The 128255-nt window shown below is 38.6% G+C and overlaps 4 protein-coding genes and 3 long non-coding RNA genes across 13 annotated transcripts; 4 read left to right on the forward strand and 3 right to left on the reverse strand.

Annotated features, from left to right (window-relative positions):
- The first annotated feature begins 5808 nt into the window (after window positions 1-5808).
- On the forward strand, window positions 5809-32733 carry pcgf5b (polycomb group ring finger 5b). Of its 2 annotated transcripts, XR_014535964.1 has the most exons (10): window positions 5809-5974; window positions 9437-9746; window positions 12996-13092; window positions 14609-14664; window positions 17475-17534; window positions 21520-21665; window positions 23497-23595; window positions 24808-24897; window positions 30501-32446; window positions 32547-32733. XR_014535964.1 is itself a non-coding variant. In XM_083555768.1 (9 exons), exons 2-9 carry the CDS (start codon window positions 9635-9637, stop codon window positions 30546-30548), a joined length of 708 nt encoding a protein of 235 aa, XP_083411894.1. In that variant the 5' UTR covers window positions 5809-5974; window positions 9437-9634; the 3' UTR covers window positions 30549-32733. The 2 variants fall into 2 exon arrangements, 1 of the variants encoding a protein (XP_083411894.1); XM_083555768.1 differs by having other exon boundaries at window positions 30501-32733.
- A 16931-nt stretch (window positions 32734-49664) lies between these two features.
- Window positions 49665-58123, reverse strand: LOC310734117. Its single transcript, XR_014535967.1, has 3 exons — window positions 57866-58123; window positions 51499-51611; window positions 49665-49839 (listed from the first exon to the last, which is right to left on the reverse strand). It is a non-coding gene; the product is annotated as an uncharacterized lncRNA (long non-coding RNA).
- hectd2 (HECT domain containing 2) lies at window positions 54189-75785 on the forward strand. Its single transcript, XM_083555719.1, has 21 exons — window positions 54189-54698; window positions 55496-55622; window positions 59649-59787; window positions 59904-60006; window positions 60529-60618; window positions 60847-60911; window positions 61001-61046; window positions 62071-62180; window positions 62490-62638; window positions 62746-62869; window positions 63188-63284; window positions 63994-64101; window positions 64425-64557; window positions 65550-65638; window positions 66598-66756; window positions 69606-69680; window positions 69852-69939; window positions 70042-70148; window positions 72784-72899; window positions 73810-73953; window positions 74261-75785. The coding sequence occupies exons 1-21, from the start codon at window positions 54627-54629 to the stop codon at window positions 74379-74381; spliced, it is 2262 nt and encodes a 753-aa protein (XP_083411845.1). The 5' UTR covers window positions 54189-54626; the 3' UTR covers window positions 74382-75785.
- A 1239-nt stretch (window positions 75786-77024) lies between these two features.
- Window positions 77025-93376, forward strand: LOC310734120. The gene is made up of 2 exons (XR_014535970.1): window positions 77025-77117; window positions 88824-93376. It is a non-coding gene; the product is annotated as an uncharacterized lncRNA (long non-coding RNA).
- ppp1r3cb (protein phosphatase 1, regulatory subunit 3Cb) lies at window positions 91178-101629 on the reverse strand. Of its 2 annotated transcripts, none has more exons than XM_083555756.1 (2): window positions 101511-101629; window positions 91178-93472 (listed from the first exon to the last, which is right to left on the reverse strand). In XM_083555756.1, the coding sequence occupies exon 2, from the start codon at window positions 93442-93444 to the stop codon at window positions 92524-92526; it is 921 nt and encodes a 306-aa protein (XP_083411882.1). In that variant the 5' UTR covers window positions 93445-93472; window positions 101511-101629; the 3' UTR covers window positions 91178-92523. The 2 variants fall into 2 exon arrangements, with proteins under 2 accessions (XP_083411882.1, XP_083411881.1); XM_083555755.1 differs by lacking the exon at window positions 101511-101629 and adding an exon at window positions 94075-94312.
- LOC310734116 lies at window positions 99151-100015 on the forward strand. Its single transcript, XR_014535966.1, has 2 exons — window positions 99151-99202; window positions 99670-100015. It is a non-coding gene; the product is annotated as an uncharacterized lncRNA (long non-coding RNA).
- Window positions 101630-104341: 2712 nt separating the features above from the next.
- On the reverse strand, window positions 104342-118594 carry mpp3b (MAGUK p55 scaffold protein 3b). 5 transcript variants are annotated; one of them, XM_083555724.1, is made up of 20 exons: window positions 118411-118592; window positions 115880-116019; window positions 115637-115755; window positions 115463-115540; window positions 114789-114869; window positions 114151-114288; window positions 113735-113816; window positions 111992-112077; window positions 111775-111849; window positions 111445-111641; window positions 111223-111287; window positions 110353-110373; window positions 109567-109602; window positions 109100-109165; window positions 108638-108799; window positions 108431-108511; window positions 108219-108312; window positions 107984-108092; window positions 107265-107393; window positions 104342-106284 (listed from the first exon to the last, which is right to left on the reverse strand). In XM_083555724.1, exons 2-20 carry the CDS (start codon window positions 115914-115916, stop codon window positions 106105-106107), a joined length of 1836 nt encoding a protein of 611 aa, XP_083411850.1. In that variant the 5' UTR covers window positions 115917-116019; window positions 118411-118592; the 3' UTR covers window positions 104342-106104. The 5 variants fall into 5 exon arrangements, with proteins under 5 accessions (XP_083411850.1, XP_083411848.1, XP_083411849.1 ...); XM_083555722.1 differs by lacking the exon at window positions 104342-106284 and adding an exon at window positions 106484-107189 and having other exon boundaries at window positions 118411-118594; XM_083555723.1 differs by lacking the exons at window positions 104342-106284; window positions 109100-109165 and adding an exon at window positions 106487-107189 and having other exon boundaries at window positions 118411-118594.
- Window positions 118595-128255: the final 9661 nt, after the last annotated feature.

Here is a 128255-nt window from a genome sequence, read left to right on the forward strand (position 1 = left end):
TCATTTATCATCAGCACTGTCAATGACAAGTGGGTCTAGGTGTGGTGATTAATAACTTCCTTTAATCTGCAAGTTTTTGATGTTCCCTGAAATGATTATTGAGCCAAAAACTAGAAACGTATATCTATCTATCTATCTATCTATCTATCTATCTATCTATCTATCTATCTATCTATCTATCTATCTATCTATCTATCTATCTATCTATCTATCTATCTATCTATCTATCTATCTATCTATCTATTACAAAAAGAAGTGTTGCTCAAAATATCCATGTTTTTCAGGTATTTTTCAAAGACCCTTTTACATTTGTTAAAATTATAATGCAATGTTCTTTCCTATGAATGATCTAATAGGGGGTATACTATTACATTATTATAAAGATAATTATATATTTGTCTGCTGGGTCACAGTTTCTATTTTTATCCCCATCAAGACCTCTGAATGTATGTATAGGTTTCTAAAAAGTGTGTTTCCCACAGCTGTTACGGAGAAACCATATCTCGCTTTCAGCTGGTTCCCCCCACAGTCTCGGTCCCACCCAAGAAACACATTAGAGGAATGAAGACCACGTCTTGTGTGCTGTGCTGCTTAAGCACCAGTTGTGCTGAATCATTAGAAAGTCAGATTTGGGCATGACTCTAATCATCACTGGTGCTATTGTCTTTGATTTAAAATAGCTGAGCAAATGTCGGAATCAATGTGTAATATATAGGCGATATATAGTGCTGTATTATTGTATTATATGTGCAAATTATATCGATTATTTGTATAATATATAATCAATGTGTTTGGTTCATTCTGTCAATGCTGATATTTTTGTAATGTGTAGCTAAATGCAATTGAATGCATAATACATTCTTCCATACCACAGAATTCACACTCAATCCAGCCAGTATTTCATCTTTAACTACGCAAAGCAAATATATAGTACCTTGGGCATGACTTGTTCACAAAGTTCTTACAGCACCCTGTTACACACATCCAATTAAAAAACTATGTTTTCCAACAAAGCTGAAAATGCCACTTACATTAAAACTTGTATCACATCCTGAACTGCAGCATGCTCCCTCTGAACCTATAACACTGTTAAGTTAAACTCACCATCTGTCAGGTTAAAAGAAAGGCATGCATCTAGGTCCTTTTTTGTTATAGTGATTTGGTGGCGAATGAAAATCCCAAAAGATGTCTAAACAGCTTAGTCACTGGCTGTCTTCAAACAATGACTAAGACCCACCTCATAATGAAGTATGAAAATTAGGACTTGGGTAAAAAACAATACATGTCTTGCTTGACGTTTTATTCAATACAACATCTAAACAAGTACTTTTAGTCTCTGAATAAAGTTTTCCTGGAAAATGCCATCTGCTAAATGCAATAAATATAATGGAAATGGAAATGGCTGATATCTAGTAGTTTTTTTTTTTTATGTTATTGTAACTTTTATTATACTATAAAAGCTTTATGGTTATACTCCTAATATACTTTACAGTATCTTACAAAAGTAAGTCTCATTTTAGCAACCATTTTAATACATCTTCTTAAGGAACAATACAATAGAGATTAAACTTGGATATATTTTAGAGTCAATGTGCAGCTTGTATAGCAGTACAGATTTACTGCCCTTTGAAAATAACTCATTGTACAGCCATTATTGTCAAAATAAATGCCAACAAAGTGAGTACACCCTAAGTGATAACAGCTGTACATCGTTTAACCATGAAAAGCCACATGTCCTATTCATCATGTTCATGTTTTTGTCTGCTTGACAGGACCAAATTTGTGTATTTTGTATTAGAGCAGTTAAAATTTGGTTCTTTAAGTACAATTCTCTTATTCTGACCACTGGATGTTCAACATGGCACCCCATGGCAAAATAAGAATGAGAATTAGAATTGTTGCTCTCCACAAAGAAGGCCTAGGCTATAAGAAGATTGGTAACAGCAACTGAGTTTCAATACAGTGGCCAAGGTCATACAGAGGTTTTTCAAGTTTCCACTCGGAACAGACCTTGCAAGGGTCAATCAAAGAAGTTGAGTCTCTGCGCTATGCGTCAGGTGCAGAAACTGGCTTCAAAAAACAGACGCATGAGTGCTGCCAGCATTGCTTTAAAGGTTGCATAAGCGGAAGGTCTGCTTGTCAGTGCTTAGACCACACACTGCAACAAGTCGGTTTACATGGCCAACATCTCAGAAGGAAGCCTCTGGTGAAGCTTTTTTTGAAGCACAGTAAATACTACAGTATCTCACAAAAGAAAATACACCACTCACATTTCAGCAACCATTTTAGTAAATCTTCTCAATACTAGAAAAAAGTAGTCCTCTGAAAATAACTCTACATACAGCCATCACTATATCCAACTTTCATTTCTACAGTATTTTTCCTTGAGAAGAAATAGCTAAATGGATGCTGAAATGTGAGGCATGTACTAACTTTTGTGAGCTGCTGTATATGATAATAAACATGTAGTATGTACTAAAGGTTTTAGAGCTCTTAATAAAATTGTCCAACATTTTGATCAACTGGATTTTTATCTACTGCAGCAGATGTGCAAGAAAACCTGACTGACTATTGAAGACAATGTTAAGAATATGCTAAATGAAATAGTCATATTAATAAAAAATGCACATCCTTTTATTTGGCATATTTACAAGTTAGGGCAGTATAAAGATTTTGTTTTCCAAAAATTTAATAATTGTAATCATGGGATTAAAAGTCACTGTTTAATAAAATAACATAGAAAATACAGAATTGACTATGAAATATTTCTTATCATCATTATATAAAATATCTGGTTTAAAGAAGAAAGAATACTAATTGCCTTGCAAAACGGTTTAGATTTTTACAATTTTCTAGATACATGCTACAGAGATGCATTGTGTGTAGCATAAACCTGCTCAGGTTACTGTCTGTGCAGACTGTCTGTGTCTGTGTCTAGTTTCCCACTGCCTGGGTTTCATCCAGGTTCTCCAATTCTCTTCCCCTCTGAAGGTATTTGGATGCATTAAAATTCTATTAGATAAGAATGTGTGTGCATGGTGCCCAGTGACGGATACGAGATTATGTTTGTAGATGTTCAGGGTGTTTTCCCCTACTTTTAGCCAGTGGTTTTTTGATAGGCTTATCAGAAACCTATAAGTACATTTAAGGCAAGACACTAGGGTCAGTTGCTTCTACAAAATATTTTCTCATAACAAACAGTTATCTAATGTACTCTTTTTGCCTTAGGCGATATTTGAAAGGTTTTATGCTCTTTCCACTTACCACTATCACATCAAGTGGTATCTCCCTGTCATTATGGTAGTATGCATTGTGTTAAGCTTATTACAAAGACTGACGATATACTGAAAATTACTTATTTTTTTGCTTTAATTTCACATTGAGATTTTGTGATTCTAGCATCATCCAAACACTATATGGTTTCATGTAAATATACAGTATGGATATTCAATCTTCAATCTTCTTCTTCTTGTTCTTCTTTTTTCGGCTGTTCCCATTAGGGGTCGCCACAACGGATCATCCATCTCCATACTACCCTGTCCTCTACATCTGCCTCTTTTAAACCAACTACCTGCATGTCTTCCTTCACCACATCCATAAACCTCCTCCTTGGTCTTCCTCCTTTTCTCCTTCCTGGTGACTCCATCCTCAGCATTCTCCTACCGATATACACCATGTCCCTCCTCTGCACATGTCCAAACCCTCTCTCACCTTGTCTCCAAAATGACCCACATGCGTCTATCACAAATCACTCCTGTCACTCTTCTCCACCCACTTCACTCTTTTCTTTACTTCTCTAACACACTCTCTATTACTTTGTACTGTTGACCCCAGGTACCTAAACTCCTCCACCTTCTCCACCTCTTCTCCCTGCAACCGCACCACTCCACTGCCCTCCCTCTCATTCACACACATGTACTCTGTCTTATTCCTATTGACTTTCAATCCCCTTTCTTTTCAGCACGTACCTCCACCTTTCCAGGCTCTTCTCAACCTGCTCCCTACTCTTACTACAAATCACAATATCATCTGCAAACATCATAGTCCTTGGCGACTCCTGTCTGACCGTCAACCTGTCCATTACCACTGCAAACAGGAAAGGGCTTTGAGCCAATCCTTGATGCAATCTCCACCTTAAACCAGTCTGTCGTTCCTACTGCACACTTCACTGCTTTTACACTGTCCTCATACATGTCCTGCACCACCCTTACATACTTCTCTGCAATATCACAACTCCTTTTTTGGCACCCTGTCGTACACTTTCTCTAAATCCACAAACACACCATGCAACTCCTTCTGACCTTCTCTATACTTCTCAATCAACATTCTCAAGGCAAATAATGAATCTGTGGTGCTCTTCCTCAGCATAAAACCATGTTGTTGCTCACAGATGGTCACCTTTTCTCTCAGCCTGCCTTCCACTACCTTCCCATAACTTCATGGTGTGACTGATCAACTTTATTCCCCTGTAGTTACTGCAGGTCTGCACATCTCCCTTATTCTTAAAAACCGGTACCAGCACACTGATTCTCCATTCTTCAGGCATCCTCTCACCTTCCAAAAACTTGTTAAAAACTCCATTGTCATCTCTCCTAAACATCTCCATGCTTTTATTGGTATGTCACTTTCCAATTTCATTCTCTTAATCGTTGCTCTCACGTCCTCCTTACTAATCCTATCCACTTCCTGCTTCGCCATCTCCACATCATCCAACCTTCGCGCTCTCTCTCTCTCTCTCTCTCTCTCTCTCTCTCTCTCTCTCTCTCTCTCTCTCTCTCTCTCTCTCTCTCTATCTCATTTTCCTCATTCATCAGCTTCTCAAAATACTCCCTCTATCTTCTTAACACACTCTCCTTACTAGTCAACACATTTCCATTTACATCCTTTATTGCTCTAACATGCAGTACATCCTTCCCAGCTCGGTCCCTCTGCATTCTGTGTTCCTCCTGTGTACATCTAGCAAAGTTAGGCAGTTAGAAGAAGAAATCTTAAATTTAGACTTTTTAGATCAAATTACAGTATTCCATCTATCTATTGCCTTACTCACACGGTCTCCTCTAAACAGTGGATGTTGAAATATGTATGAAGGGCAATGTCTTTGTGGTGCCACATTTTCTCTACTTATTGATGATGGTTTTGACAGTGTTTCATGGTACATCCAGTGCCTTCGATATTCTTTTATATTCCTCTCCTGATTGGTATCTTTTAACGCTTAAATCTCACAGTTTCTCTGCCATCTCTTCGTGGCCTGTGGCTCTTAGTAGAATGCAACCCCAAACATTCGAACAAAAACTACAAGCAACAGCTGACTTTTGTCTGGTTTTAATCGGAATCACTTAAATTGATCGCAGGCGAATGTAAATTACCTTCAGGCCTCATTTTTAATGTGACAATTAGAGCACCTATTATGTAAGGATGTGCAGACTTATTCAATCAGGGTCTTTTATTTTATGGAGTTCTGTTTGTTGGGAGATCTGACATTTTTGATATTTCTTAATATCCACTGTATGTATTTACCAGCAATCCAGTGGATATATTGCTGTCATTCATCACACAGCCTCTGTTTTACATTTTGCAAAAAAAAAAAAAAATTTCAAAAAAAAAAAGACGGAGAGATTGACCGAAAAGAGATATATGATCATATGATCGACATGTTTTTGTGTGTATGCGCGCTGAGAAACAGGTTTAGCGGAGTGATTTTGCCTCGTATAGCCCGCCGTTACGACAGCAGCTGCGCCCCACATTGGCTCCAATCAGAGTCTCAGCGCTGAAGCAGCTCGGCGTAAACACGAGTCTTCCGCCCCGCCCTTCATCATCCCCATCATCATCCGCGTCCACACACACACACACAGTCGCACACAGTGAGCAGTTCCGCCTTCTCCCCGCCGACTTTTCCGCATGTCACATTTCGAGCACACGCTTCCCTACAATACTGCGCAGCAGCACCATGAAGCAGGACGCGTGATTTGAGCAGGTAAGGGGACGAAGCGCAGGAAAGTCACGGACCCATGACGAGCGCGGATCGCTTTTCCTCTTGGCCGCCGTAGGAAAGTTTCAGTTGGGATGGCGACGCGATACAGTCGGTCTAGAGTTTCCAGGGCATGTGTAGCTCCCGGTGTGAGGTGACAGCTTCTCTGAGAGGAGAGCACATCAACTAGTCAGGGGTTTTCCTTCTGCCTCACACCCTAAGCAAAGTGAAAGCGGGAGAGCGGATGTTTATTCGGCTGTAGCGCCGCTTTTTATCATGGACAGAGTGACGCAAAGAGAAAATGAAATGAGCACACGGGCATGCCGAGGTCGCTTCTATCACACACACTGACAGCTCTGCTGAGTCCTGCCATGTGATGTACTATGGTATGGTGGGGAGATGTTGAGGTGTGTGGTGTTGCGGTGGATCTATCTGCTCCTGAAACAGTATCTCTGACTGAGAAAATGAAACTTTTCCGCCTTTCCGCCTGCAAACTTTCAGCCTGGTCCTCAGAGAGACTGAAACTTTCAGGCGACATGCTAAAGATGACAGGCCGAGATACAGACTGCTTCAGACTCTTAACACCTCTCTCTCTCTCTCTCTCTCTCTCTCTCTCTCTCTCTCTCTCTCTCTCTCTCTCTCTCTCTCTCTCTCTCTATCCATCTATCTATTTAACTATCTATCTTCAGTTTCAGTTTGTTTCAGTCTTCCTGGAAGTTCAGAGGAACGATAGGCACTTGTTTGTTCACGTCCCTGCTTTTTCTCAAAACAGGCTGGTGGATGTGCAAAAATGGATGTACGCTTTGTAAAGTGTCATAGCTAAGTAAAAAAACAACAACAACCCAGAAACAAGTCTTCTGAATAGTATATGAAGGTAGAACGCGGCTCATGAGGGCACCTGTGGTGTTCACTGTTCCTGTGCACTCTGTAGCACGCTAGTGTGCGCTGTTGCGGATCTTCCCGCGGAACGCCCTGCGCGCTGACACCGAGCCGTATCGCTTTCGCTTTGGCCCAGGGGGCGGGGATTAGCGACACACGCACCTGCGCGCATGGCAGTTACAGAGCCCCGGGATGACGCTTGGTGTGGAAGTGACATTAATGCCAGTGATTATAGTTGCGAGCAATGAAAATACGTGAAGTCGCAATAGTATTAACAATTAGAGCAAATCGTATATTACTGTTAAAAAGCAGCTTGTTTTGCTTCTAACTGATGTGTTTAATATAAGCCTTATAGGATGTTACAGATGTCTGGGAAGCCATATTGCTTTTTTTTGGTGCCACTGACAATAATTATAAAAATAACATTGATGATATCAACATTATCTACAACATCATCAACAACAACTATAATAATGGAAATAATTATAAAAATAACAATGATAACATCAACATCATTAACAACAATGATACTACTACTACTACTACTATTATTATTAATAATAATAATAATAATAATAATAATAATAATATCAATAATAATAATAATAAAATACTTTACATTCACATTTACAGTATTTGTTGGACGCACTTATCCAGAGTGACTTACTTGAGTATTAAGGGCCTTGTTTACGGCCCACCCACCAACACACTCTTTATATACTCTATTTGGCTTATCTAATATAAGCCCTGTTCAACTTGGTTTATTTTATCAGGGGGATATCTGTTATAGTTGTTTTTACACGTCTCCTTATTCATAAAAAAAAAAAAAAAAGATCCTGACAGTTGTTAAGTGACCCCCACAGGAACCATAGATATATAATAAATATTTGGTTCAGTACTAACTAAGTCTTTTTTGCCCACCCTACACTTTATCAGGCCTATCTAACATACGCCCTTTTTGGTTTGGTTTAGTTTTTTTTATCAGTAAAATATCTCCAATAGGTATTTTTATACTTCTACTCAGTGATAAAACTAACATCCGGTCAGATCATAGATGTTTGCATTACTTGGGCATTTCTGCAAACATCTAACATTAAATGCAGATACATGAATAACTGTTAATGGCTAGCTGTTTTAAAACAAATAAACTCAACTACAGTATTAATACATTAGCATCATTGAGGAAACTACTAGTGATACAATTAATATAGAAATGTTAAAGTGAAAGATGTGCATCTGTCAAACTACTTTTTTCAACACAAGGTGACACATAAAAAATCATGGATATGTGTATCCGGATGGGCCTTAAAATGATCAGACAATAACAGGATGAAGGAAAAATTTGTCACATGGCCATTCTGGATAGAGAGATAATCATAGAAAAGCACATGTAAAATAGAAAATTGTGAATTTAATACCCCTTTTGGATAGACCTGCACATGCACTTTGTAGCTATACAATTACTGACTGTAGTTCATTTATTTTTCAGAATGTTTACAATTTGTTAACCCTTGTATAAAAAGGGACTGCCATAAGACCACTGCTGATCAGATATTATTTATGTAGTGGTGGTGGTGGTGGTGGTGGTGGTGGTGCATTTTTAGCCAAGCAGAGACACTGACATTGTAGTGTGTTCCACTGAGTGTATCAGTCTCAGCACTGTTCCTGTGATTGAACCACCTGTGCCCCTGATAGCGTGAGCAAAAATGCAACAACTAAAAATACCTATCCATCACCACTGATTAAAAGTATGTGTAGCATAGCCAATTTAATGATTGTGTCACAGTGGTGGAAATCACAACCAGCCATTTTTTATTGTATTATTCTTATGTCAGCTGGAATCAATTCAAACAATTTAAACAATGTCAGCTGGAATCTAATGTTTGAATACAATTCAGTTCTATGGGTAGAAATTCAAAAACAAAACTATAATAAATAGGCAAAATATTGATGCATGTATTTCAAATTATATCTCTATTTTTTTAATTTGTAAAATAATTTTTTTTCTGATGGCTTCCTGACTAAAATATTCATTCATTCATTCATCTTCTCCCACTTATCCGTAATTCGGGTCGCGGGGGCAGCAGTCTAAGCAGATTCCCCAGACACTTCTCCATGGCCAGGGATCGGGCTGTCAAGGCCCCCGCCTTCGACTGCTGCCCATTCCTTTTCAGCACCGGTCCCTTACGGACCCTCCTGCAGGTGGTGAGCCCACGGGAATGACTAAAATATTTAAAACTCAATTTAGAGGATAATCAATTCATAATTTACGGAGAAATGATCCGAGCATTAGTCTCGAACCATTAACCTACACGGTGGATTGATAAGGTAGATGTGTCTAATAATGCAGTGCTTAAAATCCTCAGCTGCCAAAGCACAGGCAGCGGCTTTATATCTACAAACTTTAATAGTAGATGTGCCTGACAAAATGGTTAATGAAGTGTAGCTACAAATAATAAATAACTGACCTCTATTGGGTTTTTATACCTGTACTAGCTCATCTTTAACAGGGTTTGAACCTCATGGTATTTTTTACTAGCATGAGCATGTTTTCAGCTGTAATAATGTTTCTTTTCATGTATATTACAGATGTCAAAGGAGCATGATGACAGAAAGGCAGCATACATGATACCATGATGTCACCAACAGCTGAACATGTCAGGACGTAAGGGCAAGGCTCTCTGCGGCAGAGCCGTGCTTTGAGCTTTTCCCTTAGCTCCATAGATCTTCCAAACCGCACACATAATTTCCAGTATCCCTCCACCTGCCTGCCAGCAAGAGGAGAAAATGGCCACTCAGAGGAAGCACTTAGTCAAGGAGTTCAACCACTTCATCACCTGTTATGTGTGTAAAGGCTACCTGATCAAGCCCACCACCGTGACAGAGTGCCTGCATACCTGTGAGTGCTTTGCCTTAACGAACATGTTTCAAAAAGCCACAGTCAGGGATTTTCTGTCACCCTGAGACTAATGCTGTGTTCCATTACTGTTAGCACTCTTTCATCAATTTCCCACATTATCCCTTGGGGGATCCCATTTGACATGTAGGCCATATTTATACTTAATAAACTCAAATAAAGATTTCTGTATGATCCCATGGAGGCCTGAGGGGGATTTATTTGACATAACTTAAGGAGTGGAACCTAGCTAGGTATAGTTCTACTCCTGAAGATAGAAAGCTTGGAAAAACCTGAACACTTTAGCAAGCACACGATAATACTGTATTTCTTGCTAACAGGCTAGCTTGTTTATAGAAAAGAAAACCCTAAAAACAGTTAATTGAATTAAATATTTGAAGTGTCAAGCATTTAATGCTCATAAATATTTTTAGCTAAGCTAACCTGCTAGCAAGGAATACAGTACTACATTGTGCTTGCTGAAGTGTTCAGGTTTTCCCAAATGCCTTCCTGTGTGCAGCTAGTAGCCACCAATGTGACCATAATCATATGTTGTTTTGAGTTAGGAAGTGAAGTAATTAAAGCATGCAGAGCTGAGGAAATCCTATAGAAAACACTGGAATGTTACTATTAAGTATAACATGATAACATCTCTCCTGCCTCCTGTGGATATCTTCGATAATGAAGCATTAAGGATGGAATTTTAGGGGAACTCCAGAATTAATGGCACCCTTTATGAACACTATCGCAATTATTCTATAAGATAAATAAAACATATAGTAAGTTTGGTAACAGAAAAGTATGGCCTGTAGTTGGAAGGTCACAAATTCCAATCAGCCATCTGTGGCTGTTCTCTCTGGGTCAGCTAAGTGGCATACTCTCACTCTATTGTCATTCACAGTAAAACTTGCCAACTGTGGAGATCCGTAAGCTTGTGTATGGTGAAAAGGGCAGATAGCGTGTGATAGTGTGTCGCTCTACCTGTGATGCAGAATGAACTGCAGGTTAAAAGATGTGAATGTCTAGTTTTTGGGTGTCTCAATGGGGAAGCATGTGCTGGCCTTCACCCTCCCTGGTTGGTAGGTGTTTGTTGGATAGGGGAGAATATGGGACCAAACTGGACAGAAAATGACCGGAATGAAAATTATATAGTATTCATAGCAAATGCACATGTATTTTCTTCAGACAACCCGAAAGTAATCATACAGTCAGGATAGACCATGCATAACATCTTATTATTAATCTTAAGGTCTTCTACTGCAATATTGGCAAACCATGTCATCATGGAGCTTGCTTCTTGCATAGTGGTCATGCTAAAACAGAATTGTTCCTTTAAAGTGAAAAATTGCAGTTAAAGAAAAAAACCCGAAGACATCCTATTTAACCGTGTGCATTCAGCAGTTTACAGTATAAAAGGTCCACATATTGTATGTTTGGTGGGGCTTAGGTGTACACAATCCTTTGGCCATGTAGTGTACAATAATTGCAGTTAAGTTAATAAAGGATATACTGTAATTATAATTACAAGTTACCAGAGATAGTGAGGGGAATCAAGGTCTGAAAGTGAATAATTGTACATTATTTTATGTTTCTTTTTTTCTTTCAAGTTGAAGGGTACCAATAATCTTGGAATTAGTAGTATTATGCTGTAAGTGATACATGTATTATGCCTTTGAGGACAATCCTTCTGACACAGAGCGGCATGTCTTATGTAATCTAAATCAAGGGGATTTTGTGTATCATTGATTCTAAAGATTGCGAGGTTTTTGTGTTTGTGCTTCTTTTTTCCAGCACGCAGTCAGCGTGTTTATTTTACACCTCGCACATTTTTTGATGGAATAGTGAAAGGTGAAAGTGCCCTTGTAGATGCACACATCTGCAGTCCTCAGGGTGAACGCAGATATCTGGAGCCCCAGTCACCATGACAACAAATGTCTTTCCACCTTCAATGAGCGTTTTGTGTTCCAATTATTTGTTTGTAGGAGTCGGTTTCTTATCTTTCTGCAAACTGTAATCCAAAGGGGGAAAGACAAACAGCAAGGCTTCTATTTCAATACAAAGCCTGGTTGTGGAGTCTTGCTTTTGATAGGATGATTTAGCTCTCTCTCTCTCTCTCTCTCTCTCTCTCTCTCTCTCTCTCTCTCTCTCTCTCTCTCTCTCTCTCTCTCTCTCTCTTTCTCTCTCGCTCTCTCGCTCTCTCTCTCTCGCTTATCCTGTGGCAGTGAGAAGTGCATTAGAATGAATCAGCACCTACGTTTTTTTCGTACACTGCTTATTATTGCCTAACCTATAACTCTAATCAGGTGTGACTCTGATTGATATTTCTGAATAAATATGTAAAAGCAAAACAACAAATAGTGCACATAAAGTATTGGTTTTTCTCTATTTATGTGTAAAGCCTTGTAGTAGTACACACTATAATATTTTCTTAAAGGCCAAAGAAGTTCTATATTTTTCCTCTTGTTTCAGACCATTTTGTATAATCATTGTCCTAATTGTGCCTAATGGGGGTTTCATGTCATTGCTTTTGTATGAATTAGAGCTAAATGTGTGTTTGGATATTGTATATGAAACGCAGTCCAGCTTGGTATTAATGGCATTCCAATTCAATGCACATCAAATTAAAAACTTTTCATTGCTGTATGACACAGTCGTAAATGATGTAAATGACGTAAATGTGTGTGTGTGTGTGTGTGTGTGTGTGTGTGTGTGTGTGTGTGTGTGTGTGTGTGTGTGTGTGTGTGAGAGAGAGAGAGAGAGAGAGAGAGAGAGAGAGAGAGAGAGAGAGAGAGAGAGAGAGAGAGCGAGAGAGAGAGAGAGAGAGAGAGAGGTGGGAGAGAGGCTTGGTGAATATGATGCAGCTCAGGCCTTTATCTTAGTCTCTTGCCACTGGCTCAGTTTTACTTACACACCACACAGATATGCAGATTTCATGCACATGCTGAATTTCCTAGAAACTGTAAATCTTAAAGGGGTAATATAAGAGATTATACCAATGGCACAGATGGCACAAATGTTCTCTTGGCAGACATTCAGACAATTAGTCAATGAAATCAGCTCGCCTAAAGAAAGTGGTAAGGTTTCCCACAGAAGCCGTTCAGTTTTTTTTCTTGTTCTGGCACATAAATGAATTAATGCATGTTTAAAACTAATTTCAAATGGTTATGCATCATGAATGTTTATTCATAAGCAAATAGCAGCTTTGTGGAATTGTTTGAGTGAATGCTAATTCTCTACTTCTGTCCTTGCTAGTTTGTAAAAGTTGCATCGTTCAGCATTTTGAAGACAGCAACGAATGTCCAAAATGTGGCATCCAAGTCCACGAAACTAACCCACTGGAAATGTTAAGGTAAACCTGTTTTATTATACAGATAATAACCATGTAAATGGTTAACATATTATACAGCTGGCTCCACCTCCTCTTTGTAAATCTTGAGTCTTTTCTGAAATGATGTAGGCCACTGTAGAAGGAAAGCCCCAACAGTAATTCAAAGAGTTCAGAGAGTTGTTCCAAAATAAAGTGACTGAAAGTTTAGACGTCAAACCACCATGAGAAATGGACATTTTCAAACAAATGCTTTAAAATAACGATTTTTGCTACCAACAAACCATTTATAAAAGTAGATCAAGTAAAATGAGGACTTAGGGGATATGCATGTACGATATCAATATAGATTTTTGTACTTTAAAAATGCCCCAATACCAATATCTCATACTGATAAGCCTATTGTACATTGTCTTGCTTATGAACAAATAAGAAGAAATTATGAAAGAAAAGCAGACTGCAAGCCGTACCTGGCAAACATACAAGTCAAGTCAAGTCAAGTTTATTTCTATAGCGCTTCTCACAACAGACATTGTCTCAATGCAGCTTTACAGAATTTAACAGTCAAGGTGACGACTGTGGCAAAGAAAAACTCCCTTAGATGTTATGAGGAAGAAACCTTGAGAGGAACCAGACTGAAAAGGGGAACCCATTCTCATTTGGGTGACATCAAGACTGTGATTATAAATCTTAAAACAATACAGAACACTGGAGAACAACTGAAATAGAACTAAAGCATCTTCTAACAATTCAACAAAACAATGAAGAACAAGTGTAGTAGCATATATGTCCATGGAAATGTATTTTTTTGTTCTAAGGCTATTTTGTGAAAAACCTAATCTAAAATATAGTATTTATGCATCATTGGTATGCTGTAACTAAAAAGAATACAAAAAAACTGAAAGCAATGCCACAGCAAATAACCTCTTTTATGTTTTTTTTTTGGAGCTCAGAGAACTTCTTATGCATTTGTATTTATTCATGTAGTCAAGTTGTAAAAGTACATTTTTTTATAGAACCACTTTGGAAATGACTCGACTCAGAATTCTGTGTTAGGAGCGTCCATCTTGCTGGAATGGAGCAGAGTATGGTCGAAGACTGATGCCATACTTCTGCTGGGCATTTCTCATAGACTGCTCCACATGTATCAAAGCTGATGCTGAGTTGTCTAGCTGTAGCGGCTTGCCGTTAGGCAAGACCATAGTGTATATGTGTGTGTGTGTGTGTGTGTGTGTGTGTGTGTGTGTGTGTGTGTGTGTGTGTGTGTGTGTGTGGGCTAGCCAATAAATTTTGGTATTAGCAGAGATGCATTCCAGCCAACAGCTGCACTGCTCAGGATAGCCAGTGTTTCAGCTGTGAGGTTTCACCATCCCCCGTCCCACCCCCCATTTTGGGCATAGTAACCACAATATACTGCTCCTGTTAGTGTGTATGTGCTGGACCTCAGCTATATCAACACAGATGTTATTTTATGACAGTAGTTTTATGGCATTATGTCATTTCTGTTCTCTTTTTGTCCAACCTCTCATGTTTTTTAAAGGTTGGACAACACATTAGAGGAAATCATATTCAAGCTTGTGCCTGGACTTCGGGAAAGTAAGTGAGCTCAAGTACATTCTCATTTTTAAGGAATACTCCAGCATTATCTACTGAATTATTAGAGACAGTGATTATCTCTAATAAATGACTGTAAAAACATTTCCCTATGCTGAGAAGACAAGAAATTATTGCTGAGAATTCAAGAAATCGGTTAAACAGAGTTGTTGAATCCAATCAATAGCTGAGTTGGGAAATGATGATATTACAAATAAATGTAAATAATATTCACAATATGTTGGAGTTTTCTTAACACAACTATAAATCCAAATTTACGTGTTTTGTAAAAGTTTTGTGTATCCATGTGCAGTCAGACAAAAACTGTCATTGGATTCCCTAAAGTAGAGTACACTATTTAAAAGGACAATTATTGTTCAGAGCAGGAGTCTCCAACTTTGCACACTTTGGCCAGTTTGGTTTTAAAAATATTTTTAACAGCCTGCTTGTGTGCATGTGGAGAGTGGGGTGGTAAGGTGTGTGTTGAGAGGGTAAATGTAGGCTTTTTATATATATTTGCATTTATATTTACATTTATGGCATTTGGCAGACGCCCTTGTCCAGAGCGACTTACAACTGAGCAGGGGAGGTTTAAGGGCCTTGCTCAAGGGCCCAGCAGTGGCAGCATATTTAAACATATGACCTTCCAAAGTCTAATGCCTTAACCACTGATCTACCACCTCCCATATATATATATATATATATATATATATATATATATATATACTGTATATATTCATTCATTCATTCATTTTCTCCCGCTTATCCGTAATTCGGGTCGCGGGGGCAGCAGTCTAAGTAGGCCCCCGCCTTCGACTGCTGCCCAATCCTCACAGCACCGTCCCTTACGGTCCCTCCTGCAGGTGGTGAGCCCACTGGAAGGCGGCCCAACGTCACGGACCTTGATATTTCCCTCGTAAGGGACCCCTGGAGCATAGAGGGTTAAGGGCCTTGCTCAAGGGCCCAAGAATGGCAGCATGGCGATACCGGGGCTCGAACCCCCGACCTTCCGATCGGCAACCCAGCGCCTTAACCGCTGGAGCCACCACTCTCCCAATATACTGTATATATATATATATATATATATATATATTTATATATATATATATATATATATATATATATATATATATATATATATATATATATATATATATATATATATATATATATATATATATATACCATTTTACATACAGTATATCACAAAAGTGAGTACACCCCTCATATATTAGCAACCATTTTATTATATCAAGGGAAAATACTATAGAAAAGAAACATACAGCCATTACTGTCTAAATAACTGGCAACAAAAGAGAGTAAAAGTGAACATGTGAAAACTGTGTCCAAAGTGTCAATATTTTGTGTGAGCACCATTGTTATCCAGCACTGCCTTAATCCTCCTGGGCATGGAATTCACCAATGCTGCACAGGTTGTTGCTGGGATCCTCTTCCACTTTTCCATAATGACATTACAAAGCTGCTGGATGTTACACACACATGATGCTTCTCCTCTTTCCGGTTGAAGATGCCCCAAAGGTGCAAAATAGGGTTCAGGTATGGAGACACACTCATACAGCCCCAGACCACCACCATGCTTGACTGTAGGCAAGACACAATTTTCTTGGTACTATTTACCAGGGCATTAACACACATGCTGAACAAACAGGTTTATCTTAGTCTTATCAGACCCCAGGACATGGTTCCAGTAATTTATGCTCTTGGACAGGTTGTCTTCAGTAAACTGTTTGCTGGCTTTCTTGTGAGCCAGCTTCAGAAGATGCTTCCTCCTGGGATGACGGCCATGCAAACCAACTTTTTGCAGTGTGTGGCATATGCTCTGAACACTGACAAGTGGATCTTCCGCTTCTCCAACCTCTAAAGCAATGCTGCAGCACTCATGCGTCTGTTTTTTGAAGCTATTTTCTGCCCCTGGCGCACAGCACAATCACTCAGCTTATCTGATCGTCCCTTGTGATGGCTGTTCTGACTGAAATCCATTATGGAAAACCTCTGTATGACACTGGCCACTGTACGGTAACGAGTTCTTTGCCATGAGTTGCCATGTTGAACAACCAGTGGTCATTATGAGAGAACTGTACTCAAAGAACCAAATTTTAACTGCCCTAATACAAGATACACAAATTTCTATTGTCCTGTCAAGCAGACAAAAACATGAACATGATGAATAGGACATGTGGCTTTTCATGGTTAAGCGACGTTTAGCTGTTATCAGTGTACTGACTTTTGTTGCCAGTTATTTTGACAATAATGGTATAATAGTGTGTTTAATTAGTTTCAGAGGACAGTAAATCTATACTGCTATATGAGCTGCTCATTGAATACTCTAAAATATGTACAAGTTCCATTTCTATAGTATTGCCCCCTAGAAGATATGCTAAAATGGTTGCTGAAAAATTAGGGGTGTACTCATTTATGTGAGATACTGTACAAATCCTATATTTCTGGCTCTTAAATTGCAAAACACACAATCAATTATACAGAGATTTTCCGCCGAATGTTCTTGCGACCTGATAGCATCTCTTCCACAGCTTTTCAACAGTACTGGTCTTGACCTGGTGGTTGGGGACTTCTGATTTGAAGTTTATTATTGTTTTTGTTTGTTTCTCAGAATCAGGGAACATGTTCAGATTCTTCATCACACATATACTACAGATGCAGTAATTAGACATTAGGTTGAAAAGCTGGAGTATTCCAGGAAGGTGTGAACTACTGAAAACATAAATACAGTCATGCACTGTTTTTGCTTTTAAATTATTGACTTTCTTTCTCTCTCTTTCTCTTTTACTTAGGGGAACAACAGCAAGAGATTGATTTCTGGAGGAAAAATAAGTCAAAAGAAAACGATGATGGTAAGTACACTTGAAGTGTCTAAAGAACAAGTTAGTGATATATGTTACTGTGACCTCTGCAAACTGGTGATTTTTCTCTTTTCATAATACAGCATGCAGAAAAATGTTTTATTCCTCTTATACTACAGGCAATTGCCAATTATTACATTCTTTTATTTAATAATGAATGGCTTGTTATAATTTGTGTCCATATATTTTCCATTCCTTAACAAAATACTGTCTTGTCATCCTTTACGAGCAATAAACAGTTGTTCTGTTGCCAGCCTCTGTTTTTCATTAATACAAAAATTTCGAATTATTTCAGTTTTATTTGTAGAGCTTGTTTAACAGTGGACTTTGTCTTTACAGAAATAAATAGATTACAAATAGAAATTCTAATGTCAGAAATTTGACCCTTTAAGTTTTAGCCTTAATAAACAAGCCAGTTGTGATGGCACAGAAATACCGTGATATTTAACGAAGAAACCTTGAGAGGAACCCGACTCAAAATGGGAACCCATCCTCATCTGGATGACACCAAATGTCCATTTATTATAGTTCCATCCAGAGGTTATCAACTGATCACTGACGGAGCCTTGAGTATAATGCTGTTCATGGCAGTAAGCCGTTGTAGGAAACTGTTTTTTATTAAATACAGTCGACATCCATCCTCATGGTTCTGGAGTTAAACCCTCTATAGCGTCATTGGGCACATCTCATGTATCTTCAGCCTGTTCATGTGTAGTTCATGTGGAGCAGCGAGAACTCCAACCAAAAATAGGCCATCTGGATGAATCACGCAGGTCTGGAAAGAAGAAAATGGACAGGATCACTGGTACCTCAGGAGCATGTGTAGCTCAAGACAGAGAGAGGGGCAGTTAATTATTAGGTATGGTTATTTTTCATGTAATGGTTAAGGACCCTGTACAGTGGGAACAGAGTGCAAGCAGGGTGTCAGGAATCCCCCTGCCACGCCCCCTTCGGCGGCTGTCAAACCTCGGGTTTCTCCCCCTGAAGAAGGCTCGGCTTCTCTCCCGATCCCCGAGGAGAGCTCGGGTCCGTCCCAGGACTTCCGGGAAAGTTCCGCTCCGCTCCAGCGTCCCAAGGAGCACTCAACTCACCCCGAGACTGCAAAAGAGAAGTCGTCCCGTTGCCCCCGGGCTCCACCAAAGGCGATGGCTCGCCCCACAGTCTCCCGGAAGGCGATGCCACCTCTCAGAGCTCCGCTTTACCCAAGGGATCTTCAGAGCTCTCAACTCGGCTCCTAGACTGAGAAAGGGACGTCGAGCCGCTGCCCCCGGCTTCATCCGGCTCCTCCCACGGCGACGTCTCGCTCCCGAGCTCCTCCCATGGCGACGTCTTGCTCCCGAGCTCCTCCCACGGCGACGTCTCGCTCCCGAGCTCCTCCCATGGCGACGTCTCACTCCCGAGCTCCTCCCACATTGATGTCCTGCTCGTGAGCTCCTCCCTCAGTGACTGCTCGCCTCAGGACCCCTCTCACGGTGATATCCTGCCTCCAAGCTCCCTGGGTGATGACAGGTCGCTCCTGAGCTTCCTGGAGGGAGACGTCGCACCGATGAACCCTGCTAGGGACGTCACGCATTTCCAGGTCTCCAGGGTGGTGGCCTCTCAGCTCCAGACTGGTACTCGGCCTTTAGACTCCATGAGGGGTGCTGCTGGGTCCCGATCCTTCACCGGAAGCGTCGCTCCGCCTCCGGCCTCCGCCGACGTCGTCGCTCCGCACCTGGTCTCCACTGAGGGTAGTCCTCCGCTGAGGACTCCGCTTGGCCTCGGGTCATCGACAGGACCGCCTCTCAGTTCCAGGCCTCCGTTAAAGGCGTCTCTCCGCGTCCTGCCTCCGCTGAGCGCGTCGCGCCACCTCAAATCCTTGCTGGCGGCGTCAGTCCACTCCTGGTCTCCATTGCGGCCATCTCTCTGCCTCCGGTCGGCGCCGAGGACCTTGCCCCGCTCCTGGTCTCCAAGTTGGGCTGTGCTCCGTTCCGGGACCCCGCTGGGGTCGTTGTACCGTCCAGTTCTCCCGCTACGTACGTTCCGTTTCGGACTCCTCGCACACTCCACAGCGGCGCTTCTCTTCCGAAGCGCCCCTCGGATTATATTCACGGACTATCCCGAGTGCTGTGAGTGCTTTTGTGTTGGCTCTGCCTGTTGTTGAATAAAGTTTCTGTTTGCTGTTACTCCGGCTTCCACCTCCGTGCCTAGCCTAACACAGGGATTCAGTAGGGGTAGCTATGACAACATAACTGAAAGGGAGTGCAGGAAGGTACCACAAACATGAGAACATGAGAGAAGCATGAGGGAAACATGAGGGAAACATGAGGGGAAGTGGTAGCTCAGTAGTTATGAACCTTCCTTTCATGAGTTCATTTCCCAACACTAAGCGGTCTCTTAGACCCCTGAGGAAGGCCCTCAACTGCTTAATTGTATAAATGAGAAAAGTCACTCTAGACGAAAGCATCTGCCAAATGCCATAAATGTAAGTGTAAATGTAAACATGAGGGAGCTCTGGGATGTAAGGCAGCCAGCCAAACAAAAAAATTTATAATGCGTGTCATGTTTGAGGAAAGCCGTTCAATCAAAGTCTTTATTGAACACTTTCCTGAGGTGCAAAACTAAATAAACATTCCCTGCATGCTTAACAGCTTCAACCAATCAATCATTAGATAGACGATATTTTATATATTGTATATGTTAATAATAACACCTCTTTAAATGTTCATAATTAGGTCCCTGTCTTTAGCTGTTACTATAGAAACAATAATGCATTAGATTTTATATAAACCCATGATTACAGCCAGCACTGTTGTCAGAGCCATTGTTATGGAATATGAATCACTTTCTAACCAAGCATATTAAAGAATTCCTGGCATAAATTAGCCCTTAACCTTTCCTCATGGTTAATATAGAGTACAGTGGTGGTCAGTATTAATTAATGACTGATATAATGCCTCCCTCTATGAAATTTTAGTAAGAGCTTTTAGAGTGAAACTTATGGCCGTTTATAGCATCAAATTATGTGCACTATACAGTAAGTCAAAGGATAAGGCTGTGACTAAGAACCAGCTGAGACTGACTGCAGTGTAGACGCCTATGGGAGTGTTAAATTTCGATTTTTAAGGTGACAGCAGGCAGCTGGTCTTTGACAGTCTTCTCCTAGGAACTCTGATTATATCTGTCTTCATCTCACTGCACTTGGGTGTGTTAAGGAAGCAATCAGTCACTTACAAATAACTAAGCGATAGCTTATGTGCTCTAGTGACTCATTGAGAGAATTCTGACATAAAATATGTGTGAAATCTGTAAAAAAATTCTGAGATTGTCCCCAGGAAGATTAGGAGACATCTTTTGTTCGAAATGACCAGGCTATAGCTATAATATCATAGCCATGTTGTTCCAGCTTGCTGTCAGGTTTCAGTCAGCAGACAATAAAAAAAGCCTTGAGGAAGATATACCTCAAGGCTCAATCACATTTTGTACATCGAAAAACGGTGGGTATGAAAAATTCAAATACAGCCTGTGGAGGAACACAGCTTGGCCCTTTATTGAACATTAGAAAAGCCGCTTTGTTCTCCTGCCATCCGTTTGCTTACTGAATTACCCAATCATGCATCAGCCACACAGAATTTCCTAAAGGCTTCACTCCAAACAACAGCTCATAAAGAGTGTGCAGCTGTAAGCAATTCTTAATGATTGTGTAATTACTTTCCTTTTCATATCACTCCCCCTCCCCAAGTGTGTCTTCTTGTATATCGCTGTTCTAATTCGAAAGGAAGATGCGGCTTCGTTTAGCTGAACGATTGTGAGGGTTTTTGATTTGCTTGAGCTTGGGTGTATTCATTCATGAGAGGTGAAAACAATAAACCTTCCGATTATTCCATGTATTTGTCTATGTATTCCCCTGGAGTTCTGTCACTAAAATGTACATGCATGTCTATACTGCTGCAAATGCATACATAGTCATAATGGACTTCTCACAATCTTATTTCAGATGATGGCCCACAGTGTAAGAGGATGAAAATGGATGAGGACATTGACGATAGAGGGGATGGAGACTACCACAGGAATGACCCACAGATAGCCATCTGTCTGGACTGTCTGCGAAACAACAGCCAGATAGGAGAGAATATAGTTAAGGTTAGCTGTCTTGGCCTTTATCTGTGCTTCACGTTGATGTTTCTCTTTCTCATATTATGTTCTCCTTCAGTGATCATACTCTCTCTGCCATAGCCTCTATCAGAAAACTGCAATGTAATAATCACATATTTAGAAATTCTTTATTTAGCATATCTTTTAATAAGGAATTATCAGTGAAGTGAAAGGCCAGGCTGAGTTCCAGCTTTCACTAAGGCCCAGTATAATAAAAATGTCATGTAACAAAGCAAGAATGGATGCAGATTTCTTTAACAGAGTGCAGTGGTACAAAATAATCTAAAGGTTTTAAGACAAAAACATTACCTGAACTGTAGAATGAGAAAAACAACACCAACCAACAGGGAAGAATGCAAACATGAGTTTGACGTATGAAGCTATTGTATATAAAAGTGCTAATCAGCTCTAAGTTGGAATCAAGTGACATGCTGTTAAGGCTTATGGGAAATATAGTGTAGTGTCTGTTGTGGTAAAATCTTGAAAAAAGCAGTTTAAAAGCTTCTTTTTGTTTAACTTTGAAGCTAATACGTCAACAGATTCTCTATGTCAGAGGTGCCTCCCTACCCCTTGCATCTCCCAAGACTTTTGTATTCCTGTCTTTGTTTTCTGTGTCATGTAATGAAGCAGGAAGCATGTGCAAGTGCGGATTACTTTAATTAAAGTAGAAGATCAAGAAACAAACACTAAAATAAAGCATGAAACATAATCATACGTCTGAGCATAAGCTAAACCAGCAACAACCAAGGAAGACAAACGTTAGGCAAGGAGTTCTGTGAAAGGTGAGACTTTTATACAAATGCTAATCAAGTATGGCAAGGAAAAGGTGCAAGTGATGAGTAGCAAGTGACAGTAATGTAATAATGCAGTGGCTAATGGGAAACATAGTCCAATGCAACATTCCTGACACTATCCAATAAAGTTATTACTACATATATATTCAATAGAGATTCTGCTGAAGTGTTATTTTATTAATTTCTTTATTACCACTATCATTTCACCACATTGTAGAATAATAAGTAAAACTAACAGTTCTTATTAATCACAGAAGTATAACATGTCAGTAACTCAATGTAATACAAAACACTCTTATCATTGAGGCTTATTATAAGTCTGAAGCAATGCACTAGAAAAGGATTCTGGCTACCTTCCCTAAACGTCTGTGGTATCTGCACATGAACAGGCACAAATTCTTCCCAATAAATAAAGTTGCTTTGCCTCTTAAAATAATTTTTTTTCCAGATTTAGAGGTTGATTTGCAAATACCTCGTGTTCGGCAAAAAAAAAATGTGTTCGTATAAACTTTTACTGCCAGACCCCAAAACTTATAATGGCCCTTAGACGTCCACTACATGCTTTCTGTTTTTTCTCCATGCAGGCAAATATGTCAGAATTATAGTCTGTGGTAATCACTTAGCCACTATAGATGCAGTAAGCTGAGATTTGTTTGCTGGAATACACCTTTAATTCACACTCTCTCTAGTTGTCCTTACGGTTAATTTCTCCTGCTCAGCTTTAATGGCTTATTTTGTCATGTATGATCTCATTATTACGCCATTAGAGACGTCTTTGAGCCGCCACTATCCAAATTTGTGTATGTTCATGTATTCTTTCATAATAAGGATGGTGATTGCAGTATAACCCTGTTTTCTTTCAGCCTTTTTGTGGAGCTCTTGATTGGGAGACAATAGGAAGGTTTTGCTGTGTCGAGAAGCTGCTAATTGTTTCTAATGGTTACTCTGTACCTTGAGTGCTACACAGCATTGCGTGATGTTGGATCAGCCGTAAAAATGTGTTGTGTATTTCATTCTCTCTTTAGGGCTTAATGAAGAAATTTATTCGCTGCTCAACTCGTGTCACTGTAGGAACCATCAAGAAGTTTTTAAGCCTAAAATTAAAGCTTCCAAGTTCTTATGAGGTAATGTGTGTGCTGTTGGTGTGTGTGTGTGTGTGTGTGTGTGTGTGTGTGTGTGTGTGTGTACATTTGTTTAAATGTGCCCCATAACCCCCCTTCAAAAGGGCCAAAAGTGCTGGACAGTTGGTTTGTCAGCTGTTGCATCATGCCCAGGTGTGTGTTGCCAGCAAGTAACTCTATTATCTGTCACTGTTAACTCGATTTTAACTCAATATGAAGCTCTCAGAGTCAGTGAAGCAAGTCAACACTTGGCTGAAAACCCCCCAAAACAAACTCATCAGAGAGACAACACAAACAATTGGTGTGGCCACATGAAATATTTTGTGCTTTTATTTTTTTTTTAAAGAAGAAATAAATATATCACTGGTGAGCACCAAAGGCTCAAAATAACATAAAAAAAAAATCCACAACAGTCGGCCAGATGAAGAATGCCCTCCAAGAAAGAATGGTTGTCTGTGTCAAAGTCAACCATAAGGAGAAACCTTCACCAGATTAAATACAAAGGCTTTACCACAAGATGTTAATCATTGGTAAGCCTCAAAAACTGGAAGGCCAGATAAAAAAAAATCTTTAAAAGCCTGTAAGTTTCTGAAACATCATTGAATGAACAATGAAACAAAGATCAAGTTGTACCAGACTAATAAGAAGTATATGGAGAAGGGCTGGAAATTCTTGTGATATGTAGTGTTATGCTGTGGGCATGTGCGGCTGCCAATGGAACTGATTGCCTTATATTTCGCTTGTATTAGATAAAACTGAAGGCAAAAAACACCCAAAGACCAAACAGGAGTTGCTTCACCAGGGAAAAACCCAGTGTCTTGTATATTAAACTTTGTCAGTGGACATGACTATATGTCTCATTGCCATGAAACAGTAGTGGTTTGTCGAATGAAAATTGATTGATTGATGATATCCAATTACATTGAAAGATCCTGTGTTAAAGCTTGGTCAAGCACTTTAATCTAATAGTATTTTCCTTTCACACTGTGTGAGAAATGCTGCCTGATGTATAAGTGATCCTTACATCATTTATTCACAATAAAAAAAAATCAGCAACAGCAAAACCATCTTAAATCAGAATTGTGCAGTGTAAATTCAGCTTGACTGAAGGCTATAATAAAGTTTGTTAAGATAACACATTGTAGAATGTACATTATCTTCATAGCTGAAGTCCAGGAATTCCTCACATTGTGTCAATGTGTCCTTCCTTTGCAGTTAGACGTCCTATGCAATGGAGAGATTATGGGAAAGGATCACACCATGGAGTTCATATACATGACGAGATGGAGACTTCGGGGAGAAAATGTAAGATCATGCCTCTTATTCTCTCCACATGTACTTAATTTGCACCCCACCTAAGATAAATAATGAATTGGCTTTCAGACTCATTATCCTCTAAGGAATCTCAAGTTTTCTTCATAATTCAATGGATGAAACGTCTCTATAATCTTTCCTAATAAACTAATGATTCTATGGATGAGCTCTTGAGAATGTGACACATGTTTCTTTGCCTAGGGTTAGTGACATCTCAGTGTGGCAGCTATCAGTAGAACTCAAAGGACAAAGTCTAGTCTCAATTAACCAGTCAGGACAAGGAAGCTTTCTTCATTTATCTATGTCAGTTCAGGAAACTCTTACTGAGCATTCAGGCATTTACGCCTAGGAGCCGCATGTGTGAGTTCTGAGGGAAGAGTAAAGGCCTGAGTTTGTTTAGATTTTTTATTTCAAAACAACTAGCTTTTGCAGAGGTCTGCCAAGGACGTCCCGGAAAAGATCTCCAGTCCAGTAAAAACCATAAAAATGTGTAAACATGGTGCATTAACTATAAAAAGAGGGTTCAGATTCCTGAATAATTTTTAAAACCTTTTTTAAATATAGAGTACAGTATATACTTAAAAATAAAGGACCACAGTGAACAGCATTGATCATGTTTTTATTGATATATTTATTTTGGCTTGGTAATTCTGGTGAAAATGTTTGAGTGATCCTATTTCTCACTTTTTTACTACCTGGAAAGAAGTAGCATGCTAGGGCAATATAACTGTCTCATTTACCCTGAAGAATTAGACAATTTGTTGTTGATTTTAGACATTGATGATGACTGTTATGCTATTTTTGCCTCTAATAAAAAATCATCTTTTCTCACTCAGTATTTTTCAATGAGGGTTAATGTCCTTTTAAGTAGAAATCTAGCTAAAAAGTAAGGAAGACAAAATTCAGAATCAGAAATCCATAAAAAATAAGGTTCTACATTTATGTTGAATCGGTTGTACTGAGTTATGGCAGAGACCTGCCTGGCTCAGCTAGTTAGTAGTTTGCAAATACGAGGTTCATACAGACATTAGCATAAAATGTAAAGCTTTGGTGCCTGATTTGTTTAAGCAGAATGTACAGGTGTACAGTTGCGAAAGCTGGAGAGACTAAAGTACTGCTGTATCACTCTCTGTAGGTGGAGATGAATCAGCAGGCTGCCGAATTGCATTGTTGGTTATGTAGAAAACTGAAAATAGAACTAGATCAACTTGTTGAAACGTTTAAGTTTAAGCTGTGCTTGAACATAAGCAGAGTTGAGCAGATGTTAGAAATAATGTATGTATTGATGTTACAAAAAACTGTGCCAACTGTGGCACAAATTCTATAAATCCCTATGAATCAGTATGAGAAGCAAGTTTTTTAAGAGCTAATGGTTAAACAATCAATCTAAAATGATACATTTGTGGACTGATACTCCTTTTTTCCTTCTGACCATGTAGTTCTTTATTTGGGCTGAATTTCAGAAGGCATTACAGAAAATAACCAATGAAACCATGAAACCAAAAACCCTTTGTTTTTGAATGAAAAGTAGTGGAAAAAAGCAGCCCATTTAAAATTTACTCCAGTAAAAGTAGATTTTTGTACTTGAGAAAAATTAAAAAAGTACTTGCATTTGACTGTAAGTAGTATGAGTGATTGCTGCAAATGATTCACCTCATTTATTAGAGCGAACAAATAAAAAATTCCAACAAATAAATCATAGTTTTAACCTACAACTAGGTCTTTAAAGGAAATCAATGCTTTGACCTGAATCATTTTGAACATCTTGTCACTGCTGCTCTAAATCTGACTCTGTGAGCATCACTTTAATGTGAGACTGTGAGAATACAATCAGAGGTCAGGTTCAAAATGTCTAGAGATTAGCACACAGAGAATTGCTGGGGTCTCTCAAACAGCTGCCCCTCTTAGATATCTCAAATATGACATCTTAATGAAGGGTGCGAAAGCTGGGTCACCCTGTGCTACTTCACCCTGCTTTCAGATCATGATCTATTTTGGTCTGGTGGAATGTGGACCCCTTTTTTTTTTTTTTTTAATGAAAGTATTAAATTCAATTCTATGCATGGCAGTATAGAAATGCATTATGGTAAAATAGATTTTAGTTTTTCCGAGTCAGACTAGTAACATACTCTAAAATTGTTGCATTTGGAATGTGCATATTGTTCTGAATAGAAGTTTACTAATGAGCTGTTAGTTAATATTGCCTGTCCTCATTCATCACATGCATTATAAATCGGTGCTAAAGTGCTGCAGATGTTTCATATAGCAAGCATTCGGGATAACAAATGACTAGTACAACAAAGGTGTTATTTTCCAAACACATGGAACTGAACGGTGTGACAGCTACCTGAAATTCTACTGGAATTCTCATTAGGCTGGAAAGGCAAGGAATTGGGTCAGTGTGGGCCTGTACTTCATTTCCCCTCTTTCCGGTAACACACAAAAAAAATTCTACTCTCTCTAAAAATAGTTTGCCTGGGCTTGAAGAAGTATATATTTTTTGTGTATACCTACTAAAAACACACTATATTTTTGTTGAAATTGAATCTAAATGTATTTTTTATCATTTGAAAATGTAACAATGATATACTGTATGTTTAACAGAATATATTTTTTAACCTTTATCATTTCAATTAGGCACAATTTACAAAGAAACGAGTACAATAGTATAATAAGAAGAAGAATATGGTGTGTGGGTGTGTGTAATAGATTCATTACATAGAGCCTCTGAATCTCACTTATGCATTTTTGTATATTCATATCCATATGAATATCATATTCAAATCCTTTATCCTCTATTTATAATGCTTTTATATATATATATATATATATATATATATATATATATATATATATATATATATAAATATATATATATATATATATATATATATATAAATATATATATATATATATACAGTGGAACCTCGAAGCTCGAGAGGGTTAGGGACTAAGACCGGTCGCGAGTTCCGAATCTTCGCGACCTTTTGATACGCCCCTTCCAACCCAGTAAAAACCCAAAGAACACTATACGAAATCGATTTAAATGAGTAAATAACACTATTTCACTCCATAACACTTAATTATTAGACTATTTTAACAATACTTTATGTAAATTAACAGCAATTACAATGCTTAATAAAAAAAAAAAGTACAGGTACAGTAAAGTATGCAGTAGAGAAGTACAGTATAATAATACATAATAAAAATAGTTTTAAAGCATTTTCTAGACAATTTAAATGAGATAAACCTTGATTAGAAATGTTAAAACTAGCGTTTTGAGCAGCTCGCGGTTGCTCACGAGCCGATCTGAATGAGAGTTGCCGGTCGGAATGAAAGTCGCGAGCATGCGAGGTCGCGAGCGCTGAGGCCGCGAGCGCCGAGGTTCCACTGTATATATACAGTGAGGAAAATAAGTATTTGAACACCCTGCTATTTTGCAAGTTCTCCCACTTAGAAATCATGGAGGGGTCTGAAATTGTCATCGTAGGTGCATGTCCACTGTGAGAGACATAATCTAAAAAAATAATCCAGAAATCACAATATATGATTTTTAAACTATTTATTTGTATGATACAGCTGCAAATAAGTATTTGAACACCTGTCTATCAGCTAGAATTCTGACCCTCGAAGACCTGTTAGTCTGCCTTTAAAATGTCCACCTCCACTACATTTATTATCCTAAATTAGATGCCCCTGTTTGAAGTTGTTAGCTGCATAAAGACACCTGTCCACCCCATACAATCAGTAAGAATCCAACTACTAACATGGCCAAGACCAAAGAGCTGTCCAAAGACACTAGAGACAAAATTGTACACCTCCACAAGGCTGGAAAGGGCTACGGGGAAATTGCCAAGCAGCTTGGTGAAAAAAGGTCCACTGTTGGAGCAATCATTAGAAAATGGAAGAAGCTAAACATGACTGTCAATCTCCCTCGGACTGGGGCTCCATGGAAGATCTCACCTCGTGGGGTCTCAATGATCCTAAGGAAGGTGAGAAATCAGCCCAGAATTACACGGGAGGAGCTGGTCAATGACCTGAAAAGAGCTGGGACCACCGTTTCCAAGGTTACTGTTGGTGATACACTAAGACATTCATGGTTTGAAATCATACATGGCACGGAAGGTTCCCCTGCTTAAACCAGCACATGTCCAGGCACGTCTTAAGTTTGCCAATGACCATTTGGATGATCCAGAGGAGTCATGGGAGAAAGTCATGTGGTCAGATGAGACCAAAATAGAACTTTTGGGTCATAGTTCCACTAAACGTGTTTGGAGGAAGAAGAATGATGAGTACCTTCCCAAGAACACCAGCCCTACTGTGAAGCATCTGGGTGGTAGCATCATGCTTTGGGGGTGTTTTTCTGCACATGGGACAGGGCGACTGTACTGTATTAAGGAGAGGATGACCGGGGCCATGTATTGCGAGATTTTGGGGAACAACCTCCTTCCCATAGTTAGAGCATTGAAGATGGGTCGAGGCTGGGTCTTCCAACATGACAATGACCCGACGCACACAGCCAGGATAACCAAGGAGTGGCTCTGTAAGAAGCATATCAAGGTTCTGGCATGGCCTAGCCAGTCTCCAGACTTAAACCCAATAGAGAATCTTTAAAGGGAGCTCAAACTCCGTATTTCTAAGCGACAGGCCAGAAACCTGACTGATCTAGAGAAGATCTGTGTGGAGGAGTGGGCCAAAGCCTCTCCTGCAGTGTGTGCAAACCTGGTGAAAAACTACAGGAAACGTTTTACCTCTGTAATTGCAAACAAAGGCTCCTGTACCAAATATTAACATTGACTTTCTTAGGTGTTCAAATACTTATTTACAGCTGTATCATACAAATAAATAGTTTAAAAATCATACATTGTGATTTCTGGATTTTTTTTTTTCAGATTATGTCTCTCACAGTGGACATGCACCTACGATGACAATTTCAGACCCCTCCATGATTTCTAAGTGGGAGAACTTGCAAAATAGCAGGGTGTTCAAATACTTATTTTCCTCACTGTATATATATAAAATGCACAATATGGACAAAAGTATTGCACTCGTATACACTTGACTCCAGCTATATGTGAAAATGTTCCTCTTAGTTGAACTAGCAGACATAAACCTGTTCTAGCATGACAATGCCCCTGTGCACAAAGTGAGCTCTATAAAGATTGATTAATGTGGTTTGGAGTGGAACATCTTGAGTGGCCTACTATAGAGCTCTGATCTCAACCATATTTAACATCTTTGGATAGAATTGGAATGCTGACTGCACACCAGGCCTCCTCCTTTAATAGTGCCCTAGTGACTGAATGAACAAAAATCTCCTCAACAACACTCCAAATCTAGTGGAAAATTTCCCCAGAAGGGTGGAGGTTATTATAACAGGAAACAGGGACTAAATTTTCGAAAAGCACATACGAATCTTATGTTCAGGTGTCCAGAAACTTTTGTCCATATAGTGTATAGAAATATATACATTAAATGTAATTATGCTCTTTTTGGTTTCGTGTACATTATGATGCATGGTTACTTGTGGGTACATGTTAAACTCTGATGAGTGATTTACAGTGACACTCATTTCTCTTACTTATTTCTTTTAGGCCTATCCAATGGTACTGGAATATCGTCCTCGAATTGACTTTGGCTAATCTAGATGAGACTCCTGCACTTTTTTAAAGCTTAGTAAAAGACAAAACAATGAATGGACCTGCTGCACAGGAGGGACTTAATCACACCATATTTTTTCATTCATTTGAGTTTCGTATTTCTTGTACTGAATGTTCTAAAACTTCCCTATTAAATTTCTCATCACAGCTGGGACTGTAAGCTGTCTGAAAACGTATTGAACCCAATCCTGGTTTGGCATGTGTGTCTCATTCCATTTGTTGGTCTACCAGAACTGTTGACATAATCAGTCATGACATTATAGACCCAAGGAAATTCACATGCTGTGAGATAATTGCTCAACAAGTGTGTTCATTTATCTTAACATCCTTTTTTCTCTTCTTTCCTTGTTTCAGTAGTTAAAAGTAGTGCCTTTTCTGAACATCATGTTGTTGCTGCTCTCAACAGCCTTTTTTCATTATTGCCAGAAGTACATAATGGCGTCTTATTAGTTCTAAGCATCCTTAGCTATTGATTAAATAAGCTACTTGTTTTTTTTTTATTTCTGGACAGCAGGGTATATAGTGGCCCCTGACATTTGTTTCAACAAACGTCTTTGTACATAGAAAGAAGCCTAACTAGGAGCAGTAAGGAAAAGCACTGAAATCTTGCACTAGATTTACTGATGAAACGCTGCTTCTGTATTAGTGAATCCAGATCCTGGGAAATCCACTTGTATAAAAAGTACACAATAAATACCTATATTATTTTAAATAAATAAATAAACAAACAAATAAATAATAATAAAAAAAGTTTTCTGTGATGAATTGATCATAACTTTTTTTAATCAAGGGAAAAAATTCAATTACACTAAAGCACTTACTTAAATACCAAAAGGGTAATGAAATTTACATTTTTCTTGATTTTTTGTTTTCCATTTATTTAAACTTTTCACAATAAAATAATCACATCAAATCGATCCCCCATTTCTACAATCTATTCATCTAATTTTATAATTATTCTCATTATTTATATTGGAAAGTTTTGATGTTTTGTACCAGTGACATACTTTTAATACACTTTTTGCAAAGTGTCCCTCACTGACTTTATTGGGCATCGGGGAGCTGTGTCATTTTGTGATGAATTGCCCCTCTATTAACAGTATGGAAATGAATTACAAGTGATGGTGATCTTGACTTTTTTTTTTTATTCTAAGGATTTTCATTATTGTCCATTTCTTCACAGATTATATTGATTTCCAACAGGATGTCTGGCCATTCTAGCACTTAGTGTCATGTGACACAACGTGCCAAATGATCGTCTTCAAAATTATATATTTAATAGGTTAACTAGTTTAGTCCACAGTTTTCTACCTGATATGACTGTACAGATGTGGCAACTGATATAATCTATATCCTTACTATTAGGCCTTTTGTAATACACCAAAGACAGACAGACAGACAGACACACACACACACACATACATACACACAATAAATTAAATAACACCTCCTTTAAATTAAAAAATGCTTAAAAAAAAAATGTAAGGGAAAATATGGCTATGATAGAAAGTACTGGAAATGTAGGCATTGTTCTAGTCAGTAATGAGAACTAGTCAGTTCCAGTCCTGTGCGTCTGGAATACAGATTAGATTAATGTTTTTTATGCTCAAGCATTCAGTCTAAACCTGTTTAGTAACTGCCACATCAATTCAGCATTTTTATCGTTTTTAGTAGTCTTTTTTTATTTTTTACTTTTAAAATCACCTTTTGGTTTTCAAACTCGAAACTGAAACAGAGAAACCATTTTCCAGTGTGTTCTGAATGGTGTGTATATCTAAAATGCCTGCAAACTAAAGAAAACAAATTTAAAAAAAAATCCAGCAGTGGGTTAAAGTGGTACCTGAATAAATTGTCAATCAAACAATCTTTTAAATGTCCTCGTGCTGCAATGAACAATGTATTTTTGTAACGAGAAGCACTTGTAAATAGTTCTTTTTTAAAAAGTGGTTGAATGTTTAGCCTACATCAAATTCTGCTTAGAATAATCTATTCTATTTTTCAATGTGCCTGATATCATTCTTATAGAGAAATGTACATTCTGTATGCAAGTTACTCTCAATGTGAAGATTTGTTAAATACACATGTGTGATTGAATGAAGAATTACCTCTGTGGTGTGATTTGGATTGGAACTGTTTGAATAATAATAAAAAATTTAATAAGACCACATTCATTATTGGTTAATTTTGTTTTTCTCATAATGGTTTAAAAAAGTTTACAATCGATTTTTTTATGGTAACTTACCTGAGCGTGTTTTTAGGTATTATGCAGTATGTTACTGTATATAAACAGTCGTTTACTGTCAACTGCTTCCCACAGATATGTATATTACACTTCAATTTATTAGAAAAATGTTTCAGTTCAGCATATTAATCAAATAAGCAAACTTATCTTAGAAACACTACTTTTTTATTTTACATGGCAAGATTGACTTCTAGTTTGACCAGTAAATGGTATATTTTTAGGGAAGACAAAAGTTGGCTGTCTTCAATTACATTTAAAGTACAATTTCTCTATAATAACTGACAGTAAAGCAACAACAGGGGCATATTGAAAGGCATGTAATTAAAAAGACAAACTCTTACCTCTACTGATTTGTGGCTGCCTGCGTTCAACTGTGAATTTATTTGCGATGTGTGATGAAATTTACTCTACTTGGGTTAAACATTAGAAATTAATTGTAAAAGATAGGGTTATGAACATGAAGCTGAAAGTTGAAGGGGTGATGATAAATGTCATTAGTGCTTATGCTCCACAAGTGGGTTGTGAGGAAAAATTCTGGAGTGAGTTAGATGAAGTGGTGGAGAGTGTAACTAGAAATGAACGATTGGTTATTGGGCAGATTTCAATGGCCATATAGGTGAAGGGAACAGAGGTAATGAGGAGGTGATGGGTAGGTATGGCTTTAAGGAGAGGAATTTGGAAGGGCAGATGGTGATAGATTTTGCTAAAAGAATGGAAATAGCAGTGGAGAATACTTATTTTAAGAAGAAGGAGGATCATGGGGTGACATAAGAGTGGATGAAGGTGCACACAGGTAGACTATGTTCTATGCAGGAGATGCAACCTGAAGAAGATTGCAGACTGTTAGGTGTTGGCAGGGGACAGTGTAGCTAGACAGCATCGGATGGTGGTCTGTAGGATGGTTTGGGAGGTGAAGAAGAAGAGGAGGAGAGTGAGGACTAAAAAAAGAATAAGATGGTGGAAACTGAAGGAGGAAGATTGTAGTGTAAGGTTCAGGGAAGAGGTCAGACAGGGGCTCGGTGGTGGTAAAGAGGTGCTGGATGATGTGTGACTACTGCAGAAGTGATAAGGGAGACAGCTAAAAAGGTACTTGGTGGTGGAATCAGGAAGTGCAGGAGAGCATAAGGAGAAAGATGTTGGCAAAACAGAATTAGGATCAACAGAGTGATAAGAAAAGAAAAGCGGTCCCCTAATGGTCTAGTGGTTAGGATGCGGCGCTCTCACCGCTGCGGCCCGGGTTCGATCCCCGGTCAGAGAACCAACCCCAGCCGTTAGGGTTGGACAAACCTTAGTGCCGGTCCCAAGCCTGGATAAATGGGAAGGTTTGCCTTAGGAAGGGCATCCAGCGTAAAATCGTGCCAAATCAAACGTGCGGATGATCCGCTGTGGCGACCCCTAATGGGAGAAGCCGAAAGAAAGAGTGATAAGAAAAGTAGGCAGGAGTACAAGGAGATAAGATATACCTTTATTCATCCCCCAATAGGACAATTTGTGTGTTGATACCGCAGCAGGTAAAGAAGAATGTGGCGAAAAGGCATATGAGGAGCTGTATGTGAAGTTGGACACTAGGGAAAATAGCACACTCCTTCTCCATTCCTCAGGCATCCTCTCACCTTCCCAAATCTTGTTAAACAATCTTGTTAAAACTCCACTGCCATCTCTCCTAAACATCTCCATGCTTCTACCTGTATGTCGTCTGGTCCAACTGACTTTCCACTCTTCATCCTCTTAAAAGCTGTTCTTCACTTTCTGCAATTTCTCCTTACTAATCCTATCCACTACCTGCTTCACCATCTCCACACCATCCAACCTTCTCTCTTTTTCATTTTCCTCGTTCATCAGCTGCTTAAATCTTCTCAACACACTCTCCTCACTAGTCAGCACATTTCCATCTCCATCCTTTACTGCTCTAACTGGCACATCCTTCCCAGCTCGGTCCCTCTGCCTGGCCAATCGCTACAAATCCTTTTCTTCTTCCTTAGTGTCCAACATCTCATACAGATCCTCATATGCCTTTACCTTGGCTTTCGCCACATCCCTCTTTACCTGCTTCCACATCTCCTTGTACTCCTGCCTACTTTTCTCATCACTCTGTCTATCTCACTTCTGTTTTGCCAACCTCTTTATCCTTATGCTGTCCTTCCTTATTCCACCACCACGTCTCTTTGTCTTCCTTTCTATTTCCAGATGTCACACCAAGTACCTTTTTTAGCTTTCTCCCTTATCACTTCTGCAGTAGTTGCCCAATCATCCAGCACCACTTCACCACCACTGAGCCCCTGTCCGACCTCTTCCCTGAATCTCATACTACAGTCTTCCTTCTTTAGTTTTCACCATCTTATTCTTCTTCCAGTCCTCACTCTCCTCTTCTTCTTCTTCACCCCCAAAACCATCCTACAGACCACCTTCCAATGCTGTCTAGCTACACTGTCCCCTGCTATCAGCTCAATTAGCTCGCATAACTGAGTGTGTTGAAGAAATAAGAGATTGGATGACCCATAACTTTCTGCTATTAAATCCTGATAAAACGGAGATTTTGCTCATCGGCCCAAAAAATAGTACACAGAAGCTCCAGCATCTCAGCCTGCATTTAGACGGTTGTTCTGTAACTACTAGTTCAACGGTAAAAGACCTGGGAGTTATTTTAGACAGCAACTTATCTTTTAAAAATCACATCAATCAAGTTACAAAAACAGCCTTCTTTCACCTTAGAAATATTTCTAAGCTAAGAAATATGTTATCTATATCTGATGCAGAGAAGCTCGTCCATGCGTTTATGACCTCTAGAATAGACTACTGTAATGCATTACTAGGTGGATGTCCTGCATCATTAATAAACAAGCTTCAGTTAGTTCAGAATGCCGCAGCAAGAGTTCTTACTAGGTCAAGAAAATACGATCATATAACCCCAATCTTATCGTCCCTACATTGGCTTCCTATTAAGTTTCGAATAGACTACAAACTACTGCTACTCACTTATAAAGCACTAAATGGTTTGGCTCCCATGTATCTATCCAGTCTCTTAACACGCTACAATCCGTCACGCTCCCTGAGATCTCAAAACTCTGGGCTTCTAGTAGTTCCTAGAATAGCAAAGTCCACTAAAGGCGGTAGAGCATTTTCACATTTAGCTCCTAAACTCTGGAATAGTCTTCCTGACAGTGTTCGGGGTTCAGATACACTCTCCCAGTTTAAGTGCAGATTAAAAACATATCTTTTTAGCAAAGCCTACACATAACACACATCACACACATCACATCACAACCTTGTGCTCCAGAACATCTGATCACATGCACATTATCAACTTGTGCTGTTAATATCATGAACAGCAGCTACGCTAATTCCTCTCCACTGCTTCTCTTTCTCTCCCCATCCCGAGGCTTCCTGAGGTTTGGCCAGCTCCAGTCACGTCCCACCTCGTGAAGATTATGGACCTATGGATGATCATGGAGAAGTAGATGCCGAGTGTTTAAAGGCCCTGGCATGGAGAAGCTGATGCTGGATCTATGATGATCACAAATTGTTCTGTATTGTTGAAAGATTTATGACCAAACTTTTGATGTCACCCATATGAGGATGGGTTCCCCTTTGAGTCTGGTTCCTCTCAAGGTTTCTTCCTCATATCATCTAAGGGAGTTTTTCCTTGCCACTGTCGCCACGGCTGCTCATCAGGGACAAACGCACACCATTCACCTTCACTGTTGTTTTCTGTAAAGCTGCTTTGAGACAATGTCTGTTGTGAAAAGCGCTATACAAATAAACTTGACTTGACTTGACTTGACTATCACCTTACAGTCTTCAATTTCCTTCAGGTTGCATCTCCTACACAGAACATAGTCCACCTGTGTGCACCTTCCTCCACTCTTATATGTTACCCTGTTATCATCCTTCTTCTTAAAATAAGTGTGCACCACTGCCATTTCCATCCTTTTAGCAAAATCTACCACCATCTACCCTTCCACATTCCTCGCCTTAAAACCCACCTACCCATCACCTCCTCATCACCTCTGTTCCCTTCACCTACATGCCCATTAAAGTCTGCCTCAATCACCAATCTTTTATTCCTAGGTACCCCTTCTACCACTTCATCTAACTCAGTCCAGAATTTTTCCTTCTCCTCCATCTCACAACCCACTTGTAGGGCATAGGCACTGATCACATTTATCATCACCCCTTTATCTTCCAGCTTCATGTTCATCACCTTATCAGAAACTCTCTGCACCTCCACTACACTCTTACTGTACTCTTCCCACAGGATCACCCCTACACCATTTCTCTTTCCATCCACACCATGAAAAACAGTTTTAACCCACCTCCAATATTCCTGGCCTTACTCCCTTTCCACGTGGTCTCCTGAAAATACAACATATCTAACTTTCTCCTCTCCATCATATTAGCTCTCTCTCTCTCTCTCTCTCTCTCTCTCTCTCTCTCTCTCTCTCTCTCTCTCTCTCTCTCTCTCTCTCTCTCTCTTTACCAGTCATAGTACCAACATATAAAGTAAAAAATACAATACATGCTGATATTTGCCATAAAACCATCTTAGCGGTTTTTCTCTTCTCACCTAATACACATGTCAACAACACTGTGGCAGGAGTCACTACCCCATTCTTCACCTCAGTTTTTTCCTCTGGGGTTTGAACACCACCACCACCTAATTGTCTTGTGGGCCTAAGGCTAGATACTGATACAGTTTGAGTGGTTTTCCTCCCACTACACAGTCACTGTTCATGGGTTAGGAAATATGCTCCAACCCACAACACTGAACCAGTCTCCCCTACCGCGGTGCCTCATTCGTTAAAACATTTTGTTCTGACTGGAAAATCGTAATTTCAAATCATAGCACCACCACTACTGTTGGGCCCTTGAGCAAAGCCCTTTACCCACAAATGTTCAGTGGTATCCAACCTACTTTTACATATTGTGGCACTGAACCTCACTGAACTCAGAAAAGTGCTTCATAGCCACAAAATCCATCATAGTGGATGTAGATTTATCATGGCGGTGCTGTGATCACACACTTTAACGTCGGCATAGTGAAAGCCTTTCCCTGAAATGGGGACTGCAGTATAGGAAATGCTCCCCTCGATGCAGGAATCCTAGTACACAGACCTTGGATTTAAGTGGATTTAGGTGGAATCTGTTTTGCCTGACTTCACAAATACTAATATTTTCTCAGAGATTGCAAGAAACTGGAAACACACCTACACTAAAGGTGATGGTTGTTGTCATTGAGGCATTATCAGATAATGCATAAATTGGTTGTACATTTTTATAACCTATAATGTTGCACCACAGCTGCCTTTTTTAAGCAATCATGTGAACAGTTTTGGTGATACCTGTGCTTTGCATTTGTGGACAGATAACCATGTGGTTAAAACCAAGAGTTTTTTTCTCAAGGTTATATTACAGAAGTTTGTAAAGCGATTGACTCATCTTGCAACATTCTATCAAGGTGAACCTGAAGTAAATTTTATGTCCAGTGTTTTACCCCTGTGAAACCACTTCACAACTAAATGGTGGCCTTCCTATTCTCAGATCATCTGTTCATCTGTCTTGAAAGAAACTTGTTACTCTCTAAACAAAGACTGATCCACTGTGATCTCATTGACATATACAAGGACTGGGCATTCTCCTGGGAATTACTGTAAAGAGAATATATATACTTTTATAAGCTTTTCTATTGTGCTGCCTGCTCAGTCACTTTCATTAGAAATTTCCCCACTGTGGGACGAATAAAGGTTTATCTTATCTTATTATCAGTGTCATATTTGACTGTGGGTTTATGAATCTTGGATAACTGCTACTTGTCAATTAGACCCAGTGACAATGACAGTGGTGTTTATCAAGGATACTGCCTCATACTTTAGTTTATAGTTATGTTGCAAAATATCTATATGCATGCATAAGTACACAAGAAGTCTTCAGGGTAGGTTTTTAAAGGCATAATTACACATGTATCTAACATTAATGTGAAATAATATGTTAAAAAAACAAACAAATGCTATTGGATTGCCAAGGAAGAAAACAAAATGATCTGCAAAATGTTCTTTGGAAGTAGAATAAAACTAATAAAAAAATTTTTTTGGTTATTTGTGGCTAATTTGGCTTAACAAATTGAAAACCATTTAAATACTAGGATTATACTGTATACCTTGAGCAGATGCTCACAGCAATATAATGCATACCTCTCTGTTGACAATTATCATATGTCTAAATCTTCAGGCTTGCTATAGTTTGGCTTCATATCATCTCTATGATTTCATCTATGGTCTATCCGCCAAGGGCTGAATTTCCCCTCTGCTAAATCTACATTTTAAGTCCCTCTGCTGCCTCGGCTTTTTGTGTGGAGGGGAAAGCTGCCAAAAATGTTTCTGTTGGAAAGCCATCTCTCTCTCTCTCTCTCTCTCTCTCTCTCTCTCTCTCTCTCTCTCTCTCTCTCTCTCTCTCTCTCTCTCACACTCTCTCTCACTCTCTCTTTCTTACTCTCTCTTGCTCTCGCTCTCTATCTTACACACACACACTCTCACACACACACACACATATATATGCCATCCTTTTGTGGCGTCTGACGAGGGTGGGAATATTGGGATCATGGGATATAGCCGTGTGTGTCTGCTTCCGTTCTCACTTTCTAGACAGGAAGGTCACACAGTACAAAGCACACAAAAAGGAGGCTCTCACAGTCGGTGGTCAGCTTTGCTTTCTCTACATTAATCCACTGAATGAAGCGCTGCTCTGTGAGCTAGTCAAAAGCTCTACACTAGCAAAACTAAACCTCTCTCCCTAGCAGAATCTCACGACCAGTCACTACACCTCTGTATTTCTACTCGGCACTACGGCCAAAGACACAGTCACTTTTTCCAAAGATACTTGCAGCTCTGTCCTTGCCACCTGACCTGTGCCAAATTTATTTTCCATCTGGACAAAAGGAGACTTGAATCCATTCTTGGAGTCTATCTCGATTAGTAACTCCCTCACTGTACCCTAAAAAGAACAGTAGCTTCAGTGCAGTGGCAAAAAAAAAATCCTGGACCCTCGAGGCTCTTTTTACACTGGACACTATGTCTCTACTAGCTCTAATTGCAGCTTCATATTTATTCAGCTGCTTTCACTTTTATGCCTTTAACAACTTCACAAATGCTGAGTTCAGCATTTGTCACATTTTCAGCTCACGTTCTTTTGAGAGTTTTGTCTTTTAAACGTATGTGAGAGGAGAAAAAGCAAAATGACATGAAAGCCAATAACCAAGTAATATCTGTTATCAATCAGTGCTGTTAGCAAAGTTGATTAATCATTACTACTGGCATGTATTTATATTCAATATATTACTTGACATTTTCCAAGCTAAACATACAACTAGGAGGGAGTCAGAGGGGATTTGTTTACCTCTGAATTATTTAATTAATTTCTTCTTAAGTGCAAAAAACTAGCAATGGGCTCTTAGGATCCTCAGCAGCTTTATTTTACATGATTCTCTCAGGGGCCCAAAAAGATGATGAAATGTGTCCTCTGTTCCTGCTGTCCTTTGGTGTGCAGCAGATCAAAGCTTTGACATTTCTCTCACTGAAAATCACATCAATATGCACTGACATATAGCCTCTACAGACCATGCCTTCCTTCTGTCAACAATAATCTAAAGGGAGGATTTTAGGAGGAATAAAATTCTCCAGTCAATTGCTGAATGTCTTAAAACTTTAGCAACATAACATTTGTTTATTTTAGCTTCTGCAAATGGATAGGAGTTAATGTACAATCACAAACAAATAGTTATAACCCAAACCGGTCTTCTGGTATATACTACTATATCAAGCACATTGCTTTCTCCAGATTTAGATGTGGAGATGAAATATAGTGGCAATGTTATTGATACTGTTTTTAGGTTGCAACTCTTACATTTTCTGATAGTCACTATCAGTTTCAGGTGCAGTTCCAATCATGGAAAACAGTATTTTTAATAAGACCATTAGACAAAATCTGTAGATATTCTTATAGCAGAGTAAATAAAAAAAAAATAATTAGGATATATTTTTCCAACAGTGTAAATAGCAACTAATTAAACAGTGAAAGAATCAGAATGGTTAAGAAAAGAAAACACTACATTATTTTTTTTTTAAGTAAATGAAAAAGGCAGAAAGAAAGAAAGAAAGAAAGAAAGAAAGAAAGAAAGAAAGAAAGAAAGAAAGAAAGAAAGAAAGAAAGAAAGAAAGAAAGAAAGAAAGAAAACATTGTCAGCATCGTTGTATCCTTTATAACAGTTAAAGAGGTTAGTTACAGCTGGTTGTGAAAAAGAGAAGTGTTGTCACGTTACCCACACTACAGCGCACACACACACACACACACACACACACACACACACACACACACACACACACACACACACACACACACACACACACACACACACACACACAAACACAAACACACACACAGGCAAGTATTCCAGCCAAGACTGAGCTGGCTGGAGTGCAGTAGGTCAAAGGACTCTTTATGCAGTACAAAGAATAAACAAACACAAACTCAGAAATGACACTTCACAGTTTCTCACTGTGTTTAGCCTTCAGTAGGATTTGAACATGTGAAACCGTTTTCCAAATCTCAAGAAATCCAATACAAAAAAAAAAAAAAAAACACTGAGCTAAAATACAAAATATCACTCTGAGTATGTGAGCTACAGTTTTAAATCACAGGATTACAATAGATCATCACTAGATGATGCATCATGCAGCAAACCGAACATTGAAACAAAAGCAATATTGGCATATTTTTGTGCTCCTAAAATATTACAGGCTCATGGGTGATGTAACGGAGAGGCATGTGCTTTATCAGGAGATCACAAGACCTTGATGAGTTCATAGAAATCTATATCTGGAAGTGTGAGACATTATAAGTGGCCCTGTTATCTGGCTAGGAGGAATGGCATTATTCTCCTGCCTGTCAATTAGTGTAACATTAGCCAATCACAGGCTCCTGTAAGCTCTAGTAGTCAATTAATGCTTTCCTCTGTGTGTGTTCCTCACCTTATCGTAGCATGGGCAGCGGTTTAAGATGATGTATTGGCTGCCTACATGAGTCTCAAAGGAAGCATCTGTCTCCATCTCTATCATCAGAACATCATTTGGAAGACCATTCTTCCTGTCTTCAGTACAGTGCAAGAGACAAATCTATGACAAAGTGAATTAAAGCTGGCAGCTTGTGGTCAGTGAACACTTGAAATAATGTCTAAATATATGTTGTTTTTTCCTTTAAGTCATCACACAAATTCAATTACATGTTAAATTATTGATGTGTGTATTTGTTTTGTTTCAAAAATAGATGAATAAACAGTCTTGTGCACCCCATGCTCTACTGTACCATTGCTTCTTGCATTATAGTCTATTTGGTGTTCTTGAACTAATTGAGGAAAACTGCCTATTAGACACATTTTCTAGTCACTCCCAGCTTTCCTCCACCTTTATCAAGCAACAACATGATTTTCTTAATTGATTATCTATACTCTCCCCTCTAAAAGAACGCTTTAACAGATGCAGATGCAGGTTTCGAAGCTTTAATAAAAGACCCAGCAAACAATTTAAATCAGAATGAAAATACACGCACAGGATCAGGTGTTCAGCAAACAGATTAAACAAGATCAGAAGATAAACAGAAACTTGAGGCAGAAACAATTGAGTATCAGGAATAACAAACACAATACCAAACTTGGTATTAAGATAAGATAAGATAAGATAAGATAAGATAAGATAAGATAAGATAAGATAGGATAAGATAAGATAAGATAAGATAAGATAAGATAAGATAAGATAAGATAAGATCTGCCCACACTGCATGGTGCCTTTTGTGTCATATAAGGGAATGTGTGTACAGGAATGTGTGTAATGGTGGTAATTAAACCCAAAGGAATGTGGTTGGTGTAGAGAATGGTTTGTTATACTTCCATGCTCTTTATCTACTTTAAGTGTTCTGTTTTCAGGACTTCCAACATGTGACATTTGGCTCTTCAGTTTTCATCTTGGTTAAAACAATTATTTTCAGACATAAGAATTATAATTATTAAAAATTCAAAACAACATAAATGTGATCATAATAAAGTTTAGTACCCTGTTCATTTCCCACTATATCATCATCACTATGTTATAGCTTATTTAAAGGGAGTTGACCTTATCCTTTGGCAGAGTCAGTCCTGAGTCATCTGGCCAGTGGAATGATTTTTTTATTTCTTTAACAAACAGAAGTTCAAGGCCAGAACCATGTCATAGTTTTTTTTTCCCTGCTATAATTTAATATTAAATGAACTTCTCAGATATGGGAAAGGGTTGTTGTTGCTATGAGACAATGTGTCAGCAGACATAACATTTCAGAGATGACAGGTTATTTATAGAAATGTAGAAGGCCTGAACAGTAAGTTAAAATGAAGAGGCTTAAACAGTGGAGCATGAAAATGATCTGCTTTGCTTGTATGCGAGACACAAAGCCTTTGTGGAGGCTTGCGGGGAAAAAAACCTGAAGATTGTCTGTAACAATGATACTATTTCTGCAAGCAGTATATGCACATTCCTAATGCTTTCTAAGAACAATTCCTAACATTCCTAATAATTTCTTGGGCGAATACTTTGGATAAATAAGTCTGACATTCAAATTCACTTTTCTAAATTGGAAGGTTTTATTTCTTCACCAATAAACATACAAATATTCTGGACAAAATATGTAGTACTGAGTGATTACTCATCTGGACAATTATTAAATAGTTTATTCATATTTTATTTTACTATTCATTTCATTCAGAAATTGTAGATCAGTAAAGATAGTATAAGTGTTCTATTATTAGGTCATCTAGATATACTATTGGCTATATATTACCAGATTTAAATATTACCAGACTTTTGCTGTGTGCTCCTGAAATTAACCTACAAACCAATTAGCTAAATTTGATTAAATCTAAATTAATGGCTTTCTTTGATTCTCCGATATCAGGTTTTAATTATTTACATACAAAAAGTGCTCATTAGCTAATATTTTAACAAATGAGAGCTGTTGTTTTGCCTGATTAAAACATGAAGAATGTTGAAATCTGCTCAAAATTTTCCATTCAACTCTCAAAGGGTGTTTGTGTACCCTGGTCAAAAATCCATCTTAGTTCAGCTTAGACATGGACCTGCATAAGTTGGAATACCAGCATTAACTGGTCAGAGCTGGTACTCTAGCCTGGTTAAGCTGGTAATGATGTTGTTTACCAGTTTAGTGAAATGAAAGCATAATTACACTGGTGTATTAGGTTGGTGTATCTGAGAAAGAAAGAGAACAGAAGTAAAATCATATTTATATCTGCGGCTGTTTGTGTTTGGCTTATTGTAGCATTAATGCTGCATTCATAGTGCCCTGTAAGTGGCAATTTGAAAGTCTTGATACCTTCTTTTCCTACCTTGACACCTAAGGATACAAAGTTAAAGAACATAGACACATTAACAAATGCTTTTTGTTTGCTCTGTCTAAAACTAGTACTGTTCTACTGGAGAACACTTCCACTCTGTAAAAAGGGAACTGGTATTTGCTTTAATTATTTTGGTGGCCTTTAGCTTGTAGGCGGGGAATTACAAGTTGAACCGCCACCTTGAATGCAGTTAGCCTTTAAGTTAACAGTAAACTAATCATCAATGTGAGATTTTTAGCATTCTAGAACAGTGAAACATTCTGATCTGTTAAACATCAACAATACCCAATAAACACAAACCTCCTACATACCTCTCAGACTTTTTTTGGGGGGGGAGGTGCATGTGGTGCTCGCCTTTTGCTCTCCTATCAATAATAGTAAATCAGGTAAATACAGCGGTAGTTAAACCACAATTAAACCACTAAAATCTGTTGACTGCAGCCAAATGACATTATTGGGTTTATTAAAATGGCAGCGATACAAACACAATACCACAATCCCCCTTCCTTCCTTCCACAGCACACACAAAAATAATTACGGGATTGTATTCTAATCATGTTACTAGTGAACTTTTTTAAGTCACCCTGGGCAGTTTTAAAAAATTGAAATTATTACTGTTTTTGCGTTTTTTCAGGTGAATAGAGAATGGCGAAATCTAAATGTGAATTACAAAAATACCACACATATGTCCTATAGCTCAAAATGAAATTAATATAAGAATAGTTTATATTATATGTGTATAAAATAACCTTAATAAACTACTTATATGATACAATTGTGCTATGCTGTGTTAATTATATTTCACATGCTTCTATTTATATTTGATGCAGTAATATGTCAAATTGAGAGGTATGGCATCTCGCTTACATATCATATTTATTAGGCTTTGCAAACATTTTATTTCAATATATTGGTTTGATTCACACAAGACAAGAATCTGGGTAAACTGTGTACTGTGAGCTGTGATGAATTCTAGAAGTAAATAGTTAAAATGGAGTTCTTTGAACAGTGCTATATATACAGTAGATATTTTACATCATAAGAAAACTGTCTGGAAGGCGGCTGACCCACAGGTCATGTGTGCACTGAATGACTAAGGTGGTTAAAAATGCATGCAATCCAGCAGAAACCTGTCAAAAACATCTTGCATTGCGTATTGTCCTAAGCAGAAACAAGAATTTGGGTGATGAAATGATTTTTTAGCATATCATACATACTGCAAAAGCTTTCAGTCATCATGTTTTTTCTAATGGATGTGTCCTTTTGTGTAACTGTTTGAGAGCAGGGTTGCAGCGAGTGTGATCAATCTGTACATGATAATTCAACAGTGGCATTTACAGACACACAAAGAAGCAGGATGTGATTAAATGTGAATATCAACAGTAAAATGCAACAAACAAAATTCTTCTATTTTCCATAAATTTAATTTAAAAAAAAAATCACATCCATATATGTAATTTGTTATAATGTTTTATAATGTTTAATATATAGTTTATTGTAAATTATTTAGATTTTGAAGCAAAACATTAAATAGAGATCATTTATTTAATTAACATTAAATAGATATAAAGAAGGATAAAAAGAAACATTGAAGCATTGATAGCAATAATTTATAATTTCTTTGTACGTCTTTAAGACTTATAAGAGTAATAGATGGACATTTTCTAAACATCTGATGCACGTAAAGCAAAATCAATAGTCATTTTTGCTTGTTACCACTGCCAATTTTATATATCGAGTATATGCAAAACATGTGTGGTGCTGAGTATTAAAGCTGCTAATTATTATCAAGGTTTCGGATACATTTGTATTAGAATAAAATTTATGGGTAAGATTCAGTAATTGACACCATATGGAAAAAGGTTTTTGGATTCATATGGGCTTTTTAAACATCCATATGTTCATTCACAAACAAGGGTGTTAGTAAAGTCAGGTACCAATGTAGGGTGAGGAGGCCTGGGGTGCACTAGATGTGTTCCAATTTATCATTGATGCATTCAATAGGGTTGAGGTCAGAGCTTTATAGCAGGTCACACACAACCTCCAACCCTAAACCATATCATTGTCATGCTGGAACAGCTTTAAGTCTACTAGGTCAGTTGAAGAGAAAATGTGATCTTACTGCATCCAAAGAATCCTATACAATAGTGTCTTTGTTCAAAGTTCTTCTGTCCATATAGTGAATATACATATGTATATAGTGTATAGGTAGATAATATTGTCATTTCAGGATGTGGGATTCTGTATGAATGGTGGTGATTTACATATTTTATGAAATGTGTACAAACTTGAAAAAATATTCAATCTGTAGTCCCTTTACTTTCCCTGCAAATAAGGTTTACATGCTTTGTTTAAAAAGCAGTAGTGCTTGTAACAAAAGGAAACATGGAGAAGTGTTGTGAAACAGGAAGTAAGTATTTCAGCTTCCTTCCTCAATCAGTTCCTTCAGCTTTGCCAACCATTAATTTGTTATATAATAGTATGAGCTTCTCGTTTTGATTCAGTTTTTTGCTTAACTTTCAATAATAAGTGATTACTGTTAGATGGACGTATGTGTCTCACTAGACCCTCACAAAACTCATGCCAGTACAAGTGCTCCATTTGCAGCCATCTATGGTGATGCAGCCAAGAACATGCAAACAGGCCGACTGTGTTCCAGTACTGCACACGCTCTACACTTTAGCCCCATTAAAGCAAGATCTCTGTAGGAAATTGTCCATAACTTAACACTTTCACACTTAAAATTAAAATTGGCTGGAGTTACTCCGGTAATCTGTAGACACCAACTTATCAAACAATGAAACTAAGGTGAGATAATTGCAGATCGAATTACTGCTATACTGACAGAGACCAATATAGCAGTGCAGAGATGTTAATACAGTGTGAGGTCTGGGCATGGCTGTGTACACACCTGCTCGGGTTACAGTTTGTAAGTTAACCAGACTGATATAACCAGAGCAAGTGTGATGTAAGAGCATGTGTATAAGTATATGTATGGATATGTGAAAGACACAGTCATAAAGTGAAAAACATCCTTGTGAATGAATCATACTAAAAAAAAACCCTCATCCTGTTTCCAATACTGGCGCATATCAGTGTGATCAGTAAACCAGAAATTGTGATGAATGATAATTGGGCTACTTTTGACCTGCTGCAATGGGTTTTCTCCTGCCAGTGTGTTGGGAGTTGAACATATTGCATATGTTTGTTTAATTATGTCAGTACTGTCGGCTGTAAAATATTGTCAGCATGCTGGTGTTGTTTCATTCAAACAATAATTGCATTATTTATTACTTATAAAAATGTTCTGAGGTTATGATGATAATGTACTAAATGAACAGGTTAATAAAGTCTCATGTATGTGCTTGTTTCCCCATAGTTCCCATCGTATTGGTATTTTTTTTTTTTTTTTTTAAGACCATTTAACTCTAAAAACAGTAGACCATTTTATGAAGATTCTTGTCTTGATTCTAACATGAACTTCCTAAAATTATAGTGCATTAGCATGTTAATGTACACTATATAGAAACATTTTTTGTGGACACCTGACCATAAGACCGAACATCCCTTTCACATTTAATAACCATTTACGTTTATAATAACCTCCTCTCTTCTGAAAAGATGTTCCTCTAGAGTTTGTAGTGTGTTTCTGGAGATTTGTGTTCATTCAACCCCAAGGGTGTTAGTAAAGTCAGGTATTGATGTTGGTGAGGTGAGGAGCCCTTGGGTGCAGTCAGAGTTCCAATTCATCCAAACGGTGTTTAATAGGGTCCAAGTCAGTGCTCTATAGCAGACCAATCAAAATCTTCCACTCCAAACCATGTATACCTTATATTTATGGAGCTTGCGTTCTCATGCAGGTTAAAGCTACCACATCCAAATACATCTTATAGAATTGTGTGCCTGCAACTTTAAGGTTACATTTTGGGGAAGAACCACACGTGGCTGGAAAAGTCAGGTGTCCCTATATGTTTGTCCTGCATGTTAAATATTTTGACTTTTGGCACAGCAGGTTTTCACCAGTTGGAAACTATGAACATTTCTTGCACTAACTTGCAGACTACCCTGTATATACAATATGTATATATAAATCTTCCTTTATTCATTAATCTTCATGAAACGTGACCCTGGTCAGGCTTGTGGCTGGTCTAGAGTCTATCCTGAAAGCTCTGGGTGTGAGTTGGGAAAACCAGAGAACCTGGAGGCAACCTGCATAGACACAGTGAGAAATCTGCACAGACTGCAATCTGAGTTACTGTGAAAAGGCAACCATTTGTTCAAACTACACTGATGACATTTATACAGTCGTTTTTAGTGGTTTTTAAAGAGAATATCTTTTGAGAATTAGGAGCAGTGTTTTGTATTGTATTGTATTGCGTTGTTTGTATGACATACAGTATCAGTGTCTCATTTGCAGTACGATGAAACTCTCTAGAATTATTTTACCACATATGGAATAAACAGCATTAGTAAATTTAATTACAGTGAATGCAATAACATAATGTCTTTCTATGAAAATATTTATTAATTAATATACATGCAGCTGCCATGCACTATGTATAATTTAGTAATATCTTTGCAGTTAAACACAGTGGTTTGGGTTGAACACGAGTAAGTGAAGTCTCTCGCTCCCCCTGCTGGTTGATTCTGTATGTGTACCAACTCTATTCCATGATATGCTGTAGTCTTACATGAAATATATACACAACATTAACGTCTGAAATACTAGCATTATTGCTGCCCGTTACTCCAGCACTAGTTTGGCACTGTCTCTTTTTAACATACCAGATATATATTATAACACATCATTTGACCAACACACACACACACACACACACACACACACACACACACACACACACACACACACACACACACACACACACACACAAACAAAACAATAAAACATCAGATTTATTATACAGAACATACTACAATTATTATAATGTTTTGTGGATTTCAGTTTAATTAAATTGCCTCTAAGTAGCTTTAAAGAAAAAAAATAAGTTAAGAAATTATAGTTTTAATTAATTACATTTGTACCTATAGTCCTATAGTCCTAACGAGCAAGCCGGAGGTAAAGATGGCAAAGAAAAATTATGAGTCGAACTGAGAATGAATACTTGATAGGAATCAGACTCGACAGGGAACCGATCCTCATTGTATACATTCATTTTATTTCAATGATGGAAGTTATTATTAAAGTTATGCATATTCACTTATGGAGGCTTTAGCACAAAACTGATTTTCAGATTTTCAGTAAGCTTAAAATCTACTGAATGTAATGACAACAGCAAAACATTTGCATACTTGCCTTCATGTACATATGTTTTTGTATGAGTATGTTGTTGAATGATAGAGCTGCACTCAAAAAGGTTTAGGTCTCATTTAACTATAACATAAAACTCTATATATTTAACTATATATAATAGTAGTATCAAGTAATGACAAAATCAGCCTTTTTTGGTTGCTGGAAAGATGGGCTTCTTTAGTGCAATGTGGCAAAACGTTTTTGGTATGGAGGTGCATCTGATAATTGATTCTGGAACTCTTTGGGTTTCACTTTGACATCCTCTCCACCCTAGTTTCTGTGTGGGATGGTTCTGGAAGAAAACAATGAAACAATTGTTCAAGAATGGAACTGATTTCCCCACATTACCCAGATATTTTGCCAGAAATGAGAAAAAAAAAAGAAAAAAATCTCACCAATGTCTTACTTTATAATGTCTTACTTGTATTATTTTATCAGACAACATGTAAGGTATCAAACATTGTGTCTAATGTTTCATATACTGGAGTTCAGTGCAAATATCTGAAAGGTGCTATACAAGATTTATATAGCAGATTAAAAAACAAACAAACAAAAAATAACAGATTTTGGTATGCATTTGATGAATTCATTCATGCTGAACAGCTTCGAATAAAAATTTCTTTAGACCTTTAGAAAGTGAGAACAGTTAAAGAAACCCTGTTGTAAAAGAACAATCTGAAATCCAAAGAGAAAGATGTGAAGTAAAGTAGAAGTGGGACAGAGGCTGTCAGGAATAACAAATCTGCCTGCATAGTACGCTGAATCAGGAGGTTTGATACTGGCCTCCGAATGTGACACTGATCTTAATAATTGTTCACAGCATCTCCCCCATAGAGCAAGGTTTTTAGTTGGGTGATAATAGGGGCAGAAGTGAATGGAGGAGTGAGAGTATGTTGTGATGTTCCAGAGATTTTGCTGACTGATGCAAGTCTTCGCAGCCTCTGATTAAACCTGTGGGACAAACAGCACATTCACTGCTGTGCTCTAAACTGGCTGGGGTGACACTGAGAAAAAAAGCTAATCTGAGCAGATTTATTTTGAATGTATTAAAACATATCCAGTATTTCCTATAATCACAGATTACCATAAAACCAAACTATAAGATTATTATACCTATTAAATACATCCTTTTTTTGTTGTTTTGTCTTATTTTATTAGCAGATCATTTTGTTCCTTTCCAGAATTGAATGCTAAATTGAAGTAAATTTATCTGATAATAGAAGTAGATGATTTCAAGCTTGAAATTAATAAATATGGCACGAAATATGCTTACTAGACTAAAATTTGGTTTATACTAATGGAATCAAATCTAATACTGATAATGATAGCTAAGAGTTCCTATATTCAAGGTCATTTTACTTGCCAAAATTGTTTGTGCATTGTGCTATGTAGAAAAATTTAAAGATTGTAGTAATCTGTAGCAGTATTACAACATGGTCCTGGTAATTCTAATCATTCTGAGGTAAATCCACTTATGAAAATAATATATTTTTTTTTATCACAAAACTATAATAATATAACTATAATGATTAGAGTGACCAGAGTTAACAGAGTAACCAGGACCATTTTGGAACTGCAAATACCACATCAGTGGATTTACCTCATTTTCATTCTTATCAAACCAATTGTTAAGTTCTCGGACCCTGTGTCATCAGGAGAAGAACATTAGGGTAAAATTATTAACATTTCAATGTCAGTATGGTGTGTGAATTCTCTACACACTACTCAACTACAGCTAAATCACTCAAGTACATGCATAGTTATAATTATCCAATATATTTTAAAATGTTTTGGACACTTGATCATTATACCGATACAGTATGTGCTTCTTGAACAGAATCCATTCTTCTGGGAAGTCTTTGCCATTTGATTTTTGAAGTGTGGCTGAGGGGATTTGTACTCAGCTGCAAGAGAATTAGTGAGATCAAAAAATTATGCTGATTGAGCATACTTGGTGTGTAGTCGGTTCCAATTCATCCCAAAGGGGATTGAGGTCAGGGCTCTGTGCAGGTCACTCAAGCTTGTCATAAACAACATTAAACAGTTTTGGCTTCATTGACCTTGCTTTGTGCAAAGAAGTAAGGAAGAATTGTTAAGAAGAATTCTTAAAGAATTATTAATGCTACAACATACAAAGACATCCTATACAATTGCTATTACATCTTCCTTTGGGGAAGGAGGACATATGGGTGTAATGATGAGATGTACACAAAATGTTGGCCAAATAATATATACACAAGATTATTTTTAATACTGCTTGTGCAGTTATTATTGTGATATTGATGAATTAATTTTGTTGGTTCTATTTCCCAAGAAATAAACAAGCTAATGACCTGATTTACAGCCCTGCAACCCTGACCAGGCAGCTGCTAATGAAGATGAATGAATGAATGCTGTATTCCTGTTGTATTCCTATGTATGGTTCTTGCAATGTTTCTGGGGGGAAAAAAAGCAGTGTGCCTATTTGCATTTCTCATCTTTATTTGCTGATTTTGAGTTATGTATTTACCCTGTGTGGAAGCTGTCTGGCTTTATTGAAACCCTGAACCTAAACTTTTATAAAATCAGGTACAAAATTAATACAGATCTCTACATCACACAACAGATGCTAACAAAAACAAACGAATGAAATAAACAACAACAACAAAATAATAAAATGTACAATATTTGGATTTGGACTGTAATTAATATAAACAGTTTGCTTCAATGGTTTAAGGATGTAATTGCCCATCAGTAAACAACTTATAACCTCAACAATGATAAAACTATGATCAATGGACATTCTGTGTCACCGAGATAAGGACATGTTTCCTTTTGAGATTTTTCTTGCCACTATCACCACTGGCTTGCTCATTATCGATAAATGTGCAGGGACTTCTAAATTACAAATTTATATTTGTAATCTGTTTATTTTTGCAAAGCTGCTTTAGGAGAATGTCCATTGTTAAAGGCGATATACACTTACAACTGAAATGAACTGAACTGAATAAATTAAATAAAAGAAAACCCAATAAAAATCATTATAGAAATTGTAATGGTTCTCACTACATATTCTACTAAAACCATTTAAACCATTACCATTATTATTTTGTGGTTTCCACAACACAGCATACTTGTGTACATAATTAGTGGTGTCCGGTAGATATCCACATATGATCTACAAGTTGCCAAAGGTGTGGTATCTCCAAACAGGCTCCCCAGGGACCAGAGTCCAATACAATTACAGAGTCCAATACAATTCATGTTATAACTATTAAAACCACAACAAAATCATTTAGAGCTTCCTTTGTTTTCAGCAGGAGAGTGCCTCGCGGATCTTTTTACATTTTTCTGTTTCTAATGTCACTCAAAGCAGATCCACGTTGCTTCAAAAGAGTTTAAACGTTGGCTTAGATTTAGTCCATTTCCTCACATGAATATGATACTTCTCAACTTCCAGATTGCAATGTTATTATGCACAAAAAATGACATCTTGCAACTCAGTTTGGTTTTTGAAAGAAAGTTAGAGACCCGAGCCTGCTTATTAGGTAATGGTGGACAAAAAATTACTCAAATGTTAACAAAAAACAAACAAATAAATAATTGTGAAAATGCAGAAATGAAAAGTGCTGGCCTAAACTCTATCGGAATCACTGACTTACATTTATATGTATACTTTGTCCATGAATATGTTTAAGATTTTTCCAATAGTCTATATTTTTAATTGTATAGCATCTCTTTTGGGATAACATAACCAGGCTCAGCACCTGTGGGCTCTTTTTAGCGTAAACTCTGTTATTTGAAGCTGCTGCTTTAACCAATCAGACTGTGATTTGGTAACTCCAAGGCCCCTAAAAGGTGTCCAAACACGTCTGCATTTTCACGTCCTTTTATTGGATGGACAGAGAGCACTCAAGTCAGACTTACAACCCACATCTGTAGAAAACTGCACAAGCTTAAATATATCCATGTGCATTTAAAAGTTGTTTCTTCATTCCAAAATTTGTGACAGAGCAAAAGAAATTGGTTTGGTTGCAAATAGCCTCACAAGGACATTTACAATAGGGACTTTTCAAGAAAAGCTGGACATCATGAGGAAAGGTCAGCAAAAACAGTTGGAAGGCTTTTTCATAAACCATTCAAACTTGTGCATTTTCATTCCTGAAGAAATTTGCACAAAAATACACAATTTGCCTTTATTTCAAATCCCCAGGAAAACCGCAATGCAGGAAATGATGTATGCGGGTGGTGCAGCTGTGGCTGCAGTGAAAGGAGATTTGCTGAATTGTCTTTAGTCTTGCTTTAGTAATTGCATTTATTCTCACTGCATGTGATATAGAGCACTTCGCAGGAAACCACTGAAGGCCTAGCCATGAGAGACATGGCCCTCCACTGTAAACAAATAAACAAACAAACAAACAAACAAATAAATATGGAAATGCAGAAATAAATCATGTAAAAATACAGAAACAGCCCAAAAAAAGAAAAGGAAGGAATAAATATATAAATAGGCATTAATATATGTAAGCCCTTTGTTTGTTTGTACTTGAGGTATTTTCCTTTATCCATGTTAGATAACCCACGGAACCATAAATCTGACTCAGCACCGTAAGCCACACCCATGCGATGACGTAGCGTTAGCGACCGTTACCAAGTCGCTGCTCGCGAGCTTCATCCTCACCAACATGGCGGCGGAGTGCAGCGGCTGGAGCGCAGCGGCGCGCCTCAGCTCAGCTTCACTAACTTAACTCCCAGCGCCGTGGGAACTGACGCAGCTTCGCAAAGATTTAGTCCGTCGTTTGTGCCATGATCTTATTGAATACACATATGGACCTGTAGTTTGATACTCGAGAGCAAAATAAGCATCTTTTTTTTTTCTTTTTTATCTTTCCCGGTTATCGTGACAACTTCCAAAAGTCACCTGCCTGGCTTTAGGAACAGCGCGTACCGAGAGTGTGCGCCAGCAGCGCCGCTGTGTTTACACTCCTGCTCGCAGAAAAACGCTCCAGACACGGACACGCCGCTACTTCTCCGCTCGAAAACTTTATTTTTTCTTCCTAAACAACAATAAAACAAGCCATGTGATCGTGTTTTGAAGACATGCGTCTAAATATGAGTGAGAATAATTATCCGCTGGAAGACAGAGACAGGCTTCCTCCTATCATCAACCCAGTAAGTCTGTTTTTCTTCTGTTTCTTTACACTTGCAATTAAAAAAAGATCTGTTTTCAGTTATATAACTAAAAAAAAAAAAAAAAAAGGACGTGTCCTGATGGGTTCTGAGCAGTTGATCGCTGATGGAAATTCCCTTTACTGGGAAAATGGTGGTTTGGGGAATTTGACTGAACATTTACATCTTAATGTACAGCAAGATAAACAACCCCTAAATTAGAAATCAGCTGCTTTCAATACGATCAGGTTGTTTTGAGGTTAGATTTATATACAGTATATATAAAGTATGTACTAGTTTATGCAATTTATCACACATCCACCCAAAAAGCATCACCCATTGCTTCTGATGCCTAGAACTTATGTTAGTAATTAAAGCACATGGGTGGGACCATCTGGCTAACACTTGATTTCTTCTGTTCTTTAAGAAGGAGTCCAGATATGCAGAATTGCTTTTGATAGGATCAAATAAAAGGAAGGGCTGTGTTTTGTCTTGTGTGTGTGTGTGTGTGTGTGTGTGTGTGTGTGTGTGTGTGTGTGTGTGTGAGTGTTGGCTTTAAATTTCCACTTCCATCTGTCGCCCTTCAAGTCTCGTTGTGTTTGTCTGATCTGATGAATGGTGATGCTGAGATTACAGGCTGTAGAAACTGATTAAACCACTACTTTTCGCATCCTACGCACAGCACCGCATCGTTTTTCAGGCTTGAAACTCCTTTGTTAAATACTAATTTGCAGCACACATGCCCAGGTTTGATCGCTATTCGAGTATGAATTTTATGCCTCTTTTCTTCCCCCTGACAGAGTTTGGAGCGTGGACCAAAGCTACCTTTCGCTTCTTACGGGAGTTTCATCTCCACCCTGAACCACAAGAGAGAGTCGGGCAGTCACAGCCTGTCCACACATCTCCTCTTACCTGCCGTCCGACAAGGTCAGCACGCACACACACACACACACACACACACACACACACACACACACACACACACACACACACACACACACACACACACACACTAAACGACTGTGCTTTTGTTGTTGAACCAAAGGCGTAGCTTGGATGGAGGTTGCAATATTTAATGAGTTCCAAATGTTTGTGATTCCAGATGCTGATTGTATGTGTATGTGTATGTATATACTGTTTATGTGTGTGTATGTGTGTATATATATATATATATATATATATATATATATATATATATATATATATATATATATATAAATAAGCCATTTCCTAACACCTGGATGCAAGATTTGTGATATATATTTATATATATATATATATATATATATATATATATATATATATATATATATATATATATATATATATATATATATATATATATATATATATAAAATGTGTGTGTGTGTGTGTGTGTGTGTGTGTGTGTGTGTGTGTGTATTTTTGTCCAACAATAACAAGAGGTTCAGAAAATATCATTATTGTCCATCTCTTAGTTTTATTTTAATCTCAAGTTTTGTCACTAATCGAGAACAATAATGAACTACACTTATTAATATCTAAGTAATTGCTGATTGCTCGTGTTATACTGCATTTATAAGAGTATTTGAACAAGACTGTTATGAAGATGGCAAGGTGGAAAATTAAGCAACACATTCTGAGCAGCGTCACTGCTTCTACTTCTATCATACAAGTACCAATTCAATTGTACAGATTACAAGATGAGTTTATTTAATATACATCCTCATTCCCCTGAAACCATTTCCTAACAGCGTGCTGGATGCAAGATTTGTGACCAAACAAGATTTTAAGCTCATTAGAAGTGCATTGAAAGGATAAAGTAGGCAAAAATGTGGTGCTTTGATAGCCAGTGTTTAATGCATGTCACGGATACACTCATCCAGAGGTCAGCGTGTTATTAAATGATATGCAGATACAATTTAAAGGTAATGCTTGGACCCAGGACAAACGGCTAATTGCATTTCAAAGAGTTCTCTTTTAAGCTCCTATGAATTAATGAACAGTTCAATACTGCAAGCAGATGTGCTTTGCTTTGTTTAGTTGTTTTGTTTTCCCTCTTGAGATCAAAGATGTCTGAGGAGACTTGAGGATCAGTGTGTCATACGGAGGGCTGATTACACTGCCTGGTGAATCTGCTGTAGAATCTGGACTTTGAGGTGGCAGAAACGTGTAGATCTTCTTGCGAAAAGAAGAGTTTTTTTTTGGTAGAATCGTTGCCAGTTGTTTCTGCCCAGTAGTCTGCATTATGTTTTGGTGTGTGTCTCTGAGGGTCTACCCAGTGGAGGAACCCAGAGCAGTTCTAGCATCTGTAATTTGTCTCTTAATCACACTTTGATTGGGAGTTGTTCTTCAGTGAAGAGGGCAGTTATTTGAGTAGTTGTGCTTCAGTAATAGTAATGATAATGTGGACTATATTCAGCATCCCCCCCCCCCCCTCCAAAACAATTTACTTTAATGACATCTTTTTGTGGTTCAAAATCTAGTACACCAGTAAAACCAGTTCATACGATTACAGGCATTATAACTGTTAGTCTGTACCTTTATCAGCAGCATATTCTGTATTTCATCTGAAATACATTGATTTACACCTGAAAAGGATTAAACCTTTAAACGTTACTTACAACTTTGTTTCGCTGCTGTAATGGCAGATTTGATCAGCAGAAACGATGCTATTTTAATATAAGTAACATAAGTTAAATACAAAAATTCTTGCCAAGTTTGTTTGTTTTTTGCTTTGCTGTATACAGTAGCAACACACCACTTTTGGGTTGCCAAATCAGTTCTCTATTACACGCTTCCTCTCACTATCTGTCTTTAGCCATATCGTCAAATGCAGAACAAATTTTTTTTAATTCATTGTCTAACAACGTAACACTTGTTACAAAAATATTGGCACTCTTAAAATCATTCATTGTAAGATTGAATACATAGACTTCTAATAGGAATGTTGGTCCACACCAGTTCATTTTACAACACCCTTCCAAAGTCTAGGTGCAGAGTATATAAACTAACCAACTTCTCAGTTTGCTGACACACAGGCAGTTGACTGCAGACAGATGAGGTGAGATAAAATCACAGACTAAACCGCTGTTTTCCTATGGAGAGAGAGCGTCACGCTTTGGATTTTGTGCCTTGCAGCTGTAATTAAAGTTTAATCAAGCACCAATTTGACCCCATTTGCTGCTTACCTTTAAAAGCTCAACCACTGAGACACACCGCTGCATGAGATGGAGTTGGAAGTACCTCAGTTTGTACAGGCGAAGAAAAAAAACATACTGACGAAGTTGACTCGAAGGCCTTTTGTCTTAAACTGCATCCGGAATAATAAACTGTTGAATTCAATGTTTGTCTTGCTGCACGTACAGCCTAATTTCCTGACTTAGGCAACCGGATTTTGGGTAAAAATATATTGCTAAAGCCTCTCAATATAAATGAGCCACCATTATTTATATTGGGTATAGTGTATTTGTTTGTTCGTTTGTGTGCATGTTTGTTCTTGTTTTGTTTTTTCCAGCCAAGCCAAAAAAGACCTGTCATTTATAGCTAACAACTAGCAATTATTTTGGAATCTCTGTAGAAATGTGTGCAAGTGTATGTAAACACCTGTACGCGTCATACTGTGCAGTTATCTAATCAGCCAATCATATACCTGTAGCAGCATGATAAGAGCTATACTAATGTGCACATTAAACATCAGAATAAAGAATGGTAATGGTAGTTGGTAGCAGACTGGCTGGCTTGAGTTTTTCAAGAACTGCTGTTTTAATGGGACTTTCACAAGCAACAGGCACTAGAGTTTACACAGAGATTGCACTCTCCACCCACAGGATGTTTTTAGTTTTTCGCACCATTTAGTGTAAAAAAAATAAAATAAAATAAAACCCCACTTATTAACATTTATGCTTTCCCTGCATGCTCATAACTTGTGGTGTAAAATTGTAAAATTTCGGATGTTACAGACTCAAAAATGTGTTAAATGTAAAATCTTTTTAAAGGTATTTTTCTGAGTATATAAATCTTAACATGTGTTTTGTAGTTAAACTGAGTACCCTTGAAGATTTGGTATTAATTCCAAATATTCCAAAGGATATTATTTTCTGATCAACACTAATAAATATTGTAGAAATAGTTTTAAGAATAGTGTTTTTTTGCTTTCACATTAGCTACCTGCAATTTAAATGTCTTTTTATGAGAATTAATTTTCTTCAAGGTCTGTAGTTTATAAAATTCGTTTGTGGGAAATTTGCTCCATTTTCTTAAAAGATGTGACTGGATGTGGATGTGGATGTGACTATAGAACGTTGTTTAGAACTCACTTGTGTGAAACATTATACACTGAACAAAAATGTCTATGTACACAAAAGGCCTATTTCTCTTAAATATTGTTCACAAATCTAAAAAAATCTCTGTTAGTGAGCACTTCTCCTTTGTCGAGATAATCCGTACACCTCACAAGTGTGGCATATCAAGATGCTGATTAGACAGCATGATTATTGCACAGTTGTGCCAAAAGGCCACTCTAAAACGTTTTACTGTATTGGGGGGGGTCCGGGGGGGGGGGGGGGGGGGTCCCAAAACCAGTCAGATTTGTGAACAATATTTGAGAGAAATGGGCCAGTGTATATTGCCAGTCGTGTATATACTGTGTATATATATATATATCAATATCAGGTGATGTCCTATGGGTCCAAGCAAAGCGGTGTGTCTAATTTTCCCATTAGAGTTTAAAGAATCCTTGATGGGAGCGTAATGAGCTTCTGCTTAATCAGCCATATTGTTTAGTGCATTGGGAGAAACACCCAGTTATTACCAAGAGATCATAGGACGTCTTTTTGTGTGTCATTTTGTGTTAAAGCCCTAGCATTTCCATTCCTGTGCTGAATGCATTGACGTCTAGTATTACTATGTATTGCATGGGTTTATATCTTTTGAGAAAATCTCTACCTGCACGTTTGTCTTTTTTGTGCACAGTGAGGGAACTTCCCCCAATTTATCCAGATGTTAGACAAAAGCATCGCATCTCCATTGATGTTTTGCCTCCAGAAGTTAAAGCCCGCTTCATCTCGGATCCCATCATTCCCATCCGAACTAAGACTACCAAAGAATTTCAGTACGAACTTGCAGTCTTTTATTCGTTTTTTTTTTTTTTCTATGGCTTTTCATATTCTTCTTAGAAAGTTGTTTGCACTAAACCACACTTAACAGGGTTTATTGTCTTAAATCCAGGGACGACATTGAAAAGGCAACTATCTCAGGTGATTGGAAGCATGTCCATGATTTCTACACGACCACGTTCAACTCCTTTCTGGAACTCAATGCTGCTTTTAAGGTTTGCTTGTTAAAGATCTTATCATACATGCATGATATTTCGAATATAAATATGAATTTATGTGAATTTTGTATTTTAAATAAATCACTTGCATTGCTGTATAGGCTTAGCAGGATGTAAAAGTGTAAAAGCAGCTAAGTCCAATATGTTCCCCTTGAATTGTGTAAATGTTTTTACTGAGTGCTGCTGAAATTCGGACCCATGTGAAACAGTTAGAGTAAAACAACAGAAGAAGGGGAAATCCAAATGTTTCTGTTAGGATCCTTATGAATGAATGAGCTCATTTAGAGAGTAATAAAAGGGAACACCTGCATATGGATTATATACAGAGTATAATATATTATTACAGGTGACCTTCTTACTGTACATTTGATCATTCAGAACAGCAATCTTAACACCTTATTGACACTTTTGTAATTAATAACAATGTTTTAATGCTGGAAGATTGTTATAGTTATTATAATTTTGTTTAAGTATATAGTGACAGATTTTGCCATTTTATTATTATTTTTTTGCCCCCAGAGAGAAGCAAATGCTCCATTCAACACTATCGAAGACTCAGGAATAAACACCAAATTTGTCAATGCTGTTTATGATGCTTTGCTTCACACGGTGTGTAACAAACCCAAGCAAACAGAAGCGCTTACAAAAAAGCTTTAACGTTCCTTCTGTTAAGCTACACAAAGAGCTATTGTGTGTGTGTGTGTGTGTGTGTGTGTGTGTGTGTGTGTGTGTGTGTGTGTGTGTGTGTGTTTGTGTGGGTGTGTGTTTTCATTATTGAGTTGTTGTTGTTTTTTTCCAAGAATGCAGATGTGTAATTTCACACTTTCTTATACGCAGCCCCCTGATACGCAGAAATCAGTCCTGAAGGGAATCATTAATAGCTTATTAAGAGCATGGAAAGGGTGAGTGTTGTTTTGTTTTTTACTCCCTGAACTGCTGAGTGTTTTGTTGTTACTGTGAAGATTTAAACTACTTATTTTTTTTTTTTTAGACCGAGGACGAAGGATGTCCTGAGGGCGTATTTCATACTTGTGCAGGTAATACTTGATAATAATGATAACGATCGTGGAAAAAATATTTTCACTAAAAGAAATGGTCCCGTGTATTTATTTTTTTTCATTTGGAGATCACCATTGTGCCGAACTGGACTATTAATAGGAAACTACCTTGATTATATAACCCAGATGCATGTGGTGCTTTTCAGTAATGGCCGTAATTTCCTGTCCTAAATCAAGACGGTTATCTGTGCACATGTATAGGATATACTGTATGTGGAGCACAGTTGAACTAATCTGGCTAATGCTTGGTCTAGCGTTGTGCTGGAAGGTATGTCGAAGTGTGAGGCAAGGCGGGAAACCCTTGATCTCCTCTCTCACCACATGGCCCATTGACTCCAGCCATAGCTACAGACAGACTGTCTGAGCTAGGCTGCATATATATTATGAGCAGAGTGTTTACATCACACATGACCAGCATGGTCTGGTTCTGGGTTGTCTAAATAAAGCCACAACTCCTGGATAAAATCTAGGAAAGACTAATGTGAGAGAGAGAGAGAGAGAGAGAGAGGGAGAGAGAGGGAGAGAGAGAGAGAGAGAGAGAGAGAGGGAGAGAGAGAGAGAGAGAGAGAGAGAGAGAGAGAGAGAGAAGACAGTTTGCACTATTTTGTATGAGATGTCAGACATTTTTTGCTTAGTTTTCAAAAAAGTCTTAACTCCACATTTAAGTTGCTCCAAAATGAGCTTATAGTCTGCCTCAGGCGATTATATGATGTCCTGACCAACACATCTCTTGAAAACGGAGTAAAATTGAAAGACAAGAGCAATTATCGGGCTGATCTGTCTGCCGCTAATGTGAGTCAGTCTTTGGTATGAATTGTCTTTGACTGTGCTGAAGGAACCGATGAGGTCATGGTGGAGAAGTTTTTTTTATTATTATTTGGGGGGACCGGTTTCCATTGAAACGTCATTCTTTATTAAAGAGCCAGACCGACTTCTGCAGCTCATGAGTGAAAAGTTAGATTTCCTTTTTGAAGTGCTTAGAAAAGACTCCTCTTTGTTGCAGAACACTCAGTACACCAGCACAGCCACATATGTCATCTATGCTCACTTGCTGCGGCAAATAGCCACGCTGCCTGAAGCAGATCACCATTTCCTGATGCACTGGTTTAAGAAGTGAGTCTGAATTGTTTCCTTCTGTCTCTGCCTTTTGCATTCTAGGCTGCTTTAGGAATCCATTCACAAAAATAAAATTCTAAGTACAAAATCCAAACTTAAAAGGCATCTACTACAGGAATTATTACTATTTACAAAATAGACTCAAATGTAAAAAAAAAAATCCCTCATCTGAGATTTACAAATAATTCACATTTCAGATAAAGGACTGTTATATTTTAAAATAGATTTACAGATTTTTGGATCATCATAACAGCAAGAATCTCAGTAAGTCAGTGTTCTGAGCAGGACCTTCGTGTTGTTTCTCAGGCTATCTCAGAAGCGCTTTAAGCAGCTGGTGGAACGCCTACAGCTCTTCATCACCACACGGCTGTTCCCTGCCAAACCAGAGGAGTTACCACCCATGTCCAAGTGCTCATGGTGGATCCCATCAGCCACCAAGGTTCTCTCGTTGCTCAGTGAGTACTAAAACCCATGCCAGCCTGAGGGAATTTTGAAAGTTATGTTGATTGATTTTGTTGGAACCAAGTCAACCCATTTCTGTGTTTTTGTTCTCTCTATACAGATGCCGCAAACAGCATTTCTCCTTCTCCCATCATCCCCTTCTCAGATTTCTACAATCTCACACTGGACCACATTGACTTTATGGAGGATTACCAGACCTGGCAAGCTCATGGAAATTCCAACAGGTGTGGCATGAAAATATAATTCAGACCAAGTGGTATTCTCTTTGGTTTTGTCTAAGCATACGTGCACTGAAGCTCTTTCAATTAGAGCTGTTTTTCTAGTCTTTAGTTTAATAGCTAGAAAAAGTCTAGAACAGATTTTAAGATGTGTGTTAGGTTGAGTTTTTTGCTGAACGAAAAAAGCCTTTGTAATTGCTCTGACTGTACAATATATATTGTTTAAAAATATATTATAAAACCACACATTATAATTGTTTTTGAACAAGTTAATACTGGTAAGAAACTTCACAACATGGAGTCTGACACATTGCAATTTTTTAGGTTCACGTTCTGCCAATATCCGTTTATCCTGTCTACAGTAGTGAAAAAGGCTATTATCCAAAGAGACTCTGAGCAACAGATGATCAGCATGGCCAGGGTAAGCGTTTGCATGTCACTGTCATTTCCTCTGTAGTTCCCGTTGCTGCCGAGCTGCCTGAGTGTGCAGCGAGCGTTACTGTGGAAACTAAAGATTTCGGCTATTTGGTCCTAAGGGTCTCGTGGGATTTGATGCTTGCTCTATAGCCGCCTATACTCAAGACTGTTTATCTAAGCTGTCTGTATTTGGAGACTTCCCAGGGAAGTCTGGTGACTCTTGAAAAGTTGAGTTTTGTGAAGTTTCTTGCTCTCCAGGCAGTCCCAAGTGTTAATCTGTTGTGTGAACAGCTTTTTCATCGTCAAGCAGGGATTCGTTTTACTATAAGGAAAGTCTTCTGATACAGTCTGGTACAGGGTGGGGCCGCCTGAGATGTTCTTTTTTTGGGTGGAATCCTCACAAGCTCCCTCCCAAAACATATGAGACCAGAGTGTAGGCTAAACAGACTCGTGGCTGTCGGATTAAATACAGTCTGGCAGGAGCGTGTACTCAGTAAGGAAATGCACACTGTGTTCTCATCATTAGGACAAAAGAGCAGCTTCACTAAAGCATTCAGAAAGTGAAACACGGACAGAAATATCACCCAGCATTTATCAGAAGCTTAAAGATAAATTCCTTAGACAGATTGTGCCCATGAGCATCAGTATGTAAACAGGTTTCCAGCATGGGAATGTTGAATGATTAAATGCATGGCTTTCTATTTCGGTTGCAGCAAACCCTGGTGGACAAGGTCTCTCGCAGACAGAGGGTGGATATGAGTCTGCTTTTTCTCAACATTAAAGTAAGGCGTCTGCAGCTGGTCAGTGACTCACTGGATGAGGTAATAGCGCTCGCTCACAGAACATGGACAGTGCCTGTGTGGGTTTTTTTTTTTTCCGCTTTTTTTTTTTTACTTTTTTCTACCCACTAACTCTGAATCGTTAAGAAACATTTACAGAACTTTAAGAATAGTGTAGTGGTTTTGTACGCATTATATATTTTTTGTTCAAAGCAGCACCATATTCACCATTTTTATTTTCCAAGACTGAGAGAGGGTACTTTTGGCCAAGAGCAAGCATAGTCTGGTCTGGAAAATTCTAAGTCTGGCTAGGGCTTAATTTGGAAAAATGGCCCCACTATAAATGTGTGTGTTTTTTTTAATAGCTTTCAAGAAAGAGAGCAGATTTGAAGAAAAAGCTCAAAGTGACGTTTGTTGGGGAAGCAGGCTTGGACATGGGAGGACTCACAAAGGAATGGTTTCTTCTCCTTATTCGACAGATTTTTCACACTGACTATGGTGAGATGCTCAGGGAAAAGCGTGTGCATATTGTGCTTTCGTGTTAGTTCACTATCACTAATATTACCCATTCTGTACTCTCTATAAATCCAAAAGAGGTTTTTATTACATATAGCATTTACTCGTTTTGGACTCGAAAGGGATTGTGTTCTCCAGATATTTAAACCACATATGACTCAATCCAATGACCTAAACACCAGTTGCTTAACTGAATGAAAACAAAATGATGTTTAAATAAGCATGACATAATTGGTGTTTTACTGAATCATTTTTATTTAGAAAGTTTGCAGTAGTCTTTACAACAGAGGTTCTGTAAGTAGGGTTGGTGAAGTTTAGCCAGGGGCTCTGTTTTTCTGGTGGAAATTACAACCCACTATTATTAAAGAATTATATTTTATTATTGAGTTGTTATAGTTATAGGCTGTTTGACTGGTCCCCCCAATCGAAAGGTTTTAATCCAAACCTCAGTAACATAAAAGCAACGTAAGTGAAAAAGCCTGTAAATAATATCAACTTGGACCTATTTAATGTAAAAAAAAAAAATTCTGTCTAAGGAAAGTTCAGGAATAAAATTGCATCTCTATAGCAGCAATGAAAGCAGTAATATTATTGTACACTTTCAAATAACGAACCTAATAAAATTGCTTTTACAGTTAAGCGGTCCGTGGCTACAAATTGTTGAAGATTTAGAATTTTTCTGATTCAGGAACGAGGGTCGATTTAATTTCCAGAATAATTTGTCATGTGTGCATATAATGGAATAATTAGCTATGGTCATGCCCAGTTTTGATGTTGAGTTGGATGGAAATGTTGATGCAAATTTAGTTTTATGTAGCGATAATACAATAGAAGATCCTTTATGGAAAAGGACTTACGGACTTTTGAAGACTTACATTACTCCTGTGTGTGTGCGTGTGTGCGTGTGTGTGTGTGTGTGTGTGTGTGTGTGTGTGTGTGTGTGTGTGTGTGTGTGTGTGTGTGTGTTTTCACAGGCATGTTCACATATGTGAAGGAATCTCAGTGTCACTGGTTCAGCAACTGGAAGTGTGACAACTGCTCCGAGTACAGACTGGTTGGAGCTGTATCCTTTAATGTGCTGCAGGTAGCTGCGCATGTGCTTTGGGAGACATAAAAATAACGAAAATACCGTCTGCTTCCACTTAGAGGAAACATCCACCTTTTATTCATGGAATTGTAAAAAGATTCCCTTTCAGTGTAGGGTGGCACAGATACTTATTTTCAGTGTCTTCAGTTTGAGTCACTGCTGAGTGACATTTCACTGCTGAAATGAAATGGCAGCATTGTCCACAGTTTGCTCACTCCAAGGTAGGAAAGGAAAGAGTAGCAGCAATATCCTGACATAATCGTTCCCTCTGGCTCAGGTAGCCGTGTGTGTGTGTGTGTGTGTGTGTGTGTGTGTGTGTGTGTGTGTGTGTGTGTGCGCGCATTGCTGCATCTCTCCAACTCTTAAGCTAGCTCACTTTTTGGTAAATCTTTTTGCCCTGAGTTTAAGTACGCCCAGAAGTGCTGTGTCACACTGGCGTAGGCTAATGAATGCACGGCTTCTTCGGTTTTTTCTCGTTTGGAACGACCCCTGCGCTGGCTTTTGTGTTGTCTTGATGCTCGAGCCATTACGAAAATTTTCCCTCTGTCTGCTAAAAGGCAGCCTTTTTTTTCTGCCCCCCCCCCCCCTCTTTCTTTTTTCCACTGCTCTCTCTTTCTCTGTGTGCATATGGAGAGCACATGGAGGAGTTCCGTCAGCTGCAGCTGTAAGAACTTAACAAGCAGCCTCTTCACATTCTGTTCTAAATGTATAATACACCTGTTGGGCGTTCTTTCCCCCCATCCGATGAGCCTATACCATAAGGCGATTTTGTGGTCAGTGCAGTAGCAGATATCTCAAAACATGTACACTAGTTATAAATTGAATGGAAACAGGAAGAGAACGCACGCTCTCAAGAAAGATTATGTGTATGAGCTTGTGTGTATAGACTCTGCTCACTTCCCAGCTGGTCATCATTCTTAACCCCTCGCCTTCAGCTCATGGGCCTTGCCGTGTATAACAGCATCACCCTGGATATCCGATTCCCACCCTGCGTCTACAAGAAGTTGCTGACTCCTCCCATTGTGCCGTGTGACCTTGATGCCCCTGTTGGCATGGCATCCCTCACTCTGGACGACCTGCAGCAAATCATGCCTGTATGTACACAAGCTGTGACATCCAGAGTTCTCATTAAAACGCTGCTCTTGTGCACCTCCAAAAGAAATAGTTCTGACAGATATAACAACTTTCCTGTATTTCCATTAAGGGTTAATCGGCCAAAATATATGGCGTGATTAGTTTAGAAGGGAAACTATTGATATCGATGTTGTATATCTGACCATAATTACACAGTGATACAGTTTACACATGAACAGTTTTATTCAATATTATACTCTATGCAAAAGAAATTCAAACAATTTAAATTAAATCATCTATTCTAAGTTACAGTTCTGTCTTTATAATCTGAAAGCGTAGTGTCACAAACTGCACAGTGAAATTGTGCTGTTCACAGGATTTCTGCCGCGTTGTGCTCGCTTCCTTTTTTCCCTGCAAAAATTGAGTTTGCTAATTCCCACCACTACCTATTTCTACCTCATCACATAACGGGTATCAATCTGAGAGGGTGAGGATTTGCACTCGCCTCATCCAACACACTGTAGGTGGACGTGTGAATAATTAGACATGCAGTTTGCACAGTACTTGTTGGCAGTATTAGCCTTCACCTAAGCTATTAACTCCAGTGCAAAGCTTTGGAAGTTAAACCCAGACACTGACTGTAAATGTTAATTACATGACTGACTTGGTGTTGAGAAAAGGGAAAATTGTCTGCATTCGCTCTTTTTGGCTGAAATGTTGATTGAAAAATATTAAGATCCAAAAGTTTAATTCAGATACTTACACATATTTCTCAGTAACTTTATTCAAATGAATTGTAAAAAGTAAATTAAGCAAAGTAACACAGTATGATATGTATGTGCAAATCTGAGACCTTAGACCACTCAGCTACACTACCCACATTTCAGAAGTCTGTAAATCATGAGATTTTCATATAGGATCAAAGACTACATAAAAACAAATCATATTCATTCTGTAAGATGATACACTATATGAACAAAAGTATTGGGACACCTGACTTTTCCAGCCTTAATATGGTTCTTCCCCCAAACTGTTACCATAAAGATTGAGGCACACAGTTAAATAGGATGTCTTTGGATGTGGTAGTGTTACCTTTTTATCTTCTCAGTTGAACTAGGAGACCCAAACCTGTTCCAGCATGGCAATGCTCCTGTGCACAAAACAAGCTTCATGTAGTTTAGATATGGTTTACATGAGTTGAAGTGGAAGATTTTGAGTGGCCTGCTATAGAGCTTTGACTTTAACCCTTTTGAACACCTTTGGGATGATTTGAAACACCAAGTGCACCCCAGGCCTCCTCACCTCTCCTATATCAGTACTTGACTTTACATTATTACTAACGCCCTCGTGGCTGAATGAGCTCGACTGTCCATAACCACACTTCACAAAATCTTGTGAAACAAATTTCCAGAAGAGTGAAGGATATGTGGACTGGCATGTTCAAAAAACCCATATGACTCTTATGATCAGGTGTCCATAAACTGTTAGTTTAGTTAGTAGTTAGTAGTGTATATATACATATATAATGGTTTAAAGATCACTTAAGATTTCTGGTTGTCTCATATTTGAGCTAAAAACTGACAGGCATTCTGTCATTCTTTTACCTCCTGTGCAGTAAGCAATTTTATAAAAAAAAAAAAAAAAAAAATCATATTCCCAGATATATATATATATAGTGTATAGTGTATATGTGTGGTCAACACACATGGTAGAACACATGTCATAGCAGTCATGGAAAAGGGCACCTGTGGTATTGTTGTGACTCGCTTTGTGCTGCTGTCACCAGGCAAAACGAGGGTGTTTTTTCTCTTACTGTTGATAAAGTGACGCCTGCAGATGGTGCATTGTTCCTGCACCCATTAGGACAACACTGATGCCGGCTGCTTGTTTACTGCTTCTGATAAACCTGAGCTCTGTAAATCACCCAAAAAGCCTTTAGCTGATAGCCTTTGCTGTATGACGGAAAATGTTTTATATATTATATGCCGTTCAAACCGGTTATGATGCTATTAAAAATACTTAAATATTTCTTTAAAAAGTCTGATTAGTAATATACATTGATACTGATCATTTGGAATCAGTCCACTAGAGGGAGCCCTAAGATTAACTGTATACTTGCCTATGCTCTTACGCAATAAGTGAACCAAACAAGCCTCTATTATATTTTAAGAAACTCTACATATTCACTCATCACTTTTTAACTGGAAATTTTTACACAGTTGCCATTTCTTCCTTATTTCCAGTAGTTTTTTTGCTGAGTCAAATTTAAGCTAAACAGATGTTCCATTTAAAAATCTTTGGCCTTGTACAAACTTATATAACCGAGTGGCTCAGGGCGTTGTTTGCTACTTAGTCTTTCACTTTTTTTTCACCCACAAGTGTGTGGAGCTGGAACCAGAAGAAGAACTGGCAGCTATTTAACAAGAGAGACTGAGAATATGGATATTGCCACGGCCTGCATCAAAACATCAATACACTTCTTTCATGTCCTCCTTTCGGGCGCTTAATTAGTTTCATGGCCGCAGAGAGCTACAGTGAAATACAATTACTCTGGCTTTATGTGGATTAATACTACATGTACTTGTAGATAACAACAATGTTTACAGTGTTCTATTTCCTAACAGAGGAATATATCAATAACTAAATTTGGAATTAATGCAAAATAAACCATTTCTGGTATATTATGTCCTGTAAAATATCTTGCTACTAACAAAATCTTCATGTTAAGTGTTTTCTACTAGACGTAGAGCTGTTTTGCAATTTATTCAGACTTATGCATAATAAAAATTTTTTGCATGTAGTTCTGTGCATGGCACCTCTATATTATTATTATTATTATTAATATTGTTAAATGATCTTCATCTTTTAGGATCTCGCTCATGGCCTTGCAGAGCTCCTCAGCTACGAGGGGAACGTTGAGGAGGACTTCTATACGACCTTCCAGGTGTTTCTCTCACACACAGACATGCCTTTGTACAGCGCAAGTCGCTGAGTGTTTGCAGACTCTAAAGCTATTTAAGATATCCAGGTTGCCCTAGATTGCACTGCCTTTTCCTCTCGGTTTAAAATATGTTCAGAAAAGCAGAGATCAATGCCAAGGTGTTTGTGTTTGCAGGTTTTTCAAGAAGAACTCGGAGTAGTCAAGTCATACAACCTGAAGCCAGGTGGGGACAAAATCCCTGTGACCAACCAGAACAGAAAAGGTGAGTGAAATCCCCACTAAATCTCCCCCAAACATCATCCATTACTGTCAACAATTTTCTAATCATCTACTCTGTATAACTTATTTATGCATCCCCGTGCAGAGTATGTCCAGCTGTACATCGACTTCCTGCTGAATAAGTTTATCTATAGACAGTTTGCTGCCTTTTACCATGGCTTTCACAGTGTATGTGCTTCTAATGCCCTGATGGTGAGTTTAAATTTATTTCAGTGTTTGTCTGTTTCTATAACTATATAACTTTCTTACAGGAACAAATATTCCCCTTATTTGACTCATTAAATACATATTTTAAAGATAGCATTTCTGAAATGAGGGTGTCCCCAAAATATTGTTCTACTTTTCTACCCACTTTGATATTAGTTCAGCAAAATACTTATTAAGCCCCAGAAATTATGAAACTTTCTGGTAGTCTAAAGAGTAAAATTGGACATGGACGAGTGACACTATAGTATGCATAAAGAGGTGTCTTGCAGTCAGTACATGTAAGCAGGAGGAAGGTAGATCAAGCTTTTCTCTGTGTGTGCTACGCTGCTCTGTGGCACAGCGGTTAAAAATATACAGTGGCTGGCATCACGTGTCTAGGAGCTAAGCACGTGTTTGCCAACAGTTCCCTCCCAAGTTGGTATTTGTTTTGTGAAAGAAGAGAGCAGGCTTGAGGGTTGGAGAAAATGAGGGGGGAAAGAGTCGAAAGGGATAAAAAAGCTTCAGCTGACAATCCTGTGATTCTTTTTCTTCTTCTTCTTCTTTCGGCTGCTCCCATTCGGGGTCGCCACAGCGGATCATCTGTCTCCATACCCCCCTGTCCTCTACATCTGCCACTTTCAAACCAACTACCTGCATATCTTCCCTGACCACATCCATAAACCTCCTTCTTGGCCGCATCATCCTCAGCATTCTTCTACCGATATAGTTATCGAGGGTAAATAAAAGATTACGATGCTCAGGTTCTAACTCTTTTCTGGCAGAATTTTTTAAACATCACTAAAGTTCTTGGAAATAGTAATATAACAGGCTCAAAACTTGTATATCAGTAATCACAGGATTGTCAGCTGGAGAAGTATAGAGAAGGTCAGAAGGAGTTGCATTGTGTGTTTGTGGAAGAGGAGAACCTGCTTTTCCTGGTAAGTTTTGTGGTGGATTCAGAGTCTGTTTTAGAAACACAGCCTGCAGTGATGCACCCTGGATGGAACACCTGTCCATCTCAGGGCACCGTGCATTCACCTACTTCCATGTATTTTCAGCATGTTTCTGGGACGGAGGAGGAAACTGGAGTGGACATGAGGAGAAAGTTTAAAACCCCTTACAAACAGTAACCCAAGCGTATGGTTAAAGCTATCACCACGATTGAGCTATTTGTCAGTGTGTCACATATCTTAAATATGATTTCAAGTATCATGATGTTTTTGATATTTTGAGGCCAACATTTGTTTATAAAATATATAGTCAGAAAGTAGGTCGCAGTGATTCTTTAAGTTAATCAGGTGCTTCTTTTGGCATGTGCAAAGCCGAGCTGCTGGTTAATATAGAACTTTCCACCAGCTGATTTCGAGAGAGTAAGTGGGAGTGAGGTGTGTGTGTGTGTGTGTGTTTGTGTTTATGTAAGGGGTGTGTGTGTGGGGGGGTGCACTTCGCCTGCTTTCCCAACCCCCTCCCTTGGCTGTACTACAAAGAATTCTGGAGTGTTCTCCCAGCTCAGCTCTGCTTCTAAGCAGTATCCAGACCAACCAGGAAAGAATATGCCATTTAGCTCTATAGAGTTAAAACACTGCTACGTAAAGAAAAATGGCAGCCCTAAAGCCCTGCCTTGCATTTCAATCAGAGTCTTTACAAAGCAGCCTTTTTTTCATGCAGGTTTACGATAGCTCAGTGACTTGTACGGCTCCCGATGAGTAGTTATTTCTTGGCCGTTTTCGCTTGACTGTGATTTAATGAAACGTCAGTACAGTACCGTGAGAGCTGGAAATTTCCATCCGTGTCATCACCTGACACAAGAAAAAACAACCCACAGGAGCTTGTTGATAGTTTTGTTGATGCATTTTGCATTTTGCTGTTCGATAATAGCGTATCTGTCCTAGCACGATAAGTGTTGGAAAATAACTTGAATCTGAAGGTGCGCAAGCATAAAAGTCGAAAAGCTAAAATTGCTTTTGTTTGTCTTGGCCGTGTACAGATTGAAAATTACACTTCCCGATATGGTAGGGAGTGTCTGCTCCAAGTTTGCTCTACGTAAGCATGCAGCTGACCAAAAAAAGAGAGAGAGAGAGAGAGCAGGCAATTTCTGGAGCTTTTTGAGTGAGTCAGTGTTTGTCTGTAATTTCTCCAGTTTTGTCAGAGGCAGTGCACAGTTTCATGCTGGGAACAAAACGGCTCTGCTGGACTCACCACATAAAATCCCCAGGTCTCTGAATTCTTGTGTAAGAGACAGAGAGAGTAATAACTCACTATCTGGTGTTGGGAGAGGGGGGAGGTGACTTGTCAGATGAGATTACACTTTTGTGTTTATTTTTCAGGTGACCTGTTTTATCAAAGCTGTTATTTTCCTTTAGTTAACAGTGTTGTTATGTAGACGTGCAAAACTTCAGGGCGTGACAGTATTTTTATAAAGCTGTTGATAAGATATTAAGTCAAAAAAAAAAAAAAAAAACTCATGTCAATTACATTTTGCATGTATGTAATGCAGGTATGAAATGTCGCAATGAAAAGCAGAAGTAAAAAAATAAAACAAACAAACACAAAAACTGTTTGTGCATGATGTAATTGCATGTATGCTGTATTAGTATTACAATGTTTCATCGCTCTCATGGACTTCATCATTTTATTGTAGTTGTTGAGGCCAGAGGAGGTTGAGATCCTGGTTTGTGGAAGTCCCAATCTGGACATGAGCTCCCTGCAGCGAGTGGCACAGTATGAGGGCTACAGCAAGACCGACCCCACCATCCGGTAACATCCGTCTGCAGACCTTTCCATCAGAAACAGTATAAACTTCTTTAGCCAATTAAGATACAGTAGCTCTTCTGCTGGATCGATACAGTAGCTCTTCTGCTGGATCGGACCACATGGACCAGCCTTTGCTCCCAAAGTGCATTAGTGAGCCTCGTCTGGCCATGAACGTGTCACCGGTTCACCACTGTTCCTTCCTTGGAGCACATTTGATAGATACTGACCACTGCAGATCAGAAATATGCCACAAGAGCAGTTATGGAGATGCTCTAAACCAGTCGTCTAACCATCACAATTTGGCCCTTGTCAAAATCTTTCAAATCCTTACGCTCGCCCATTTTTCCTGCTTCTAACACGTCAACTTTGAGGACAAAATTGTTACTTGCTGCCTAATAAATCCCACATACTAACAGGTGCCATGATGAAGAGATATCCAGTGTGATTCACTTCACCTGTCATAATGTTATGCCTGATCGATGTACACTGTGTAGACAAAAGAATTGGCACATCTGAGATATAGTTGAAGATATAGTTAACATGAGTTGGAGTGACCTGCTATAGAGCTTTAACCTTGATCCTACTGCATTCCTTTGGGACCATTTGGAACACTGATTGCAGACTTGCTCACCCTACATCAGTTCTTGAGCACAGTCACACTTCAAAATCTAGTGCAACATCTTCCCAGAAGAGTGGAGGTTATTATAACAACAAATGGGGGCATAATCATGGAATTGAATGATCATAAAAGCACATACAAATCTAATGGTCAGGTGTTTACAAACCTGTGTATTTATAGTGTCTTTATGCTAAACAACATGGTTTTTTTCTTCCTATTGAAAATATAAAATCTGTTATAACAATTTATCACTTTAATTATGTAGTAATTATTATTATTTTTTTTTGGATGCAGAGCATTCTGGGACGTGGTTCTAGCGTTCCCTCTGGAGCTTCAGAAAAGGCTTCTCCACTTCACAACAGGAAGTGACCGTGTTCCTGTGGGAGGAATGGCAGACCTCAACTTCAAGATTTCTAAAATTGATGTTTCCACAGACTGGTAAGCACAAAATGTGTGTGTGTGTGTGTGTGTGTGTGTGTGTGTGTGTGTGTGTGTGTGTGTGTGTGTGTGTGTGTGTGTGTGTGTGTGTGTGTGTGTGTGTGTGTGTGTGTGTGTGTGTGTGTGTGTTATGTTTTGGTCCTGACCAGATCTTTCCATATCTGACAAATCGATATATATCTAAGAAAAAAAAATGCACAAACTGCAGTTTATGTTCAGGTTAATTGTATGTGTGTAACCCTGAACGGTCCTCATAAGTATAGAAAAACAGATGTGTGTATGTGTGTGTGTCATTTCCTTTTTTCAGGTTACCTGTTTCACACACATGCTTCAACCAGATCTGCCTGCCACCCTACAAGAGCAAGAAAGAATTACGGCAAAAGCTAACCATTGCCATTTCCAATGCTGAGGGCTTTGGCTTGGAGTAGTGTGATGGTCTAAAGGAAAAGGCCCACCCAAGCCCACCCTTTACTTACTAGTTTTAAATGGTTCGGCCCCATTAGTAAATGATTCACACACTGTAGCTCTCCTGAAAGCTAGCTCTAAAGATACACTCGCATTAGGCCATTTGATATGGCTGTGATGTGTGACATTGTGTTGTTGTGTGTGTGTTTGTGTGTGTGTGTGTTTGTGTTTGTATGTAAATGGTAAAAAGAGTCTCGAACCAGGATTCGATAAAGAATCCAGTTAAGTGGTACTGTATGCCTAGAAATGTTCAGATTTTTGCATTGTTTTATGTATATGAAGGACCAAACTTTCTGCTTTAATAGATTTATTTATATATATATATATATATATATATATATATATATATATATATATATATATATATATATATATATAAAACAAAATATCATCATGTGATATATTCACAATATATCTCATCTAAATCAGCAGGAAAGCTACAGTAGTAGTGAAGAACTATTTAAATGATAATGACTATATCAGACTTTAAGGCAACTTTACGAGTTTGATTCTGATCGACTAGCAGGGATCTTGCGTAATATCCTGCAGTTATGCAGGGAGGAGGGCTGAAAATAGGCCAGGGACAAGCCTGGGCCATAAAATAGCTTGGCTGTCACTGAGACTGCTCCTGGTCTGAGCATTTAAAGTGGCAGTGCTGTGTCTCCCTGACTCTGGTAAAATCCCAGGCGATGGTAGAGTGTAATTGATTTAGCTCTTTCTATCTTCTTTTTTTTTTTTTTTTTTTTTTTTTTTTTTTTTTTTTTTTTTTTTTTTTTTTTTACCTCGAAATTTTGTCCAGTTTTAGATTGGTTTAGTTGTTAAATATTCCCTAAGTGAATCTGATCATTGTTTTTCATGTTTAGAGATGGTTGTGTTCTGTATATAATTCTGAAAGTGTTTGACGACCCTTTCGTGTTTTCTGTGAAAGGAAAGGAACGGTGTAAATGTCAAAAGTGTCTTTTGTGGAAGTTATTACTGGCTATTCTTGAACAGAAAGCAGTCACATCTGACCATAGCAGGTACACGTAAACGGCAAGATTAATTTATTGTGCAACTTTCAAGTATTACAGCTGAGCACTAATGAATAGATTTAAACCTTTCTTAGCTTTACTCTGTCATATGGAGCATTAGAATTTTCTCTTTTTCTTCCCTTTTGTCTTGTCTTTTTATCTGTTCCACTCACTTGATTACGACCTCACATCCAGTTATTGGCCTCAGTAGACATTAAAGACATTGTCTTGATTGTCAGCTAGAATCTCGCAGCTGTTCACTGTATTGTTTATTCTGTTGTATGACTGAATACAAATGTATTTTCCATGTATTTATTTTAACTTTGCTCATTTCTAATGATTAAAGTTATACAGCGACATTGTCATCCGAATTATTATTATTATATATTTTTAAGGCCCGTTTCTTGTTTAGATCGACAAACTGAACATCTGCTTTTGTTACCTCTAGTACACAGTGTTCTGGATTTTGAAGGTTAGATGAGCTGAGCTAATTAAGAGGTTGTGAGCTGTTTGGTTGAGTGGTCTGGCGTTTTTATGAATGTGCTTGTAAGAATAATGCGTTTGTACACCACCAGCTTTAAACAGTCGCATGTGGCACTGGTTTTTTTTGTGTTTATGCTGCCAAGCAAACAAACAGACTATTAGAAGGAGTTATTATGTTATTAGCCTCATATACCCCAGTACTTCATTATGCTGTTTTTATAGGTATTATTTAGATCACCAGAAGTTATTTAGATTGTGGGAATAAACTCATAAATAAGCATCTAACATTTTACGATCTGACATGTTCTTCAAGCCACGATGGTTTACATTGTGTACAAGTTGTTGTTTTTTTTTACACCTTTTAGCCAGAACACCATTTACACCTGTTCTTTGCTAGTATACTAGCCATCAGCCTTCATGGGAAAATGTTGCACCCAGTTTCTAAACATGATGAGTGAAGTACAGGACATCCGGAGCACTGTCTATATTTAAATACGGCTTTTTTTGGGAGATGACTCCGATTCAGAGTGATTTATCAGCACTACTGGACTTTGCTGTAATCACAATGACCTTCATGGCAGTGTGGCTTCATTCAGACCTTCTTATCACACCACTCTTTCTGCACCTTGGAGTGAAACCAGGTCTGGGAAAAACCAGCGACACTTGATCGAGATCACAATAATTGATCATGTTCAAACCATTCACGGGGAGGACAATTCACATTTAGGATAAATGCAAATTGCTAGGATAATGACACGTGTTGAGGTCTGTGAGCAGTTGGAGCCGAGCCAGACTGGAGAGAGATGGATTTCAGCTGTGCTGAAACAGCGTGGTGATGGACTTTGAGGAGGCGTGCAGGGGATAAAGCTCGTTGAACAGCTGCTCTCTGTTGGCCTCAGCAACAGGTCAAGGTTTTATTGGGAAAACAGCCAGTTCTCAATCACCAGACCAGCCAGTCATAGTGTATGTACTTTCTATTCATCAACTACATGCTTCAGCAACATACTCCAATGAGTGTGAACATTGTGTGATGTTCTTTACATGAGGACTTTTTTTTTTTAATATGTACAGCTTCAGAACACTCTGTAGTGGCACAGGGTGTGTTTGACAAACTGGTGCGGAAAACAAAACAGATCCAATGAGCTCAGTCTTGTTGATGAGAGAATTCAGAGGAGATGGCCACAAAGGTTTGAGTCGAAAAGAAAGGTACAGCAATTATAATTCTTTACATATATACTGGAATGAAAAGCAACATTAAAAAGACATTGGAGACAAGTCAGGGGAAAAAAACACACTTTGAATTTTATTATTGAAAAAAGCATTGGGAGAATTATACCATTTAATGTGAATCTTCCAAAGTAGTTATGCTTTTTTATTTCTTTTTTTGCAAAGATTAAGAACCAGACATCAAGCACAAGGCGTCTCCTCTGACTGGGTAGTTAATGAAGTGTGTTTGTGAGTTATACCCTGCACCATGCTCTGCAATTTCTATAGCAGACAGACAGGTCATTCCATATTCTCTCTAGAGCTATATTTAGGGGGAGCTTAGACTCTAGAAGGTCTAGGACACTTGCTCTTCATGATGAAATCTTGAATCATACACTTGCCAGACTAGTTCCAGCTTTGTCGAAGAGACTCCATGCACAAGATTGATCAGTGAAAAGTCATAATCAACATACATTAAATAGATAAAATGTGTGGACGATAAGATTCTTATATGATTTCTGAACCTCCCTTTAGTCACCATTAGTTATTTATCACCATTTGCCGATAAAGTAATCTTCACTCTTCTGGGAAGATTTTGGAGTGTGGTTTGTGCTAATTTAGCCACAAGGATGTTAATAAAATCATACTGGTGTAAGGTGAGTAGGTCTGGGGTGCAGTCAGTGTTCCAGTATATCCCAAAGGGTTGAGGTCAGAGCTCTATAGCAGGCCACCCAAGGGTTTCGACTCCCAACCGATCTAAACTATTAAACACATAGAACACCACCAGTGTACACCATCACATTTAATGCTTTATGGTAATATTTTGGGAAAGAACCACATATTGGTTGAAAAGTCAGGGGTCCCAATTCCTTTGCAAAAACAAACAAACAAAAAAAGTTACATTCCAACAAGTCTTTGCTGGCTCCCTGCTGTAAGTATCCTTTGTCTCTTTACTGTTTATTTTATCATTAGAGTTTATTCTGAACGCCGTAGTGCACAGAGATGGTTAGACCTTCACACATTCCTTGCTGAATGGCCTGATTATGTCTAGCCTTATTTCATATACCTTTATTTTCTTGCTGCTCTGTGAGTCAGGTAGTTGAGGCGTGTTAGCACCTTTTACAACATAATAACTGACTTGGCAACCTTTGAGATGCTTCAGATTATGTAATCATATATTAGTAGATGTTTTATCAATCTCAGATCTATTCTCAGAATGTTGCGTTTTGTTAAAACAGGGCAAAACAAACTAAAGGACTGTACTATTGAGTACTGCATGTGTAGGTAAAAAAAAAACATTGCTTTTGCTTGAATTGTGCAAGCAAACATGAATTGCTGACAAGTAAACATAAATAGAACCACTCACTCTTTTCCTGGGTGTTATTTTTTAATTTTGAAAAGATTTCGGGTATGATATTCGAAAACATAACAGCGCTACCTCCAAACTCACAAACCTGATTTTTATTCTTTTTCTCTCTGCCAGATAAATGTGGTCTTGGACCATTCAACATTCAAGTTTTATAAGATGTTCTACATATTTTTTCAACACAAAACAGTTAGTGTACTCACAATGGGTCAGCAGTGGCATACAAAGTTCTCAGCCCCATGATGTGATTATTGTGGCGAACATCAGCTAACGTGAGGATCAAATATTACGGACATGAAATACGAGCTACATATGAGCTGCGATAAGAACAAACAATAAACCGAACTTTCCAGTGGGACTGGTGACTGAAGACTAGCTGACAGACCTGTAGGATTGTTTATGCAGTTTATGTGGCTTCCCAAAAGCAGAAAATGCATTGCATGATCTAGTGCATTTTAATACATACAATAAAAAAATGATATCAGAATGACTTCAATTTATATGGAGTGAAATATCATCTATTTTAGACTGTTAGTAAGGAGAGTAAGATAAAAAAAAAAAAAAAAAACCTTATTAAACAGCATTTATGATCATATGGTCTTAATAGTCTTGCAATGCATGTTGTACCATGTATTAGTTATTTAATGTGATTCAGAAGAACAGCTTTTTATTATCGAATACAACCCAACAATAATTAATCTCAGTGAAAACCAGGGTCTGTGTGTTTTGCTAGAGAATGTCAAAACCCAGATGCCTTATATCTGAAAACAATAGCATTTATGACATTATTAAAGATTAGTAATCATGACCAAGGTCATGATTTGCAAACCTGGTGTCAGTCTGCACCCCAAATCCTCACTTAGACATTATACATAATGATGCCCTGTACGACACTGCGCATGTACATGCCATACTTCTAGTTCACACCAGATTCCAGCGTGGTCTATATTAAGGAGGGCTTAGACAGCTCGGGAAAGGTCACTCGGCTGCATCTTATGATATACTGCATGTAAGTGGCTTAGGTAGGTGAAAGAGGCACGTGAACAGCCAGTGACACCGTATCTATCCTTCACTATCCATGAATGGAAAGTTCATCTGTAGTGTCTAAAGTAGTGTCCTCTAAATGCCCTAGGGCAGGAAATTTTCTTCTTCTGTCAGATTTCTTGCAGAAGTTTTCATTTCCTCTGTGTAAGCTGCTGCACACACACGCACGCGCACACACACGTACGACTCTTTTTTTGTTTGTGAAATGATATAAGTAAAACACGTGTTTTGCCAAATTTATCAGGTTATTGTTATGCCGTCTAACACAGGATATTGCTGATGAAATAAAGCAATGAAACAGTTATATACTGAATTGTTTTTTATAAGTGCTCTCCACTCACACTTAGCTGGACAAACTTATATAGTCATGAAATAAAAATGATAAAAAATTATATATGTGCAAACATTTCTTAAAAAATTTAAATAAATAAATAAATAAATTATATATATATATATATATATATATATATATATATATATATATATATATATATATATATATATATATATATATATATATATATATATATAATTATTATTATTAATTCTTTTTTTTTTTATCTTATTAAATGTTTGCACATACATTGCAATCATGGACTACTTAAAGTACACAGCTCACTAATATCACCAGATGTTGTGTTACATCCCTGGTGAAGCTTTGCCTGGACTTTACTGCAGCTGTCTTCATTTCCTGCTTGTTCTTTGGCCGTTTTGCCTTCAGTTTTGCCTCTATCAAGTAAACTGCATGTTCAGGTTACTTTAGGTCAGGTGATTGACTTGGCCATGTGCAGAGCATTCCACCTCTTTGCATCTAAAAAGTCTTGGGTTGCCTACATTTTCCATCTGTACTATAAAGTACTGAGCTTTTGAGTGAGCAGATAATATAAACCCTATCAACTGGTGACTATACTTACCCACACAATAAAGAAAAGATTGTCTGCTTAAGAACATAAGCAATTCTCCAGACTCAGCTCTTCTGTTACAGGACGATTCTTTCTTTTTTGTCTCATCTGTCCATCAATTTTATTTTCTGAACTGTATGGACTTTCCTTTGCATGTTTTTGGCAAATCTGGCTGTCTTGTTTTATTATGCTTACCAATGATTTATAACCTGTGGTAAACCCAGGTAAAAGCTTGTCTTTATTGTTGACTTTGGCACAGACACACCTACCCCCATGGGGCATGCTCTCCATTTGGCCAACTGCTGTGAACAGGTTTTTCTTCACCAGGGAAAGAATTTTAATTTGTTTACCACTTGTTTTCCATGGCCATTTATGCATTCTGATGTTGCTGAGCTCATCAGTGCATTTCTTTTTAAGAATGTATTAAGTATTTAACCACACCCAATGTTTTTGCTGTCTCTCCGATGTCTTGATGGCTTTTATATTAAACTTTATATTGAATTAACAGCATCAGATTACAAATGTAATCACCACACTTAAATTCCATTTACTTTTAGTTTCTCATAAGGAGGCCACAATCATAAACTGTTGTAATTCCAACACCATTCACCTAATAGAGATGTAAAAAGCCAAAAATTTAATATTTTAAGCCCATATTCATTATTTATATCCAATATACTGTTGTGGATAAGAACACTCATCAATTTGTTCCCAAACGTTGTTCTGTATTTTAAATACTGTATTATATTATTAATGCTGTATTAATTTTAACATGATAAAGCTAGCATCATTCAAATATTAACTAATGACAGCAGGCTAACATTCACACTGGATGCAGTACTGCTTATTAATCATGTGAGTTTAACGATGCTGGTTTTGGATCATTTATGGGAATTAACCATGTTAACAAAATAAAATGCTGACAAAATATTAAAAAAATAAATAAATAAAACAGTTCAATTTCTCACATTGATAATTAAGCTCATTTTAATATTATTGCTTTTAAATAGTAATATGAATTAATTAAATAATCCCACAACCAAAATACTGTTTGTCAGTTCACAGTTAGCTTTTGTCAGTGTGTCAGTTACACTGCGTGCTAAAAAACTGAAAGAAGCTGATCAGGAGACATGACTGTTTGAATGCTCCATGGACTTCACAGTTCAGTATTGATTCTAAAGACAAACTGAACGACCTGTCTGTTCCTACTGCAGCTGAATTGTCAAATAAAAACAAATTCCAATTCAATTATTAAAAATCATAAATGTTCTTCATATAGGTGGATCGTGTTCTGCGCTATTCAAAACATGCTGCCGCGGTCACACGCTGTTATTAATCTTTACAGATGACAGTAAAGCCGGCACATCAGTCTCATAACCAGAATGAAATAAATGCAAAAAACATAATCAATTAAGCAAAGAGACTAAGAATATGAAAACTGGCCATAGTTGTTTTACTTACTAAAATTGGTACCTACTCAACTAGGAATTTATATTTCCTTATTTTACAGTTTTTTCTTTTTACTTTAGACAAAACAAAATATTAAAGGATTTAGTTCATCTGAGATTTTTTCCAAATATACCAACAAATATTTCCTTACAACTACAATCCCAAAAAAGTTGTTACACTGTGTAAAAGGTAAATAAAAACAGAATGCAATGATTTGCAAATCTCATAAACCCATATTTTAGTCCCAAAGTTTTTGAGACTTTTTGCAGCCATTAAATTCAAAATGAACTGGAACGAGTTAAATCCACGTTATACAAGCATTCAGTTTCCTGAACAACTGCAATTTAGTATATGACATGGAAACATTACCTGATCACAAAATTCTCATCCAAACATTCAAATGGACAAAATTCTAACTGTACAAATATTTGCAAAACCTACAGTGACAAACAGTAACTTCATGGTCTGCCAGTTCCTATTGAGTAAATAAACCGGCTTTGACTGAAGTAAAAAAAACATTGTTATTTCTTGGACGTATTTTTGCATATTTTAAAAGCATAAAATTTACATGCAGTAAAGACAGGATGCAGTGAGTGCTTGTGTGTTGTGTTTGAAGTATGAAGCTGGAATGAGTGTGAGTTGAGTCATTTCTATTTTATCAGCAGCACTTGGTGAGTTCAGAAGCTGCTATCAGAATTCAGTATGTTTGGCTGCAAGTAGAGCAACCAGAATTAAACAATGAAATCATGTTGTGTATTCAGGTAGACTGCTGCCTTTTTATACACAGTAAGTCTTAACATACACTACATGGACAACGACTTTTCCAGCCATATGTTTCCAGCCATATGTACCTCCCTGACACTTGTCAACTGTTTGGAGGCACACATTTGAATAGGATGTCTTTGGATGCAGTATTTTAACATTTTCCCTTCACCTGAACTAGAAGACACTAGTTCCAGCAAGGCAATGCCCCTGTGCACTAAAAGACCTCAATGAAGATATGGTTTACATAGGTTGGAGTGAAAGATCTTGAGTGGCCTGCTATAGAAGTCTGACCTCAACCATCTGAACACCTTTGAGATGAATTAGAACGCTGTCTGCACCCCAAGCCTCCTCACCCGACAGCCGCATCTGACTTTACTAAAGCCCTAGTGGCTGAATGAACACAAATCTCCACAAGCACACTTTAATATTAAGGATCATCTTTCCATAAGAGTGGAGGTTATTATAAAAGCAAAAGGTCTAAATGTGGAATAGGATGTTCAAAAAGCACATACGAATATTAAGGTTGGGTATCCACACATATTTGTCTGTATACTGTAGGCATCTGGTCAAAGGGAAAAAAGTTTAATGAAATAACTATTACAAGGAAAGAGCAACCCATCCAGTTGCTGTGGGAAGAATAAGAAGAAATTAAGTTTTTATTATTCACATATGAGCACTGAGCTCAATGACCTCCATCATCTGTAAATATAAGAAATTTGGAACCACCAGTACTCTTCCTAGACAAACTGAGCGATCAGGGAGAAGGGCCTTAGTGAGGAAGGTGAACAACACCCGATGGTCACTTTGAAAGAGCTCCAGCATTTCTCTGTGGAGAGAGGAGAACCCTTTTAAAAAAAACAAACATTTTTGCATTCAATCCGTCCTGTATGGTGGAGTGGCCCGACGGAAGCCACTCCTCAGAAAAAGACACATGACAGCCCACCTGCAGTTTGCCAAAAGGCACCTAAAATACTCTCAGACCATCAAAAACACAGATTGAACTCTTTGGCCTGAATGCCAAGCATCAAGTCTGGGGGAAACCAGGCACCACTCATCTCTTGGCCAATACCATCCCTATAGTGAAGCATGGTGGTGGCAGCATTATGCTGTGGGGATGTTTTTCGATGGAACTCGGAGACTAGTCAGGATCGAGCGAAAGATGAATACAAAAATGTACAGAGACATCCTTGAGGTAAACCTGCTCCAGACCACTTTGGACCTCAGACTTGGGCGATGGTTCATCTTCTAACAGGATAATGACCCTAAGCACACAGCCAAGATAACAAAGGAGTGGCTACGGGACGACTCTGTGAATAAACTTGAGTGGCCCAGCAAGAGCCCAGACTTGAACCCAATTGATTGGCTGTAATTTGTGCCAAAGGTGCTTCAACAAATTATTGAGCAAAGGCTGTACATGTGAATTTTGTAGTTTTTAATATTTTATAAATTTGCAAACATTGTAAACAGACTTCTTTCACGTTGTAATTATGCTGTATTTTTTGTAGAGGACAATGAGGAAAACAATGAATGTAATCCATTTTGAAATAAGGGTTGTAATTTTAATCAGTAAGAAGTTAATGTGTAGTGCTACACCTATCTCTTTAAATTTATTAGTAACTTGTTAGAAAGAATGTTAAACACTAACCATTTCCACATGCATTGCCAAGTGAAGAAAAGGCAATTGATTAATGTCTAGAGCAGTGGTATTTTTAGCAACATTCATATATAATCTTACATTACTTAAGGCCCATGTGAGAAAGATATAAAGGCAGCTACTTCAGTGTGTATACATGTTCCATGTCATATACAACAAGGTCATCAATGACGCAGTCTGCATTTTATTGCAATTCTTTGTTTTCTATTAATGAGTAGGAGAGCAGCCACTTTTGGCTATTGACCCCATAAACCATAATCAGTGCACTCTCACTGGGGCTTCCTCCCTCATTCTATCACTGCAGTCTCCAGCTTGCTACCCCAGATCCGAACTCTGACTCACTGCTCTGCAAGGAAACAGGAAGATTGCAGAATACAAACATGGGACATTTCCCGAATATGTGACAGGAAATTGCTCTAATGCTACCTTACAGTTCCAACCATGCATTCTACAATTAACAACATTCAGCGGTCAAAACAAAATGTTAAAAACATCAACCAAAACAATGGCACACTGTTGTATTAGGTTGTAATAGCTATAATGTGAGGTCTGGATACATATTATACTGTAGCTCTGAGGTACAATTTTATATCCACTCTATGGCAAATGTTTGGTCAACTGATACAGTATTAGTAAATCTGCCACTGCTTGCCATGGATGTCTTACCACAGAGAGACACTTCAAACAGAGCGAAATAAGGAAAGACTTCTACACATAAGCTTTTTGATTTCCTTCTTGTCCTGCAAAGATTTCTGGCCTGCTCTTGCTTTAGTTTAATATTCTCTGCAAACATTTCCCAGCTTCAGTGACCCCTATAGCCTTTGCTTTATGGATAAAAACATTATCACATCTTGGATGGACTTCACAGAAATGCACTCCGACAATGTTTTGTTCATAGTGGAATGTGTAAAAGTCTATTGCATGAGGGGTTAACTGAGCTTTTCTGTAAGAACTGCTTTAGGATTTGAACTGAGCATTGATCTTTAACTCTGTACACAGTGGGCGTGTATTTGTATCCCAGCCAGCAATCGGGCTCGATTTTTTTTTTTTAACCAAGATCTCTCCTGACCATCAATATTGAATCAGCTGCATCCCAGGGATAATACTAAAGTATCTAAGTAGTCAATATGTAAGGAATAAAACACCTAGATAAAAATAGTACAAAATGAACATTAGACTTTTTTTTTAATAACATCATGGCCTGTCAAATGTTATTCCTTTTATAACACACCAATATGCCAAGGGTTACATTTTTATAACGAATAACACAACAAGATTTCTGTAGTTTTAGGGACCCAATAAAAAACTATATTTCTGTAATGTCAGACAAAGGTCATTTCCATCCTTCAATGAAACAAGTTCCTGTTATCATTCAGTCTTTCCTTTTTCTCTTGAATATGAGTTGACAAAAAGGCAGTTAGTCATCTAACAGAGTAACCACAAAGTCTTCCTTCCTGAAAAGTTAAAACTGACTGCCTCTTACCAAGCACAGACACTCAGGTCACTTTCCATAAATGTCAAATAAATGTGCCATTACAAAACATTTTACTATATCAACAATTAGGTACATTCATTTATACATTTTCTCCCGCTTATCGGTAATTCGGGTCGCGGGGGCAGCAGTCTAAGCAGGCCCCCTCCTCCGACTGCTGCCCAATCCTCATAGCACCGTCCCTTACGGTCCCTCCTGCAGGTGGTGAGCCTACGGGAAGACAATTAGTTTTTATTCTTTTATTTAATAAAACGCAGTGTTGTATTATTTTTTAGATCATGTACTGGACCAAACAAGTGTCTGTATAAATTGAGTTGAATTTTTTTCAAATTGAATTAAGTTGAAAACAGAAATTAATGTGATTTGTCTTGCACATTTAATCAGATTTAAAAATCCAACAACAGTTGAGATTAGTTCAATTCAGTAACATTTTATTTGATTAGCACTTTTGAAATGGACATTGTCCCAAAGCAGCTTTACAAAAGTAAATAAATTATGAATATAAATTTTACATTTATAAATTGACATGCAACCAAGAAAACTGTTTACATTTGATAACTCGATCGGATTGAAAATAATTAATGTAAGTGCAATAATTAATCCAATTGAGCTCGATGAGAATGATAATATGATCAAATTGAAAATAGTGGTGTGGATCTGGTAAATAGGGTAAAGATTGTCAAACGGATTCTAAATCCTTGTGCGCATGTTATGTGAAAGATGCTCCAAACGTTGCTTAGATGACATTTTGATGTTATTGAATCCAAAGACAATTCAATACAATTGTGTGCATCTGACTTTGTGGTAATAGTTCAAGGAAGAACTAATATTTAACGATTCTTATCTTCCAAGCTTTTCTGGTAGGGTTACAGAAGGGACAACAGAAGAATGTTTACATATTCCACATTTTCGAAGTGTGAGTACTGTACAGTACGCTGCTGGATTTCTTCATCCCCACATAGGCAGTGTGAAATCCCTATTAATCTGTAGCTTTGATGAAGCCACAGATGCCATCCAGCTCTGGATTAACTTTCACTAATCCATACAGCCGTTTCAGGGCAATGAGGCTGTGACGTACTTGACCCATGTCCCTGAGCCCTTGCTAGCTCTCTAATGATCCTGATGTCCGGTGTTAGAAGAGCAGGACTACTCTGGGCTGTGGTAATCCCACTTGGGTGTCCTACTTTACTCATGCTGCCTAATGTAATTGAACAAACCCTTGCTGAGTAAATAACAAAGCTGTCAAAGCAACCAACTGCCATAAAGAAATAAGAATAAATAAATCACATGAATCACTAAGTCAATAATAAATAAATAAAACAACAGTAGCCTAATGCATTGTTACAGTATAGAGTTAATGCAGTGTTGTGGATATAGGCAGTTTACATTGGTTTAAAACTCCTGTATCAGGAGCACTCCAAAAGTCAATACTGGGTTTGTTTATGTTTAAACACAGATCAATGGCAGGCAATTTCATCTCTCGCTGTTTGATTTCTGCACAATAATGTTTCAGAGATGTTGGTGGGGTTTTTTTTCTTCAGATAAAACACACTTTTTGACCCAGAAGGGGAAGCTGCGTGCTGAGCGTGTGGGTGTGTAGGCGTACGTGCAGCATAGTTTCCCAGATATGGCTGGTGCTCTGCTAACACTACAGTTGCATTGTGTGAGGTATGACAGGTCTGGCCATGCTCACCTGTTTCTGGTAATAACACTTTGTTTATCAGATTTGTATCTCCTCTAATTATCATAAAAGAGTCCTGATGCAATTCTGATGCAATTGCCCACATTATTCTGAAGCTAGTCATTTTCCCATCTAACAGAATTTACACCAGGATATAATAATCACAGGATGTGTGCATCAGAGCAGTTCTTGTTCTGACTCATACTTTCGCGATCAATCATGCATTCATTTTTTCTTTTTAGTAGCCGCTTAATTTGTTGAAGTTGAAAGTTGATTTGGTGTGTATTCCTCGAACACAGTTGCAACACAATTTACCAGTAAGTGTAAAGATAATGTAAATATATAAAAGCAAATGCTAAAAACTTACAAACAACAAAATATTAGTTCAAACGTTTGCCTCAACCTTTCTGAATATGCTAGAAATATCCTTTCCTTTTTACAACATATAATCATATTACACACGATGTTATACACTCCCTGTTTCAGATCAGGGCTGGAGACTAAAAACCTTTTTTTTTTTTTTTTTTTTACCTGAACATTTTCTGCATAAACACAGAATCATCTCTCCCCCCCTTATGCTAACATCTGGTGTTGTGCATGTAATTGAATGTCCTTGCACCAGCTTCCTGGTCTGGCCATTAAAGTTGAATACATGCTAGTTAGAATAAGAATCAGATTTATCAAATAAATCAAAATTAGCATCAGAATCAGTATCGGAAAAAAAATTTGAATAAGAATTGGAAATCAGACTAAGAATTCAAAATTAAGAATGAAAGGGTTTACAGATCAGATGGATAAATACAAATGTTTCTTCCTCATCATAAATACCATACCAGCCTTTTTTAAAATATATTTTTATGGACACTTTTGGGACACGCAGTTTTATTGCCATTAAATATTTTCTTTCTTACATTGAAAAACAAAAAACTAAAGATTTGAGATGTATCTTAGGAATATATTATTTTACCATTAATATAGTTATAAAAATACACTCTGGCTAAAGGTATATTTACATTTACTGTGCTGTAATAACCTAAAAAAGGTCTCCTGAATATGTTGATCCAGTTTCATAAATAAGTGGATCATTACACTTCACCTCACTGAAGATTAAAACAGACAATTTAACAAGTGAAATATGAGAGCAGGAATTTTAATCAGTGTTTTGCCTGCCAGTGTGTCAAACAGACACCTCGCATTAAAGCAGTTTCACAATATGAGAGTGTGGGAGAGGCTGCTAGTGTGGACTGGTTTGCCAGAGACATACAGGTCAATTCTAATAATAGAGTCAAGTAGGACTGAAAAGAGTCTCACAAGCTACTTTCTTGTTCTTCTTCTTTTGGCTTCTCCCATTAGGGGTCGCCACAGCGGATAATCCGTCTCCATACCCCCCTGTCCTCTACATCTGCCTCTTTCAACCCAACTAGCTGCATGTCTTCCTTCACCACATCCATAAACCTCCTTCCGGAGGTGGCTCCAGATACCACACGCTCGGATCTCGGCATGCTTGACAGACATATCTTCATGGATGAGTGCTCACCAACTAAAACTCAACTCCAGCAAAACAGAACTGCTGGTCATCCCAGGCGATTCATCTCCAGGTCAAGATCTCCAAAATAACACTTCATGACTCTCTGCTCTCCCCTTCAGCCACTGCTCGTAACCTTGGGGTAACTATGGACAATGAACTGTCCATCTTCCCACATGTTGCTAATGTGTCTCGTTCTTGTAGATTTCTTCTCTACAACAGCCGAAGGATTCGACCATTTCTGTCCACACAGGCTGCCCAGGTGCTTGTTCAGTCTCTTGTGATTTCAAGACTCGACTACTGCAACTCTCTGCTGGCAGGTCTTCCCTTGAACGCTATTCGTCCACTGCAAATGATCCAAAACGCAGCTGCACGGCTTGTGTTCAATCTGTCCAAGTTCTCCCACACCACCCCACTGCTGCGCTCACTTCACTGGCTTCTAGTAGCTGCACGTATCAGATTCAAAACACTGATGCTTGCCTACAAGGCCAAAAATGGACCAGCGCCATCTTACCTCAGTGACCTCATCACACCTTGCACTGCACCATGCTGTCTGAGATTATCCAGCACTGCTTGACTGGTACCACCTTCTCTCAGAATGAGAGGTAAGTACACTTCAAGGCTCTTCTCTGTTCTGGCACCGAGGTGGTGGAATGAACTTCCCCTAGACGTCCGTACAGCGGAGTCCCTGACTATCTTCAAGCGACGACTGAAGACCTACCTCTTCCTGAAACACTTAAATTAGCACTTTCCAAGTTTGTTGAATTGTAGGGTTGTATTTATATTAAGTTTGTAATCTGGCGTACCAGTGTAGATTTATTCATTACCAGAGATTTAAAGCACTTTTGTACGTCACTCTGGATAAGGGCGTCTGCCAAATGCCGCAAATGTAAATGTAAAATGCTCCATCCTCAGCATTCTCCTACAGATATACCCCATGTCCCTCCTCTGCACATGTTCAAACCATCTCAATCTCACCTCCCTCACTTGTCTACAAAACGTCCTACATGCACTGTCCCTCTAATAAATAATCCTCATTTCTAAGTTGGTAACCCGGGCCTCAACCGATCCGGTATGAATTTTTCTTTCGTGATCCACATATTTGATTTGGCGCATGTTTTACGCTGGATGCCCTTTCTAACGCAACCCTCCCCATTTATCCGGGCTTGGGACCGGCGCTGAGAGTACACTGGATTGTGCAGCCCTAATGGCTGGGTTAGTTTTACAAGCTTCTTTATGGTATTCAAATATTCATTTATACATACACATTCATATCTGAGGGCAACTACGCATAGTCCAAACACTGGCACTTCTTCGGAGGTGGAAGGAAACCAGAGAACCCTGAGAAAACCCACAGTCACATAGAGGACATGCATATATCTTTATCTTTACAGTAACCGGCCTATGCCACCCTTGAGAAATAAACATTAATTGGAAAAATACAGATGTTGTTACAGTAAGTGAGGTCAGTACGGATGTCCTAACCCTCCCCGTCATCACTGATGCAACTTCCAGTTAGAAAATACGCAACAACGTAAGAAAATCAAATCTCAACACTTCTGTGTTTCAAACTTAGACATTGTTGTGTCAAAATGGATATTTTTGATGCAGCTTCTTTCAAACAAATGAACCCAAGGTCATTTTGACAAAATATTACAAATAAAAGGTAATTCATTCCACCTATGAGCTCTATATTATTTAAGCTACAGCTCAGTGAATCTAAAGTTTAAAAGTAAAAATAATTTAAGTAGTTGGATAAGTGGTGTCCCAGATGTGCCAATATTTGGTAGAATACTTCTGATGCATTTTCCTGATTGCATCATTCCAATTGTCTGTGTTTACATCCACTTTTAGCAATAGAGCTATACACCTTATGGTTACTACACTTCAGTCAGTCTGTGCAGCATTTTAGCACACCGATATAAACAAAATACTTGTTCACTTTGTGTATGAAATATCCATTTGATAATCTCGTTTTGTATATTTACTTTTATTTTACAGTTTAACAGTCATAATCATGAGTGTGCTGAATACAGTGAATCATTTGTGGCACTCTTACTGGTGCAATAGTGCTTAGTTGTTTAATGCTGTAGGCATTTGCATTACAAGTGGTTCAAAAACTTTGCTTAATCTCCCTGTTCCTCAAAATGACAAATTGCATATAATAAATGAGGCAGAGGCATTTCACAGTAGAACAATTGCATTTATTCAATTTCTTTCTAAAAGGAACAGAATTAAATAATAAGTAGACAGAGACCCTTTCTTGCAGTAGAAAATACAAGCACCAGCCCCTTTATACAAATCAACATACACATTCCATCTCTAAAATAAACAGTAGCTAACACACGTCAGCCAATTGCATTAAAACGATTCACATTCAATCAATCATTCATTCACATTGACCAGACCATTTTCCCCACTTAACAGCAGACAGGAAGCGAACATGAGAAACACAATAACTAATCTCATAAATACCCCCACTCATCCACACATTTATATCTGGGTTACAACACTTACCGACACATTAAGTAACATTCGATATGCCTTATTATTTCATCTCACAGCAACGAAACAATGCACCGACACGATCCAAAAAAAAAAAAAAAAAAAAAGCAGCAAACAGAAAATGAGACATTGCAGAAAGTCAAGTGTTTGTGCAAAGCAGAGCTCTAATCTGAATGGAAGAAGGAAAAGGTGCATGGATAATGATGTTTAAATGATCAGCAGTATATTACACGAGTGCCCGTGATTTACATTGGTTCAGATTATTGCATCTGCTACAAAGTGGCCAACAAAATGGTACTGCAAAATGCATAAACTTCAATATGAAGCACCTTCAAGTTGTACCGAATGAGTCCACTTTCATACTGTTTAAGGGCATCTTACACAGTGCAAAATCCCCTGTTCTTGATGAGAACATCCACATGCGCATGAAGGAGACTCTTCTCCCTGACTGAATGCACGGTGTTTCAGTTGCCATGGGAAAGACGGTTTCATCCTTTCAACGTTGCACACAGATCAATAACAATATCTCATAGGAATTCTATTCAATAGAAACTAGTGCACAACAGTGACGCTTTAAAGGTGCAATTTATCCTTAAAAAGAAGAATCCTATAATGCCATAATTGTTTCTAAACATCTGATCTGACTGGCACAATAAAACTCCATTCCATAACACTTGTCGATTTAGAGCCCTTCTGACCTTGGAAATGCTTTAGTGCACTGAAAGATTTGTGCTAATCAGATTCCGCCATATAGTGTTAACATAGTTAGTATTTGGCTCAAAATATCTACAGGACAATCCACTTCAAAATTTGCCCAAAAATTAACAGTTCTTTGCATGAGAAATACAGTTCAGTATTTCATGTCAGAGTTTTACTTTTTAATTTGTCTTTTTCTGCCGTTTTTCTAAACATTTTAAATAAATCACACTACATCGGGCAATTGTGCATTTTCATAGTTTCCTCCTACAAGTGATTCCACACTGAAAAAAAAATGTTGCAGCCATTTTGAAGCAATATGTACCCTCACCAGTAAGGAGAGTTGTTCTCAATTCTCCCCCAACTCTGCCATTCTGGAAAGAAACCACTAGAAGTCCGTGGACTCCCAAACTGATCAAACTCCATCTCAGGCCTTTTGTTGGTGCTTCTGGATTCAAAGTCAATTTTCTCTGTGGCATGTTTGGTCTGGTTGCTTTCTTTATCCACATGGGCCAACTTGTAGTTCTTCCCATTGTTGTTATCCCAGTGCGTCTGGTCATGAGTGTTGTAGAAGATGCAGAACTCCACCTGATCCTCATGCGGCACTGAACTCGGCAGATCGACGGTGAACGAAAAAGTGTCGATGTCTGCACACCCGTAAACATTGTTCATATACGTGCAAGGCACGTCCTTGTGGCTTTTCCATGAATCGAACGTTATCCGGACGTGAACGGACTTCTCGAAGCTAACGTTGCTCACTTTTATCGTGCCCATGAGAGATTTGTCCTGAATTACACAGTTCTCCAAACACACCAGGTTCTTCTTGAGACAATTCCGAAAGTCCAGGTAGTCAGCAGCAGGCTGGGGGAAGTCCAAAACAAAACTCTTCTCCTTTCCCACCTTGAGGCTCACAATGGCATCCTCTAGGTCGGACATTTCAAACTGCAAGTCTGGCGGCAAGACCGTGTCGTCTTCAAACTCCTTGAACACATAGATCGCCGTCAGCGACATGCCTTTGGAGTCGGCGAAAACCACTCTCTTTTTGGCTTTGCTTTTAGGACTTTTCCATCCACGGTTGGTGGCCTCCACCTTTGCTTTTGAACTGATGCATGGTCTCAGTGGTTTGAAGGACTTGACCAGGTTTCTGGACTTGCAGCTCTCATACGAACCAAGGAAGCTGCGAAGGGGCGGAGAGTGTGCCAGACAGATTCTCATGGCCACGTCCACAGGCATGATGGGAGATGGCATCGGTCTCGGGTTCAAGATGTGCAAAACTCTGTTTTAGGGGGAAACAAAATGCATTACTAAGTTATCCAGAGCTGTAGAGTCTGCAGTGAATTTTTTATGCATGCTAAGCATGGCTGTGCATGCTTAATGTCTTTCCTTAGATGGCCGTGGAAAAATCCTTGTCCACATAGATGTTAAAAATGATTACAAATGTTATAAACGCAACGCAAAACAAACCTGAAAAAAAAAAAAGACTAACTTCACTAAGCAGATTCACTATTGGTAAATTTTTTGAAGCCTATTAATCTCTAAACTCTTGCTTGTTTTTTTCTAGCCAGCTGTATAAACAGGTTTTATTTATTTTTATTTTTTGGGGTGAAAATGTAAATACCAAAGCTGGAAAGAAAATAAGAGTCAGGCGCAGGCAGAGGCAACAATATACACACAACACTGCTTTACAAGGAAGTGCTCGTAAAGAAAATGCGAATATAAGAAGAGTATACTATTAATGAAATAAATAAAAACGAGACACAAACAATACACATAATTAAAAAATGAACCAATGCAACATAAATCCATTTAAAACACACCAGAAAAACAATCACGACTCGGAACTCTTTCACTCGGTCGTGACGCACTACTTTTTCTTACCTGCAATTCATTCGTAAAAAGCTGTAAATACCCTAGACCACACCGAAGATATTATACTCTCCCAAAACAAAACAATTTCACAAAGCAACCTAAAAAATCCTTCGAATTTTTCTAGGTAGGTTTTAAGCCATGATAAACTGGAGAAAGAGCGGAGTTGGTTTGGTCGGCACGCCCCCTCGCAGCTCCCTGTGTGCTGAATGTCGAGCTGATTTCAACCGCTTTGCTAACTCTTTTTGGGCGCATGGGCTTTTGTGGGCTCATTAAAGCGACCAATGAGAAACCAGTAAAACAAAGCGTTTAACCAATCAGCGTGCAGGACTGGATCACTCGCGGCGCACGTGCTACAGGAAGTGCGCTACAGCTAGTGAAAGCTGGAGGAGACCCTGAAGAGAAGGACCTCTACTGGAATCTGAGTGGGACCGTCTGAATTTATTTATTTTCTTCACAAACGAGTTTTTAGTTTGCCACGATAAAAATATACGTTCATACGTCCGGGTATTTTACTCAAAAAAAAAAAAAAAACCCAAAGGCTAAGTAGGCTCTGAGTATAGAAAGCTGTACTATTATCATATTAACCAGCATCTATTCCCATGCTTAAAAAAAACAGGATGTTTGATTCATTACTATTCAGATAACAAAAGAGTGCACCTGCATTTACACAATCTCTGAGTCATGCACCCTGCTAGACAAGCAGTTGCAATTGCAGATAGAACAGGGTTTCTCAAAGCTGCTCCTGGACTATGAATGGCACATTACAGTGTTTCCTTTCACCCTAACACACCCACTACAACATCTCATAAGGCTTGCTCACATGCTGAGGTCCTGAGTCAGGTGTAGCAGAATCAAATATACAAGGAGGATTGTGAAATGTCAGTTAAACCAGTCATAAGTAAATTGCATGGACAGTATAACAATCACAAGTCACGACTGAGAGATTACTCAGGACCTGATCATGTATTATCGGTAGGATTTAAATGTGTTAGGAACATTTTGACAATTAAATAATGGTCTGATCCTATTAGTCAGACCAATAGGGGTTAACAAGGCATGTCTGGTCCCAAAGCATTTCCGGTGGCACAATGTTTACATACTAAAACACATACTATTTTAAGTTTAGCTAAAACAGAACAGTTACGATGTTTATAGTACTGTATCCAGATGTGTATTATAATCTGATTGAAAGAGAAAGGGCGTTTACACAAAGATTAAAGATTTATCGTAGTCTGGTGTTACTTCCTTACAATTACTTTCTTAGCTGAAAAAGTCAGACAAATTTGGTCATACGATGTGGACAATGTTTACAGTATCTTGTGTTTGGTGAGGTTTGGAGCGTCTTACACTGTTACTTAACCCTTCTGTTTGTGTCGTTGCTATAGAAACCGTGGCGCTTATTAGTGCACGTGCATGATTAGGTCTATGCTAAAAACAATCACAAATTGAAGGTCATAGATAATGTTTGACAACTTTAAGCAAGACCTGGAAATAATACCACGTGCATGGGCCAAAAAAAAAATCGCACTCTCTATCATATGTATTCTCTATTATATGAAAAATATATGTATGTATACCTAACATAATTGTGTAAGTAGAAAAACCCCTCCGCAAAAACTGCATTTAGAAACAGTTGAGTTCCCCCCTCCCCTTCCTCACAGGTTTGACCCACTGCCTGTGTTCCCAGTTCATCTCACCTACTCTACACACACGAGTCAGGTGTGTGTTCATCTCACCTACTCTACACACACGAGTCAGGTGTGTGTTCATCTCACCTACTCTACACACACGAGTCAGGTGTGTGTTCATCTCACCTACTCTACACACACGAGTCAGGTGTGTGTTCATCTCACCTACTCTACACACACACGAGTCAGGTGTGTGTTCATCTCACCTACTCTACACACACGAGTCAGGTGTGTGTTCATCTCACCTACTCTACACACACACGAGTCAGGTGTGTGTTCATCTCACCTACTCTACACACACGAGTCAGGTGTGTGTTCATCTCACCTACTCTACACACACGAGTCAGGTGTGTGTTCATCTCACCTACTCTACACACACACGAGTCAGGTGTGTGTTCATCTCACTTACTCTACACACACACGAGTCAGGTGTGTGTTCATCTCACCTACTCTACACACACACGAGTCAGGTGTGTGTTCATCTCACCTACTCTACACACACACGAGTCAGGTGTGTGTTCATCTCACCTACTCTACACACACACGAGTCAGGTGTGTGTTCATCTCACCTACTCTACACACACGAGTCAGGTGTATGTTCATCTCACCTACTCTACACACACGAGTCAGGTGTGTGTTCATCTCACCTACTCTACACACACACGAGTCAGGTGTGTGTTCATCTCACCTACTCTACACACACGAGTCAGGTGTGTGTTCATCTCACCTACTCTACACACACGAGTCAGGTGTGTGTTCATCTCACCTACTCTACACACACACGAGTCAGGTGTGTGTTCATCTCACCTACTCTACACACACACGAGTCAGGTGTGTGTTCATCTCACCTACTCTACACACACGAGTCAGGTGTGTGTTCATCTCACCTACTCTACACACACGAGTCAGGTGTGTGTTCATCTCACCTACTCTACACACACGAGTCAGGTGTGTGTTCATCTCACCTACTCTACACACACACGAGTCAGGTGTGTGTTCATCTCACCTACTCTACACACACGAGTCAGGTGTGTGTTCATCTCACCTACTCTACACACACGAGTCAGGTGTGTGTTCATCTCACCTTCTCTACACACACGAGTCAGGTGTGTGTTCATCTCACCTGCTCTACACACACGAGTCAGGTGTGTGTTCATCTCACCTACTCTACACACACACGAGTCAGGTGTGTGTTCATCTCACCTACTCTACACACACGAGTCAGGTGTGTGTTCATCTCACCTACTCTACACACACGAGTCAGGTGTGTGTTCATCTCACCTACTCTACACACACACGAGTCAGGTGTGTGTTCATCTCACCTACTCTACACACACGAGTCAGGTGTGTGTTCATCTCACCTACTCTACACACACGAGTCAGGTGTGTGTTCATCTCACCTACTCTACACACACGAGTCAGGTGTGTGTTCATCTCACCTACTCTACACACACACACGAGTCAGGTGTGTGTTCATCTCACCTACTCTACACACACGAGTCAGGTGTGTGTTCATCTCACCTTCTCTACACACACGAGTCAGGTGTGTGTTCATCTCACCTGCTCTACACACACGAGTCAGGTGTGTGTTCATCTCACCTACTCTACACACACGAGTCAGGTGTGTGTTCATCTCACCTTCTCTACACACACGAGTCAGGTGTGTGTTCATCTCACCTACTCTACACACACGAGTCAGGTGTGTGTTCATCTCACCTACTCTACACACACACGAGTCAGGTGTGTGTTCTTTTCACCTACTCTACACACACGAGTCAGGTGTGTGTTCATCTCACCTACTCTACACACACGAGTCAGGTGTGTGTTCATCTCACCTACTCTACACACACGAGTCAGGTGTGTGTTCATCTCACCTTCTCTACACACACGAGTCAGGTGTGTGTTCATCTCACCTACTCTACACACACGAGTCAGGTGTGTGTTCATCTCACCTACTCTACACACACACGAGTCAGGTGTGTGTTCATCTCACCTACTCTACACACACACGAGTCAGGTGTGTGTTCATCTCACCTACTCTACACACACGAGTCAGGTGTGTGTTCATCTCACCTACTCTACACACACACGAGTCAGGTGTGTGTTCATCTCACCTACTCTACACACACGAGTCAGGTGTGTGTTCATCTCACCTACTCTACACACACGAGTCAGGTGTGTGTTCATCTCACCTACTCTACACACACACACGAGTCAGGTGTGTGTTCATCTCACCTACTCTACACACACGAGTCAGGTGTGTGTTCATCTCACCTACTCTACACACACGAGTCAGGTGTGTGTTCATCTCACCTACTCTACACACACACGAGTCAGGTGTGTGTTCATCTCACCTACTCTACACACACGAGTCAGGTGTGTGTTCATCTCACCTACTCTACACACACGAGTCAGGTGTGTGTTCATCTCACCTACTCTACACACACACGAGTCAGGTGTGTGTTCATCTCACCTACTCTACACACACACACGAGTCAGGTGTTTTTGCGGCGCAATTAATGTTCAACTTCATTAACTAGGGTATTTTATTCACTTTAAATAAAGCAATTCTCTTTAGTTGATGCAGACTCATTCTTAAATTAGTTGCGGCAATAATGCTGATTAGCGATGTAATTTTCCATGAATCTGCTCTATTAGCGATTAAAATATGACTTATCTAGTTAATGTTAGCTTGTTTACAATCGCTTGTAGCATAGTTCACTGACACTAACACGCCAAAGCCGTTTCCCATGCAGTTTTTTATTTGGGGCGACTTGGTATAATGTTAATTTAACATTAAAGCACAATTAGCATATTGTTTATATGTGTATTTACTAAATGAACACTGTGCTACGTCTGAACTGACCCCACTGTAGTTTTTTGTATAATCAATTTATATTCTGTTTTTAAGTGTGTTAATTAATTTGTAAATAACATTTTAAACCTTTGTTTTTAATTCCTTGTTTTTATTGTTGTGATTATTTTTTTATGATAGTTTTACTTCATTTATGTAAAGCAGTTTAAATTATCATTGTAATTGACTCAGTCTCCATGCTAAAATAATAATAATAGAAACAATGTTTTTCTATTGACTACAATCTGACTGTATTATTTGTGTTGCTCATGAGAAATTATATATTTTTTGTCCCCCCTACTGTTAAATGAAATTTACGCCCATGACCACATGAACAGAAAGATCTGAAATTGCAGGAAAGAAGAGTCTGAGCGGGAAATGTGTGTGTGAGGGAGAGAGAAAGAGGGATGAGATGAGATGAGATGAGATGAGATGAGATGAGATGAGATATACTGTTTAATCCACTGTGGTTAATGTAGGAGTTTCACCTCCCAATTTTTAATAAACACAGTGTTGTGATCTCATGACCTCCTAGTCAGTGTTCAAACTGCAGTGGGGAGACATGAACCCACGAACAGTGAAAAAGAGAACAGTGGTAAGAACAGTAAATGTAGTGTATAACACCAGATCTTTTCTCGCAATTATTACTTTTTTTTTTCGCAATTGTGAGTCAGTAATAACCTTTTTTTATTCAGTGGAGGAAACGGGCTTCCATGAATTCACCATGTGGTGTTGGTTTTGAGAACAGTAGAGATCCTCGAGTATCCAGTATTCAGTATCCAGCCTTCTCCTCCAGTAATCCAAGTGTTACGCTGATCTAAACACTTCAATTTTCGACAGCAAGTTAGTTCCTGGTCTGAGAGAGCATGAACAACATGGTCCCAGTTTTATTTTGGACATTTTTTAATCGCAAAAATAAATGACCTGTCGTTTTTTGTCGTTTCACCCATACCAGTGCCAAGTGTAGGCTGACTGCAAAAATAAAAAATCAATATATATTTATAAAAGGGCACATATATAGTATTCCACACTTCTGTTCACTGAAACACATGCCTGTTATAGATCCCTGAAGACGTCTGGCTTTGGTAATTGGGCTGCTCTGATCTATGTGACTCAGAAAACATTGAAGAATGACTTCGGGATGGAAATGGTTGAGTTGTGCAACTAGAGAAATCTAAATTTTACACCTTTCTGCTTGGCTGTAGCGTATTTTACTGTGGTTTTACAATTGTGTATATATATATATTTCAAATTTTTCCATTTGCAGAAAACCAATAGCTTTGGTGGCCAATGGGGAGAATCAAAAAGATAAAAACGTTAAAGAATTCATGTTGTGTATCCCTGTAAGTGTGAGACAATACACAATGTTTTAAAATATGAAATAAAAATGATGATTTGATGATGTTAAGATGGTTTACGAAGGATTACAGAATTCAGTGTTTACATAAACACCACTGACTAAGCCTTTAATAACCCTGCATGACCAGTTCAGTGGATAAATATTACATACCCTGATACTACATGCTTTACAGACTTTAGATCGGAAAATTTGTTTTGGTTTATGTAAAAATACATGCCTTGTTTATCTCTCGCCTTAAAAAATGATAAGACTTTTTTTCAGAAGTTGCTCACACAGTACTGCAAAGAATATCTTTTAATAGTGAGTTTAAAATAACCACATACAGTGAGGAAAATAAGTATTTGAACACCCTGCTATTTTGCAACTTCTCCCACTTAGAAATCATGGAGGGGTCTGAAATTGTCATCGTAGGTGCATGTCCACTGTGAGAGACATAATCTAAAAAAAAAAAAATCCAGAAATCACAATGTATGATTTTTAAACTATTTATTTGTATGATACAGCTGCAAATAAGTATTTGAACGCCTGTCTATCAGCTAGAATTCTGCCCCTCAAAGATCTGTTAGTCTGCCTTTAAAATGTCCACCTCCACTACATTTATTATCCTAAATTAGATGCACCTGTTTGAGGTCGTTAGCTGCATAAAGACACCTGTCCACCCCATACAATCAGTAAGAATCCAACTACTAACATGGCCAAGACCAAAGAGCTGTCCAAAGACACTAGAGACAAAATTGTACACCTCCACAAGGCTGGAAAGGCTACGGGGAAATTGCCAAGCAGCTTGGTGAAAAAAGGTCCACTGTTGGAACAATCATTAGAAAATGAAAGAAGCTAAACATGACTGTCAATCTCCCTCCGACTGGGGCTCCATGCAAGATCTCACCTCGTGGGGTCTCAATAATCCTAAGGAAAGTGAGAAATCAGCCCAGAATTACACGGGAGGAGCTGGTCAATGACCTGAAAAGAGCTGGGACCACCATTTCCAAGGTTACTGTTGGTAATACACTAAGACGTCATGGTTTGAAATCATGCATGGCACGGAAGGTTCCCCTGCTTAAACCAGCACATGTCCACGCACGTCTTAAGTTTGCCAATGACCATTTGGATGATTCAGAGGAGTCATGGGAGAAAGTCATGTGGTCAGATGAGACCAAAATAGAACTTTTGAATAGAGTGGGCCAAAATCCCTCCTGCAGTGTGTGCAATCCTGGTGAAAAATTACAGGAAACGTTTGACCTCTGTAATTGCAAACAAAGGCTACTGTACCAAATATTAACATTGACTTTCTCAGGTGTTCAAATACTTATTTGCAGCTGTATCATACAAATAAATAGTTTAAAAATCATACATTGTGATTTCTGGATTTTTTTTTTTTAGATTATGTATCTCACAGTGGACATGCACCTACGATGACAATTTCAGACCCTTCCATGATTTCTAAGTGGGAGAAGTTGCAAAATAGCAGGGTGTTCAAATACTTATTTTCCTCACTGTAAATACTAACATATCAGCAAAAAGGCATATAAAATGTTTAGTTTACCTTTAAAGATGTTCACATGTCTACTTTCTCTTCTAACATCAAATGATCACGATGGTTCACAATTTGCACAATGACCACAATGACACTCTTCCTTGGTCTACAGCTTCACCAAAAATTCAAAACAGGAAGTTTGCTGTCGGAGTGTTTGCTTTGTTTATCAGACTATCACAGTCTTACTATAACAGCATGTCAGTACATGCAAAAAGTATATGTTGCAGAAGTTTAGTGCCAATTCATATTAAATATTAAACCTTTGGGTCAGCTTTAACATCTGCGGTTATAAATGCCAGAATGACTTCGAGAAATGAGCACACACAGAGTATTGTTTTCGTGGCAGATGGACGATATCCTAAATGAAATGTTGAACAATAGAGGGTGGGAGACCATTCCACTTCATATCAATAGCTGACCATTTGCCAAAATACTGGCACTGACAAATTACCACCTAAGCCCTATTAATAATTAACCTTGCCAGGAAAATATAAGCCTTACATAGACAATTGAAAGCAATTTTTAAAGCCATAAGTTTAGCATAATGAAGTGTTTGTGTTAGTTTAGACTTCACTAAAAGAGAGCATATGTGGCATTTGATCGTGTCTTCATTTGTTATATTTATAGCCTGTTATAGCCTTTATATTTAATCACTGTACATATGCTTACATATATATCACTTGCTGTAAATATGCTACATATTTATCTGCACTTTTGCACGATTGCTACATTCTATCTATCTATCTATCTATCTATCTATCTATCTATCTATCTATCTATCTATCTATCTATCTATCTATCTATCTATCTATCTATCTATCTATCTATCTATCTATCTATCGCAACGTATTATTTATATTATATTATATAAGCAAAGGTTTGTGGACACCACTGTATCATTGTTGTGTGTTTTTTGAATTTATTTTTCCACACACACACACACACACACACACACACACACACACACACACACACACACACACACACATATATATATATATATATATATATATATATATATATATATATATATATATATATATATATATATATATATATATATATATATATATATATATATATATATATATATATATTCCTCTGCTGATGCTGTAATAACTCCAGTGTTGAGGAAAGGCTTTGTATTGGATTTGGAGAATGGCTGTGGGGATTTCTTTTTAAGCAGCCACAAGAGCATTAGTAAAGTAAGACATTGATGTAAGATGATGAGAAGGCCTGGGGCACAGTCAATGTTTCAGTTTATACCAAAAGGTCAGGACTCTGTGTGCAGGCCACACAAGTTCTTCTACTCCAACCAGGGTAAACTATGTCTCCAGGGACCTCACAGGGTATTGTCATGCTAAAACATGTTTGGGCCCTTTAGTTTCACTGAAAGTAATTTGTAATGTCACAAAATACAAATAACATCTTATACAATTGTCTGCTTCCAACTGTTTGGGGAAAGAACGCACGCTTTTGATCATAGAGTGTATATACTTTTACTATATTTTCCATTGTAAGTACCTTTAGATACAATACATGGAAATATAATGTTTGTATTCTTATCTGGATCCTCTGTTCAGCAGTATCTGGCCTGGAGCAGTGCCTGACTGAAACTTAAATGGTAAATATTAAAGGCATTTGTTGTGTATTTTAGTGGGTCATTGCTACATTATAGTTACATGTTTTAACACACAACTGCTTACAGATATAGTTGAATTAGTGTTGATGACATGAAAGAGTAAGAGTATGAGTACATACATTCTACAAATATAGTTTTATATTTAATCAATTATACTGTACAATAGAAAAATGTAATGCAAAAAGAAAGCTGTGTACACAGAAAAAAGCGTGCTCATTCAGGTTATTGATGAACTTATCTTAGAAGTTAACGGGCTTTACTATACACAACTTTAACTGTGAAAGTCATGATGCAAGCATATGAGTACCTGGAGAGCGTTTATGCATACTGACAAGTTCCTTGGGCTAACTTTGGGCGTCCCCTGCCCCAAACCCATAAAGCCTAATGTAGAATCAAGTTTTTTTGCTGGAGGCCCTTAAGGCCTCTGCTTATAATCCCTATGTAGGATTTCAATCTGAAATAATTTCTCAATTGTCAACTTTTGCTCACAAATACCTGAGCAACAACAGTAGAAGAAATGTGTGCAATGTAGTTAAGCTGATTATTTTGACGTTACCTTTATAGATGCCTTCAGTGGGTTCAATATCACCCAAATTGAATAACTAATAAGTTGAACTTGCAGAGCATTACATGCTATGTACATTACATACCATATTGTACTGATGGTGGCTTTTCAATCATGATAATAACAGTATATCTGACATGGAGGAAAAGCATGGCATGCCTAACATATCCTATATTGGAGTCTTTCCATCCTATGCTACTTTTTAGGAATGAAAAAGAGCTGGATGCTGCAGTTGTAGCTACAAAAAGTATTTCAATAGTTCTACATTTGGGGGCAATGTAATAGACCCACACTTGGCGAGCATCCTAGGACTGATGAAATGCAGACAGTGTTACATAGTCTGGTAATATTTGCACAGTGATTGCAAGACTAAAAATACACCCGAGAAATAATCAGGCCATATTCCACATTATCATGCCATATCACAGGAGTCTATTAATAATACACAAAAGCTCTTAATAGACTACGTAATGAAGCTCATAATTTAAAGCAGAGTGAAAAAAACAAGGGCAGATTACGGCACTGTCTAAACAAAATTTCTTAAAAATGACTAAAGCAGTGACGGGTCTTTGGTAATATACTGTATAACGTAGGTAGTGGAAGGTATTCACAACAAACAGCACCATCTAGTGTCAGGAAATGCAAACGGACTTATTTTTATTATCAACCTCAGCCAGCTCACAGTTTATTTTGACACGTTTCAAAAGAAACTATACCTCATTTCTAAAATTCACACTTTATTAGAGTTTTCATCATCTTATATTAATATAAAAATAATAGTTTTCCAAACTCATGTCCATAACTATGTATTAGCACATTTGTTCAGATGAAAGGAGGACCTGGTCACAATTTATATTTATATTAACACAAGGGTTATAAGGCAATACATACTATTATAACATGATTCCAAGGTTTTAACATGCCTCATTCCTGAATACTACGATTTATTTGCATATCATGTTTGAAATTTGATACTGAATATTAATATCCTGTAATATTTTGCCAATACATTTTAAATAAGACAGCCAACACATCAGTCATGACTATAGTTTTTACAGACGAAAGGACTCAAACATTTACGACAAATGGGTAAGAAATATTGGTCTTATTCACCCAACAGCACCCCGGCAAAGCGTTGCAAATATAAGATGATGTTATGTAACACTGGGATATATATATATAGGGATATATACAGTCATCACATATAGACAAGAGGCAGAATATGAAGTAAACCGGACACATTTTTCATGGCTATGTCACTGAGCTCTATATGTAGGATTGACTTTATGAAGGGAAAACAAGTTTCTCAGTGGTTAAGGTACACTATTCAGGCCATAGTAATTTTTTTTTAAAGACTATAATTGTATCCTGTAAAGAATGTAAAGAACCAAAACTATAATTAAGTAAAGAAAAACACTAAAAGGTTTGTGCATGTTATAAAACAAAAACAATTTATTTTAATTATTACTATGTATTTAACCTACTTTTGTCTCTCAAAGGAAAATGTATGATTTAAAACCCATGAAGCTGCCCCCCCCCCAACCCCCACCCCTTTCTTCATTCAGTGGGTTCTCTGAGGTAAATTGGCACATTACAATGGAAAAATTGGGACTTTTAAATGTATTAAAAGCCTTCAGGTCATTTATCTTGTCTTCAAGTTTGCATATATTCTTGATTTGCTAATGAATCCACTAAATCATATGTTACACTCATTCATTCATCGTTAGGAATCGCTTTAACCTGGTCAGGGTTGCAGAAGATCCAGAGGCTGTCCCCCGAAACCTGGGCATGGGGCACATTCATTCACACCAGGGTCAATTTAACAAATTAAATCTACATTCTGACAATCTCTTCATGTGCAGTGTTTATGGAAGGTTAAAGGAAACCAGAGAAGAGGGAAGAAACCCACACAGACTTGGAAAATACAGGGAAAGAAACTCAGGAGGCTCTGGAGCTATAAGGTTGTGAATTATATTCACAACCTGTTGTTGTGTCGTATCAGATACCGTGTGCTTATTAAACCTCAAATACAACCAGAAAATAATAATCCATAATCCCATTATTCCTCATATCATTAAAGGAGCACAAGTAAACTTCTATTTGTCATATATTACCTGATGCCCCATTGAAATCCATTGTTGTGCCTAGAGTTCAAATAAATACCAGTTTATCTGTACATAAAATTTCAGCTTGCACTGATGCTCATATCTAATTCACCTTAGTTACACTTGTGAGCCTGAGCCATGTTTTATGGATGTAATTTATTCTGAAAATACTTCATGCAAGACTTGAGGTTCTATCAGCAACACCTACAATATAGAAGTTTAGATGTACTTCTGCGCTCGACACAGAGGCGATCAGGTTTATGAGCACCCTATTGCATGCTCTAAAAAGATTCATGTGCGGACCCAGCTGACTGGAACCCATTGTGGCTCCCTCTCCAGTAGCTCGAGGATGGTTCTGAGCTCTGCACAAGCGATGGTGGGGTCTTCTTTCACTAGGACCTTATCCACAAAGTGGCCATAGTGCAGCTCCAGCTGCTCAGCTGAATGACGCATTTCCTTAAGCTCTTCCTCCTTTACACAGAGTGAATGAAAAAAAAATTGTCAAACTAAGTCATTGTTGCATGCTTTGATAATTGCATAAGTGATTAATAATTTCTACAATTTCCCAAAAGCAGGTTTATATTTCAACATCTTTTAATAAAACTTAAAGCTTAGACCATTAGGTTTGCATTTTAAAAAAATATATTTAATATTTTAAAATTTATATATTTATATTTTGATATTTTAGTTGATAGTTTCAGTATGAAAGTCAGTAGGAATAAGACAGAGTACATGTATGTGAATGTGAGGGAGGGCAGTGGAGTGGTGCGGTTGTAGGGAGAAGAGGTGGAGAAGGTGAAGAAGTTCAGGTACCTGGGGTCAACAGTGCAAAGTAATGAAGAGTGTGTTAGAGAAGTGAAGAAAAGAGTGCAGGCAGGGAGGAGTGGGTGGAGAAGAGTGATAGGAGTGATTTGTGATAGTAGGGTATCTGCAAGAATGAAAGGGAAAGTTTATAGGTCTGTGGTGAGACCTGCAATGTTGTATGGTTTAGAGACAGTGGCATTGAGTAAAAGACAGGAGGTGGAGCTGGAGGTAGCAGAGCTGAAGATGTTGAGATTTTCGTTGGGAATGACGAGGATGAACAGGATGAGAATATGAGTTTATTAGAGGAAAAGTGTAAGTAGGACGTTTTGGGGACAAAGTGAGAGAGCCCCAGTTGAGATGGTTTGGACATGTGCAGAGGAGGACATGGGGTATATCGATAGGAGAATGATGAGGATGGCGCCACCAGGCAGGAGGAAATGAGGAAGGCCAAATAGGAGTTTTTGGATGTGGTGAAGGAAGACATGCAGGTAGTTGGTTTGAAAGAGGCAGTTGTAGAGGACAGGGGGGTATGGAGACGGACGGTCCGCTGTGGCGAGCCCTAATGGGAGCAGCTGAAAGAAGAAGAAGAAGTTGATAGTTTCAGTGTTTTCAGTTTTCAGTGTGTTGTGGGTTTAAAATGCTCTTACCGTGATGTGTCCATTGGCGCCTCCTGATGGTGATTTGGCTATGCTGCACTGGTGCTGGCTCTCAGGAATGAATGGCTTGACAAAGATCACGTAAGGCTTAAACTCAGCTGTGCGGAGGATTTTTAGAGCCTGGGCATTTATAAGGGATAGAAAAATTGTAATAAGCTATTATCCTATAATGTGAGTGCATTTCAGGTTTACACAAAGACACCACAAAGTTCAGTGCAATAGATAAATAAAAAACATTCTCATAACGTTTTAAAAAAATATATTTTCTCTTAAAATCCTCATGAAAAATTAAAGACACTATAACACCTCTGCCAGCAACTTTATACTTTTCAAGAGGACACATTTGTATTTGTATTATTATGCTAATGGAACAAAACATGTAATATCCTTAATAGCACTGCCTATACCTTTCACAATCTTTTAAATGCTTTTTAAAATCATGGAATGTGTCATAGTGAAACTATTTCATAAAGCTAAACTATACCCCTATTTTACGCTTTGTAAATACTGGAAAAACAAAAATGCTTAACTTATATATTTAATTTTCTTTCTTTCCAGTTAAGCATTTTTGTTTTTGTAGTATTATACACACACACACATATATATATATATATATATATATATATATATATATATATATATATATATAGAGAGAGAGAGAGAGAGAGAGAGAGAGAGAGAGAGAGAGAGAGAGAGAGAAGGAGACGAACCTCAGGTTGAATATCCACCAAACACATTTTGTTTCGGGCCAGCACGCTCCGAACAGACTCCAAACTTGTCCCATATTGGTTCTCTTTATATTCTCCATACTCAATAAACCTAAAGCAGAAGAGCAGTTAAGATAATAGTGCGGTACATTAATTGTACATTAACTTACAAGATTTACTGCAGATAAAAAACATGACCAAGATTGTAAAAATTTATTTGTATTAAAATAGAACACACTTGTTACTCTGAATGTCTGCCTCAAAGGCCTGCTTTGAGATGAAGTGGTATTCAACACCTTCTTTTTCATGGCTCTTCCTAGGCCGAGTGGTGTCTGTCAGAATAAGTCAAAAAAATTTTTACAAAATTAGGCATAATACTACCCTTCTACTCTAAAAAAAAAAAAACCTGTACAGTTCTTCATTGTGTCCTAGCGGTACAAGCAGACTTACGTGGTACAGCTATACCATATTGATGTGGGTTTTCAGCAATCACTCTTTGTTTCAGTTCATTGATTCGAGCACCCAGAGACCCTAGAGAGATAATCAAAGAAAGAAAAAAAAAAGAACGAGGGAGAAAAGTGAATATTGCTTCTTCACCAAATGCCAAAAAAAGACAATAATATAGTTAAGGCTGACAGCAACTATCTTGATTCTTACCGATTAATACCACCAGCCTGGGTTTGACTGAAGGCTTCTGCTGATAGAGTGTGACCTCTTCATAGACAAAAAGCTTAGATTCTCCAGATTCTGTAGACTGAGAGACTTCAGGAGAGCTGTCTCGATCCTTACGACTTAACCGGAAACTTCTCCTGAGACTTGCTGAAATCCAGAAAATGTATAAAAAAATGATATAAAATTTGAATTTGAGTGAATTAAGCTGATATGGAGATTCGTTTATTAGGGTAGACTGTCTGGTGTAAAAGATGGGTCAAGTGATGTAAAGACAAATAACAATAAGGACAGTGGACACTTTTTTTTTTATTTGAATTAATTCTTGCTTGCTTTTTCTCCCTCACACAGACATTGTATTATTATATATTTTTTTTAAATCATCAGTTGAAATTATCCAAACAACACCATTCAGCTGCCACACACAAGTACAGAAATGTGAAGTGGTACCTGAATAGAACTCCCAGGAAAAGGCCTGACCACAGGTGGGTGCCACCGCCTTGCACTTTGGAGAAACTACAGCTAGTATTAGGCCATTGTCACACATCCAAAACCGTTTCACTCTGAGCAGTGCAAGCAAACTAGCAGCCATGCTGCAGACTATGCCATGTATTTAAAACAAAGCTTCTTCTAGATAAAGCCATACGCTCAAAGCAAAGCTCTCTTTAAATCATTGTGAGCAGCACGCCGACAGGCGACTCCTTCCAAACACACTTAGCGCCAATATCAAGACAGACAGTAAAGCAGCCAGACAGATGATCTGTTGCTGGAACTAATGTTCTGGGTATATATATGCAACACACATATCTCTGAACGTGCAACATGTTTGTTTCAGTGCCACTTCACTAAGCATCTAATTACCAAAGCCACATCCAGCATTAGCGTGTGTGCACAAAAGAGAGTGCTGTCTGACCTACCTATGTGCTGTCCACTTCCCTCACAGTCACAGTCCTCTAGGATAAGGTGGGAAAAGGGAAGTGGGAAAGGAATAGAGGATGGGATGAAGTAAAGGGAGAATCAATAAGGAGCTGGAACATGTATACCAGAAAAGAAACTAGTTCATTGTTGGTAGCAGGTTATGCATGTCAGAGGACATAAGGGCAGGAAAATACAGGTCCATCTCTAGTGGTATTTGAGGGTCATGTATAAAAAGTGGGCATGTGGCAATTCAAAATTTACACATAGGTATCCATATACAGTGCAATTTCATGCAATCTAAAGAGAAAAGGAGTATATTTGGCTTCCCCATACTATTCCTATAACATACCCTTTTAAATTTCAATAAATGAGTGAAAATTAAATAAATACTTAGGTGTTCGATGCATGTGCCATTTCTTTTGTTTAATTTCTACTGTGCAGAAACATAGATCCTCTTCAAATTGAATGTACACACCTCCCTTGCCACATTTTCTAGATTCATTCAATGTAAATCAAAAGGACTGCACTTCTTGTTGCCAAACCATATGCTAACATTAGCTGCTTGGTCTGGAATGACTAAAAATAAAAATAAGTTCTAAAAACCATTAGTGGGAATTTATAGCAGCTTTTTCAGCTTTTTTATTTGATGGCTCTGGGAGAATATTCCAGCAGACTGGAACGGCAAGAATTAAAGTACCATTTTGGTAAGTAGGTAAGCTTCAGGTTTTTTTTAAGTTGATAAAAATTAATCCAGTGTTATGTCACATAACTCCCCCATCACATACCTTTTTCACATGGCTGGTCATCTGTAGCAAGCAGAGTGAAAAAAGGATAACTGAAGCATCTGCTTCTGCACAAGATCACACCATGGTAAGGTGAATATTTCATGCATATATCTGTACTCATGCTGTTACCTAGTCTAGATATGATATAATATATGATATGGTGTATTATTAGACATATACAATATGTCACAATATCGTTTACATGCACCATTTACATCATTAGGAACACTTGTACACTAATCATTCATGCATTAATGCATTCGGCCAATCATGTGGCAGCATGACAATGCTTAAAATTATACAAATATAGGGCAAAATTTTCAGGTCATGTTCACCATGTTCACATCAGACATTATAATAAAGAAAATTTTTAATCTCAGTCATTTAACTGTGGCATGGACGGTTACAGATTAAAAAAAGGACAACCAATGCATTTCCTATCTTCAACTACCTAGTTTTGGAGATCCTGTTTTGTATTGTATCCTCAGATTCTTGTTTTTGTCTAACAGGAGTAAAAGTCAATGTGGTGTTCAGCTGTTGTTACTTATCTGCCAAGGTTCTGTTAATTGAGTTACTGTGCAAGTGTTCCGGCATTCCTAATAAAATGGACAGTGAGTGTAGACATCATAACAGATGCTCTGAAACCACCAAGATGAAATGGCCTGAGCTTTGAACAGATGGTCATTAATCTGAAAATGGTTTGACTTCTGTTTGATTTTGGCAGCAGTAAAGCCCTGTTTCCATTTCCAACTGGCCAAGCATCTTGCTGTCAGGTTAGAGGGACCAAAATAGACTCATAATGACACTGTTGCTGTTCAGACCATGAGCAGATATGTAGTTTTGATAGCAAGTTTGTTTTAGATTACTTACAGGATTGCACACGTGATGATTTTGGACTCTGGGAAGTGCCAGATTTCAGCTTATGTGTCAGGCGCCTGCACAAATAATCAAGTTCCAGGTGTGAAATTCACAAAGTTCTCCTGCAGACATCTAAGGTTATGTATGCTTGGCTAAAATATCAGACTAGGTAGAATAAAAACAAAAAAACAAAGCATACTTTGTAACCACATCAAATTTTATAGGAGAGCGCACCTCTGCTGGAAGTGTTTTGATGGGATAAGGCCAGCTCGCAGGTTGCTATCCCCCACACGCTTGGCCTGCCACCATGTAGGGTCATCCTGACTCACTACCTGCAAGATGTCGCCTCGCATGAAAGGAAGTCCTGCCTCTTGGCAGGGTGTGGCCTTGTCTTCAAATGGGGTGTAGTCAAATAGGGCTCTTAAATAGACCTTGTACACAAACCAAATAATATATGAGAACACAAATATGTGCCCAGATCAACAACACTAAGTTTTAAAATGAACTGCAATTTCCAGTGAATTATAGAAAACTTGGTAAATCATAATGACTGATGCCATTCACCGTACTCTCCTTGTGTTTGTCCTCCTCCTTAATGGCAGGAATTATCTTCAGAGTGATGGAGCCCTGAGACTGAGACTGCAGTTGGAGGTAAATATATATAAATCCGTCAACAGCAGCAGCAAGTATACAAATCTGAGCTGTGTGTTTCTTTAAAAGTATATTCTGCAAAATATGGATTAATAATGAAGTACCAGTCTGCAGACTCCAAAAGACGTACCAGAATTTGGCTGATTTCATCAGGCCGCTTATGGGTGATGAGGTTTCCGTTGACTTCTCTGAGCTCATCTCCCACATGCACCAGACCTTTGGACATATGATAAAAAATCTAATAAACTTTCTAAGCTGGTTCATTATTGTGGCAGGACCTTCAGTCACAGTTTTCCAATCAGTGTTGACAGTCTTCCCGGCTAAACTCTTATAGCACATAAAAGTTTATGTTTAGCTTCACAGTTTGACTTGTTTTGCTATTTTCTCTGAGCTGTTTTGTCTGAATAGAATGCCTGTGTATGACCTTGTCATGACTCAGCTTGTCTCGCCTTGCTTTGCTTTTTACTAACACTCTGGAATTTATCAAATTCATGATTGCTGTTAAATTGACCCTACTTTTTATTGTGACCAAATTTTCTACTGTGTTTTAGACTTGAACCACCTGGAGACTTTCATGTGTTTGACCCAGAACATATAGGTCCATATAGTGTCTCCGAAAGCCATGAGTTACAACAAACACTGTTTAACTGTTTACCGAGCACTTAACAATTGAAAAACAAATAACGTATAACAGTGATAGAAATGGTGATATTTGCATTTAAACTGAAAATAAGTTTGTAACTTCTTTAAAAGAAAGCCATTAAGAACACTAGTAAGCCATAATGAATTCATACTTGATAGTGAATTGAGACAATTGAGCAATGAGACAGCTCAGTAAACATTATGACATGATGTGCAAAGTTCGAACACAATGGTTTAAAAATAAAACATTGTCTAACGAGTTAACAGGCACCTAAAGTCTAACGCATAAGCGCTGAGATCCACACTAGGAAACGGCATATAATTCTGAATTATTATTTAGTTGCTATAACATTATATAACAATTAATTATTAAATGGGTACACACTGAAAGTATTTCATCATGATTTCTTTGATACAATATCTCCATGGAATTGACAAGTGTTGGGCTATAATGTCTTAATGGATTTAATTTGTCACTGACATTAATGTAAGGCCCAGTCCACAGCAATGATTCAGACTGAAGAAAAGTGCTAACATGTTGGTAAACAGAGAACAGAGCTGTTAATTGAGGTTAGGAAACAAAACACAAAGCGTTTTAATAATTAAAAAAAAATGGTGGAACAAAGGATCAAATGCTTAGAGCTTCTAAGAGTTCACATAACTTCCAGTATACTCATTAAAACTTATCTAGTACCCATGGATCTTTACAAAGTGTTGCACACTGAAGATATAGTGATCTGCATACAGTCTTATACCTCAACACTACAAAGTCTATCTACAAGTTTCTAGAGCACGTCGTTTTTTGACAGCAAAGAAAATAACTGGGATGGCCTTAGCACAAATAAAGAACATTTATGACGAGGGATACCCACATAAACCAGCTACCATCTGTTTGGCTCTCTACCATCTGGTAGGTGGTACCAGAGTATTTAGGCACACACAAATAGACTGAGGAATGAAGAAATGTCTCTTCCAAAGCTGTTCAGATACTCGCTGCCAGTCACACAGACAATAAACTCTGTTATACAAAAAGCATATGTTTAAAACAAGGCCATGACATATAACATGTCTCTTCTTCTGCCAATGCTATGAAATTCTAATGGGCTATTGTTTTAACAGAATTTGTTTGATCATATACTGTTTTCTGACTTCAGACAGAGATGGTCTACTTGATCTAGCTGCAGGGAAAAAGGAAAAAAAGCAGGAGAATCAGTGGTAGAAAGTAACTCACCACTGCGGTCAGCAGCCCCACCCCTCATTATCCTAGCGACGACCACTGCCCCGGTGACGTCGTCCCTGCGAATAGTTGCCCCCTGAACACCAAATATTTCAGATCACACATCACATTAATATCTGAGAGTAATAAAAGAATCAAAGCATGTGAGATATTTTGCATACAATAATTTTAATGTTTACTAATTACAATGTAAAATGCACTGATAAAAGTCGGTAATGTGACAAAACATGTCCATTATACATCCAAACACAAGCTTAGTAACGCTAAACTGATCTAAGCAGCAATACCCATTTGCAGATGACCAAATATAATGATTTATAACTGACAGTTAGAGGTTGGTCACTGGGCATTAAGTACCGTGTATGATGAGCCGATGTATGGTGTATGTGTATGTGTATGGTGAGACCCACTAGAGGCTCCTTGCTTTTCACAAGACGAACAATCTTGACTGACTCCTCCTCCAGCTCATCATCTAGATCATCAGGCAATGGAGGCAGCACAGGATCAAAGTTCTTCTGCGCGACTGTGTCGTGCACTGTTAGCACCGCCTGGTGAGACATGGCACACACACACACACACACACACACACACACACACACACACACACACACACACACACACACACACACACAAGAAGGGGGAGGACACTCAGAACTAAATCCGACATGCTGCTTGACAGTTGCCGAGGGATAAGAACGTGTGTGTGTGTGTGTGTGTGTGTGTGTGTGTGTGTGTGTGTGTGTGTGTGTGTGTGTGTGTGTGTGAGGAAAAAAACAACATTGAATCAAACAGGGTTTAAAAAAGATACATCAGGCGAAATGAAAATCAGCTAAATTAAAACAAACATTTTAACAGCATTTCTTTAACGCACACAACATTTAAATGTCAATCAAATTAAATCGAATTGCCCCAAGATGTGATTGTATAGGGAAATCTGTATCCTGGAAGTAAAATATATGTGCACTGAAAAGGCTTTCCCTCTTTGATTGAATACAAGGAGGAAAAAAGGGATGTTTGAGTGTGTTTGTGTGTGTGGGTGTGTGTATACCTTTACATGTGGAGTAGTCAGAAGCATTAGCAGCTCCTTCTCATCTCCTTCTAGCAACCCATTCTGCAGCTCCTCAGCCACCTGTCTCACAACATACATGCTTACAACACCAGGCATTTTCGGCCAAATTGCAATAAAACTTGAGATTTTAAATGTGGGAACGATATCTTCACCAAAAACAGTCTAAATTATTGAGTAAAAGTAACATATGTAGAAGTCAGAGATGTCCAGTCTTTCCCATACAATGTTGTAGGTTTTCATTCCAAGGAGCCAGTAGGAGCCATAAATAAGACAGATAAATCAGTCCAGATTGGGCCCCTGATATACGCTACATAATAAGTAAGAACAAAGGGGCAATATAACATTACCATATGTGATCTTGTAACTGAGAACGGATTATAAAATATTAGTATATATGTAGATGTATTAAAAGACACCTGAATTTGCTGTGGCCTAACCTGGCAGTTATAAACAAGGAGGAATTTCCTGAGGTAAAATGGCAGAATCATAGTGTCTAAATTCTGGCTCTGACATTCCCTCAATCTGAAGGTTCATTGTCATTGAGTATTATCCATCATCCAGCAAACATCAGGTCATCACTGGTCCTGTGGACTACTGAGACCTTCCCAAGTGGAACCTTTATACAGGATTGCTGAGGAGATAATCACACTTACATCCTCTGCCAGGCAGGCAGCACTGTGAAGCATAGGCGTCGGACTCTGCTGTTCATACTGCCTGAGGCGCTCATGAATCTACAGCAAACAAAATTTTTTCATGTTAGACCAAACCTCACGTACACGCACACAGTGGCATGTAATATGTATACCTATATGTAAATATATACACACTCTCATGAGGTAGCCAAGACTTCTCTCACTGAAAACCTCTCGAAGAAACACCAGGTCCTCTTTGTGATTTGCTCCAGGATGCAGCTGAGACGTGAGCAATGCAAGCATCTCATGTAGGCCTGGACAGAGAATGGAAAAACAGTAGCACACTACCATGTTCTTCCATCTCCTTGTTGTAGTATAAACATAATTGAGAATAAAATCAGTTTTTAAAGAAGTCAGAAAAAAAGGAAACGCTCTTACCAGTGCTAGGTGAGAGGACAGGCATGGTTTCTCTCATTAAAATACAAGACGCACAGAAAAGCAGACAGCAGGTGTTTTCCCCCTGAAGTCTTCACTCTCTACTTTCAGTCTCACACTGAGAATGAGCTCCTCTGGCAGCACTGTAATACGCAAGGAAAAAGAAAAAATTATTTTCACCTATACTACACTACACTATATGAACACAAGTATTGGGGCACCTGACTTTTCCATCCATATGTGGTACGTCCCCAAATTCTAGCACAAAGTTGGAGGCACACAGATGTATTGGATACAACTAGATGCAAAAAGCCAGCTCTATAAAGATATGGTTTACATGGAAGATCATGAGTGGCCTGAGATAAAGCTTTATTATCCCGGCGGATCATCCGTCTCCATCTCCCCTGTCCTCTAAATCTGCCTCTTTCAAACCAACTACCTGCATGTCTTCCTTCACCAAATCCATAAACCTCCTCCTTGGTCTTCCTCTTTTCCTCCTTCCTGGTGGTTCCATCCTCAGCATTCTCCTACCAGTATATGCCCCATGTCCCTCCTCTGCACATGTCCAAACCATCTCAATCTCGCCTCCCTTAACTTGTCTCTAAAATGTCCTACATGTGTTGTCCCTCTAATAAACTCATTTCTAAATAACAGCCTAGGGGCCTTAATATGAGATATGGGAGCCCATACAAATCTTATGGTTAAGTGTCCACAAACTGTTAGTGTATTTAGTGTATTTAAACACTTAGTGTATTTTCTTATTCTGCATATCGAGTTTAATGAAGCAGGGTTGTATTCTAAGATGTCTAAAAAATTTTTTTTTGAAGCAAAAATGTAGTGGTCATTTGTTTTATATAAAAAGCCTCAGTTTTCTTAAGGGTAAATTGTGTTCTTGTGGGCAGCATGAATGTGTACAACTGCGTGTGTGCAGTCAGGAGAAACTTGATCACTTGAAAAACACTCCCAGGGGAACGACTGTAAAGTCCCGCTGGTTGATTCTAGATCAATATCCTATCGCAGCTTTAATGAAGAATGACTTTTACAAGTCATAAACAATTACAGTTCATAAACATGTTTTTGTTTTTAAGTAACCTTATAAACCACAGTCAGGGTTTTATTACAACAATTGTACTCAATCATCCATAAAAATCAGCAGAGCGTAATGGCTTTGATATACTCCTATCCTGCAACTCATACAGAATGAGTTTCCTGGAAAAGCTACGTGACCACATGTAATCATTCACAAGGACTGATTATAACAACATCACCCTGCCTGGATTAAGAATATTTATTTTACATAATACACTAAATTATTTTTCTTAATAAAAAAAATTAATAAAAATATATATATATATATATACACCCTTGTTTTTAGTGGGGCTCATAAATAATTTAAGGCAAGCAATAAAATACAGAGAATTAGTCAGGTAATATCTGGACAATATCTGGCCACATTGCTTTGTTAATATTGTTTGTGGTTTAAGCTTGTTCAGCATTTCTTCATCATGACCACATGCAAATTTGTTTTAGAGGCTCCATCTACACCAATCCATACTGGGTCCATGTGAATATATTCCAAATATGCCAAAGTCTCTCTCTCTCTCTCTCTCTCTCTCTCTCTCTCTCTCTCTGATTACAGTGTGTGATAAAAGGATTACACTGACAGCATTTGCAAGACATCACGTTACAGCTGGTGGATCCTTACGGTGCATATGCCACACTTTAGATTAACTACCAATTTCATTACATCGCCTCTTTCCAGAAACCTCATTAAACATCAACACACACTGATCCAGTCATGATCTTAATATTTGCTCAATTTCTTTTTATTTTAAGATCATTTGCTAAAATTCGTAATGAGTGAATCATGAGTGGCATTGAGGTGAGAGTCAGAAGGTCATGGTGCCATCACCCTGCCACCATCTGTCCCACCATCACCACCATCCTCTTCTGGTCTCTCATTAAGCTTTGTTTGTTCATATGTTCATATTGTCTGTTGTGTTTTCCATGTGTATAGACATATGTGTGCATGCAAACAGCATGGAAATTTTGACATGTTAAGAAAACATCATGCTGCGTGTCTGCCAGTACACACACCTTAATTGGCTCTGGCACTCTAACATACATCACACACTCGAAAAGCATACATATGCATAGTTGCACACTCTGTCATGCCATGTTAAAAATCCAATGCATGAAAAATTATCAAGGCATGATTAAGGAAGAAAGGATTGTTGCAGCTATGTGATATCCCTCTACGAGAAATCATTAGTTCAGTTGCATTTTTTAAGTACATCCTAAGACCAGGTGAAGGCTGAAGGCTGATGATGGCTACAGAAACCCTGGATGCACTATCATACCATACCTCAGTAGCTGCCAGAGTCTTGTTCCTGTGCGCCGTCAGAAAACAAAGCAACTGAAAACACATTGCAGGATCCTTTTACAAGCTGAATCCCTGCTGCTCATTCAGTCTGGAAAGCGGATTATGGACCCAACCAATCCATGCCAGTGGGAAAAGCCCCCGCGTCTCTTACCTTGCCTGCCGTGTGCCTTGCTGTGTCTCTGTATGTGTGTGTGTCCGTGTAAAGGGGGTGTTTCTGCTTCTAATGGAAGCTCCCTGTGTAACTGCTTTACTGGCTCAATCCTCTGTGAGGACTCGGACTGCTGATGCCTACTCCACTGCCGTGACTCTCTTCCCCCCTCCCTTTCTTTCTCTCTCTCTCTTTTCTCTACATATAATCTTTAGCTTTGCCTTCATCCAGTTTCTCTCTCCATCACCATCCCCCACTAAACCTTTTATTGTGGTAAGCTGGTGGGAAGTGGATGCTATGTGCTCATGTTATCTCTATTGCCCATCTTTGCTGTTCACATCTTCCTACTTCACCCTTCAACTTCAGGTTCAATCTTACACCACTCCCTGTCTCCTGTTATAAACCTCATCACATACCCAGGGCTGATTCAGTGAGACACTTGGAATGGATGTGAGCAGCAAAAGAGCATTGGTTGTCTGTTGTTTAGGGAGAGAGAGGCTAAGGAGGATCAGCTAGAGAAGCCTTTTTATGGTCAAGAGTAGATCTGTCTATGTCTATCTAGGAGCTGTCTATGTACATGTGCAGAATTATTTCTCTATGTTCCTGTGTTCCTGAGGTATTGCATGAGCATAGTATGTGTCTACTTTGAGAATGTACTAACATGGTTTAAAGTAGTTTCTTTTGGTTGCATTGCCATATAGATAATAACAATAACGCATCCCTGAATAAAACTTTGTTGAAAAGCATGTATGGAAGTTTAAGAAGAGAGGTCAGTGTGGAATTGCTTTACTTTCTGGAGTTGATAGGAAGGCACCAGCAAATCAAGTAACAACTTTGTACATCCATGGCCAGCATAAAAGCATATAAATATGCACATACATACAGAATCTTGAGGCTATAATGAGCTATAACATCAGGAACATCTATAGGTTCTACTCCTGTTAGCCAAAACAGGAACAGGACTCAACCCCTAATGTAATAGTTTGGTGATTATATTGCTATCATACAGTAGTCTGTTTAATACCCTTCAATCATTGTTTGAATAAAACATCTGTTTGGTGAATTGCATCCCCCAATTATCCCACAATTCATTAATCATTTGAAGGCTACCTCCATCATGTCCAAAAGCACAAAATGTCTTAAGCTGGTTTCATGATAACAAAGTTCTTTAGTGGCCTTTCCAGTCACTAGATATGGATTTAAAAGAAAACCTTTGGGATGTGGTAGCATGGGAGATTTACAGCATGACAAATCTGCAGCAGTTTCATGATGCAATCACGTTAACCTGAAAAGATTTGTCAGCCAATTTGTTACCAGTATTTACATGATGCTCCTAATAAAGTGACCAGTGAGTTCATTACAACAATGTGTACAAATTTGGCCATTAATAAATCTAATATGAAAGCTTACAGCAATGTGCTAAAACCTGTTCCCTTTCAAATTGAAATAATTTGTATATTAGTTGAATAGCATTTATTTGTATGTGGTAGCATTACATTTTTCCTTCACTTGAACTAGGAGACCCAAATCTGTTCAAGGATAACTATGTCTCTATGCACAAATTGAGCTCAATGGAGATAGTTTACATGGGCTGGAGTGGAAGATCTTGAGCGGCCTGCTGTTGATCTCTGACCTCAGCCTAACTGAACACTTTTGGGATGAATTAGAACACTGACTGCACTCCAGGCCTTCTCACTCAACCAGTACCTGACTTAACAAACACCCTTTTGGCTGAATAAGCACAAATCTCCACAACCACACCTCTAGTGGAACATCTTCCATGTAGAGTGGAAGTTATTTTGCATGAAATGGGGACTAAATGTTGAATGGAATGTTTAAAAGAAACCCAGACGAATCTCATGGTCAAGTGCTCACAAATTTTTGTCCATATAGTGAATATTCACTATTTATCATCCTCAGGGTAATCATTTATATTGCTTTGATTTAGGACAGTTCTCTTGACATTACACAGTCCAAAGCTATTTTCTGATTGTGGGCCATGTCCGTCGAGTCCTGCAAAAAGAGATCATAACAATAGTGCCTTTTCTTAGGAATAGCTGACTAATGTTAAGTTTCCTAATTAATTTCTTATATTTATAGTAGAAAGCATGGGCTTAGGTGTAAGTTGCATAGTTTGATTTTCTGAACCAAACATGCTTTCCTGGACAGATTCTTTTGCAGAGAAAGCTTATATTTAGCTTTTTGAGTTTACAAGTACATTTAAAAAGGCATGTATTTATCTTTGAATGTCTGTAGAATCTTTGTCAGACTTTTCTAATGGACAGGAAAGGCAAGGTATGATGAAGTGAAATAAACATCTAAAATTCAGTGCCAACTGTTGCATTCATGCACCAACACTATATTAGCCTGATCTAGATCTATGTCACAAAAATTTGATTGTCAGCCCTTCTAAGAGTTAAACTAAACATAAAAGAAGAAAACATTTAAAAAACAAAAGAAACGAAACAATAATTACATTGTTACCATTATGATATGACACATATGGAATAATGCAATGACTTAATGAGGGAGCCAAAACCTTTTCAAGTTTCCTAAAAGGCTAAGCATTTTTGTCATTATGATGGCTTGTTTTTAAGTCAAAATTACTTATTAACAATACATTTATATTTGTCTTAAAATATAAACCATAAGCTTTGACATTCAAATTACGATATTTAATATCATTTTAGCTTGTAGTTTAAGTAAATCATCTGATATGAACTGATAAATGTATTTGGTTCACTTTTAATTACTGGTGTATAATGTCTATAATCTTACATGTACATGTATGTATTTACATCATTTGGCAGACGCCCTGTTCCAGAACAATTTACATGTATGTCACTAACATAACAGAGCAGCTATGGGATTAAGGGCCTTGCACAGGAGTCCAGGAGCAGCAGTTTGGTGTGGCTGGGATTTAAACTCACGACCCTCTGATCCAAAGTCCAATGTCTTCACCCCTAAGCCTTTACCTTCTTTGTGATAATGTTATTCTAATTGTATCATGCTAAAAAAAAGCGAATCTCAGATGCAGTTCATATAAAAAAAAAAAAACTCTTATTTTTCCCTTCATGCACAAGAATATTTGATTTTCATGCCTCCTGTTATTATTGCATATGTTTGGTGACATCATGTGATCACAGATTAAGAAAAATAATTAATGTGAGTAAATCTACAAAACTTTCCACAGATGGTAGGCTTTACATCTGTATCAGCGATGCAGGTTACTGTTTACTACCTACATCTTACTGACAGCTCTGTTCTGCAGCATCTGATATCTCACACAAACACACACACACACACACACACACACACACACACACACACACACACACACACACACACACACACACACAAACACTTCCCTGCTGTCTTACTTTCTAGTGATGTCGAAGCTTTATAGCTATTCTATATTTATCTGGCAGAGTTTGCAATATACCGTGATGCTATAAGGCATCCATGTATGAGTAGGAGTGATAGATGAGCACGTCTCTCTCTCTCTCTCTCTCTCTCTCTCTCTCTCTCTCTCTCAATTTGAATTTAATTTCCATAAAGTACATTATTGGCATTATTGTTTGCATACAATATTGTGAAAGCATCTAAATGAAACAACATAAAATAAATACAAAACAGTGACAAATTGCAAGGTGCCAGACAAAAGTATAAAGGTATATTGTTTAGAATAATATACTACAATACATTTAAATAGAATAAAAATATATATTTTTTAAATCAGCAAAATATAAAAACTGAAATATGATCAGAGCAGTAAGTGGTTTTTCTCTCTCTCTCTCTCTCTCTCTCTCTCTCTCTCTCTCTCTCTCTCTCTCTCTCTCTCTCTCTCTCTCTCTCTCTCCTTCTACCTCTCTTTCTCCCTCTCTCTTCTCCAATCTACCACTAACACAAATGTGTGAATGAATGAGGGTGTGATTGTGTGTGACGGACCGATGCCCCATCCATTGTGTATTCCCACCTTCAGCCTTTTGTTCCAGCAGATCAACCTCAACCATACCCCCAGACAAAGCTTCTACTGAAGGGTGACACACTAGGAAGGATATCAGTTCATGGAACTGTATGTGAGAAAGAGATTAGATATAATGAGATATCAGCATATTCACACCACACAGTGACATGACCCTAAGAGTACATTGCTAAGGTTTGCTGAGGTGGAATGAGTGCAGAGTTGTGTGTTCATGATACCCTATAATTCTAAATCCAGGGAGTGTTCACACCTTGTGATCGATGTTCCCAGGATGGGACCATAAACCTGACCAGGATTAAGCAGTAACTAAAGTGAATAAATCAGCATGACAATAATATTGTTTTTTTCAAGTATCTTTTAGCTTATTCTTTCCTCATGAAATCTGCAGTCTCAATTGCATGAAAAAGTTTAAAATAAAGCACTGAAAGAACATCTGTAAGTCGTAACTCCTCTCTAAATGTAAAATGCTTGTTCAGTTCAGAATAATGTTGCAGTATCACCAGATGATAAAATCATGAGATTTTAATTGTTCTTGCTCTTTTAAAAGCTTGTTCAAATATCGTTGTGGATTGTTTACTGAAAATGCTATGTGTTAACACAAAACAGGCAAATTATATTTGTAGGATTAATATTTTATCATATGTGGAAGAAAGAAATTTCCATAAAACCGATCTCAGCTTTTTTTGCCTTAACAAGCAAAAGAGCTTTGCAGAGGAGGTGTTCATGGTTTGGTGGATGAGGAAGGCAGTGTTTTCATTGTAATGGTAATTTCTTGTGCAGACAGCAATGGGCTTGGATAATAAATTATAACAAAACTAAGCTTCTTGGGAAATGGTGCTGCAGTAATTCTCATTTATGATAATTAAATTAAGGTTGTCAGTAGATTGTGGGCAACACCAGATTTTCCTTCAATCAACTGCTATAACTTTTATTTGAAACACAAACAGTCTTTGCCACAGTGTTATTTAGGCTTGTGATACATGGCAGGGCTGTAAAATCAACAGCCAGCATGAGCTCAGATTTCTGGTGAATTGCAAAAAAAACCTGCAAAAACACAAATTTCCCCAAAAGTACACATTGATTGAAGAACAGTATAGTGGCAATAAAATGATTGAACAGTGCTTGATACAGCAGGGCTATGTATAAATAAAGCATTGTTGAAATATTTAACTTTTGATAAATAGATGAAGTCCATCTAAGTTTATCAGAGATGGGAAGTAATAAAGTACAAATATTTTATAACTGTACTTAAGTAGATTTTTCTAGTATCAGTACTTTACTTCACAATTGTTTTTTTTTTTTTTTTTGGGACAATTGTTACTTTCACACAAATATGTGTACTTTCTACTTATTAAGTTTTCAAAACGGGCATGTTACTTTAGTTTTAATCTATTTGGTGAAATGTCAATATTTTTTCTTCTCATTTCACACATTGGTTTTCAGTCCATCAACCATCTTCCTGTCATTGCGTGGCTTTTTCAAACTTCCATCATTTCCAGTCATTTCCTGACTTTCAGACACCACAGACGTAGGCTAGTTTATTAAAGCTAACAACAAGTAAGGCAGAAGGCAACAAGAAGTACGTGGTTAACGTGGATGAGACAGAGGCAGTCAGCGATGTAAACATGACTGAGAACAGAGACATTCCTGATCACCTGATCATCATCATCTTCTCTCAGCTTCTGTTCTATATGGTGGATGTTCAGCTGGGACAAATTCATTAGATAACAAAATTATATATATTTTTGTATTAATATATTAATATGATGTGAGGTCCAGTCGAAAGAGTGACACTAAAACAGTAATGGTTACTTTTTTACTTGCGTACATGTACTTTAACTTGAGTGAAAAAGTGTAATCGGTACTTTACCTTTTACCAGAGTCTTTTAAAACATAAGTATCTGTACTTTTACTTGAGTAAAGGATGTGTTTACTTTTGTCATCTCTGGAGCCTTGATTACAGTTTTCTATTTTCATTTAAAAAATACAGCCAGTGTGTTGGAGTTTACCCCGGTGAACGAGAGGGTCGTTTCCCTGCGCCTACGGGTCGGGGATAGGTCTCTCACTGTCGTGTGTGCCTACGGGCCAAACGGCAGTATAGAGTACCCGGCCTTCTTGGGGTCTCTGGGAGGGGTGCTGGACAGTGCTCCGACTGGGGACTCCGTCGTTCTACTAGGAGACTTCAATGCACACGTGGGCAGCGACAGTGACACCTGGAGGGGCGTGATTGGGAGGAACGGCCCCCCTGATCTGAACCCGAGCGGTGTTCAGTTATTGGACTTCTGTGCTAGTTACAGTTTGTCCATAACGAACACCATGTTCAAGCATAAGGGTGTCCATCAGTACACGTGGCACCAGGACACCCTAGGCCGCAGGTCGATGATCGACTTTGTGGTCGTTTCATCTGACCTGCGGCCGTATGTCTTGGACACTCGGGTAAAGAGAGGGGCGGAGCTGTCAACTGATCACCACCTGGTGGTGAGTTGGATCCGATGGCGGGGGAGGAAGCTGGACAGACTCGGCAGACCCAAGCGTACTGTGAGGGTCTGCTGGGAACGTTTGGCCGAGCCTCCTGTCAGAGAGATCTTCAACTCCCACCTCCGGCAGAGCTTTGACCAGATCCCGAGGGAGGCCGGAGATATTGAGTCCGAGTGGACCATGTTCTCCACCTCCATTGTCGAAGCGGCCGCTCGGAGCTGTGGCAGTAAGGTCTCCGGTGCCTGTCGAGGCGGCAATCCCCGAACCCGGTGGTGGAAACCGGAAGTAAGGGATGCCGTCAAGCTGAAGAAGGAGTCCTACCTGGCCTGGTTGGCTTGTGGGACTCCTGAGGCAGCTGACGGGTACCGGCAGGCCAAGCGAACTGCAGCCCGGGTGGTTATCGAGGCAAAAACTCGGGCCTGGGAGGAGCTCGGTGAGGCCATGGAGAAGGACTATCGGCTGGCCTCGAAGAGATTCTGGCAAACCGTCCGGCGCCTCAGGAGGGGAAAGCAGTGCCCCACCAATGCTGTTTACAGTAGAGGTGGGGAGCTGTTGACCTCAACTGGGGATGTCGTTGGACGGTGGAAGGAATACTTCGAGGATCTCCTCAATCCCGCCGTCACGTCTTCCATTGAGGAAGCAGAGGCTGAGGGCTCAGAGGCGGACTCGTCCATCACCCAAGCTGAAGTCACCGAGGTAGTAAAGAAACTCCTCGGTGGCAGGGCACCGGGGGTGGATGAGATCCGCCCTGAGTACCTCAAGTCTCTGGATGTTGTGGGGCTGTCTTGGCTGACACGCCTCTGCAGCATCGCGTGGCGGTCGGGGACAGTGCCTCTGGAATGGCAGACCGGGGTGGTGGTCCCTCTTTTTAAGAAGGGGGACCGGAGGGTGTGTTCCAACTATAGGGGGATCACACTTCTCAGCCTACCTGGGAAAGTCTATGCCAGGGTACTGGAGAGGAGAATACGGCCGATAGTAGAACCTCGGATTCAGGAGGAACAATGTGGTTTTCGTCCAGGCCGTGGAACACTGGACCAGCTCTATACCCTCTACAGGGTGCTGGAGGGTTCATGGGAGTTTGCCCAACCAGTCCACATGTGCTTTGTGGATTTGGAAAAGGCATTCGACTGTGTCCCTCGCGGCGGCCTGTGGAGGGTGCTCCGGGAGTATGGGGTCGGGGGCCCTTTACTAAGGGCTGTCCGGTCCCTGTATGACCGAAGCAGGAGCTTGGTTCGCATTGCCGGCAGTAAGTCAGACTTGTTCCCGGTGCATGTTGGACTCCGGCAGGGCTGCCCTTTGTCACCGGTTCTGTTCATAATTTTTATGGACAGAATTTCTAGGCGCAGCCAGGGGTCGGAGGGTGTCCGGTTTGGTGACGACACGATTTCGTCTTTGCTCTTTGCAGATGATGTTGTCGTGTTGGCTTCATCAGACCAGGACCTTCAGCATGCACTGGGACGGTTTGCAGCCGAGTGTGAAGCGGCTGGGATGAGAATCAGCACCTCCAAATCCGAGGCCATGGTCCTCAGTCGGAAAAGGGTGGCTTGCCCACTTCAGGTTGGTGGGGAGTTCCTGCCGCAAGTGGAGGAGTTTAAGTATCTTGGGGTTTTGTTCACGAGTGAGGGAAGGGTGGAACGGGAGATTGACAGACGGATCGGTGCAGCTTCTGCAGTAATGCGGTCGATGTACCGGTCTGTCGTGGTGAAGAAGGAGCTGAGCCGCAAGGCGAAACTTTCGATTTACCGGTCAATCTACGTTCCTACTCTCACCTATGGTCATGAGCTCTGGGTCATGACCGAAAGGACAAGATCCCGGATACAGGCGGCCGAAATGTGCTTCCTCCGCAGGGTGGCTGGGCGATCCCTTAGAGATAGGGTGAGAAGCTTAGTCACTCGGGAGGAGCTCGGAGTAGATCCGCTGCTCCTCCACATCGAGAGGGGTCAGCTGAGGTGGCTCGGGCATCTGTTCCGGATGCCTCCTGGACGCCTTCCTGGGAAGGTGTTCCGGGCGCGTCCCACTGGGAGGAGACCCCGGGGAAGACCTAGGACACGCTGGAGAGACTATGTCTCCCGGCTGGCCTGGGAACGCCTTGGTGTCCCCCCGGAAGAGCTGGAAGAAGTGGCTAGGGAGAGGGAAGTCTGGGCATCTTTGCTTAGACTGCTGCCCCCGCGACCCGGCATCGGATAAGCGGGAGAAGATGGATGGATGGATGAAATACAGCCAGGCAAACGTCTAAAGAAAATATATTAGATTATTCCTTTGGTCCTAGCTGCCATCCAGCGCATGGTCAGTCACATGGCAAATGCTAATTGACAGTTAGAGCATGTCAAGAGTATGAGCCTTTACCTATAAGAGTATATTTCAGTTAAGGCCTTGGACTAAGCCTTACCCGATGCTTGATTACCTACAGAGTCACACTTCTGCTTCTGCTCACCTGTGGACATGTACTTTGCAATGCACTGCCCTTCAAATCAGCAAAAAAAATACCTTAAATATAACGGTGATAAAAAAAAAATGGAAAAAAAGATTCGCTTTTGGTTTTGCTAAAACTCATCCGAATATTTGTGAGGAAAAACTGCGTATTTTTCAGCAGAGACAAAATATCTAAACATTACTTAATACTATTTGTACATATTGTACGCTTGGAGGTATGGAAGTATTAATATCAAAGCTCAGGCTGATCTTTATATTTGGAAATGAAAGTCATGATTCCAATCTGCCTTATTTTGTATATATCATATTATTCTTTACAGTAAGGCTGATGACATAAGGCTAATTAGACACAGACAACTTGACTGCGAAGGTGTAAAAGATAATATTTTGTACTTGAACAATGACTGCATGTGGTTTAGTAAAGCAGCAGACTGAACTTTTTTTTTTTTTACAGCTAAACATCTGTGTAGCTCTGAATAGCTCCAAACCTGCTGTTCCCAAAGAACTGAACATCTAAATCAGGGGTTCGGAAACCTTTTCCAGCCATGGAGCTTAAATGTCACATACATTTTATTGACCCCAAATGTGATCATCTGCTAAATTTTGCTGTCATGGCATTTCTCAAAATGTAACAGCTTGTTAAATGCAGAGTGCTGATTTTATTGCTGATTTTATTGCAGTAGAAACCTATTAAAAATGAATAAGTATTACTCAAGGACATATTTTGCATGAACATATGATCAAAATGTTCAGTATTTCTTTTATTTCAGCTGCTTTTAGACTTTTTAGATTTGCCCTTTCCTTTACATTTCAATAACCAACCATTTTATCCTTTTAGTTTGTGCCAGTGATTTATTTTTGTTTAAATATTTAAATGTATTAAATTATAAGTGGTAATTTAAGATAGTTTAAATTGATAACAGAACCACCAAGAGATACACTACTAGTGTAA

The sequence above is a fragment of the Silurus aristotelis genome (genome assembly GCF_946808225.1).
Source record: "Silurus aristotelis genome assembly, chromosome: 12".
NCBI classification, from domain to species: domain Eukaryota; kingdom Metazoa; phylum Chordata; class Actinopteri; order Siluriformes; family Siluridae; genus Silurus; species Silurus aristotelis.

What these genes read in the sequence shown, in the direction of transcription:
- mpp3b (XM_083555722.1), bottom strand. Translation starts at nt 115,916, where the DNA reads ATGAGAGAAACCATGCCTGTCCTCTCACCTAGCACTG. An exon ending in GTCTTGGCTACCTCATGAGA is followed by an intron (nt 115,541 to 115,636) that starts GTGTGTATATAT and finishes TGTTTGCTGTAG; the next exon opens with ATTCATGAGCGCCTCAGGCA. An exon ending in GGGAAGTGGACAGCACATAG is followed by an intron (nt 109,166 to 109,566) that starts GTAGGTCAGACA and finishes TACTAGCTGTAG; the next exon opens with TTTCTCCAAAGTGCAAGGCG.
- pcgf5b (XM_083555768.1), top strand. Translation starts at nt 9,635, where the DNA reads ATGGCCACTCAGAGGAAGCACTTAGTCAAGGAGTTCAACCACTTCATC. An exon ending in TGTGCCTGGACTTCGGGAAA is followed by an intron (nt 14,665 to 17,474) that starts GTAAGTGAGCTC and finishes TCTTTTACTTAG; the next exon opens with GGGAACAACAGCAAGAGATT. An exon ending in AGCTTCCAAGTTCTTATGAG is followed by an intron (nt 23,596 to 24,807) that starts GTAATGTGTGTG and finishes CTTCCTTTGCAG; the next exon opens with TTAGACGTCCTATGCAATGG.
- hectd2 (XM_083555719.1), top strand. Translation starts at nt 54,627, where the DNA reads ATGCGTCTAAATATGAGTGAGAATAATTATCCGCTGGAAGACAGAGAC. An exon ending in AACTCAATGCTGCTTTTAAG is followed by an intron (nt 60,007 to 60,528) that starts GTTTGCTTGTTA and finishes TTTTGCCCCCAG; the next exon opens with AGAGAAGCAAATGCTCCATT. An exon ending in CTGATGCACTGGTTTAAGAA is followed by an intron (nt 62,181 to 62,489) that starts GTGAGTCTGAAT and finishes GTTGTTTCTCAG; the next exon opens with GCTATCTCAGAAGCGCTTTA.